Genomic DNA, 111,478 nt, shown 5'->3' with positions numbered 1-111,478 from the left:
TAAAGGATTTTTAAAAATCTTTAGAGAGAGATAAAATTAGGCCTTATACAATTCTGATACCCCTCACCTTGCCTGTATTAGAGGGAAATAAATATTTGATGAATGACAGAATAAAACTAGAACCTTCCTTAGATTCTACTTTCCTCAGTCTCTTAATCCAAACACTATTTTCATCCTTGTCCTGGGTTTACCCTTTCTTCCTCTTCAAGTTCAACTTCCTTTTTGTTATCATTGTTCATATATTTTTAAATTTAAATTCAAGTTAGTTAACATACAGTGCAGTATTGGTTTCCGGAGTAGAAACCAGTGATTCATCACTTACATACAGCACCCAGAGCTCATCCCAACAGCACCCTCCTTAATACCCGTCACCCATTTAGCCCATCCCCCCACAGACCTCCCCTCTAGTAACCCATTTCTTGTCTGTATTTAAGAGGCTAATATGGTTTGCCTCTCTGTTTTTATCACATTTTATTCTTCCTTCCCTTCCCCTATGTTCATCCATTTTGTTTCTTAAATTCCACATACTTGTCTTTCTCTGTCTTACTTCGCTTATCACTGTTCACATCTAAAACTCAGTTTTTGTAAAGGTGAGAGTGGATACCAAGAGTATTAACAACAGTAATAAAAATAATAAATAATAGGAGAAAAAGAACAACACTCCTCTTCCCAGATAAGTACAGAATAGGAGATGAAAGCAGACTGATAGTCACTGTTGCTGGTAAAACATAATCCGCTTGGTTTAAGCACCCTACTTTTGGTTTCAGATCAGGTCATGATCTCGCGGCTCGTGGGTTCAAGCCCCACATCAGGTTCTGTGATGGTAGTTTGGAGCCTGCTTGGGATTCTCTCTCTCTCTCTCTCTCTCTCTCTCTCTGCCCCTCCCCTACCCACACTGTGTCAGTCTCTCTCCAAATATACAAATACGCTTAAAAAAAAAGAAGAAGAAGAACAACAACAACAACAACAACAACAGGTTCTCTTAGGGGCACCTAGGTGGCTCAGTCTGTTGAGTGACCAACTCTTGATTTTGGCTCAGGTCATGATCTTACAGTCATGGGATTGATCTCATGGGTGTGGGATTAAGCCCCATGTGTGGAGCCTGCTTAAGATCCTCCCTCTCCCTCTTTCTCTGCCCCTTCCCTGCTTGCACATATGCACACGTGTGCTCTCTCTCTCTCTCTCAAAATAAAGAAAGAACAGGTTCTCTTGGGAAAATCATGTGAGAACATGCCACCTTTACCTTGTTTTTGACTAAGTATTACTGTTATTCATTAAAAATACATTATAATCTTAATAACAGCTTAACATTATTACAATGTACTGGAGATTGTGATATGTGCTTTATGTTAAATTCTCACAGCCTCTCGTCATCACCACTTTATAGACAGGGGAATGGCCATAGCTAGGAAGCATTACAGAGAGGGTTTGAACCCAGGCATGCCCAACTACAGATATCAAGCTCTTTAAAATTTTTTTTTTTATTTTCATTTTTGAGAGAGAGAGAGAGAGAGAGAGAGCGAGCGCGCGCACATGAGTGGGCAGGGGCAGAGAGACAGAGACACAGAATCTGAAGCAGGCTCCAGGCTCTGAGCAAACAGCACAGAGCCCAGCCTGGGGCTTGAACCCATGAGCCACGAGATCATGACCTGGCCCAAGCCAGACGCCCAACTGACTGAGCCACCCAGGAGCCCCCCAGAAAACAAGCTCTTAACAACCTCTCAATGTGCTGTTCACAAGACAACATGGGAGCTCTGCAGACTCAGTGTGGACTGAGTTCTCTTTTACTTTATTTGGATATATTCATCCCATAAGTAATTATCAAAATTCTATATTCTAGGTACTATACTGTGGCAATACTGAAATTAAAAAGATCTAGATGCTGTCCTCAAAAAGATCATAAAGTTAGCTTTAATACAGGATAACTATTACAACAGAGACATGAACAAAGTGCTGCAGGACTGATCATTCCATGCGGTCAAGAAAGGCAAGGTAAAGATACAATTCCTGAGCAGAAGAGTGACTGTGGTGAATGGAAGGTGAACGGGCTCCAAGCAGACATGACTGTGGGACTGAGGTGTGAAGTCAAAGAGCAAGGCCTACACAGAAAACCAGTGAGTACGCCTGAGCTGGCTGGGAAACAGTCTGTCAGGGCTGCTTGCAGGAAAAGGTTAGGAACAGGTTGTAAAGAACCTCATTTGCCATGCCCAAGGTCTTTAGACTTTGTCCTGTAGACAATAAAAAGTCATAAAAATTGCTGGGGTGCCTGGGCAACTCAGTCAGTTAAGTGTCAACTTCAGCTCAGGTCATGATCTCACGGTTTATGCGTTCGAGCCCCACGTAGGGCTCTGTGCTGACAACTGAGAGTCTGGAGACTGCTTCGGATTGTGTCTCCCTCTCTCTCTCTGCCCTTCCCTAGCTCTTGCTCCCTCTCTCTCTTTCTCCCCTGCTCTCTCAAAAATAAATAAATAAATAAATAGATAAATAAATAAAATTTATTTATTTATTTATTTATTTATTTTTGGATTTTTATTTATTTATTTTTAGGTTTAGGTTTTTTTCCTTTCATGTCTTTTATTTTTATTTATTTATTTTTAATATATGAAATTTATTGTCAAACTGGTTTCCATACAACACCCAGTGCTCATCCCAAAAGATGACCTCCTCAATGCCCATCACCCACCCTCCACCCACCCTCCCCTCCCTCCCACCCCCCATCAACCATAAATAAATTTTAAAAAATTAATTTAAAAAGTCATAAAAATTGTTAAGGTTGAGGAAGTGACACATTAGATTATGTTTCATAATCTAAAAATTGTTAAGGTTGAGGAAGTGACACATTAGATTATGTTTCATTTTGGAGAAACCTGGTAGAGTGATGACGAAAAACAGATGTATAAGAGGTATTTCAGAAGCAGAACTGACCAGGTTTTGTGGCAAATTCCATGTGGATGGTCAGGAAGGAGTCAAGGATGATCCTGGAGGTTCCTAGCATAAGGGACTAGGAAGGTGGTAATGGCACTAACAGAGCAAGGAACACAAGAAGATGGGCAGGCTGGAGGAAAGATAGGTTTATGTGAGGCACCTGCAACCAGGCAGCAAAGTCCAAGGGTAGTTAAGAATACCAGGCCCAAGGGCACCTGCGTGACAATCAGTTGAATGTCTGACTCTTGATTTCGGCTCAGGTTTGAGTTCGAGCCCCTCATCAGGCTCTGCGACAGTGCAGAGGCTGCTTGGGATTCTCTCTCCCCTCTCTGCCGCTACCTTGATCACACGCTCTCTCTCAAAATAAATAAACTCAGGGGCGCCTGGGTGGCGCAGTCGGTTAAGCGTCCGACTTCAGCCAGGTCACGACTCGCGGTCTGTGAGTTCGAGCCCCGCGTCAGGCTCTGGGCTGATGGCTCGGAGCCTGGAGCCTGTTTCTGATTCTGTGTCTCCCTCTCTCTCTGCCCCTCCCCCGTTCATGCTCTGTCTCTCTCTGTCCCAAAAATAAATAAAAGTTGAAAAAAAAATTTAAAAAAAAATAAATAAATAAATAAACTCAAAAAAAAAGTTAAAAAAAAAATTCCAAGCTCAGAAGGGAGTTGGGGGAAGTCATTAGTTTCTATAGTTATGTAAATGGATGAAATCTCAGGGACAGTGTATAGATGGAAAGCAGGAACAGTATGGACTTGCTGGTGATTATGTAATGCAACGGGGGAGGGGGGGGGCAGACAAAGGGGGATGACGACCAAGGAGAGAAGTGAATAACCTCTAAACTTCAGCAGCAGGTGATAGGAGAAAAACCAGCCAAAGAGATTAAGAGAATAGGGGGGAGCCTGGGCGGCTCAGTCAGTTAAGTGTCTGACTCTTGATTTCAGCTCAGGCCACGCTCGCACTGCTGGTGGGTTTTCAAGCCCCACATCGGGCTCTGTGCTGGCAGTGCGGAGCCTGCTTGGGATTCTCTCCTGCTCCTCCTCTGCTCCTCCCCTGTTTGTGCACACTCTGACTCTTGCTCTCTCAAAGTAAATAAGTATTAAAGAAAAAAAAAAAAAAAAAAGAAAAAAAATTAAAAAAAAAAAAAAAAAAAAAAGAAAAAGGGGCGCCTGGGTGGCGCAGTCGGTTAAGCGTCCGACTTCAGCCAGGTCACGATCTCGCGGTCCGTGAGTTCGAGCCCCGCGTCAGGCTCTGGGCTGATGGCTCGGAGCCTGGAGCCTGTTTCCGATTCTGTGTCTCCCTCTCTCTCTGCCCCTCCCCCGTTCATGCTCTGTCTCTCTCTGTCCCAAAAATAAATAAAAAACGTTGAAAAAAAAAATTAAAAAAAAAAAAAAAAAAAAAGAAAAAAAGAATGCTACGTTAAAAAACAAAAAAAAGAATAGGGGAGAGGAACCCAGGAACCCAGAAATTCCAGGAACCAATACATCACAGAAGCCAAAGGAGAAGTACATTTCAGAGGTGTCATCAACAGTCAGGCTGTATGAGAAATGAAAAGCCACCGAATTTAGCAGCAGGAAGTTGGCCAATATTTTTACAAAAGTAATAAAGTTAAGAGGGAAGTCAGATCATAAATCATAATAAACTGGGGAATGAATGGAAACTGAGAAATTAAAGGCAATCATTCTTTGAAGCAAAAAAATTTTTAAAAGATGTGACAACAGAAGGGATTCACATTTGAAAACATTTTAGGGGTGTTAGAGATTTGAATGTACTTATCAAGTCACAGTACAGAGTTAGGACTAGTGGAAGAGACTGATGATATAAGCCAGGGAATAGGGTAGGGGATAAATGGGGGGGAACAAAAGGATCGAGGAGTTGGCCTTACAAAGGAACTGATGCCCTCTACTTCAGCCTGGAGGTCAGGAAGTAACTCTTTGACCTCACAGAGAAAGTATTTATGAAGACTCTCAAACCCTATGAGGAATGGGAAGGAAACTATTCCAAAGCACCAAAGGTAGAAATATATATACCACTCAACAAGAAAGATAATTTTTGCTGAACACACATCACTGGAGTGGCCAAGTCCAGTAGGAAGGAAATGAAGGCTCGGGAAGACAGGGACACAGTGTGACAGGTAGCTGAGGAGCAAAGAGTTGAGGGAATTCATATTTCTATTTTCTCTAAAGGAGGTGAAGTCATATGCTGATAAGAATGTTATGTTTGTGACTAGTGTTCAGCAATACAATTATAACCAACTTATTGGGTCGATTAATGTGCAGTATAAACTAAAATACAAATATGGGTGCCTAGGGGGCTTAGTCTGTTGCGTCCAACTTTGGCTCAGGTCATGATCTTGAGGTTCTGAGTTAGAGACCCACATCAGACTTGTTGCTGTCAGTGCAGAGCCCTCTTGGTTTCAGATTCTCTGTCTCCCTCTCTGCCCCTCCCCAGCCTGCTCTCTCTCTCTCAAAAATAAATAAAACATTAAAAAAAAAACAACAACCTAAAATACAAATAATAATAGCTCTCTCTATATAGTATTTGATCACTTACAAAACATGCTCACATCATTTCATTTATTCTTTTCCTATGTTGAAAAAGATTTTGGTACATGAACACTAAAACAATTTGTTCAAAATCTCAAGTCCAACAGCAGAGGCAGGAATCAAATTGAAGTCTCTTGCTTTTGAAATCTGTTCTTTCTAGGGCACCACAGCTGTCCTATTAGGCTCCATGAACAGTGTAATTGGGTAAGTCTAGCATGAAAGAGGCAATCATAATATGTTCTTTCACAGTACTCAACTGGATGTTCCAGTTTATAATGAACGCCAACCCCACCCTGCCCTGCCCTTGAAGCTGATATGGGATGCTAGAGCACTGTCTAATGCACCCTTCCTCTTTATAGTACCTCAGATACTATTCTTAAAACTGACTATAGGTTTTAAATTTTTTTAATAAAATTTATTTAAACAAGTAAAACTTTCACATGGTTCTAAAGTCAAAGAGTATAAGAAATAAGAAAATCTCCCAGTAACTCTCTACTTAGTTGTCTCATCCTCCAGGTTACCAGTCATTGTTCTCTGCAAATCCTTTCAAAGTTTCTTTATGTATATACAAGCAAACACAATATATATTCTCATTCTGCCTTAACACAGAAATGGTAGCACAATAAATGCACTCTGTATTTTTATTTCTTTGCTTAACTACGGATCTTAGAGATTTTTTTACACACCAGTACATAAAGTACACCCTTATTCCTTGAAAAAACAAACAAACAAAAAAAACCTTAAACCAGCTACATAACTAGTGTATGAATGTATCATAATTTATTAGGCCAATCCCTAAAGACGGACATTTAACTTCCTTCCAACTTTTTGCCATTAACAAACACTGCTACAATGAATTCCCCCTGCAAGTTGTTTCACATGTGCGGAACATATTTGTAGGTAAGTTTCCTGAAGTAAAACTGCTGGGTCAAAGTACAAACACATTTGAAGTCCTGATACAATTGCCAAATCCCCCTCCCTACGGGTTGTGCCAATTTAAAGACTCAACAGTATAGAAGAGTTCCTATCTCAACAAGCCCTTGTCAACACAGTAAACTATGAAATGCTTGGCTTTTTACCAATTTGATAGGTTAAATATGGGCTCGCAGTATAATTTTAACTTCTATTTCTTTTATTATTAGGAAAGATGAGCATTTTTTTTTCTATTAACTAAGTATTCATATCCTTTGCCATTGGCTTATGCTACTTAGAACCATATTTGGTACTTTGTTCTAGTTTCTAGGTATAATTACTACACTTACTAATTAATTTTTTAAAAAGTGAATGCTCAGGGCGCCTGGGTGGCTCGGTCGGTTAAGCTTCCGACTTCGGCTCAGGTCATGATCTCACGGTCTGTGAGTTCGAGCCCCGAGTCGGGCTCTGTGCTGACAGCTCGGAGCCTGGAGCCTGTTTCAGATTCTGTGTCTCCCCCTCTCTCTCCCCCTCCCCCGTTCATGCTCTGCCTCTGTCTCAAAAATAAATAAATGTTAAAAAAAAATTAAAAAAAAAAGTGAATGCCAGATATATAGGAGACAAAGGACAGATAACGTATTTGTTCTCATGAACTGATTTCAAACAGGGGGAGAGCGGTAATAAATGTGGGATGGTACTATAACAGTGTGATGTGACAGAAAATACGTGGGATGGGACTACTTTTAGATAATGTGGTCAGATAATATCTTCCTGAGGAAGTGGTATTTGAGCTGAGACCTGAAAGATGAAAAGATGTGAAAGGCCTACTGTAAAGGATGAACTCAGCAGGTCAAGGGGTGTCCAACCCCTGTACATACCAAAGAAAGATTTGGCCTAGTTCCTGGGCGATAACCTCTAAGCCTTTGGAATATCCTGCCTGTTAAGAGTGTTTTTATTTACATGAAGCTTTGGGTCACATTGCTAACAATGTGATCTATGGTGGAAGTCTTGGGCCACAAGGTATCTGCTTGACCTTGGGAGGGGCTGGAGAACTATGGTCAGTCATGTCTACATGACCAACGGCCAATAAAACTCCTGGACACCAAAGCTCAAGTAAGCTTCCTGGTTGGCAATACTCTGCATGTCGTCACATGCTGTTCCTGGAAGAATTAAGTACTGCTCCTCCAACTCCGCTGGGAGAAAACAACTGGAAGCTTGTGCCTGGTATCTCCTGGACTCTGCCCTACATGCGTTTTTCTGTCACTAATTTTAATTTGTATCCTTTCTCTATAATAAACTATAACCAGTGAGTATAATAGCTTTTCAGAGTTCTGTGAGGCCTTCTAGCTAATCACTGAACACGAGCATGATCTTGAGGAGCCCCAAATATACTTGTGCATTGAAAACTACAAAATATTTGCTCAGAGAAATTAAAGAGCAAGAGCAAATACAGAAAAATGAGACTACATCAAACTTTAAGACTTCTTTGCATCAAAAAAACAATCAACAGAGTAAAAAAGAACCACAGAATGGGAGAAAATATTTGCGAATCATGTATCTGATAAAGGGTAAATATCCAGAATATATTTGGATGTAACACAACGACGACAAAAAACAAATAATCTCATTTAAAATGGGCAAAAGACTTGAACAGACATTCCTCCAAACAACATAGACAAAAGGCCAACAAGCATATAAAAAGATGTTCAAGGGGCACCTGGGTGGCTAAGTCAGTTACGCTTCCAACTTTGGCTCAGGTCATGAATTCACGGTTCATGAGTTCAAGCCCTGCATCGGGCTCTGTGTTGACAGCTCAGAGCCTGGAGCCTGCTTTGGATTCTGTGTCTCCCTCTCTCTGCCCCTCCCTGCTCACGCACGCTCTCTTTCAAAAATAAATAAAACATTAAAAAATAGCTTTTGGGGTGCCTGGGGGGTACAGTCAGTTGAGTGTCTGACTCTTGGTTTGGGCTCAGGTCATGATCTCACAGTTCATGAGTTCGAGCCCCACATTGGGCTCTGGGCTGAAGGCGCAGAGCCTGCTTGGGATTCTGTCTCTCCTTCTCTCTGTCCCTCCCTGCTTTTTTTTTTTTAAGTATTTATTTATTTACTGGGAAACAGAAAGACAGAATGCAAGCAGGGGAGGGGCAGAGAGGAAGCGAGACACAGAATCTGAAGCAGGCTCCAGGCTCTAAGCTGTCAGCAGAGCCCGACACGGGGCTTGAACCCACGAAGTGCAGGATCATGACCTGGGCCGAAGTCGGACGCCCAACTGACTGAGCCACCTGGGTGCTCCTGACCCTCTCCCGCTTCTGCCCTCTCCCTGAAAAATAAACTTTAAAAAAAAAAAAAAAAAAAAAAGATGTTCAAGATCACTAATCATTAGAGAAATACAAATCAAAACTACAATGAGATATCATCTTATACCCATTAGGATGGCTACTAACAAAACAGTAACAAATATTAGGATGCAGAGAAACTGAAACCCTTGTGCACTATGGGGAGGAAGGTAAAATGGCATGGCATTTATAGACAAAAGATTAAAAACAGAAATATCATATGGTCCAGCAACCCTACTTCTGGGTATATATCCAAAATAATTGAAAACAATATCTTAAAGAGATATTTGCACACCAGTGGTCACTGCAGCATTATTCACAATAGCCAAGGGAGAGCTACTCAAATGTCCATCAACAGATAAAGAAAATGTGGTACATATGTATAATGGAATATTATTCAGCCTTAAAAGGAAATCTTGTCACATGTTAAAACATGGATGAAACTCTGAGGACATTATACTAAGTGAAACAAGTCACAAAAAGACAAATGTTGTACAATTCTACTTGTTGAAGTGTCAAGTATCAACTCAAAAAAACAGAAAGCATAATTGCGATTGCCAGGCACTGGGGGAAGAGGGAAACGAGGAGTTGTTCTTCAGTGTGTAGAGTTTCAGTTTTACAAGTTGAAAAATTTGTAGAGCTCTGTTGCACCACAATGTGAGTACAGTTAACACTACTGAACGGGACACTTAAAAATGGCTAAGATAGTAAGTTTTAAATTTTGTTATATATTATTTACCACAACTTAAAAAAAAAAAATGTTTTTGGGAGGGTGCCTGGGTGGCTCAGTTAGTTAAGTGTTCAACTCCTGCTCAGGTTGTGATCTCGTGGCTCATGAGTTCGAGCCCCACATTGGGCTCTGTGCTGACAGCTCCAAGCCTGGAGCCTATTTCAGATTGTGTCTCCCTCTCTCTCTCTCAAAAATAAACATAAAAAAATTTTTAAAAAAAATTTTAAAGACCTAAATAAATGTATGGATATGTTGTGTTCATGGATTGAAAGGCTCATGATTGTTTCTTTTAATTTTTTAATTCTTTATTTTTAATTATTTTTAATTTACATCCAAATTAGCATATAGTGCAACAATGATTTCAGGAGTAGATTCCTTAGTGCCCCTTACCCGTTTAACCCATTCCCCCTCCCACAACCCCTCCAGTAACCCTCAGTTTGTTCTCCATATTTATGAGTCTCCTCTGTTTTGTCCCCCTCCCTGATTTTATATTATTTTTGTTTCCCTTCCCTTATGTTCATCTGTTTTGTCTCTTAAAGTCCTCATATGAGGGAAGTCATATGATTTTTGTCTTTCTCTGACAAATTTCACTTAGCACAATACCCTCCAGTTCCATCCACGTAGTTGCAAATGGCAAGATTTCATTCTTTTTGATTGCGAGTAATACTCCATTGTATATATATACCACATCTTCTTTATCCATTCATCCGTGGATGGACATTTGGGCTCTTTCCATACTTTGGCTATTGTTGATAGTGCTGCTATAAACATGGGGGTGCATGTGTCCCTTCGAAACAGCACACCTCTATCCCATGGATAAATGCCTACTGGTACAATTGTGGGTTGTAGGGTAGTTCTATTTTTAATTTTTTGAGGAACCTCTATACTGTTTTCCAGAGTGGCTGCACCAGCTTGCATTCCCATCTTTTTTTTTTTTTATTTAATTTTATTTATTTTGAGAGAGAGAGAGAAAGCGTGAGTGAGGGACGGGGTAGAGAGAGACAAAGAGAGAGAATCCCAAGCAGGATCTGTGCTGGGATCAAACCCATGAACCATAAGATCATGCCTGAGCCGAAGTCAGATGCTTAACCAACTTAGTCACCCAGGCTCTCCAAGACTCATTACTGTTAAGGTGTCAATTATACCAATACTTCACTCCCAGCTGATCTATAGATTCAATGTAATCTCAGTCAAAATTCCAGCAGGCTTTTTTTGTAGAAACGCTTGCAAAATCCATATGGGAATACAAAGGACCTATGCTATCTGAAACAACTTGCAAAGTTAGAGAACTAATGCTATTTGATTTCAAGACTTCTTATACAGTTACAATAATCAAGAAAATGTAGTGGCACAAAGACCGACAAATAGACCAACAGAACAGACCAGAAAGTCCAGAAATAAAAAGATACATATTTAGACAATTGATTTTTGCCAAAGGTACAAAGGCAATTTGGTGGAGAATTTTTCAACAAATGGTACTGAAACAATTGGAAATCCAAATGGAGAAAAACGAACTTTTTCCATATCTCATATGATGTACAAAAAAATTATACTATACAGACTTAAATATAAAACCTAAAACAGTCAAGTTTCCGGAAGAAAACATACAAACTTTTGAGAACCTGAGTTAAGCAAAGATGTTTTAGATATGACACCCAAAAAAAGGTCTACAAAGCAAAAAACTGATACAAAAGATTTCATCAGTATCTAAACCGACATAGTTCCACTTCTCAAAAAACACTGTTAAGAAAATAAAAACGGGGCGCCTGGGTGGCTCAGTCGGTTAAGCGGCTGACTTTGGCTCAGGTTGTGATCTCGCGGTCCGTGAGTTCGAGCCCCGCGTCGGGCTCTGTGCTGACAGCTCCGAGCCTGGAGCCTGCTTCTGTTTCTGTGTCTCCCTCTCTCTCTGCCCCTCCCCCGTTCGCGCTCTCTCTCTGCCTTTCAAAAATGAATAAATGTTAAAAAAATTAAAAAAAAAAAAAAAAAAAAAAAAAGAAAGGAAAGAAAAGCACCTAGGTGGCTCAGTTGGCCACCAAGCATCCACCGAAGCATCCAACTTCAGCTCAAGTCATGATCTCATAGTTCCCTAAGTTTGAGCCTTGCTTTGGGCTCTCTGCTATCAGTGAAGAGCCCACTTCAGAACCTCTGTCCCCCTCTCTGCCCCTCCCCCGCTTGCTCTCTCTCAAAAATAAGTATTTAAAAATAAAGAAAAGAAAAAGAAGCCAGACAAAAAAGTATGTACTGTATGATCTCATCTGTACAAAAGTCTAGGAAGTGAAAACTAGAGTATAGTGACAAAAATTTGATCAGTACTTGCCTGGGAATGAGGAGTAGCTGTGGAGAGGCAAGAGGCAAAGACTGCAAAGGAACATGAGGAACTTTGAGGGTGATTAAGTTCATTGACTGTGGTGGTTGTTTCAAGGATATATTTACATGTCAAAACTTATCAAATCGCATACTTTAAATATGGGTAGTTTACTGAATGCCAATTATACCTCGATAAAGCTGTTCTAAAAAATAAAGGGTCTTTCTCAAAGGGGTGTGTAGGTGCTTTCAAAGTGTTAAATAAGGAGAGTAACACTAGAACTACTAATAGATTTCCAAAATGAAAAATCTTCGCAGCTAAATATTAAGATGATGACTTAGCATTAATTAAAAAAAAACACTTTTTTATTATGGAAAAAGTTAAAACAAATACTGCCAGAAATGTAAAATGAAGTCCCATGTGCCCTTCACTCAGCTTCAATTATTAACTCATGGCTAATCTTATTTCATCTATTTTCCCATACATCCTGCCCCTGTGTATGAGGCAAATTTGGATGCATCATTTCATTCAGAGGTATTTTAGCACAGACTTCTAAAAGATAAAGAACATATAGGCCTTTTGTGTGTGTGGCTTGGTAGGTCATTTCTATCTTTAAAAATAGACTTTACTCTTTAGAGCAATTTTAGGTTCACAGCAAAACTGAGCAGAAAGTACAGAGTTCATAGGGCCGTTGGATGACTCAGTTGGCTAAACTTCGGACTCTTGATTTTGACTCAGGTCTATGATCTCACAGTTAGGGGATTGAGCCCCAGGTCGGCTCTGTGCTGACATCGTGGAGCCTGCTGGGAATTCTCCCTCTCCTTCTTTCTCTGTCCCTCCCCAACCAGCCCCCATGTGCCGGTGCACACATGCTCTCTCAAAATAAACATAAAAAAACAAAGTACAGAGTTTACATGTACCCCTTGCCCTCACACAGCCTTTCTACCTCATCAACATCCTATACCAGAGTGTACAATCAATGAATGTACATTAACATGTCACTATCACCCAAAGTCCATAGTTTACATTAAGGTTCAGTCTTGTGTCACATATTCCATGGGTTTTGAAAAATGTATAATAATATGTATCCACCATAGTATCATATAGAATAGTTTCACTGTCCTAAAAATCCTCTATATTCTGTTTATTTATCTCTCTCTCCCTACTACAACTCTGGGAAACCACTGATTTTTTTTTTTTTTTACCGCCTCCATAGTTTTGCCTTTAAAAGCTATTTTCGGGGGGCCTGGGTGGCTCAGTCAGTTAGGCGTCCGACTTCGGGTAAAGTCATGATCTCATGGTTCATGGGTTTGAGCCCTCCATTGGGCTCTGTCCTGACTGACAGCTCAGAGCCTAGATAGAGCCTGCTTCAGATTCTGTGTCTCCCTCTCTCTCTGCCCCTCCCTTGCTTGTGCTGTTTCTCCAAAATAAATAAGTGCTAAAAAAAAAATTTTAAAGCTATTTTTAAGGTTCAGAAAAACAAGTGCTATAGCCATTATAAATGCTTTCATTTCAGCGGCAGAGGGAAGGATTACTCACTATATAAATGTTGTAAGTGTCAGGGAGGGTGGGGTCCTTTGGGAAATGGTAAGTATGTGGGAAGTGAGTTCCTATGAAGCCAGATTCCCCACATCTCCTACACGATAAACTCAGAGGCTTTGTCTTAATTCCTTCTCCCTTCTCCTTACTTCAGAACAGGATGCAAGTACATGTCCAGCCACCCAAGGCATGCGAATCCTCAAACAGGGAGAATACTTCTCAAGCAGCAAAAACTGTGGAGGTATTTTTAATACAGTGTAGTGCTTGTTTTGTTTTGAACCTTGTTTTCTGTCTGCCTTTTTTTGTTTTGTTTTTAAGAGCGAGAACATTTGCGCAAGCCAGCAGGGGAGAGGGGCCAAAGGAGAGAGGAAATCCCAAGCAGGCTCCAGGCTCAGCACAGAGCCCAACACAGGGCTCAATCCCATGACCCTGGGATCATGACCTGAGCCAAAATCAAGAGCCTTGGACACTCAACCAACTAAGGCACCCCTGCTTTTTTTTTAAGTTTTACTATTGTAATTAAAAGATTATACTTAGGGGGTGCCTGGGTGCTCAGCTGGTTGAGCATCCAACTTCAGCTCAGATCATGATCTCAGGGTACCTGGGTTCAAGCCCCATGTCGGGCTCTGTGCTGACAGCTCAGAGCCTGGAACCTGTTTTGGATTCTGTGTCTCCCTCTCTCTCTGCCCCTTCCTGGCTTGTGTGCTCACTCACGTGCTCTCTCTCTCAAAAATAAATAAATCAACTTAAAAAAAAAAAAGCCTACTATTAACCATTACCTTATACTACTGATATAAGGTACTACCTTATACTACCTTAACTACTGATTGGATAAGCCAAAAAAAAAAAAAAAAAAAAATCCTACTATTAACCATTACCTTATACTACTGATTGGATAAGCCGTAAGTAACACACTATTGAAATTATCTGAAAATTCTCACTGTTACACATAATGCTTCAACAAATATGCTTGTCTACATTTCTTGGCACTCTTATGGTAATATTTGTATAACATAAATTTCCAAAAGTGGAAATCCTAGGTCAAAATGTGTGTACATTTTTAGACTTAACTGCCAAATTATCTCCAAAAGGCCTATGTATTTGCAGACTCAATTGACAACTTGCTTCCAAATAAACAGAAACTAGGGAGCCTGGGTGGCTTAATCTGGTAAGCATCCAACTTCGACTCAGGTCATGACCTTGCAGTTCATGAGTTCAAGCCCCATGTCAGGCTCTGTGCTGACAGCTCAGAGCCTGGAGCCTGCTTTAGATTCTGTGCCTCCCTGTCTCTCTGCCCCTCACCTGCTTGCATGCGGTCTCTCTCTCTCTCAAAAATAAACATCAAAAAAAATTAACCAAATAAACACAAATTAAACTCCCATGAGCAACACATGAGAATGCCTATCTCCCCATATCTTTAGTAGCAAGGAGTTTCTTTTATTTTTTTTTTTACATTATCTCTACCCCCAACATGGGGCTTGAACTTACAACCCAGGGTTGCATGCTCTACTCACTGAGACAGCAAGGCACCCCATAGTGGGTTTCAATCCTTGCTCACTGATAGGTGAAAAATGAAAAGTTTTCACTTCTGTGTTTCTTCTTATTATTAAGGTTGATCAACCAGTCTTTTCATATATTTACAGACATTAATATTTCTTCTTATATTAGCATTGTTCAAATCCTTTGGCCATGCTGTTAATGAATTGTTCATATTTCTTTTGACTTCATAAGAATTCTTTGTACATTAAGGTATAATGCATATATTATGCATATATTATGCATATATTATGCATTATCAGCATAATAATAATTTGTCCAGTTTATTTTTTCTTTTTTTTGTTTGTTTGTTTCTATTTGTTTTGTTTTTGCCCAGTTTATTTTTTTACTTTATTCATGGCAGTTATTGCCACACTTAAGTTTATAATTTTATATTGTGGGGGCGCCTGGGTGGCTCAGTTCGTTAAGCATCGAACTTTGGCATAGGTCACAATCTCACAGTTCGAGAGTTCGAGCCCTGCACTGGGCTCTGCACTGACAGCACAGAGCCTGCTTGGATCCTGTCTCCCTCTCTCTCCTATCCCTCTCAAAAATAAACATGAAGAGAAGAGAAGAGAAGAGAAGAGAAGAGAAGAGAAGAGAAGAGAGAAATGAGGTTAGTTCTATCAGTCTATGATTTGCTAACAACTTAATAAAGTTCTTCGCATTTAACGTTTTGAATTAAAAAAAGATAATGCAGAAAACCTTTATTTTTAAAGACTAAACATGCTGTAATTTTATAAATTTAGCAACTGAAGGTATTGGACTCACATAAGTACACTTCAGCAATTGCTTTATATAGAGAATCATTATTGATCTTTCAATGGATTACTACTTTAAGGTTTCTATTTTATTTATTTCTATTTCATTTACAAAGGACTGACATTTTCTAGTGTAAATCAAAAAGGCTGTTGACAATTTATTTCTTTAAGGTCTAGAAAATTTAGGTCAGAATAAAGGAACATGAATAAAAATTCCAAAATCCCATTTATGAATCTTATCATTTTTCTCTGATGTCACTTTCCCTTCATTTCTTTACCTAAATAATTCGTTCTCAAACCCCAGACCGAAAGCACTGGCAAATTCTGAGAACGGATCAGAAATGCAAACTCTGTGACCCTATCTCAGACTTACAGAATCAGTAACTTTGGGGTTGGGAGTCAAATAATTTTTATTAACAGTTCTTCCAGAGGATTCCAATGCACAAGAAGGTTTGAAACTCCCTGCTCCAATATACATTTTAATTTTTTTAAATATTTTTTAATTTTATTTTTGAGACACAGAGAGAGCATGAGCAGGGGAGGGGCAGAGAGAAAGAGAGACACAGAATCCGAAGCAGGCTCCAGGTTCTGAGCTGTCAGCACAGAGCCAGATGCGGGGGCTCGAACTCATGGAGTGTGAGATCATGACCTGAGCTGAAGTCGGATGCTCAACCGACTGAGCCACCCAGGCGCCCCTCTAATATATGTTTTAAAAAGGCTAATCAACAATATAAAAAAACCCTAGACTTACTCTAAAAAATTCTTCTATGTTTTAGAAAACTAAGGTCTCAGCTAATCCACATAAAAGATGTAAATCTACACCAACTCAAAACATGAATTTTCACTATTCTGAAGTTTATACTTTCAATTTTCTCTAGTTCCAGTATATTCCTGTCACATCAGATGAAATGGAGGCTTCTGGCAAAAAATGATGACAAGTCAAGGAAAAAGAGCTCTACTCATCAAAATTTTGCACCAGAAAAATAAAACATTACAAACTATTTTAACAGGTACAGTAAAAGTAAACCTAAGGATTATGACAGATCACAAACTACAGAAAAAGGCCCAAATAATGTTCTTGTTAGAGCTACTTTAATATCCAAACTATACAATACATTTAGGAAACCAAGAACTTCAACTATTTCACAACTTGTAAGCTTTGGCCTCTGTCAGAAATAGTTGACTCATTAGCTAGCTTCTAGTTAGAGGTGGTGAGTAAACTAATGGAAAAAAAAGTAAAAACTTTTGATAGAATGCCACCTCTAAGTAAGCAAGGCACACTTTCTTGAGAGAAAAAGAATAAAATGAATTCTCCACTTAGCTCCTGTGACATACCAAACTATTTTTTTTAAAGTTTATTTACTTATTGAGAGAGGGAGGGAGAAAAGAGAGAGAGAGAAGGGCAGAGAGAAAGGGAGAGAGAGAATCCCAAGCAGGCTCCGTGTTTACAGTACGGCTGACAGCGCCAGTGCAGGGCTTGAGCCTGCGAACCAGGAGACCCTGGGATCACGACCTGAGCCGAAATCAAGAGTCAGACGCTCAACAGACTGAGCCACCCAGGCACCCCAAAACTTACTATTTTTTAAGGAAAATTTTCTAAAATGCATTGTAAACATTTCAGTCTTTTAAACTGGAGACTGACAAACATACCTCGAGGGCATAATGTAATATATGGCGATCAATACAGGCGCTTTCAAAGACCCAATGCTAGCATGCTGTTTTAGTTTCTTTTACATCAGTTGCTCCAACTCTCCTACTACTCTTACTCACTCATCACAGAGAACCTTGAATGCTTCTCCCCTTTCCATAGATATTCCTCAAATAGCACACTGTCCTTTTGCAACTTTTCTTCACATTCAAAAACTTCTTTTAAAAATAATTTTCTAGGGTCGTCTGGGTGGCTCAGTCAGTTAAGCGTACGACTTTGGCTCAGGTCATGATCTCATGGCTCGTGAGTTCGAGCCCCACGTTGGGCTCTGTGCCGACAGCTCAAGAGCTGGAGCCTGCTTCGGAGTCTGTGTCTCCCTTTCACTCTGCCCCTCCCACACTCATACTCTGTCTCTCTCTCTCTCCCTCAAAAATAAACATTAAAAAAAAATTTTTTTTAAAGACAACTAGTAGAAAAATGGGCAAAGAACATAAACAGGCAATTAGCAGAAGAGGAAATGCAAATGGCCAATAAGCATAAGGAAAAAAGTTCCACCTTACTAGAAACTAGGAAAATACAATTAAAGTAACCTGAGGAGTCATTTCAAACCCATCCAACTGATACACACGAAGTCAGACAATACCAAAAACTGGCCAGGATATAAAAGAATGAAAACTGCTGTATGCTCTTGATATACAACCACTTCAGAAAACATACTGGCAAACTCTAATACAATGTAAGATCCATATACCCAATCATAGTGATTATCATTGAGAAGCTCTTACATGTGCAGAAGGATTAATGAATAAGAGTATCATTGCAACACTGCTGGTTACTGTGAAAAACTGGAAACTATTAAATATTTATAAACAAAAACTAGATCATTTTTATACGTTCACAAAATAAATAAAAAACGAATGAACTAGAGCTTTATGCGTCTATATATACATAAATTCCAAAAACAGGTCTCTTCTGCAACATATACTTATGCATTTCAAAAATGTGGGAATTTTCTTCTACAACTTTCACATACACACATATATTTCATACACAGTTTTAAAACCTGCAAAGTGGTGATATATTAAATATCGCTTATGTTCATAAATATAGTAAGCATGACAAACACTAAATTCAGGATAGCAACTAAAGGCCAGGAAAATAAGAAGGGGAATATGGGAGAGAGGCTCCAATTTTATCTTTAATTTCTTTCTGTTATATAATTAGACCACCTGTCCAAATTAATTGCAAATTTTGTTTAGTTTGGTGAGGATTTCATTTCATGTACGATCAATATATAACAGAAACAGAAAAACCTTAGTGAAAATACTCTTCAAAATTAACAAAGTATACAAAGCAAACATGACAAGACATTAAAGTTTAATAAAGTTGGGTGGTAGGTAAATGGGTACTTATTACATTATTTGTCATACTTCCTGCATACGCTTAAAATACTTCATATTAAAAATTTCAGAAATAAATATTTGGATTAAAACAAGACCACAATTTTTCAGCTCTCTTGACTAATCTCATCAAACTCTAACTCCCTTCACTGTGAATGAGATTATCCATAGCTGACAAAAGGAAAACCTCTTTTCTGGGCTAAGGCAGCCCATCCTCTATCTGCTAAGGATGGAGGAATGAAGTCATGGGCAACATTTTGTTTCTGGAAAGACAGAAATGTTTTAAATGTTATCTTCTACTTGAACACTAACGATATACCATTGCAATTATACTTGAAGTTACACAACAAAGTCATCTAATTGAGTAAGACTGGGTTAATCAGCTCCAAATGATTTTAATTTCATTATACTTCTCATAGGGTAATCACCTTGATCTTATTTTCTCAGGACTGTCCCAGTTTTAAAACTGAAAGCCCTGTGTTCCAGGGACCTCTCGGTCTTGGGCATACCAGGACAGTTGGCCACCCTAACTCCTGGTCACAACAAAACTTAGGAGAGAGAATTTATCTAATAAACCATCTTAATTATACAGATGGGAAAAATGAGGTACTAAGAAATTAAGTGAATTAAACCAACTTACAAACAGCTGTTTCAAATTACACCTGGATGAGAGTTCTTTCCTTTAAAGGGCCTATTTATAGGTCACTCAGCCACAACCGCTAATTGCCAATTCATCACTGTTCCTGAATCCTCATAGGTCCCCCAAACCCAAAGGATAGCCCCATAAGTTCAAGACTACAGATGCTCCTGACGTTGGAGGAAGAGATGGAGTAAAGGAATAGAAGTCCATTTTTTACACTGATATCTGAATAAATTCTGTAAGAAAGTTACTTTCCTTCTACTTTCCTTCTAGTTTCAAAAATATGTTTAAATGAATGTTCATTTATTTTTATAATATTTAAAATAACCTACATGCACACTCTAGGGGATATATTGTCATAGTTAAGCACCTTAACAGAACATTTTAATAGCACTTTAATTCAGAGGCCCTAAATATATGGCCCTAAAACTAAATAATGTTTGTGACAGTATCTAGCACAGGGTCTAACTCACTGAAGACATTCAATATGTTAGTTTCCTTTCCTGAGCAGCATGGAAAGACTGAAACTTTCCACATCTCTCAATTTCCTTGTGATTCTTCTAAACTAGCCACGGAGCAAATAAAGAAATAAGCCTGATAAGGACTTTTGATGCCTGCAGAGGCTTGTCTTCATGTGCTTGTATCTAACAAATCCACTCTCCAAGAGGGGAAATAAAAGAGCTGCTTTCAATTAATCCACAAAAACAGTCATCTACATTCAATTTAAATTTGGACTTACCCCCATTTTTTCATAACCAACCAAAGCATGTACACAATGGCTTCTTTATAGCAAAAAAAAAAAAAAAAACCGTAACAATGAGATTCTTTTCCTTTTTGGTTTTGTTTTGTTTCAAGTACACTGGCGCAAAATGAATACACAAGACTTGTATTTTCCTTCCCCAGAATTTTTTCATACAATATCTCCTTTTAGTATTGTAACATTTTCCTGGGGTAAGAGATAGTTGTAAGAACAGAAAGAACACTGGAGGAAGCTTGACATTAGAAAGCACAGTTTTATGTACCAGGTTTGTCCTATAATTTTCTATGTGATCTTGGACAAGCATTTAAACTGCAAAATGGGAATAATACCTATCCCATGGTAACTGGAAAGTATGAGAATGTATACAGAAGATATTTGTAAGCTGCAGAAGACATTTTTAAGAAGATAAACAAAAGATAAACTTATTTGATATCCCATAATCAATGGCAGGGTTAAAATTAAATAAATCAGGCCTGGTTTTCTAGGCAGTGGTCCCCTAAAAGATCTGGAAGGTACCACTGACAACATTAGCACTAAAACTTGCTAAAATTACACGAGTACATGTAATTATCAATAAAAATCCCATGTCAACTGTAACTCCTCTACAGCGCCCTTTATTTCAATTTATCAATCACTAAGGTATAAAACAAGGCAGACAAAAAAAAAAAAAAATATATATATATATATACACCATGAAAGCCCCACAAAACCTGAGTGTGAGGGATGTAAGTAATACTGCATTAACAATGGAGAGCTAACTATGTGCCAAGCACCATTCCCACAGCTGGGGATACAGGGTTACACAGTAAAGGGAGGCAGATAAACACATTAACAAGTTAGTAGACAGTATGGTAGAAATGCTGATATGTGCTATGCACAAGTAAAGCATGGAAGGGTATAAGGGGTAGTAGGGTGGGGAAGGGGAGTAGAGGAAGGAAAGGCCTCACTGATAGGGTGACTCATGAGGTGACCTAAATAAAGCAAGTGAAGAAAGCCATCTGAGAAGAATGGGAGAATAATCCAGGACCCAGAGATAGAAATGAGGAAGCAGTGAGTAAGGGAGAGGTTAATAAGAGATAAGACAGGGATGGGGGCAGAGGAGAAGAATCCGGTCAAGACCTCAGACCTGATTTTTTCTGAGATGAGATACCTTTGGAAGGTTTGGAACAAATAGGTGACATATAACTGTGTTGTTGTTGTTTTTCCCCAAAATTTGTTAGTGGTGGAATCTTTTGTTCAAATGGATCCACAGAAGATCAATATATAAAAAGATATAGTAGGAGCTGCTCTAGTTAAGGAAGGGGTACCCAGAAACTAAGTTGGGACTGTCCCCATTTTCCCTCTCCCTACTCTGAAGTAACAGTTTTACAAAGTCTGTGGCATTGAAACTACCAAGGAACTTCATAATCTGGTCTCATGCTAACTTTTCAAAAATCTATTCCGGGGAGGGGCACCTGGGTGGCTCAGTCAGTTAAGCGTCCGACTTCGGCTCAGGTCATGATCTCGCAGTTGGTGAGTTCGAGCCCCGCGTCAGGCTCTGTGCTGACAGCTCAGAGCCTGGCACCTGTTCCAGATTCTGTCTCCCCTTCTCTCTGTCCCTCTCTGGCTCATGCTCTGTCTCTGTCTCTCTCAAAAATAAATAAACATTAAAAAAAAAATTTTTTTTGGTTTAAATCCATTCCAGGGAAATAGCAAAAAGGAGCATATCGAGCTGCTGTTACAAACATGTTTCCACAAAAACCAGTCTTTGTAACACCCATTATCAACCAAGAACTGAGGTAAAAACTCTTCTCCTCTCCCTTCCTTCACACACCCCTCGGACTACATACTACCCTTTACAGCTTGTGTTCCCTTTTAGGGCTTCCCCTGATAATTATTTTAACTTGATCTCACTTGATTAAAAATGTTCTGGCAGTACAGTGTGACCTGCCTCTGATGACATATCTCTGGATACAGCTTCCCTGTCTATTTATATTTCAGGAAAATTCTTCCTCCACTAGTGTTATTTCTTCTATCAGTGGTGATAGAAGTTTGCTCTACTATAATCCTACCCATTCATCAAAGAATATTTTGTGAAGCCTTCCTCCTCACATTTTGACCCTTAATTGGAATCCTAAATCTTAGTGTGAAGGGCACTTCCAGGCCATCTAGTTAGTGCTCTAGCTCATTGCTCATTCCACAGACTAACTCTCTGCAGATGTGGTTGGTAGTTTTCCAGCCTTCTCTGGAACTGCTTTTAGTGACAAACACACACTAAGCCACAAGGCAGTCCGCACCCTTTCAGATGTACAACAAATTATGAGATAATTCTTTTTTAGTGACCCAGAACTTGTTTCCTTCCACCACTGGTTCTGCTCTCTGGTTCTAACAGGGGAAAGTCTGATCCCACCCCACCCGACCTGACCCCTCACAGCCTGCATAGCTTATAGTTGGCCTTCTATGTTCCCCCATTCTGGCTCCATCTCTAAAAATCCTACCAATTTCCCAGCTATCTCACAGTCCATCTGTGGGATCTACATTCAATCTGTAATGATTAGCTAACAGAGTTGCAGGCAGGTTGGACATCTGTGTCTCATAACACTAATTACACCCCTTTCTTGATTCTCTCCTTTGAACTCTTTTTTTTAATGTTTATGTTTATTTTTGAGAGAGAGAAAGAGCAAGCATGAGCAAGGAGGGGCAGAGAGAGGGAGCCTGAAGTAGGTTCCAGGCTCCAAGCTGTCACCGCAGAGCCCAACTTGGGGCTCAAACCCATGAACTGTGAGATCATGACCTGAGCCAAAGAAGGATGCTTAACCAACTAAGCCACCCAGGTGCCCCTCCTTTGAACTCTCTTAGGATTTCTACACTCAGTCTTGCATTCATCACTGTGCATTCTCCCAATGAGCATTTACTGGGCACTGTCAGGAACCATGCCGGGTACTGAAAAAATAAAAGTAAATAAAATGTACTCGGCCCATGGAAGAGTAAGAGTAAGTTAATGTAAAATAACAAATAGCTGGGGAAGTTGGAGAGGCTTTCATAGAGGAGGCGATATCTGAGGCAGGGAGAAACTATATTAACACCTACGTCTCACACAGCCTTGTGTCCCCAGCACTAAATGGTACAATGCTTTGCCCTCAGTTGAAGTTCAGCTAACAGGTAAATTTGATAAAGCAGAGAAAGCTTGCTCAGTCCCCTCAGCCTCTCTTGGAAATGAGGGAAGGAGGTCACTGAATCCATAGTCTGGCAAGGGCAGTTTCAGGGGTTGACACTGTACCTGGCTACGTACAGTATTGCTCAGGTGGTTGTCCTCGGACATCTGTGCATTCTGGAAGTAAGACAAGGGTGCAGGTAACTCTGTCATTGGAGCAAACGTATAGAAATACTTTTTCACAGAAAACAAAACCTCTTGGGGTTCTGAAAAAGGAAAAAGAAAACAATCCTTTGTGCATTACAATTATACTTTTATTTTCAAACACTTCCATAAATTACATTCAGCCAAAACAAACCTTTCTTTCATGTGTTCTCCTCCAAGCCAAGCTTTCTAAGGACCTCTCAGGCTGCTGTCATTTGCAGGCTCCCGGATCAGGTCTGAAATAGGATTTTACCAGGTCACCCAGAGTTGATCAAACCCTTGTAAATCTATTCACATGAATCAAACACTTATAACACCAATTTGTAAACCAGAAATGTATTAATCTGCCATCAACTTCAAGTGACAAACTTTTGTCAGTTTGGTAATGAGTAAATCTACTTGACAAACCAAGTATTTTCAATCACAAATCTATCTAATGATTTCAGATTTAGAGCAAAGGGACCTAAATGATATTAAAGAATGTTCTCTTCAACATTCCTTTTCCTATGATAACTAATCCAAATTAACCTTTCTATCTCTGTAAAATTGTCTAGTGCTTTTAATTTTGCAAAATTCTCTTTGTCGTCTCATTTATCCTTACCACAATGCCCCCGAGCCAGGGGAAGCAGGTAACATACCCATTTTACAAAAGCAGAAGAGGACCTAAGTTCAGCGACTTGCTTAAAATCACACAACTGGGCAGACCAGGACAAAAATCACAGACTCCTAACTCCCAGCCTTAGGTCTCTCCTTTGCATCCTGGCCCAGCCTTATTTACACATTCCATTCGGTCTCCCAGAGTTCACCCTGGGGGGAGGGGGGGGTGGGGACACATTCCCATTTGCCTGTCTGCCTTAATTTCCACCAGCCAATATTTTTATTTCAACTTCCCTTTTCATAGAAAGTCTTCAGAAATACAGAAGGAAAAAAAAATCTGTTTGTATACCTAAGCAGTATTCTCATTTACACACCGTAATACACACTCACATGAAAGTATTTTGTCAATGTCCGGTTTCATTTTCACTTTCAACTTGGGTATCCTCTACCCTGTAAATACTCTTCTTTTTACATTCTAGTGATTTTTCATCAAAAACACCGAAGGCAGATTAAAAACACACACTCAGAAAGTAATTTTCTCCTCTAGTACTGAGTTCAAATTAACCCTTAATTACCTATACCTAGATCATTTAAATCATGACAAATTTTTAATCAAGGTATGCTTCCCTCCTATCCTACATACTTTTATATACCATGCCAACCTTTGTCCTCCCTTCCAGCTTCAGCCCATGGTTAGCTGACATGAAATCAGGGGATTGCAAATTAATATTAACTAAATAAGACATAACTAATGTAAATCTGTTTTAAAAATAAAGTTAATTAAACATACAAATAGAGACAACAGTCACCTTTATGGTGGTTATTTACTCAAAGTGGATATTTGGGAAGTTTTTGCGAGTATTGGTAATGTTTTGTTTCTTGATCTGGGTGCTAGTTACACAGGGATTTCAGTCTGTGAAAACGCACTCAGCTCTGTACCTATGATGTGTGCACATTTCTATATGCTTCAATTTAAAAATTCAGAGATTTTTGTGGAAGTAAACCTACGTTTATGGTTATTCATACCACTGTTCCTGTCTCTTAAAACGAATAAAATTAAGACTTGGCAACATGTATGTTAGCTTACCTAAAAGAGAGCTGCATGCCAATAGAACAGATATATTTTTTTATAAGTCCAATAAACATTCAAAGTAAATATTCTGATCTATGCTTCTAAGATTTTTTTAAAGTTGACTATCTCATTGAAATTTTAACATTAATGTAGCATTAATGATCAGCAAACAGAGCACATATTATCCCCCTTCTGTCCCACAAAAACATCCAGTATAGTACCTATCACCTCAGCTAACCCAGAAATGCCAGAGGATGGCAAACAGAAAAAGCTACAAGTTGGTCACTTCCACTGATTGCCTGCTATACCAGATCATTTGAAGTATAGCTCTATTACAGAAAAACCTTCAGAAATCTGTCATTAATATTCTCATATAATCCCTCAGAAACAAAATAACAAATAAATAAGAGAGTGTTAGCCAAATGAAACAAGCAAAATACAAGAAGGGGTCATGCGGGCAAAAATAAATAAAAAGTGGGGCGCCTGGGTGGCACAGTCGGTTAAGCGTCCGACTTCAGCCAGGTCACGATCTCGCGGTCCGTGAGTTCGAGCCCCGCGTCGGGCTCTGGGCTGATGGCTCGGAGCCTGGAGCCTGTTTCCGATTCTGTGTCTCCCTCTCTCTCTGCCCCTCCCCCGTTCATGCTCTGTCTCTCTCTGTCCCAAAAATAAATAAAAAACGTTGAAAAAAAAAAAATAATAAAAAAAATAAATAAATAAAAAGTAAGTAAAGTATATTACCAGATAAAATAGGAAACGAAAAGTGATTGTCTATTTACTAAATAGTAGTTTACTGGCTTTTTTTTTTTTTTAACGTTCATTTTTTTATTTTGAGAGAGAGAGCCGCGAGCGGGGGAAAAAGGCAGAGAGCAAGCTCTCGCTGTCAGCACAGAGCCCAACTGGGGCTCAAACTCACTAACTGTGAGGTCACGAGCTGAGCTGAAATCAAGAGTCAGATGCTTAACTGAGCCACCGAGGCACCCCTACTGGCTATCTATTTACACCAAAACTCAGAGACAGACACTGAGGGGATTTACTAATTGCGTTCACTTCATCCACTTTACATATGAAAGCCATGTGGCACACAGAAGTCTACTAACTTGCACAAGGTCACATCCAGTACGCAAAGGAGCAAAGCAACAGCTCACATACTACATTATGTTGCCTCTGTGTAACAAACTCATCCCTGCCCTTTGGGAGTTTACAATAAGCATTAAGTTACATTATGAAACAAAAAAAGTTATAGTGAGCTGATTTTTATTACTACTAGAACTGCTGCTTAGAAGTAAATGAGATCTTTAAAAAAAACCTAGTAAATGAGATCTTAAACTTCAATGACTGATCTAACTCTAAATTAAAAATTGAAGTGTCAAAAGTTTTCCCAATATATACTCCTAGTATTTGTATCTGGTCATTTTAACTTTAGTAGTTTCTACTAGTAGCTTTAGGTTTATAGGATCTGTTCAGGTATTACAAGAAACCACACAAACTGATTATCACACTGGAGATTTCTCAGACAAGTCTTGTAAGAAGCATCAATAATGTGGTAGTCACTTTGGCATATCCCAATATCACTTTCAAAGGCACATCCTGTATTTACATGTGAAAAATTAAGGGTCAGGAAAGGTGAAAGAATTTGCCAGTGCATGATTATGGGGCAAGTAACACCGGTTCCAGAACCCAAGTATTCTGATGCCCAGGCCAGGTCTTTTCCAGTTCACTTAGAGAAAGCTCATGCTTCCACTGATGCTTTGAAGATCACAAAGCTACAGGGTGACCCTTCTTGGAAGGGCTGCTCTTTACATGGAGCTCAGCAGGAAGCACAGGCGAGCACCAGCCTGGCCTGGTGAACAAACAAACATTGTTGGTACAAAGAAAGGCACAGGCAAAGCCTGATTTGATTCTGGCCCAGTAACAGCTGAAAACAATTGAGTACTACATGAAGAAGGCCAATGACCCAACTGTCCAACTGTCCAGGCAGTGTGGCAAAGGACAGTACTTGATTTTATAACATTCTTAGCATTCTTGCCCTGAGAACCAAAAAAACAAAACAAAACAAAAAAACAAACAAAAAACCCCCCCAAAAGATAGCTGTTGGGAAGTGAAGATCTTGTGACCCGAACTGCAAGGGGACGGAAGTAGATTTTGCTGTTTTCTCTCTCTGGCCACCTGCTAAAGATTTTCTGAGACTGACAGAGCACAACACTTGAATTCACTGCCATCCATTTCCTTTTTCTCAAGACACCTGCTCAATCAAATAAAAGGAAAAAGAAATCCTTCTCTGATGGGCAACTAAAATTTCCATTATACACAATGATACTAAAAAACCCCAGAAGAATACAAATAATCTCAAAGCTTACATATGCTGAACAAAAGTCCATCTAATCAGAAAACCTATCCATCAGCACTTCAAAAAGTATCATAAGAGCAAAGGTTTAGAATCCCAAAAATAAGTTTATTAAAAGTCCCATTTAAGGAAGCACCAACAGAAACATACATTTCTGTCTCTCACTCCATCTCAAGGTAACAACTAAACCTCAAACTCTTACAGTAAGCTTACTTAGTTACTGATATTTCTTTCTTCACTGTCAGAGATAAACGTAAAAATTTGTGTGTGTGTTTTTTTTTAAGTTTATTTATTTATTTATTTGGGGAGAGTGTGCACATACACAAGCTGGGGAAGGAGCAGAGAGAGAGGGAGAGAGAGAATTCCAAGCAGGCTCCCACAGCCTGACTCCAGACTTGGACCCACAAACCTTGAGATCATGACCTGAGCCAAAATCAAGAGTTGGACGCTTAACGGACCAAGCCACCCAGGCACTCCAACAAAATCTGTATTCCACATAAACAAACATCTCCGTGAAACTTATCACGATCTTGTCCAGCACAAAGAGTTGGTGGTTTAATGACTCTAGTCAATTGACTAGTTTCTTCTTCACTTAGAAAACCACCATAAATAGGGGCGTCTGGGTGGCTCAGTTGGTTTAGCATCCGACTTCAGCACAGGTCATGATCTCACAGTTCATGAGTTCCAGCCCTGCATCTGGTTCTGCGCTGACAGTGAAGAGCCTGCTTCAGATTATGTCTCCCTCCCTCCTTCTGCCCCTCCGCTGCTTGCACTCACTCTCTCAAAAATAAATAAACATTAAAAAAAAAAACAAAAAAAACCCACCAAAAGTATTTTTTTAAGTACCTTTGTATCGTGATGCTAAGAAGTTTTTAAGTGCCAAATGAGACTGTGATTTATTTTCCACAAAAGTTATTTATCAGCTTTGACGTTAGTTTGACATCAAACCTGGACAGGCCGCCCAAGTTCTGATTATATGGATGGGCTGGGAGAGCCTCTATTTGAGTTTTCAAAACCTCACATCCAACAATAAATGTAACCAATCTCCAAACTGCATTCATAATTAAAGTTAATAAAAATAATTTGAAATTAACTTAAAACTTCAGGAATATACACTGGAAAGACTCTGAATTTTAAGAGACTGGGAGCAAACAATTTCCTCAGTCTTACAAGAGGCTTTGTGAAGGTGGTAGACTCCAAAAAGAGCAATGATAGTGATATATCTATTTGATGATTTTTTTCCCTCCTCCGTCCCACTCTACTTCTGCGAGCCATCTGTGGTAGATTAGATTATTATTCAGCAAATATTCACTCCCTCCCCAGCATCTCCCAGGGAAAAATAGACTTCCCCACGCCCGGGATATCGAGCTAGGCTCTGCTTTGGCGTCAAGGTGGGTGCAGCCTACTAGCCACCCTGTGCCTTTGTGCACAATCATCTAACTTGCTTTGGTCAAAGGGATCTCAGCAGATGTGACACAAGCAGACTGCTGAATTTTGCTTGTGGAGTTGGTCTTCTTTTGCTTCTGCTGTTGCCTTGAGAGGAGCTTACCATGGGTAGCCACTGCCCCTTCAGCCTGGGCCCCAGAATAAAACATGCAAAGCAGACCTACCCTAGCTGATCCACAGTCCTGCAACTTGAGGCAAATATGGAGTCAAATACTCTAAGGCACTGGGTTTTGGGGAGGTCTGTTATGTAGAGTTACTATAATTGTTTTTAAATAATAATGGTTACATGTGCTCAGAAGATGCACTGAAAACGAAAAAAGACTTAACAAATCCAGGATTCTGTATCTGAAACCCTTAAGACTAAATGTGTTTGGAATTCGTATTTTTCTCAGATTTTATAAAGGTAGTACAATGCAAATACTGTATGTTTTTAATGCTCCCTCAAAGTCTTAGAACCACAAAATAAACACATTAATAAATATATAGTGAGGGGCGCTTGGGTGGCTCAGTCAGTTAAGTGTTCAACTTCAGCTCACGTCATGACCTCACAGCTCGTGAGTTTGAGCCCAGTGTTGGGCTCTATGCTGACAGCTCAGAGCCTGGAGCCTGCTTTGGATTCTGTGACTCCCTCTCTCTCTGCCCCTCCCCTGCTCACGCTCTGTCTCTGTCTCTCAAAAAAAAATAAATGTTAAAAAAAATTTTTTTAAATATATATATTATATAGTGAAACATATAAGTAGTCTTAAATTACAACAATAGGTTCAGGTTAGATTTTTCTATCAAATGAATGACACAAAGCCTTTTGGTTTTTTCAGGGGCTTTTGGATTTCATAATTGTGGATATGGGACTATGGTCTTACATTATCAATATTTGTCATCATTTTAAAGAATCTTTCCCCAAAAAACCTTTACTTTCAGTAACTCTACATGGAAGGTATGATTACTCCCAGTTTGTCTCAAATCCATTGTGGAAATGGGTTGAATACAAGTAATCTTTAATGAAAACATGACTACTCACATCTAACTAATTTGTAAATCAGTGGTTATACTCAGCAATCCTTGCATTCTCTCTTTTGCTTTACATCAATTTAAGGAACTGTATGGGGCAGTGTGAAAACCAAACATTAATACCCTTTAATCAACACACACTGTCAGGGTTTCTTCTACAAAACCAGACATTGTGATAGGTGTTGGGGATGCTACCAAATCAGATAATGCTTCTGTTTCCTTAAGGAGCTAACTAGCTAGAGGAGAAGTCAGACAAGTATATTTTTATATTAATTACATGTTGAAATAAAAACTTTTAGATGTACTAGGTTACATAAAATAGACTATTAAAATTAATTTTATCTATTTCCTTCTACCTTTATCAAACTTGTTCATTAAAAAGTTTTAGGGGGTGGGGCGCCTGGGTGGCTCAGTCGGTTAAGCGGCCGACTTCAGCTCAGGTCACGATCGCACAGTCCGTGAGTTCGAGCCCCGCGTCGGGCTCTGGGCTGATGGCTCAGAGCCTGGAGCCTGCTTCGGATTCTGTGTCTCCCTCTCTCTCTGCCCCTCCCCTGTTCATGCTGTGTCTCTCTCTGTCTCAAAAATAAATAAACGTTAAAAAAAAAAAATTAAAAAAAAAAAAGTTTTAGGGGAGAGGCGCCTGGATGGCTCAGTGGGTTAAGCGTCTGACTCTTGATTTCAGTCCATTTCATGATCTCAGCTTGTAAGATCAAGCGCAGAGCCTGCTGGGGATTCTCTCTTTCCCTCTCTCTGCCCCTCTCTGCCAATAAACAAACTTTTAAAAAAAGTTTTCAATTAACATTCGTACCTCATACTGTTTCTACCAGACAGTGCTGCTCTAAATCTTCAGCTCCTTCTGCTATACCAGGCCAGATACTGAAAATTCCTAACAGCCTTCTCCTTCCCGAAGCTTCCCTCCCTTCCTCAGCCTTTGTGACGCTGAACTCTGGAGGTTCTCCTCCCACCACTCATTCTCCTCAGGTGGTTCCTCGCCCTTCTTCCACTCCTTCATTCTAAGTGTTCCTAGGGTCTGCGTGGGCCTCCTTGTCCCCTTCCTTTCATTAGGCATTGCTCCAACATCAACTAGAAAGTCTATTTCAGTGACTCTCATATTTACAGCTCCAGGTCTGTCCATGGGACATCTTCACCTGCTGGCACTTCCAAAGTGATACTTCCAAACCACTTCCTCATGTTCCTCTCTAAACTAGTTCTTTGCTCCTAACTTCCTTATTTCTGCAATCGTTTCCCCCTTTCTCCAAACTTAAAACCTCCTACTCAACTTTATATTTTATTCCTTCTCTACTGGATGCCATGTCCTGTTCCTGTTTTTCCTCCTTTCTAAGCCCCTGTCATCACCAAAGATCAAACTCCCATCATATCTCACCTGAATTATGCAAAAGTCACCTCAATTCTCTTATCCATTCTAGCCCCCACTATTAATGTGCCTAAAGTTCTGACCATAACAGTGTCACTCGTAAAACACATTCCAAATCTGCCTAACATCACATGAAGAGTCAGTATTAAAGGTCTTTGAAAGGTTTTTCAGAATATACCATAAAGAAGTCTCTCCCTATAATCTTCAATAATATTAGTGGGAGAGGCACCTGGGTGGCTCAGTCGGTTGGGCATCCGACTTCGGCTCAGGTCATGATCTCACAGTCTATGAGTTTGAACCCTACATCGGGCTCCAGGGCCTAGAGCTTGCTTCAGATTCTGTGTCTCCCTCTCTCTCTGCCCCTTCCCCACTCACGCTCTGTCTCTCTCTGTCTCTCAAAAAATGAATAAACGTTAAAAAAAAAAAATTTTTTTTTTTTTTTAATAATATTAGTGGGGCACCTAGGTGGCTCAGTTGGTTAAGCGTCCGACTTCGGCTCAGGTCACGATCTCAACAGTTTGTGAGTTCGAGCCCCGAGTCGGGCCCTGTGCTGATAGCTCAGAGCCTGGAGCCTACTTCAGACTCTGTGTCTCCCCCTCTCTCTACCCCTCCCCTGCTCACGCTCTGTGTCTATCTCTCAATAATAAATAAATGTTAAAAAAAATTTTAATAAAATAATATTAGTGGGAAAGCAGGAGCAGAGGAAGCCTGGATCTGAGAGGAACAGGATCACATAAGCTTTGGTAACATATGTTGTACTTTCCTGCTAGGGTGGTTCTCAGAGACCAACTTCAATCTTCAGTTTCCCCTAAATGAAAATCCTTGCAGCAGTCTAGGACAGTTACAGCCATTAACTTAAAATTCAGCAAAAATCACATCCATTCAAAGAAAGTATACCTAGGACCATGCCACTTCTATTATCTACTGGGCGAGGGTAGGGGGATAATCCATGCACTCAATATATATGATCTTTTTCTCATTGTTAAGGGTTTATTATTAAATGGGGGTGGGGGGGGGGGGGCTTAAGTTGGTTGAACTCTGCAAATGAGTTAAGGAGAAATGAAACAAACAGGCTTTTTTGCAGGTGACCGAAATTAGCCGAATGCAACAAGCTCCAATCTACTTTGCTGTTTTATTCTCCTTCATAACAGTTATTTTAATGGTCAGAGTGGGTCACTAGAAGCTTAAGATCCAGAGAATCCCTGTTTGTGATACACCCTGATTATAATACCCTTCCCACTTTAACTCCAGGAGTGAAAACCTTTCCCTTTCCACTGTTAAAAAAAAAAAACAACTCATATAACAAGACTCCCTAACCAGATGTGATTTCTACTTGCCTGAAACTTCAGAGAATGTTACAAGCTTTACAGCGTGCTCTGTCATATAGTTATATATGCCACAGTTATTTGCATCTTATCCTTATCTCCCAAAGTCCTGAATACTGTATTAATCTTGCCCAAAGCAGGCAAGTAGTGCTTTTAAAATTATTATTCAACTGCTCTCTTACAATAAAAAAATATTTATTTGAAAAGAATCCGAACGGGAACAAAACGTAAATATCCAAGACACATGCAAAGCAATATCATGCCTCGCGACGGTTCCAACCAAGGCAAAAGCATCAGACCCTGTTTTCCTCCTCGAGCGTCAGACACAAGGAACTTAGCCCTGAGTGCCACTCGCTTCCCCAGACAAGGACACACTCAGGGTATGAGGCGCGGAGTTTCACTAGTTGCTCAACCAGACCGGGGGCAAGGAGCTTCCTCTTTCTCCTGCTCCACTCAAGACCGGCAATCCCGGCCCAGGGCACCTGCGCCCTGAAACGTCTTCGGGAAACCAGCACTTCCGGAACAAATCTACGGAGGGGAATCTCTTCAACCTGACCGCGCGCTCAGCCGGGAGCAGGAGAAACGGGCCGCCCCTCCTCGTTCCCCACTCGGGGTTCCTAGGTCCCCGCTCGGCCGCGCCCCGTTCCTCATCCTCGAGGACACCGACTCCACGGCCCGGGCAGCGACACAGGGCCGGGCCCTGCCCGCGACCGCCCGTGTCTGCACCGTGTGAGGGGCACCTTCCCTTCTCCCCTAAGTCCCCATCACGCACCTACTCTTCTCTCGCCGCCGACACCGGCCCCTGGCAGGGGAGGCTCCTTCCCGAGCAGCCGCTGTTTTGTTTCCGATGTGAAATCGCAGCCTCTGGAGCTGCTCGGCCTAGGCCCCGCCCAAAAGGCTTCACTGGCGTCGTCATTTCCGGCTCTGGCGTCGTTGGCGGCCAGCCGGGGGAGGGGCGGGACCTGTAAGGGCAAGAGCAGGGCCCACCGGTGCAGGGGCGGGGCCTAGAGAAAGAGGGTGGGGCTTCCGGTAGCGCGAGCGCAGATTGCGGGGCAAACCCTGCGCTCCAGCCGGCCCAGGGAACTAGAGGAACCCGCCCAGAGTGCTGGCTTGAGTCTGAGATTGTCAGGGATTCGAGGCTGCTCTTGAGCTGAGGATCAACGTTTCTACCTCACCTGGGCCCAGCGGGTGCTTCTTCTGGCCTACAAGTGATGGCAACTTAAATCTAACGTTTCTTTCATTTATCTATAGTACCTATTTATAGTGTTTCTCAATGCGAATCAGCTGCACCACAGTCAAGAGGATACTAATTAAAATTGTAAATATCTGTGCCCTCCACACCCTACCCAATGAATCAAAACTTACGGGAGGAGGGGGGTGGAACCTGAAAAACTGCATTTTAAACAAACATAGCCGGGTAGTACCTGGGTGGCTCAGTAGGTTAACGGCGGCGGACTTCGGCTCAGGTCATGATCTTGTGGCTGGCGAATTGAAGCCCCGCCTCAGGCTCTGTGCTGGCAGCTCAGAGCCTGCAGCCCGCTTGGGATTGTTTCTTTCTCTCTCTCTCTGCCCCTAGCCACTCCCACCCACCCGCCCCCGCTCACACTCTGCCTCTCTGTCTCTCAAAAGTAAATAAACATTAAAAAAAAAAAAAAATTAAACAGCCCGGGATTCTTAAGCTCCAAGGTTAAAATCCAGTCTTCTTAGATAATAGGCTTCCAGAGAGCATAAAATGTGTCTATTTTTGAAATGCCCAGAGTATTTCATACACAGTGAATTGCTCAGCGGTCACTTAATTTCCGCGTCTGCCAGCTTTTCGTCCAAATTGCAATAAAGATAGTACCAATAACTAACTCCTTAAGTAGTATGGCATACTCAGACACTCATCTGAAAGCTGAGAGTAAAACTAGTACTACCACGTAAAACCAAAGGTGAAGAATAGAGAAATGCTCAAATTCACAGGTAATCTGAAAACTGACAATGAAATCAATGATGCATGGCATCTGGTCAAATGATATCTTTTGCTTCTTTTAAATTCGTCCCCCAATATAGCCCTACATGTTCCTAAAGCATGGGTCCCCAATCCCTCCCTCCTCTCCCCACCCAATACATAGATTTAGAAGTTTTTTCCATGAACAGGAAAGAGATATGTTAGAGGAATAAAAATGTTGACACTCCCCCTTCAAAACATTTCAGTTTATTTGAGAAAGAGAGAGAGCATGAACAGGGGAGAGACAGGGAGAGAGAGAGAGGGAGAGAATCCCAAGCAGGCTCCATGCTGTCAGTGCAGAGCCCAATGCGGGGCTCAATGTGGGTCTCAGTGCAAAACTGCAAGATCATGACCTGAGCTGAAATCAAGATCCTGATGTTTAACCGACTTAGCCACCCAGGTGCCCCCTCAAAATATTTTTTTAAGTTTGGTTTGTTTGTTTGTTTATTTATTTATTTAGAGAAAGAGAGTGAGAGAGGGTGGAAGGGCAGAGAGAAAGGGAGAGAATCCCAATCAGCGCAGAGCTATCCTACCTATCAGAGCAGAGCCCAATGCTAGGGTTGAACCCACACACTGTGAGATCATAACCTGAGCTAGAATCCAGAGCTGGATGTTTAACTGACTGAGCCACCCAGGCACCACCCCCAAAGATATTTTTTAAAGTCTTCACTGAATGCAATCTGGTAATATGTGTAGAAAGTCTTAAAATGCTGGTAAACTATTTTTAGAAACAATCTCAAAATATTTGTGCAAAGATGTTCATGAAATTACAACAAATTATGGATCATCCACTTCACAAAATGCCATTAAAAGTGTTTATGAAGGTTATGTGTAACAGAAATGTTCTTATTCTGTTAAGTTAAAAAAAATAGACATGAGATTTATGCATATGGGGGCATGTGGGTGACTAAGTCGGTTAGCCTCTGTCCCTTGATTTCAGCTCAGGTCATGATCTCACAGTTCATGAGACTGAGCCCCACATTGGGCTCTGCACTGACAGCACAGAGCCTGCTTGGGATTCTCTCTCTCACTCTCTCTCTGTGCCCCTCCCCTGCTCCTGCTCTGTCTCTCTCCAAATAAACAAACATTTTAAAAAAGATTTATGCGTATGTATAAATACAACTATGTCAAAACACAATCCTGCAAAAAGAAACAAAACGGTTATTTTAATTTTTTTTTTTTTTTAACATTTATTTATTTTTGAGACGGAGAGAGACAGAGCACGAACGGGGGAGGGGCAGAGAGAGAGGGAGACACAGAATCGGAAGCAGACTCCAGGCTCTGAGCCATCAGCCCAGAGCCCGACGCGAGGCTCGAACTCACGGACCGCGAGATCGTGACCTGAGCTGAAGTCGGCCGCTTAACCGACTGAGCCACCCAGGCGCCCCCAAAACGGTTATTTTAAAAGCAGCCGCCAGTGACTGAGTAACTGGACCACAGATAATTTTTCCTTTCATTTTTGGGATTTATTCATCTTAGAAATATAAACATCCTGGGGCACCTGGGTGACTCAGTTGGTTAAGCATCCGACTTTGGCTCAGGTCATGATCTTGCAGTTTGAGAGTTCGAGCCCCACATTGGGCGTGCTAGCTCAGAGCCTGGAGCCTGCTTCGAGCTCTGTTTCTCTCTCTCTCTCTGCCGCTCCATTGCTCACACTCTCTCTCAAAAATAAATAAACATTAAAAAATTTAAAAAAGAAATATAAACATCCCTGGGGTGCCTGGCTGGCTTAGTTCATGGAGCATGTGACTCTTGATCTTGGGACACGAGTTCAAGCCACATGTTGGGTGTAGAGGCTACTTCAGTAAATAAATCTTTAAAAAAAAAATACACATATCCAGGATTTGCTGAGGAAAAGCAAGCAAAGACATTGGGAATGACAATCCTAGGCATCAAGGAAGAAGAGTCCCAAATAAGGAGCAAATGTCCATGGTGCTAACTGATCAACTAGGGTAGAGCCTATCACATCAGAGTCTCCTTTTAGGCTATCACCAGTCATCAGTGGGATGGTGATATAAACATTTGAGACTTGAGGCATTTGGAGGGAACATATAACTATAAGCTACTCTTCGTGGAATCTCAACAGTGAAAAGGAGTAGGAAAGGTTAAGTTTTCGTGTTCTTTAAAACTTTTAGTCCAGACTGAAGAAAGAAAATAATGGAATACCTGAGCAAGGCTCAAGATATTGCAAAATGTAGTTAGAAAGTAGGGCAGTGGAGATCTCCTGGATAGGATGGGTGGAGGTATCTATAATTGTCTACAGAAAAGAAGGTTTAAGACGCATATCATCATAAACTGGAAAGCTAGAACTAGAGAATATGCCTAATGCCTTTTTTTTTTTTTTGTCGTCACACCCAGCATGGAGCCCAACTCAGAGCTTGAACTAATGACCCTGAGATCAAGACCTGCAATGAGATCAAGAGTCAGATGCTTACCCTACTGAGCCACCCAGGTGCCCCGCCTAATGACTTTTTTAAAGATAAGGTTTTATTAAACTTGAGACTTAGTTGCTGAGTAAGGGGGTGGGGGTTGGGGGAATCAAGTGACTTGTACTCAGTGAATATTTTTCCCACACCTACTGTATAGTACTGGAAGTTCAAAAACAGTAAACGCTGCAATGTTTGTGAAAAGGAACTGAAGTTCAGTAAAAGAACAAGAAATACAGCACTGAGGATCCAAAATATCTGCAGTGGTGCATTTATATTTTCCCAAGGGTTTGGAACTTGGGGACAGGAATGGAGAAGCAAAATAATATGAAGGGTGGCAAAAAACAGTATTAAGTGGAGCGCCTAGGTGGCTCAGTTGGTTAAGTGTCCAACTCTTGATTTGGACTCAGGTCATGGTCTCAAGGTTCTTCAGTTCGAGCCTCATGTAGGGCTCTGCTCTGACAGCCAGGAGCCGGCTTGTGATTCTCTGTTGCCCTCTCTCTCTTCCCCTCCCCTACTTGAGCTCGTCTCACAGGATAAACTTAAAAAAAATAAAATAAAATGAAAACCCACAGTAGTGAGTGGTGAAAGATGAGGCAGATGGAAATCCAGAGTGCCAGATCTATTAGAACCACTTGGTGGAGACAGTCTATTACAGATTAGAGGCTAGAGCAGTCACTGGTCACTAACACGTAAAGTTAAGACCTGGCCAGAGAGAATCAACACCATTTCTTTACGTCACTGATTCCAAGGCAATCCTACTCAACACTTTCTACACAAAAGCAGGTTGCCATTTTTTTTTTAAGTAAGCTCTACGCCCAACGTGGGGCTTGAACTCATGACCCCAGAGACGAAGAGTCACCAGTTGGTCAGTTGGATCCACCAACTGACCTACGCAGGTGGCCCTTTATTTATACACAATGTCACTGCCCCATTTCCTATGGGAATAAAGAATTGAAATAGAATAAATTGTCATCAGAGCTTCATGCTTGGCCACTATCTCATTAGCTCTCACATCAGTCTTATTCATTGCAAGGATCATCTCCTGAGACTTGGACCTGATGAAGATAAAAAGCTAGTTATCTCTTTACTTTTTATTTTTTAGAGAGAAACAGAATGCATGAGCAGAGAAGAGGGTCAGAGGGAGAGAGACAGCTTAGGCAGGCTCCACACTGAGTGGAGCCCACCCTGACATGGGGCTCGATCCCACAACCCTAGGATCATGACCTGGGATGAAATCAAGGGACCCAACCAACCGAGCCACCCAGGTTCCCCAAGGGCTAGTTATCTTCTTTTATTTTTAGCCTTCAGTTCTTGTGTATGTTTGTATTTTATTAAATCTTTTTTTTTTTTTTTTTTTTGAGAGAGAGACAGAGACAGCGTGAGTGGGGGAGGGGCAGAGAGAGAGGGAGACACAGAATCCGAAACAGGTTCCAGGCTCTGAGCTGTCAGCACAGAGCCTGATGCAGGGCTCAAACTCACAAACCGAGAGATCATGACCAGAGTCAAAGTTGGATGCTTAACCAACTGAGCCACCCAGGCACCTCTAATCTCTTCCTTAACCAAGAACTTGGGCCCTTCCTTTTAAAAAATGTGCAATAAAATACTTAAAAACTAAACTTTAATATATAGACTTTTCACCTATAGTAACAACTAGTCTAGTCTCTTCACTAGGGTGTATTTACTAGTATTTTTCAATTGACAGGAAAGAAATGAAGCTTTGTAGTTTTTGGATTCTACAACGTAGTGTTCACTAATTTTTCCTTTTGTTATTAAAAAAACCCAGGAAAAATAGCTGTCCAGAACTATTTAATTGCTTCAAAGATTTGCGAAAAATGTTTCATGTGGAGGAATTTTATTAACAAGCACTTCCCTCTCCTTAGGTTGATGTCAACATCTAGACCAGATCTGTCCAATGTAACTTTCTGCAATCATAATCATGTTCTATGATCTGCAGTCCATCTAGTATTGCTAGCCACTTAGCTATATATGGCTATTGAGCACTTGAGATATAGTGTGGCCAAAAAAAATATTGATTTTTAGTCACGTTGACATTCAAACATTTGAAATATGCTAGTGTTACTGAAGAACTGAGTTTCAAAATCATTTAACAAACGTAAAATCTTTGATAGTGCAGATCTAAATGGTGAATTAGAATCCCATATATAGGCCTCTAGACACCTATCTGTCAAGAACACTGTTGCATTGGGTAGACTATGTGATCTCTAAGTTCCCTTCTACATATTACTACCTCTGCTAAGAATCTAATGTCCCTTTCCTCTCAACCATGAAGTTCGTTCAACAGTTCAGACAGTACTTTGTGTGTATATTAGCATTCCTCTCATTATTCCTTCTTCACCATTACTGTCTGCTAGTAGAGGAATCTTGTCTTATTAATGTCTATCAGTCTACCTACCTTTTAACATGAATGCCACATACTGTGTTTCAATGGCTAAATAAAAAGTTATACACCAAAAAGCAAAAGGACTGCCTCTTAACAATTCAGCCACCACTGGACATGAGAAGCTAGGTCATAAATCCAACTACTGTGTGATGTGGCAAAGTAGGTAGACGTGGGAGTGTCATTTAATGCAGACAACATGGCTTGAAAAAAACTTTTATTTACTTTTGTTTATCGAAATTATTTTCTTCCTGGGCATTTTAGATTGCTATTCCTAACCTTGGCCTTCATACGAGGTAAGTGATAAAATGAAAGGCAAAGATACCGTCGAATAAAGATGAAACTGTAAGCACTCAAATGTAAATAAACAAGTTACATCAATAATTCAACATAATCACATTTCAAAAATTCTACCATTTATCAAAAATTATAAGCTCACTTTGGCCCACAGTATGCATATTATAGTAATAGTTCTTGGGTTTGAAATACATATATGTGAATTTCCCAGTTTCCTTCCTGACACCTAGACTGACCGTTTCTCTGCGTATTTGGGTTTCTGTCTCATACTCTTTATATGCAGTGGCATTCAGAGATCAATTTCAACATCCCTTGCTGAGCAATACTATTTCTCAATTTCATATTGTTAAAAGAAGGCTGATATATGACCTGAAAAGATCTGAAACCATTCTGACATAAAAGCTTTCAGTAGTTTTGTGTAGAAAGTAAAAACGATTATAGAACTCATCAGAAAAAGCTGAGTAAATAAGCCTCATATACACACTACTATTTATTAGCATTACAACTTTTTTTTACTTCATACGGAAGGAGACAGTGTTTAGTTTCATATGATTTGCGAGCTGTTTCTCAATTTGTCCAGCATATATCTAGCACTGGTGCCTGATTGGTACCTGATTGGAAACAGCACTCTCCACAAAATCATTTGCCTCTACTACATATGCAAGTGTTATGGTAAGAACCAGAATAAGTGAAAACAGTTCTCTAAGGAGAAAATGTTCTGAGACTAGCTGGGAATAAAGCCTAGAATATCACAGTCAGTCTCAGGCACCACTTTTGGAAGATTATGTTATGTTCACGAACATACATAACGTGCATCTATCTGCCTCAGAAAAAAAATGTTTCTCTCTTTAAAGTCCACTTAAAAAGAAAATTACACTGCATTTGGGTACCGTTAGGACAAAATACTAGTACAGGTTTCCCTGGCTTTTCAGAAGTCAAGTTACTCCACTTTTACGCAAGACCTACATAGACTTACATTAGCACCTTTTTTGTCCCAACCAAAAGAAATCTGAACAGGATTTTCGCTTTTACGAGAAAAGGGAACATACAGCAAAAATAGCAATCTGCGTTTGTTTTACAGTGAGCCCTTACAGAGGCAGCAAGAGAAGCGCCACCAAGTTCCTTCCTGGGGGACCACACTCAGCATAGGGCCACCACAGCTTTGAACTGTGTCCCTGATTTATCTGGATATATTCTGTGTGTCTGTTAGCAAGACGTATTCTAATATATCAGATAAGTGTGACAGAGGTCACCTTTGAGCCAGGAATACTCAAAATATTTTTTCCATATAAATTAATGGTTATTGTGTCTTCACTTTATGCCATTTCAGCTTCCGTAACGTTTCACAAGGGTGCCCCTGGGTGGCTCAGTTGGCTCAGGTCATGATTCATGGTTCCTGGGATTGAGCTCTGTGTAGAACTCTGTAGTTGGGATTCTCTCTCCCTCTATTCCCCACCCCCACCACACCTGCTCACACGGATGCCTGCATTCTTTTTCTCTCAAAAATAAACAAACATCAAGTGTTTCACAGGAACGCTCAACTTCAATAGCACGGGAAACCTGTACTGAGAACATACCTTAAACTGCTAATCAAAACGTAGTCCCTAGATCAGTTAACACTGGCATCACCCAGAAGCTGGTCAGAAATGCAAATTTTCAGGCCCCCCTCTAGCCCCACTAAATCAGAGTCTACATTTTAATAAGAGCCCTAGCTGATTTAGGTACACATTAAAGTTTGAGAAAAACTACTTCAAACAACTGATCTTTCCTCCATTAACAAATGTACATATTTAATGTTATTTATAGGATCAAATGAGGAAAAAGCATGATTTATTTTCTGCCAGATCTAGAATGATTCTCAAGATTTTCATGTAATTTTACAACAACTTGAATGAATGGGCACTATAAAGATTTCCAAATTGAAATTAATCTATGGGCAAACGGTAAAGATAACCCAGAAAGCTCAAGTAATTTAGTAGAAATGTTCTTACGTGTATTCTCCCAAACACTAGAATACACTAGTTTATACACGTCCGATTCTTTATATGCAAATCTGAAAAACAAGAAACTGAAAACCTTAAAGTTTAAGCTTGGTGGCAAACCTGGTCTTGAGTGGATAGGAAACCATTATAAATGATCTTTAACCCAGTGACTGTGATCACTCCTGTCCCACTGCAGAAATGTGAATGTATGAGTTTGGGATCGCAACACAAATCTTAGTGGAGATGTGAAACAGTATATGGTATGTGCCCCAAGACTTGCAGATAGGGACCCTCAAGATAAATACAGTGAAAGAGCTGGAGAAGATAAAAGCGAAAGAAATTAAATCTATCTGAATAAACCTTCATGCTAATGCTGGCTAAATAAACACAACCTAATATGATGCCCTAGAAGCAGTAACAAAGTAAGACAGAGAGGAATGATAAACTGTTTGAACAAGGTACAAAGCTGGAGGGATTAATCCGAGAAAAGGCTAATAAATAAATTTGTAGATGGCAAGGAGCATGAACTTTCTGAAATTTTCCCTGGAGAAACCAGAACTTAAAAATGATAATACTAAAAGACTGTATTCTCCACAAATGTATAGATTAATCCAAAATAAGGCAAATGGCCCCTTTGACCTTCAGTTACTAATACTCATTAAAAATCAAGTACATCAAAAATTCAGCCCACATTTTCAAGTTCTGTTTCTAGTATGCACTGCACAATTACAACATGATGCCATTTATTTAACAAGACTCTGAAAGAATGGGTCCCCAAGATCAAATATATACAGTTTTAATATTGGAAATATGTACATAATGGAACCACCTCAAGGTTCAATGTTAAGAACAGTGTTTCAAATTCCTTTTAAGATGTAAAAAAAAAAAAAAAAAAAAAATCTAGTAACTCAAGCTCAGTTATGCTTTTATAACAAACCCCACTACCCCCAATTTTTATCTTTCTTTTAAATAAATACTCAGACATGGGAATAACTGCACCTAATTTGTGTTAAGAACTGTTTAAAACCTATTACATTTTCAGGTAATTTTGTTCCCTGGTGAAATTCTGTTCTACAATAAAGAAAGCCCCATAATATGTCTCTAAGAACACCATCAGTATATTTTTTAAACATTGGTGAGCAGAGGTAAATGAGGTGTGTGCGTGCATATACACTCATAAGATATAAACCTTTACAAAAGTGAAAACAAAAAATTAGTGGTAACTGCCATAAATGATTTACTTTACACCCTTAAAAATAAGATGTAAACTTTGCAAACTGCCATGCTCAATTCCCGTTGGTATTTTTTCCAGATTTTCCTAGTCTGTAAAATTACCTAATTTTACCTTTTGTTTTTAAAAATGATTTTTTTCATCTATGCTTTGCAGATTAAGGGTTTTTTGTTTTTGTTTTTGTTTTTTTTAAACAAAAGAATACACCAAAATAAAGCTAAGGGCCAATTAGTGCAAAAATGCATCAAATAACGTTCTCCAGAATGTAAGGATCTGCCTCATTTCTGAACAATGAAATTAAGGGGAAAACCATTATGATTCACGTTCCCTTAAAAAAGACAGGCTGAAGCAGCCAGCTATCAACAGGAAAGCCCCATTCCATTCACCAAACTGTTGCTGGCCACAAGAGAATACCATGCTCTGGGACACTAATAACCTAATTATCCCAGACATTTGGGTTGGCATAATACCACGTTTCCTTTAGAATTCTACTCTTCAATAAGGAAATGTTTAAGGGAGCCCTCCAAAGAAAATTAGGGAAAAGTAAGACATTTATACACATTCACACGAACACATTCATACAGAGATACAGTAGGAATGGATTGTCTGCTAATCTTAGCACTCTAATTTTAAATTCCATGCCTTCAGGAGGGCTTGCCATTTTTGATCAAGGGGTGGGAAAGGTAATAGGTATGATGGGTATTCTTTCAATTAAAATCATTCATGTAGGTTCCTATACAGTACAGTTCAACATTAAGTGCAATTCTGCAAAAGAATTGGGGAGTCATTTTAATATTTACAAGAAATAAATCAGCAGAACAAGATTATATCAGATAGGCTGTGTACAGTAGCTGCGGCTTATAAAACATACCAGTAATTTGTACCTGGTGAGTATAAAGAGAACCAAGGTAGGATTCAGATGTCTTTACAACCAAGGGAGTACACAGGGCATCAACAAATTAGAGGACAAAAAAATTCACATTTTCTACATTGAAAAAAAAAATTACAGATCTCACAAATGTCTTTGAAGACAAAGAAAAAGTCAAAGTCCTCTGAAGGGTGGGAAAGAAGAAGCAATCTGAAACGGAACTCTAAATGTAAAAAGTTTTACTTCACAAGACCAATTTTCTTGGCTTCTGTTTCATATATCAATAATCTCCACATTTTGACTATAAAAACTTCTGCTTCTTCATCAAGTACCTGGAAAAGAAAAAGAAAAAACTGAAAAGACAGTAACAGATATAAAGCAATCATCAGCATCTCCCATTGGTGACTGTAGTTTTTTTTTTTTTTAAAGGTTTTTATACATTGACAAACATTCACTTTCATTAAAATGACTTGAAGGAAATCTGTCTAGTGTGAGAAGTGTATTAAGTAGTACAAATAAATTGCACACACAAGGGGTGCCCGGGTGGCTGAGTCGGTTGAGCGACCGACTTCGACTCAGGTCATGATCTCACAGTTTGTGGGTTTGAGCCCCACATCAGGCTCTGTGCTGACCGCTTGCTCAGAGCCTGGAGCCTGCTTCAGATTCTGTGTCTCCTCTCTCTGCCCCTCCCCCACTCACGCTTTGTCTCACTCTGTTTCTCAAAAATATATAAATGTAAAAAAAAAAATTTTTTTTTTTTTTAAATTGCACACACAAGAAAAGGCAATGCATTCAGGAAAATTCCATGGCCTATCAAATACTAACACCACAATACTTTCTTTGTCAATTCCCTTAAAAAATTCCACACAATGTTTTTAAAAATTCCCTTAAATTTTTCAGTGATGACAATTAATTAAAGAACTCTTGGGGCACCCAGGTGGCTAAGTCAGTTAACAGCTGACTCTTAATTTTGACTCAGGTCATGATCCCAGGGTTGTGGGATCAAGCCCTGCATCAGGCTCTGCACTGAGTGTGGAGCTTGCTTAAGATTTTCTTTCTCTCTCTCTCTGTTCTTCCCTATCCCACCCTAAAATACAAAAAAAATTTTTTTTTATTTTAAAAATACTTCTGTTATTTTTTTATTTTTTGTTTATTTTTTTTATTATTTTGGGTTTTTTAAATTTTTTTGTGTATTTTGTTTGTTTTTATTTTTTATTTATTTTTGTTTATTTATTTATTTCGAGAGAGTGGGACAGGGGCAGAGAGGGGGCTAGAGACAGAATCCCAAGCAGGCTCCACAGTCAGCACAGAGCCCAACGTGGGGCTCGAACCGACAAAATGCAAGATCACGATCTGAGCCAAAGTCAAATACCCAACCAATTGAGCCACCCAGGTGCCCAAAAGAGTAAATTCTTAAAAAAAATAATAAGAAGAAAACTTAGACTCCTATGAGCCAGACTTGTCCCACAGTTTAAGAGAAATGTGCACCAACACTAATCAATGTGAAAAATATACCTTAGAAATAATATAGAACTAGATACAAAATACAACCAAAGTTCATTAGTTTATGTATAATGAGAAAAGGTACAGTTTGAAAAAGTCAGATTTTTAATAAGAACAAAATACTACTTGCGCTAAAAAAATTCAATTGCGTTTATTCAGGTAATATTTAGAGGGTGAGCTTTTGCAGAACCAATTGACAAAACTAGCTCAATTAGCTGCTTCCTTCTCTGATCAACAATGAGCCAGAAAATTAAAACAACATAAATAATTGACCAGTAAAGAGTCTAATTATACTCCAGGGGTAGCTGGGTGGTTCAGGGGATTAACCATCCAAATCTTGATTTCGACTTGGGTCATGATCTCACAGCTCATGGGTTTGAGCCCTGCATCAGGCTCCATGCTGACACTGCAGAACCTGCTTGGGATTCTCTCTCTTCCTCTCTTTCTGCCCCTCCCCAACTCATGCTCACGCTCGCTATCTCTCAAAATAAATAAACTTAAAAACAAAAAAAGAGCCTAATTATACTCCAAATATCAAAATATTTCAACAGATCAAAATGGATGGACACTGACACGACAGCGTCTCTGACAGAGATTGCAACTCTGCCAAGGCCAAATACTAGAACAGTGTTTTTGTTTTTAAAGTTTTACTTTTTAAAATAATCTCTACACCCAATGTGGGGCACAAACTTGCAAACCCCGAGATCAAAAGTCACATGCTCTTCTGACTGAGCCAGCCAGGCACCCCTAGAACATTGTTTGTTTTAATTCCTTAACTCAGACCCAACTATAAAATCCCTCTCTCAACCCCAAGGATAACCTTTTAAAGAGGCCTGAAGGTCAGGGAAATTCAGATTCTATCTATCCCCAAGGACTGGGATCTATTCACATTTCTCCTTTCACCTGAGGATCAGCATTATGAAGTCAACAAGCTTTTCACAAATACTTTACCAAAAATTCTAAACAACAGCTGCATCAGGCTGGCTGGATAACAGAAAACTAATGTTACCTGGCTTTAGACATCATATAGTGCCCAGACACAAAGGAGCTCGACCTGAGAGTTCCCTTTGGTTAGGCACCCCCTACGCCCTTTCCTGACAACTCTGCAGCTAGAAACGTGAGCTATTCCAGGGACCTGTCATCTAAGAACATGCTTGGTGTTTCTTCCCCGACTCATCTTTCTACTCCTGCCTTCCCACTCTGCCTTTTGGACTCCATTACTCTTTATACTAACTACTGTCAAATTCTTTAATTAGTTTTTTCACCTATTCACCTTAACTGTAAACCTGGTGTGTCCCTGAAAGACCCTGACATTCCTGTAGCCTTCTCAGGAAGTTCCTTACTTTCGAAGCCTTAGTCTCAGAGAGGGGAAGCTGCTGGGGCCTCCCTGTTTCTCTTTGCAAACATTATTCTGACCGAGGTTCACGAGCTCTCACTACGCTACCTCCCACTCCGATAACAGCCATCTAGCAAGTACCTAGTCTTCCACTCACAACAGATGGAACGCTCTAGCTTTGCTTCCTATATTTCTCTTCAATCTCTGTCCAAACACACAGGAATTTCCACTTCTATGTGTATGACCCAGGCAGAAAATTCACGTATAGTCTAAACCAGGACATCAGCTTGACCCCAGAAACTGTCTCTCACGGCAATATTTGCAACACACCATTGTCTGGATCACTTGTCTGATTGTCTGAATACATCACTTCTTTCTTAAACATTCTACTCTCTCACTATAACCGCTCTTCCCACAGTGTCACTGGAACCACCAGCCCTTCATTCATGCAACCACCAGCTTCATTCCGATGTTACTGCCTTCTCTTCCTAGCTTGGAGTTCACAGTCCATTCAACCATTCTCACTTCCACCATCAGTTCTGTTCCTCCTTTCTTTTCTCACAAAATCACAATGTGAAATAAATGCAACTACTGACTTGGTTCTAATATTCAAATTACATGTAAGTCGGACTTGAGTTTAACTACTACCTGTCCAAGTGACAAAAGTTACAGAAGTCTTTCCAAGTCTGCTTATTTTATTTATTTAATGTTTTTAAAATTTATTTCTGAGAGAGAGAGAGAGAACAAGAGGGGAATGGGGGTGGACAGAGAGACACAGTACAGAGGATCCGAACTGGGCCCTGCACTGACAGAAGCAAGCCTGATGCGGGTCTCAAACTCATGAATCGTGAGATCGTGACCTACACCGAAGTCGAACACCCAAACAACTAAGCCACCCAAGCACCCCTTCAAGTCCCAGTTTAGATGGTAATTCCTGTGATGCTTGTCCTAGCTGCTCCATCTCCTCTGTCCCCACATCTTTTTTTTACATACCCCCATGATAACAAGTATATTATAGTATCCGAATTAGTATACCTATCTCCCTGCTACTTCTTTAAGAACAGACCCAGTAAGCACTTAATGAATGTTTTCTAAAGGTATGGATAGATCCAGGATTTATATTTATGATACATACAAACAACAAAGGCAAGGGAGGGAGAGAAGACTGTTAATGTTGTCTAATGACATCTTGACGTGAGTACTTTTTAACTTCTTTTAATGTAGATTCACATTTTAATTCAGACTTCTAAAAAGAAAGATTCTGGAACCAACAAAGGTAAAAATTTAACCAAATACAGAGAAGGTTAGTCTGTTTACAGACATTGATTAGACTATTAATAATAAATGTGACTTACCATGGCAACATCATCTAAAATGCTCTGAGGTGAACTATGAGCCATAACCTAAAAGAAACAAATAATCATCATTTTGAAAATGAATTCAAAATTAGCAATACAGTCAAGAAATTTTTAAAGTGCCCCCAAACTAATATGGGAATTTCTTGTGACTAAAGAAACTTTCTATAAATTTCTTAATTCCCAGAACCCCACTCTCTTCAATGGAAGTTTTCCACCAGAACTTGGGATCTCGATCCTTATACTATGTGTTCTAATTCAAATCTGCAGTACAAATTTCAGTGCTACAATAATTACAAGTGGAAAGGGCAGCCTAAGTTTGCTAGAACAGTAGTGGTAGAAAAATAAGCACCTCCTTGAAATGTAATTAGTTATTCCTTTACAGAAATATAGTGCTTCTACTATAATAACTGCTTATTAACAATAATAAAGCTTTGCCTCCAGGAGACAACGGAAGGATGTAGTATACCTTGGTGGTTAAGAGTATTAAGACTACAAGTTATACAGACTTGGCTCTTACTATGTAACCATGGTCAAGATACAATCTGCCTCTAAGCCTCCATTTCTTCATGTATAAAATGGAGATAACAATAGTAATTTATACTTCCTAAGGTTGTTGGGAGGTTTAAAGAACATAAACTCCCATAAAATGCTTAACACAGTACCTGCAAAGAACACAGCCCGGCACACAGCAAATCCATCAATAAAAAGGACCATTATCATTCTATGAAGGAAACTATTTTGCTCCTCTTTCTAAGGATGGATGACTGACAAACTGATGAGATAACCTATCAGCTGTCTCCACAAAAACCTCCCCAACTTGGGGTGCCTGGGTGGCTCAGGCAGTTATGCAATCTGACTTCAGCTCAGGTCATAATCTCATGTTTCAGGTGTTCAAGCCCCACATCGGGCTCTGTGCTAACAGCTTGTAGCCTGGAGCTTGCTTCAGATTCTGTGTCTCCCTCCCTCTCTCTCTGCCCCTTCCCTTCCCTGCTCGTGCTGTCTCTTCAAAAATAAATAAACATTAAAAAAAAAAAAAAGCTTCCTCAACTGTACTTCAGCAGCATTCTAACTGTTAAGACAAGAAGGCGGTGGCAAGGCATTCTTGGGGGCAGAAGAGAGCAAAAGTGGCAGCAGTCAGCAAATCTGTTCTCCTTGACCCTCTGAAATGAAAGCATATGGCATAAGGGTATGAGATAGGGTGGAGGCCATGAAATCTCTTACCTGAAACTACCATAGACTTAATTTTGCAAGACTGTTTTATTTTACAAAGTGTCTAATATTTTATTTTATTTTTTAATGTTTGTTTATTTTTGAGAAAGAGAGACAGAGCGTGAGTGGGGGAGGGGCAGAAAGAGAGGGAGACAGAGAATCTGAAGCAGGTTCCAGGCTCCGAACCGTCAGCACAGAGCCCAATGCAGGGCTCAAACCCACAAACCGTGAGATCATGACCTGAGCTGAAGTCAGACGCTCCACTGACTGAGCCACCCAGGCACCCCGAAAGTGTCTAATATTTTAAAGATAACACAAATGTTGGGGATGGAGGGAGTAAAAGACTAACCTTAGAACAAACAAAATCAACTAATGTAGCTTCCTCTTCACCTATGTATTCTATAATTTTCTTATTAATCCATGGTCTAATCCGTCGTTCCATCAATATCTGCAAAATAAAGCATGGTTACTCAATTAAAAGAACTTTTTATTACATTTACTAAAAAGTCTAATATGTTAGTGATTTTTCATAAGACTAAAATATAGCATGCTATCATTCACAAGTTGAACTAAGACAGGTAGGTATCAAGATACAATTACTTGCTTCTAGTTTATGAAGACTTTAAGTACCACCAAGAATTTCCTGAATCGTCTACCTAAATTCCTTGGCAGGTCAAGATGCCAGCCAAATTATCATCGGTATTTGGCATTAATAAATCAACTGAGTTTGTATGCTATGATCAAAAACTACCTCCAATAAAAATGAAATACAATTTGCTACTCACAGAATCCACAATAGACCAATCGAGGGGATAAGCAAAGAGCTCAGGTTTGGCTGTAGGGATTTTCTCAATGAGACTCTTGATGTGTTTGCGCTTTTCTTCAGTGTTTACGGTGCCTTTGGCAGCATTTTTATCATCTTCACCATAATCCAAGGGAACCAGTTTCCGTTTTCGGGGTACATCATCACTGTCTTCATCCTCAAATTTGTTAAAGACACTATCTACAGGGAGTTTCTTTCTCTTCACAGAGTTAGGTTGACCAGGACTATTGGAAGCACCTATAGTAAAAATTCTGTATTAGCATGATGACTTCTTCAACTTTCATTTCATTTTACAACCCACCATCCCTCAAGAGCATTGCATAATATACTTTCACAAATCTCAGAGAAAGATCCCAACTGTAAAAAATAACTCACTACTCACAAGTGCTAGAAAATTTAACTTTTCACTTCTTCTCAGAACTTGAGGCAGCTGCAGATATAGGAGCACTAGTAGAACTACGAAAACAATCGTGAGCTAGAAAAGCATTTTTGAGTATTTTTCTATCTACCTACCAAGCAGCACATTACTTAGTTTTTTTCCTTAAGGCAAAATTTAAGTGTATACAGGGGGGAAAAATAAAGGAAAGAAGGAAGAAAATGCTAACGTACCCAGTTTAAGACTTAGTCCTATTTTTGGCCTATGTTCCTCAGGTTGTTGTTGATCTGGTGAATTTTCATGAGGAATAATAATACCACAAGGAGACTCATCCCCAGGAGTGTTGGGAGTGGCATTGCCACTGGCAGAGGAAACAGACGGGGCAGAACTGATGGGCCTCAGAGTTGGTTTGAGACAGGGCTTTTGCTCTGGCTCTTCTTCCTCTTCCATGGGTTCCTCTCGTTTTTCTTCTTTTTCTTGCTTTTCTTCTTCCTCTTCCTCTGATTCTGGTTCTTGCTTTATTTGTGGTTGTCTGCGCCTTTCAGCCTCTTGTTCCATCTAAAACCAAAAGATAATGTGACTAACTTTAACAGATCACAACTATACTCAACCAGCTTTTTATTTTATATTATCTTTCAAAAAAATCTTTTTCTTTCTCACTAGGAATAATGAAACACTGCTTGCTTCTATAATCAGAAAGCTTCATCAATCTGTGTATTAGGTACTCTGCAAAGTGTTTTTTCATTTTTAACATTTATATATACAGTTATTTATATCCTTCAGATAAAACAAAGGTAAATACATAATAGGTGGCTAATTCAAAATGAAAAGATATGTTTTTATATTTTTGTTAAAGAAATTATAACTCAAAGTTTCATTTTTGTTTTTAAATGTTTATTTATTTTGAGAGACAGGGAGAGAGAAAGGGAGAGAACTGGAGGGGTTAGGCAAAGAAAGAGGGAGAGAGAATCCCAAGCAGGCTATGCGCTGTGCAGAGCCTGACGCAGGGCTCAAGTTCACCAACCACGAGATCAGGACCTGAACTAAAATCAAGAGTCAGACGCCCAACTGACTGAGCCACCGAGGCACCCCCCAAAGTTTTATTTTAGAACAGTATAGATAATACATAAGAGGGAACTCAAACCCTAGCTTGGTCATAACTCATTTGTTCTATGGCACCTGGCTGGCTCAGTCGGTATAGCATGCAACTCTTGATCTTGGGGTTGTAAGTTTGAGCCCCACAGTGGGTGTAAAGATCAATTAAAAATAAAATCTTAAAAGATTTTTTATTTGTTCTTTCTAGATCATGGCTAAGGGCAGTAGTCACTTTTGTATTCACGAACAGGAAAAGAAATGGGGAGGGTGGCACCGGGGTGGCTCATTTGGTTACGCATCTGACTTCAGCTTAGGTCATGATCTCATGGCTCATGAGTTCAGGCCCCACGTTGGGCTCTGTGCTGACAGCTCAGAGCCCGGAGCCTGCTTCAGATTCTGTCTCCATCTCTCTCTGCCCTCCCTCTCTCAAATCTAAACATATAAAAAAAAAAAAAAAAAAAAAATGGGGAAAATTTTTTGGAGTTAAAAGCCTATTAACAGAGCACCTGGGTCACTCTGTTGGTTAAGTGTCCAACTCTTGCTTTCAACTCAGGTCATGATCTCACAGTCATGAGATCAAGCCCTGCATCGGACTCCAAGCTGGGAGTTGAGCCTGCTTAAGACTCTCTTCCCCTCCCCAACCCACACTTTAATAAATAAATAAAAATAAAGCCTATATATCAAAATGAACACTCTCTCTGAAATCATGAAAGATCCCACTCTCTCTCTCTCTCTCTCTCTCTCTCTCACACACACACACACACACACACACACACACAATAACCATTAAAAGCATTATAAAAACTTGAGTGAACAGATCAATAATTTCTCTTAAGCATGAAACAGAAAAACAGGGCAAAAAGATCCTTAACTATGTAACAATTAATAATTGGTGCATGACATGACTCAACGCCATAAAACTATCAACTTACAAAGTAGGACAATGACAACTAAACAATGTAAGGCATTCAAACTCACTGACAGAGAATCAAAACATAAAAACACACCTAATCTGAATGTTACAATAGTAAGGACTTAAAAAACTAACAACACACTACGATGGTCAAGGTATGAAAAAAAGACATAAAGGCTATACACTGGCAAAATTCTGGGTGGAAGATTATGCTCTATTTAAAGGCACATTAGAAAATAGCATGTAAATTATAATCCCATTTACAAAACTTATCTGAGTAGGATATATATATGCCAGTGTGATGACATTTAAAAAGCAACCACAAATCATGGCACCTGGGTGGCTCAGTTGATTAAGCGTCTGACTCTTGATTTCGGCTCAGGTCATGATCTCACAGTTTGTGAGTTCGAGCCTAGAGTGGGCTCCACGCTGATACCACAGAGCTTGATTGGGATTCTAGCTCTCCTCTCTCTGTGCCCCTCCCCCTGCTCATGCACTCTCTCAAAATAAACATTAAAAAAAAGTTTACAATACTATTAGCTTCATAATATATTAAGAACTAAGCACTTTTCTAAAGTGACACACTGTTCTTTTTTTTTTTTTTTTTTTTTTTTAAAGAGAGAAAGAACACCAGCTGTAGAGGGAAAGAAAATCTCAAACAGGCTCCACGCCCTGTGCAGATCAGGTCACAGGGCTCAATCTGACAACCCTGGGCTCATGACCTGAGCTGAAATCAAGAGTCAGACGCTTAACTGATGGAGCCACCCAGGTGCCCAACACACTCTATTCTTAAAAGAAAGGGATATGCTATATCCTATAACAAAGTCATTTCCTCTTTTTTTAAAATGTTTTTATCTTTTTAATGTTTACTTATTTTTGAGAGAAAGAGACAGAGCATGAGCGGAGAAAGGGCAGAGAGAGAGAGGGAGACAGAATCCAAAGCAGGGTCCAGGCTGTGAGCTGTCAGTACAGAGCACGACATGGGGCTCGAACTCGCAAATTGTGATATCATGACTTGAGCCAAAGTCAGATGCTCAACTGACTGAGCCACCCGGGCACCCCTGTTTTCCTTTTAAAGTGAAAAGTTGTTCATGAAAACATCTTCAATTTATTTAAGAAATAAAAGATTTCAGGTGGCAATGAGAGAAGGAACTCAACCCACAAAAGTCAGGAAGTGTCAACGCACATTACAGCAAGGACAGATTATTATAAATGTTTTCTTAGATGACATTCCTTTAACTTAGGTAATATTCACAGAAATTAAGGAAGAAAACAGCTGGAAGATGTTTAGAATTAACGTTGTAAATCAACTAACACTGGTGATTTGTATGATAGAATAAAGAAAAAGACAATATCCTCCCCAAAACCAGCAAGATACATGAAACATAAGCTGCATCTCCCTTATAAGAATACTGTTGTGAATGTTATATTATCTCACCCTCTGGAGCTCTGCGTCTGGATCCGGGTGTCCTTCAGCCAGAAGGCGCTGCCTGATTTCCTCTAGCTCTTCCTTCTCTCTTTTCCTGTCCCGTTCATCTGCTTCCATTTCCTTTTCCCTATCACGCAATCTTTTCTGAAGAGCGCTTCCTCTGCAAAAGTAAAACATAACAGGCCTTAACATTCACATCAGCCAATAAACCTAACAGAAGTATCTTCTCCAGAAGTATCTTCTTTAAATACTAAAAGCTATATGATAAGAGAATGAAAAATGTGTTACTGTTCTTTATCTGCAGAACACCAACACCCAAGACAATGTGCTACCTGGTAATGTTTAATAAGGAAACACTGTCTTCTCATTTACCACCATGACTCATTCTTAAGTCATTTTATTTATTTGTTCATTTTTAAGTTTATCTTGAGAGGGAGAGAACATGAGTGCAAGAGCAGGGAAAGGGCAGTGTGTGAGGAAGAGAGAGAATCACAAGTAGGCTCAGTGCTTACTCGGGGAGGGATCGATCTCAGGAACCATGTGATCACGACCGGAGCTGAGATCAAGAGTCAGCACTTAATTGACTGAGCCACTCAGATGCCTCAAGTCATTTTAAATAAGTATCTAAAACAAGTAGAAAAGCAGTTTTCAGATGAAAGAAAGCTCTCATTTTGTACTTATTACAGAGAGAAACCCCGACACATAACTTGTGTTCTTTTGGATGCCAAGTTGTGAAAAATTAATACAAGGAGTAGTAATACCATGAAGAATAGTTCTTTTTTTTAATATTTGTTTATTTTTAAGAGAAAGAGACAAAGCGTGAGCGGGGGAGGGGCAGAGACAGAGGAAGACACAGAATCCGAAGCAGGCTCCAGGCTCTGAGCAGTCAGCATAGAGCCTGATGCAGGGCTCGAACCCACGAACCATGAGATCATGACCTGAGCTGAAGTCAGAGGCTTAACCGACTGAGCCACCCAGTCGCCCCGTTCTTTATCTTCAATTTAAATCAATTCTTTCCATAATGGAAAACATCCTAGAAGGAAGCAGTGCAGAATCAACAGAAAACAGAGATTCTCCCTACCCAGCAGTTTATTATATATCCCAGAATGTTGAAATTCTATAATACTGATTTTACAATTCAATAATTTACTGACTTTTTTTCCCTTTTCTAAAAAGTCAAATCCTTGGCGTGCACTTAAGTTGCTAATTCCAGGGGCACCTGGGTGGCTGAGTTAGTTAAGCGTCCAACTTGGGCTCAGGTCATGATCTCTCAGTATGTGAGTTCGAGCCCCGCATCGGGATCTGTGCTGACAGCTCAGAGCCTGGAGCCTGCTTCGGATTCTGTGTCTCTGTCTCTGCCCCCCTCCCCCACTTGTGCTCGGTCTCTATCAAAAATAAATAAAATGTAAAAAAAAAAAAAAAAAAAAAAAAAAAAAAAAAAAATTGTTAATTCCAATGTTTTAATTATGTGCAGTAAGTATATTAAAATTATACATTAAATGCCTTCCCTACATGCCTGGATCACGTTAGGTACAGGAGATAAAAAAAAAAAAATCACAATATTGTCCATAGTTTCAGGGAAATTATAGTTTGGGATGGAGGAAGGAGAACAAAGCAAACAAATTTACACTACTGTCACAGCACTAAAATTAGAGTAGTTTATTATTATTTTTTAATGTTTACTTTTGAAAGAGACAGCACAAGTGGGGGAGGGCACACAGCAGGGGAGACACAGAACCCAAAGCAGGCTCCAGGCTCTGAGCTGTCAGCACAGAGCCCAATGCAGGGCTCGAACCCACGAACGGTGAGATCATGACCCAAGCTGAATTCGGACCCTAAACTGAGCCTCCCAGGCGCCCCTAAAATAAGAGTAGTTTAGAAATGCCATGGGAACATGACTTTACAGGAGGAGGAAAGGTAGGCTTTACAACCATCACTTCAGAAAAATATGTCAATTGGGCAGTGGATGGGATGGTGTTTGGTTGGCTTTGTAACATTCTTAAAATCCTTGAAGACAAAAATTTTTAGACCACCTTAAATAGTTATTACTAGCTATTGGGGTGCCCGGGTGGTTCAGTGGGTTAAGCGTCCAACTTCTTCAGCTCAGGTCATGATCTCGTGGTCCCTGTGTTTGAGCCCCGCCTCGAGCTTTGTACAGACAGCTCGGAACCTGCTTCTGATTCTGTGTCTCCCACTCTCTCTGACCCTCCCCCACTCTTGCTCTGTCTCACTCTCAAAAATGAACGTTAAAAAAATTTAAAAAACAAAAACTAGTTATAACTTGTTATAAAAACTGGACCTCTTGGGGCGCCTGGGTGGCGCAGTCGGTTAAGCGTCCGACTTCAGCCAGGTCACGATCTCGCGGTCCGTGAGTTCGAGCCCCGCGTCAGGCTCTGGGCTGATGGCTCGGAGCCTGGAGCCTGTTTCCGATTCTGTGTCTCCCTCTCTCTCTGCCCCTCCCCCGTTCATGCTCTGTCTCTCTCTGTCCCAAAAATAAATAAAACACGTTGAAAAAAAAATTAAAAAAAAAAAAAAAAAAAAAAACTGGACCTCTTTAAAACACATGAAAAAAGTTAAGCGGTTTTAATACTATTATGGACACCCCCCAAAAAAGATAGAATTGTTGATCTCTTTCCAACAGTTCTCCCCTGTACTCCCCAAAACAACATATCAAATATGGGGGTGATTACAAGGTAGAACATGCAGATTTTCTTTATTATCCCACTGAGTGAACCTGTCTGCTCTGGTAGGGAACATAAGGCTAATAATACTAAAAGATGAGCTCATAAAGCAAGGCGTCTTTACCTGTAATATTTGGGATCATCTCTATCGTCATCATAATCTTCTAAGAATTCTTTTAGTCGTTTAGCTTCTTTTGCCTGTGAGAAAATTGAAGACAAAGTGTACAAAATTAACATGTGGGTAATGTTAGGTTACCCCCTTAAAAGGTCATATTTGTTAGCCCCTCCTCCTTTCTTGGGAAATAGATTTTTCTCATCCATATCACTTGAATACTATAATTCTCGTGTACTTGATCTATTTAATTTAAATAACATTAGATATATTCTATCCTTTACTCTTGAAACAAGTCAGATTTAGGACTTATCCTTGCAAAAAGCACATACAGTATGCCACATATAGTATTTACTCCCTGAATATAATCTTCAACATACGGTAATGAAACTTGAGCATATGAAGAAACAAAATTGTAAGCTATTTTATAGAATCTATTAAAAAAAAAAAAATTCTACATTTCATTTGTAGGGGTATTATGCTATAGAAAGCAGTTTTTATAAAATGTAGAATTGAAAATCCAAATCATGTTCACGCATAAAAATCTAGGGGTGCCTGGGTGGCTCAGTCAGTTAAGCGTCCAACTCTTAACTTTGGCTCAGGTCATGATCTCAAGGTTCATAAGATCAAGCCCCACATTGGGCTATGTGCTGGACATGGAGTCTGCTTAAGGTTCTCCCCACCTCACCCCCGTCACTCCCCCACTTGCGCATGCGCACGCTTTCCCTCAATCAATCAATCAATCAATGTAATACCTATCTAACTCTTAGTGCACAAACCATTAAAGTATAGGACTCTCTTATTTTTGGAATTTCAAATATAATTATTATATTTAATAGCACTTACAGGTAACAATTACATAAAGCTATACAATATAAGTAAATAAATATTTACTTAGAATTTATATTCTCATCTATTATATCAACAACTTTTGTATCTACGTACAAAGCAGATAATGCTAGGCTTCTAAATATAGTAAAAGTTCATTATTTTGACTAAAGTAAAATTTTAATAATTTCATCCAGTTCAAATGTTACCTCTCTGTAAAAACCTACTTAACCTAACCATCTATCCGTCACAAATTCCTACCCCCAGACAGAATTAGTCATTCTTTCTGTACTCCCTAAATACTGTAAACACACATTTACCATACCTTAAACACTCACACATACACTACAGTAACTACCTGCCTAAAGTTAGAAGTAATAGTTACTCTTGTGTGCCCAGTACCCAGCACAAGCCCAAGGCTGGGATATAATGTACACACAAAATGGGTCAAATAAACGAAAACAGGCTGTCAGGTAGAAACGACAAAATTTACAAATATCTAAATAAACACAGGATGGTGCATGAGGCACATACTAAAAATACAAACATAAGTTACCAGTCTTGAGGAGTAGAAACTTTCACTTTTTACATCATATACTTGTTACTCGCTTATGTTTATATAATGAGCACGTAACTGCTTTTGTAACTGGACTTTTTTAAAGCTCTCAAAGAATAATAGGAAATTTTTCTCTAGAAAGACAGATTTCAGATTTGCTTGTTAAGAAGCAGAATCACTTCAAATCTATTCCACCATGTTGTTCGTGGCAAACATTTCTTATTTTAATTGTTTCTCACTATATTATTCTCTTCCTATTTTCTAACCTAGCGATGAGAAAGAAATTCCAGAATGGGAGCACCAATTCAGGAGAACTAAAATTACGTTCATTCTCTGGCATTATGGATCTACTACACAGAAAACCCATACTATCTATCTAGTTGCTGCATGCACCCTCTTTTGGTTACTTACAAATACTCCCTCTATGTTTCATGTTCAAAAGCTACTTGAAAATTCCTAACTTCTGTGAAGTTTTTGGAAGAATAATCTCCAAACTGGAGATAAAGAAACCTTCGTGAAATTCTGGCAAAGACAGAACACATGGAACATGCCACTAAAACAAATACTATATAAAATCTTTTGTCATTCTACTTAGTAATGGCCTATGCGAACTGCTTTACTATTATCGTTTATCAAATAGCATGAATGCAAAATGTAAGGTTCATTTTTATGATTATCATGTATTTAAAAGAAACAGAGCATAAGGAAAAAAGTAATTCATAGATACTATATACTGAAGATAATAATTTTGATTTATAAAAACAGAGGTCTTTCTTTACACTGTATGTTAACTGGGATTTAAATAAAAACATCAAGAGGGAAAAAAAAAACAGGTCTTCTCATGGCACGATTCCCTTCATCCACATATACTACACCAATACAGAACAGTATCAATGCCTCTTCAAATTCAAATGTTGCAGATTCTTAATCAAAGAATGTTCTATAACTAATCATTTTACACATTCCTCCTCTATGACAGATTTACTTCAGTGGTATTGCCAAAAGGTAATTTTGTTTATAGGCAGCAAAAATGTGAAAAGTAAGAGTAAGAAAGATTTTGGTGGTCTGGAATTGTCTGAAGATTACTTGAAATATGTAAAAATTAAGTTATCTATACTGAGAGCTTATACATTTTAATTATAAAGTTACTTCTAATTCTAGTTAATGGTAAAGAATTTGATCTGCTTTTTATTTGAAAAATCACTTATCAACCTAGAATAATTACCATTTCTCTTCTTCTTTCTTCTTCTCTTTCGGCCTCCTTCTCATACTCCCGGGTTTTCTTCCGTTCTCTGATTTCCCAATTCTTAAGGCGCTAAAAAAAAAATTGCCAAAGCTTCACAAATGTAAGCAAAGGGCCCCAACATGTTTGACTAACTTACTGAGTAGCAAAGCTTTAAAACTGAAAGCATTTCAAGGTTTGGGAGTTCGACCCCACATCAGACTCTCTGCTGTCAACAAAAAGCTTGCTTCGAACCCTCTGTCCCCCACTACTCTCTCTCTCTCTGTCCCTCTCCTGTTCGCGCTTGCGCACGCGCACACTCTCTCAAAAATAAATAAACGTTAAAATTTTTTTTAACTAATTAAAAAAAATTTAAAGCATTTTCTCAATTTACCTCTTGGTAAGCAGCTTCTTTCTCGCGGAGTTTTCTTTCAAGTTTTCTTCGTTCATAAGCATCCTCTTCATCCTCTTCTCGGTCCCGCTTCTTGTCTTTCTCTCTCTCTCGTTCCCGTTCCCTTTCTCGCTCTCTCTCGCGCTCTCGTTCTCTTTCTCGTTCCCGTTCTCTCTCTCTCTCTCTTTCCCGCTCCCGTTCCCTTTCACGATCTCTGCTCTTTTCTCTATATAAACAAAAGATTTACAAAGTCTGTCAATCCCTCTGTTTTCCTTTAAAACCGAGGGAAAGGAGGACAACATATATTACAAAATACACAAAATCACAGGCCAGAATTTAGCATTTGATTTCTGCAGAATTGTAAACTCCTCTACATTCACCAGAAAGACACAATATAATTCTAGTCCCTAATTCTAAACTGCATTCTAAATTCAGCGTTAATGCTTATCAGTATTTCAGAAAACAGACAAACCCAGATATAAGAAATACCAAGGACAGGGGCGCCTGGGTGGCTCAGTTGGTTAAGCATCCAACTTCGGCTCAGGTCACGATCTCACAGTTTGTGAGTTCGAGCCCCGCGTCGGGCTCTGTGCTGACAGCTCGGAGCCTGGAGCCTGTTTCGGATTCTGTGTCTCCCTCTCTCTGACCCTCCCCCGTTCATGCTCTGTCTCTCTCTGTCTCAAAAATAAATAAATGTGAAAAAAAATTAAAAAAAAAAAAAAAAAAAGAAATACCAAGGACAAACAAGTTAAAAGATAGTCTACCCCACTAGTGATCAAAGAACATAAATGTTGGCAAAGATGTGGAGAGAAGAGCATTTTGGCATGTTGCATGGATAAATTATAACTGTATCTACCAGCAATGAAGTGTCCTCCAATATTTATGTCAAAGTGATAAAAAAAAAATTGCAGAATATATGTAGTATGATGCCATGGATCTCATTAAATACAAATAGATGTATGTACATAGTACATAAAACAATAGTTTATGTATTCATATCTGTAGTAAAAGTATGCTATTGTATATATGTCAAATTCTCAATAACGGTTACTCAAGAGGATAATGATTATTCCAGCAGAGGAAGTTAAAAGATTTTAATGCCCACTAAAGATTAAGGACACTGGATTTCTAGTTTCAGCAACTGGTGGACTAAAAGTGGACCTCCTTTTGGTTACAATCAGGTGAAAACCTACAACACAGAAATGTATTATCTGAAAACCAGCTTGGGGAAAAAAGGTGAGTTTTTCATCCTTCCCCACTTCCTTCCTTTGTTCATTTTTTCTTTACCTCATTCCTAAATAATTTAAGATGATTCATCAAATTCAACAAAATTAAGGAGAAAAATAATAAAACAAGGTGAAATTAACTAGAGAAGTCCTAAATAGAGAGTAAATTGAGAGCTGGGCCGGGCGGGGGAGTTGTGGCCATACAGCAGGCTACAGGACCACATACAGACATGAGTGGCTAAAAGCAGTGGTCCTAGAGCTGATTTCCCAGGACATGGGACCTCAATGAAATGGTAAATAGAAAAGATGCCCACCGACCCAGGGAGACAACAGGGACTCATGTCTTCCCAGAACACCGGGTGGAGAGTGGCTGCATTCTGGGTCCGTGTAAATCCTGGCTTCAGACAGTAATTAACTCTGAAGTTGAAAACCGTTACTTGAACCAATGCTTACGTGCGTGAGACAGTAAGCCAGGCATGCTCTGTGGCTAAGAAAATTCTCTCCTCACAGAAACATAAACAGTGTGGAGAGTAACAACGTACAGTTCTACTGAAGCAATCAGCAAACGGTAACTTCCACCAAGCCTTACCTTGATCGACTCCTGTCCTTATTCCGATCCGAGCTCCTTTCCCGATCGCGGTCCCGGTCTCTCTCGCGGTCTCGGTCCCGATCTCTCTCTTTAGTGCGGTCACGATCCCTATCCCGTTCTCGTTCCCGCTCCCGTTCCTTCTCCTTTTCTCGTTCACGTTCTCTTTCCCTTTCTCGTTCCCGTTCTCGCCTTTCTCGTTCCCTTTCACGCTCCCTCTCTCTTTCTCTCCGTTCTTTCTCAATTTCCTGTCTTTCTTTTTCCTTTTTGCCTTTCTCTTCTTCCAGTTTCTAGAAACCAATAAAAGTACTTTTAGAGTTAACTCTGTAGCTCCAGTATTCAGATATTTCCCGGCGCAATGCCCAATATGGGGAACAACAATAACCAAACCACTGGTACTTTAATATTAAGTACTTGTGGTTTTACTTGGCAAATTAAACTGAAGCAATCACAAGACTATATAGATTGCGTGCAAACCCAGATACTCTACACAGACCAGGAATCTCCAATCTTGGATGCTGGGAGATTGCGTCAAGTGTGGCTGGCCACTCAATGATTACGTAACAACTAAAATGACCATGAGGAATGTGGTGATTAAAAATAATATCTAGAAATACAATCACTTAGCTAAAATGTAATTCCTCTCATTATGAATTTCTGTAAACCAGTGCAACTACTGATTTACTACTGATACTAAATATAACCCCCAGACTTCCCATTACGTAAAAGGTTACTACTTGAAGGTTTTAAAGGGGAGGTGGGGGAGGAGAGTCAGGTCACTGTAATACAAATAATCTTCTACCCTCTGGTTTGCCCACCCTCCCAAAGATAAGCTGAATTCAGCCAAGATTTGCCCTAGTATCTCAATGGAAACATTTACTCCCACCATTACAAGATGGATAGCCCACCAAATACGAAAAGTTTGAAAATACACTCACTTCAAGCAAAAATGTACATAATTGTAATATTCTCATTTCACTTAATTTTAAAAGCAACATATTTATGCCCATTATGCCTATAAGACAATAAAAATATATCAACAGTGATAAATCCATCCTTGGAAGGAACGATTGCATATGAACTTACAGATGCTGTGCTAGGACATGGATCGCCAACACTGGATTAACCTTGCCTACAAGCTATGTTTCTGGGAGGAAGAGCAAGTACATGGTTCACAAATAAACCAAATAACAGAGTCAGACCAAGTTTGTACCCTGACAAGATTACCAGTGTACCACACGGTTTCTACACAAACTCCGAAAAAAAGAAAAAAAAGAAAAACCCAAACAGGAAAAACAAAACAAAAACAGAATACATTTATCCCTTTGGTTCCATGTTTAGTGTCACCGAAAAGAAATTTAAACTGCAACAATAAAATGTGCATTTTTTTTTTGTCTTTTCTCAGTCATGTAAAGCATTTAAAACAACTTTAAAAAGCAATCTTACCTGTCATACTCTTTTTCTCTCGCTCATGGTTCAGAGAACTGACAGAGGATTATGAAAGAGAAGCTAATGCATGAGAAATCAATATATTCAGCTGCTGTGCCAGTCTATATCAAAGGAGAATGTAGGCAAAGCCAAGACTGAATACACTGAAGTTACAAAGAGAAGAGAAAAGAAATGGTAGAAAGAGGACAGAAACTGAAAACTATTTAAAGGGGCAAATTAGAATGTCTGAAACAGTTCTAATGGACTATAAAAATTTGTATTGTAAAATGAGGCTAGACTACACAAAACTTACCTCAGTGTCATACACTTATAAAGAAATGTTTATTTCTGAGATAATAGATACTTACAGATCTATTTTAGCTGTTCCAATAATAATCTCTTTTGTAGGAGTTAATGTTTTTACTTTTGCTTATTCACTGCACTACTTCTTTTTTAGATGTATAGTTCCACTTAATGTAAATAATAATTTGTTTCAGAACTCATTTCAAAAGTTTTGTTCTAAGTAAATGAACAAGTGAGTGAATCTGGACCATACTAAATGCACTTCTAAAACAATCTATATGCAGTAGGTAGACACACACACACACACATATATATTTTAAGACAAACACTAGAGAAAGAGAATATGGAAGTGAGTCTAAAAGGATGTAAGAAAGTAATGAAATAATGAAGAGGAAAGGACAGGAAAAAAAAATCATAAATCTTACCTTAGTCTCTCTTCAGACTCGTCCGTGCTGTAAATGGACGCCCCCTGCCACGCTGATACCCTGACAGTCTGTGGTTATTTAATAAACTCATACCAAAACATGCAAAGGTTCACTGAGCTCATTTTTTGTTACTGGAGTTTCAAATGTCCCCTTTAACCATACCACCCAACAAAAAGAACTATATTTTGTTTTTATTTTGATCTTTTTTTAAAATACATTTTGGAAATTCAAAACATCCCCACCCCACCCCCCCCAACAACAGTGAAATAAGTCTAAGGCAGTCAAATGCCTGACAGCTTCTCAAACTCTGAAGCAAGTATCTTTTGAATTAATTTGTTAAAAACACAATTTCATCATACTTTACCAATGACATGACAGGGTTTAACAAATAACAACAAGGGGGTAAACCACACACACAACTGTATACCATTTTCAAGCTTACTCAGGCCCTGAATTTGCGTATTGAATCTAACCGAAAGTATCCCACAGTATCCCAAAAGTATCCCAACTAATGACTTCCCACAGACTACCATTTAAACTCAAAATTAATTTGGGAAAACTTTATTTGTGCTTTTAGATACTTAGTTCCCGGAGAAGCACTGTGTATGTGAGCTAGGGCTGGGCATCTGGATAATAAGTGTTCAGCAGCACTGATTCAATAGCATTAATTGTCAACTTGGGATTTGGAAAGCAGTAAGAAAAAAGAAGATCGTATGAAAGAAAAAATGAACACTTAACACTTCACTGAGTTAAAGATCACTCAGTATTTTGAGTAATAACCAGTAACATCTTATTATCTCTAACATGAAAATACATTTCATGCGATATTTGCATTTTACCGTCCATAAGCATCACCTTCAACACCAGCGAACACTCACAGATGCACTGTCATTGAGAGAAGCTTTCAATAGGCAAAACTCGTGAGTGGGATTTACTATGCACAAATACCCATTTCCAAGCCAGTTACCCCTTTGCATATTTTTCTGAGGGGGCATCCATAAATATAATAAAAAACAGAAGCTCATACTTACATCCTATTCCTTGTTACTTTCCAAGCTGAGAGTTTCATCTTGCATTAGTCACCATATGATCTCTATCATAATGGTGGGGGTCAATGAATAGATTAGCTTTATGGGAATTTACAGTTCTTCCATGCATCTAAAATTTGGTAAGTCTGGTAACCACTGACCTACTTTTTAAAATCTCCCCCTCTCAACTTAAATCTACACAAATATAAATCTTAAATTTCAATCTCGGCCCTAAAGCAAAGGTTTTCCTACGATTAAGTTAAATAAATGCCCCCAGCAATACACTACAGTGTAGGTTATCCTGCTGCCCCACTGAATCTAGTTTAAATCTGATCTTGATGTTTATGTTAAAATCTAAAAGTAAAATTAGCTTTTATTCATACTCAAGTGAGGTGACTGTAGAGTAGTCAGTAACTGCAACAACTAAGCACAATATGTCAAGGACCACTTTAAAATGGTATGGTCTTCTGTTTCTTTGTCTCTATCTAGATATTAATTAACCTATAAAAAGCATTTAAAATTATATTCTAATGTAATGTTGTTTTTTTTTTTTTTTTTTGTCTGTTTGCTTTGGATTCTGTAAAAAGTCTAGATTGGTATCAAGTGAAAAAACAAGAATACTACCTTGTGTGTGTCTCTGAATTTGCTGATCTCTCGGGATATCAGATCTCTTTTGTCTTCTTCCATTTCTATAGCATTTATATCCTCCTAAAAAAGATAGGGGGGAATAGGAGAGAACGCATTATAGATCAATCTACATCAATACAAATATATTAAAACTAGAAGTTAGATATTCTGTACACCTTACAAACAGATAGTAACTAAACAAACAGAACTTATATAGTAAGAAATCTAGTGATCTAAGTTAAATAATGAGATGTCAGATGAATAAGAATCACAAATCTGGCCATTAGCAGTAAACAGTCATTGTCAATGTAAACGAACCTTAGTGATGAGTGGATAAGGGATCAGTGGGGCCACTGGAAATCTACGGAAAATCTGCGGAAAAATCCACAAAGATTAAAAAAAAAAAAAAAAGCAATGAGTTAACATTACACTGCACAACAATGCTCTGTATGTTTATACTACAAGCAATGCAAGATTTCTGTGACATTTTCTTGATTTCAAATTACTTAATAAAAAAGATTTCACTCACTCTCTTTAATCCCTCCTGTCACCTACCACCTCCTCACCTTTCAATTCCCCCAGGCAATGGAATAAGCAAAGTCTCACTAGCAGGATTTTTTCCTCCAAACCCAGGAAAAAATCATACCAACAGTATTCACCCATAATTCCTACCATACAGCAGGATTTGATTCTTTCCTCCCAACCCATAACAAACAAATATGTCTAGTAATTTTTTCCCTTCCCATTAATGCTGGAAGAGGAAGAACAAACTCTAAAACATCAACTACCCTATGACTATCAATTCCCATTCCCAACAACTGGCATTTCACTAGACAGGTTTTTAAGGTCACATAAGGAAAAACAAGCCAAGTAATAAAAATGTATTTGTCCAGAAAGCTAATTGAAAACGAAATTCAAAATAAAATAAGGCACTGAAATTCAAAATAAAATGACTGTAACTACCCCTTCATTTTAAAAACTAGAGTGTATGTTTCACAGTACTCTTTCATGGCACATATAACCTGTGCATGTAAGATACTTCCAATATTTCAAAAAAATACTCCCCATAATTCTCTAAATTTATCCAAAGCAATGAATATTAAAAAAAAAACAAACATTTTCTTTCAACCTGGACTCCTTACTATTTAATTAGCTTAGGCAGGCAAAGAGTGGTAAATTAGAATACCCTGGGGAGGAGTGTTTCATCTTGTACTACTCTTTCACAGTCCTCCAGTTAGAAGTTCAATGGTGTTACTGTCCACAGAGGGAAATAAGCAGTAGTTTATAAGAAAACGTGGCTAAGAATCAAAGAATGGGTGAAAATCCTCAGTGAAGGACATCTGGTATCCTGCTTAGAGCAGGGATAGAACAATTATCAGGGAGTAAGACAAAGCAAAGCCAGCCCCTTCACGGCCGAAAAAACAAAAACAAAAAAACTTCCTTTGTCCCTTAGTACCAGCTTCTACTTCATGAGTTAAGGTTTTTTCTTTATGAAATTTGAATCCACAGATAAATACAAGCATCCATGCCAGTGCATTTCAAACACACAAAACAAACATTTTGGTAAAAAAAAATCATGAGTTACTTGATTAAACATGGTCAAATTAGGCTTAACTGTATATTGTTATAAATGCTAGTCATTTTATTTTCCCCTTGAAAGTGAAAATGAAATGAAAGCACAAGAGTGACACCATAAAAAGTAAACCGTAGAAATGACTCTGTTGTCAGAAATCAAATAACACATACGTCCTCCTTCTTTTCCTTCTTCTTCTTCCTAGGGTGAGAGTCAGATTCTTGTGAGGGGGCATTGAGCTCACTGGAGTATTCTCGAATTAAAACTTCAATGGCCCCTTTGATCATCTGATCTCTTCTCTTTGTCTCTTCATCTAAGGCTTCTTCATCATCATTAGTGACAGTTTCTGGCCTTGCATTCTTTAAAAAAAAAAAAAGGCAAATTCAGGGGCAGGAAGGCAGAAAAAAATAAAAAAAAAACAAGAAAATTAAAATCATTCTAAAACAAGGTAGTACACAAAACAAACATGTTTTTCTCCAAAACAGCATCTCTGTAGTCCGAGTAAATGCAGATTTGGTTTTGTTCTTAACTTCACAAAACTAAACTTCATTTGACTTACTGATTTTTCTCAGATACTGATACTTTATCATTTTCTTTTGCTTTCTTCCTTTAATAGCTAATATTCTGACCCCCAACCAGTTGCGGGAAGATTAAACCACAGGACTAACATAGTACACAAATACATCTGCAAAGCTTTCAGGTTTTCAGACTGTCTTGCTCAAATACTTCCACAAACTAACGATATTTACTACATTAACCAATTCAGACTTGAAAATTTAATTATGTGAAAAAAACAAAATACACTTGTACACACACTATGACAGCCACCATTACAGACACCATTTAAAATAAACAAAAGCAAAAAAAAATAGAAATAAAATAAACAAAAGCATGTGTAGGTTAAACAAATGAAAAACACTAGGTAGCTATATACAACAAAATGCAAGCATAAAAAAAAAAAAAAAAGACAAAACGCAAGCATCAGATAGGCCAGGGGCTGAAACAACTGCATCTCTTTTCCCCTTCTGCTTTCTATAATGTGGAAATACCACTTAAAAAAAAACCAGGTACTTATACTCTAAGAAGGAACCAACTCTAAATACTACATAAGTCTTTCTCCCATGACTTGCACATGTAGTATTACAAAAAATAAAAACACAAAATTCATGTTGTAATGCTTCTCGCAAGTAACTATTTGCAGGATTTATTACTTTTTAATATTTATTTATTTATGAGAGAGTGTGCACAAGCGGGGAAGGGGCAGGAAGGGGTTGGGGGGGAGGGGGGTTGGGGGGGTGGCGGACACAGAATCTGAAGAAGGCTCCAGGCTCTGGGCTGTTAGCACAGAGCCTGACATGAGGGCTTGAACCCACGAACTGTGAGATCATGACCTGAGCCAAAGTCGGACACTTAACCAACTGAGCCACCCACGTGTCCCTAGGACTTTATTATATTTTAAAAGAAAACTAGACTAATTGTGTTGATGTGAAAAAAAAAAAAAAATTACTGACTTCTAACGTACTATAATTCTTTTTGTTTTTATCTTAGTTCTATTTTAAAAGGTACCTGGTAAAGGAATTAATTCAATTCAAACTACAAAATTTAACCATATATATTTAAGTTTTTTTGTTTGTTTGTTTGTTTTTTAGTAATCTCTACACCCAACATGGGGCTCGAACTCACGACCTCGAGATCAAAAATCACTTGCTCTTCCAACTGAACAAGCCAGGTGTTCCCAAACTACAAAATTTAGAGAATGACCTCAAAATTTTGGGTAATTTCCAGGTACTCTCAGTCTTTTCTTAAAACTAGGAAAAATAGAAAAGTATGACAAGCAAAAACATAAAGATGTATACAAAAACTTTTGTAATTTAAAACTGTACACACACATGCCTCAAAGTAATTATCTATTTACTTGGTAAACATGTTGTTATGTGTTTTCAGATTCAAATAAGAACAATGCTCTTCTGCATAAATGCTGGCTCTTGGTCACAATGCATACAACTATTCAAGGTAAGTTTCACGTCTTGTGGCTCCTTAATATAACTTAGTGATGTCAGATTTCATAATTCTGAAAGCAACCTTCAATGGATACTTCTTCAACAGGCAATTTTTTTTTTTTTTTTTAACAGCTCACAACCCTGAGATCAAGAAGACCTGAGCTGAGATCAAGAGTCAGGACACTTACTGACCAAGTCACCCAGGCACCCAACAGGCATTTATTTCTTAAATTAATTTTCTCAACAAATTTTTTTTTCATTAGGAAAAAATTTTTTTAAGTAATCTCTACATGCAAAACGGGGCTCGAATTCAAACCCCGAGGTCAAGAGTTGCATGCTCTACCGACTGAACCAGCCAAGTGCCCCCTGGCTCAACAAATTAAGAGATTACTATCTGCAAGGTAGGTACTATGCTAGGTGGCAAAAAATTCAATATGGGAAAAAGAAATGACCTTGCCCTTAAGTATTTAGTAAATAGGATAAGAAGTTACGATACAGGTAACTTCAAGTTAAGTTATAAAGTGTGGTATAAAACTAACCACTCGAAGTTCCTCACTTTCCCAAACCTGCCTCTTGACCCAATCTTGCGCCAACTTTTTACTTGGTTATCTTGGATAAAGAAGCTTTACGCAAGAACAGTAATTAAACTTAAAATTTATTTACCAAAAACACTGTAATCTATAACTGTGGTGATGTGTTTTTACTTTAAATCGATAATATATGGCAATAAGTTCTCTGTGCAGCATTCACTAAAATCCCTTCAGTAATGCTCTGCTTCTTCACAGGTCTTTTTTGTTTTTTTAATAATTTCTTTAAGTTTATTTATTTTGAGAGAGACAGCATGAGCGGGGGAGGGGCATAGAGAGAGAATCCCAAGTAGGCTCTACACTGTCAGCACAGAGCCACCAGGTGCCCTCTCCACAGGTTTTAAATTAAATAATTAACCTGCCAGTAAGTTGCCACTGAAACTGTAGGTCCGGAGACACACATGAACCATTTCAACCCAAATCCTCAACTGCTGAGACCTAAATTCTGTATTATGAAAATACCTTTGGGGTGCCTGGGTGGCTCAGTCGGTTAAGTTCTGACTTCGGCTCAGGTCATGATCTCACAGTTCTTGGGTTTGAGCCCTACATCAGGCTCCACACTGACAGTACAGATTTGAGCCCCTCTCCCTCTGCCCCTCTCCCACATGCGTGCACCCTGCCCTATTTCTCTCTCTCTCTCAAAATAAACTTAAAAAAAAAAGAGAGAGAAAGAAAACACACTTTCTGAGAGACCATCAAGTCTGTCTTTAGCATTTCCCCTACATTCTAAACTCCTTTCCACGAACCCTCTACATCTCCATCCTTTCCTAAGCATAAGACTAGAAGTAGGGTTATAAATCTGAAGGCCTGGTCATTTAAAAATACTCAGAAGCCCCTGAGGTCCCTCCCACCACCATCCCAAATCAAATTTAAATATTAGTATAGCTGGTCTTACCTAAGTTAGGAGTAAAGCATTTGAAATGAATTCACACCTTATGAATGACTACCGTCCTCTGATCTACAGAGAAAATGTACATTTTTAGGGGCACCTGGGTGGTTCAGTCAGTTAAGTACCTGTCTCTTGGTTTCAGATCAGGTCACGATCTCACAGTTCATGGGTTCGAACCCCACATCAGGCTCCATGCTGATGGTGCAGAGCCTACTCGGGATTCTCTTATCTCCCTCCTTCTCTGCCCCTTCCCCCACTTGCTCGCATGCTCACTCACTCATTCTACCTCAAATAAAGTTAAAATTTTTAAAAAAAATTTTGTTAATATTTATTTATTTTTGACAGAGACAGACACAGAGCATGAGCGGGGGAGGGGCAGAGAGAGAGGGAGATACAGAACTCGAAGCAGGCTCAGGCTCCAAGCTGTCAGCACAGAGCCCGACGTGGGGCTCAAACTCACAACTGTGAGATCATGAGCTGAGCCGAAACCGGGACGCTCAACCGACTGAGCCACCCAGGCGCCCCTAAAGTTAAAAATTTTTTTAAAAATGTGTATTTTTAGAAGGAAAGCTTATTAGCCCAAATCTCTTCACCAATTGTTAATGTAAGAAAACCAAAAATAACCAGACATATCATGGAAGGAAAAGTTCTTTTTGGTTTCAACTTAAGGTCTACTTCAGGGTCTTCAACCACACACAATTTTCTGATTTCCAGTTTTTTCTTCACTTCAGAAACAGAAAGCACGTTCAGTAACACTGAGCGCCAAAAGATGAGGGGGTTAGCAGTACAAGAGGACCACAGAAACCAACTGAATATCTGAGAGGTTTATGTGGCCCACCTATTTAGCTCTTTTCAGAGGAATTAAAAGCTTCAATAGTAAAGCTACTGGTAGTAAAGCTGAAAAACACCTCTTCCAGGCTCACTCTTTGGCACTGACTTGGTTTTGACTCTAGGGTCCAAAACAAGAACTTCTTTGGGAACTTAAGTAAAAGCAGAGCACTTTCTTTTGAGAAAATGTAGATTCAACCAGACTAATCTCCAGCAAAGATGTAAAAATTAAAGATGTCCCTATCTGCAGCATGCATCCTCAATTAAAATGCAATGCCAAGAGGCTCTGTCCAGAGATTATCTGTACTTCCAACACTGGTCGGAAGTTTTTTTTTTTTTTTTAGTTTATTTTGAGAGGGAGAGAGCAAGTGGGGGAGGGCAAGAGAGAAAGGGGTAGAGAGAGAATCCCAATCAGGCTCCGAAATGTCAGCACAGAGCCCAAAGCACAGCTTGAACCCACGAACCATGAGATCATGACCTAAGTTAATGTCAGACACTTAACCAAATGAGCCACCCAGGCACCTCCAGAAGTCATTCTTGAATGTGTGGTTAACCACTACTTGTGACGATCAAGCAGATCTCTCTACTCCTAATTGTTACTCCTGAACAGCCAGAAAGCAACAGGGCATGAACTACACCAGTATGGCTACCCCAAAAGGAATACTTTTACTAATGGCCAAAGATTGTTTCTACAAATTCTGCAAAATCTATATGAAAACTTTCAATCAAGCTGTTAGACAAGACACATAATTCCTCTTGAAATTCTGGGTGAAAGTGCTTACTTCTGCAGCACATATACTAAAATTCTGGGTCAAGAAAAATCTCTCTCTTTCGGGGGCGCCTGGGTGGCGCAGTCAGTTAAGCGTCCGACTTCAGCCAGGTCACGATCTCGCGGTCCGTTGAGTTCGAGCCCCGCGTCAGGCTCTGGGCTGATGGCTTGGAGCCTGGAGCCTGTTTCCGATTCTGTGTCTCCCTCTCTCTCTGCCCCTCCCCCGTTCATGCTCAGTCTCTCTCTGTCCCAAAAATAAATAAAAAAAAAAAAAAAAAAAGAAAAATCTCTCTCTTTCTAGACAAACTTGTGTTTCTTTTCTTTCTTACCCAATAAGAACTATACAACTAATTGTGCTTTGTCTTCTGCTTGGGAATCAGGAAAATGCCTGAATACATTATCATAGGAGTTCCTCAATGTCTCATTTTCTTTTTTGAGAGACAGCACAAGTGAGTAAAGGGCAGAGAAAGACGAGAGGGAATCCCAGGGAGGGCAGAGAGAGAAAAAGGGAGACGGGGAGAGAAGCAGGGCTAACCCGAAGTGGGGCTCATGCTCACCCCAAGCGGGGCACGACCTCGCCCAAAGTGGGGCTCAAGCTTCACTGGATACGGGACTCGAACTCAGAACAGTGAGATCATGACCTGAGCCATCCTTAAAAACGGAGCCATCCAGGCACCCACTCCATGTCTCATTCTTGTATCATCCATCTTAGGTCAGTTTTCTACACTTCTCCACAACAATCAACAATAAAGAAGAACAACTATTTGTTCTCATATTTTATCTTGAAAAATCATGACAAATCTGTAATCTACTCCATAATAGTTACATTTACTTAAAAGTTATTTGAAAAAAATGATCTGATAAAAATATCTGAGAAGATCAAAAATTATCTGATCAGCATTGCTTTTTCTTTTCACCAATACTGTTGAGTAAGTTGCCATTCTAGGAAACTATGCCCTATCTTGTGACTTCAAGTATCTCTGGGCACTATGCCAAATCCACCCAGACGGCAGGTCTGTGAATGTTTTAAATTTCATCTTACCTGAAATAATTGTTCTGTTTTTATTGGAGGTGGCTACAATTCTATTCTTAAAGATACAAACAGATTTAAATTATGGTTCCTCTCACTAATAGTGATTACAAATTAAATCAAAGTCTCAACTGTGCATTTCCTTATACAAATAAAGTGATTTGCTTCACGTACAGAGTACACGATCTGCAAATGCTACAAATTAAACCACCTCACCAGCTAATGATTAAACACAGGGAAAAAAAGAAAGACACCCAGAGAATTATATAAAAACTGTGAAGACATTAAATCCATGCTTTATTTTAACTAAGAATTCAGTTATCACTGCAAGGAACATTTTAAAAGTCTTATTTTAGAGTTGTGGGTTTTTTTGGGAGAGAGACAGCGAGAACACAGGGCGCCCACGGGGGAGTGGCAGAGGGGGTGGGGGAAAGAATCCCAAGCAGGCTCCATGCTGACGGTGGGGCTCAAACTCTAACTGTGAGGTCGTGACCTGAGCCAAAATCAAGAGACAGGTGCTTAACCGACTGAGCCCCCAGGCTCCCCAGAGAGTTGGTTTTTTGATGTGACAGGAAACACTGTTGCTGTGAAATACAGCTTCTACTCCAGAGAAGCTGCATTTTATTATTTCTTTACAAAACTAGGTAAAGACAGTAAGATTACCAGGTGAGCAATGTAACTGCAACTGCCACTCAATAAATGAGCATCCCATTCTTGCTATGGGCAACATACTGTCCTAGGTTCTGCAGAGGTACAAGAGGAAGAGACACAGTCTGTGAGCTTATGGTCCTTCCTGTTTGTAATCAGACATGGAAATCAAACGGCACAAGGGGGATGAGAGACAGATACCAACAATATATGTTACAAAGCAGACTGTCCTAACACCAGTAAAAACCTGGAAACATAGATGGGAAGAGAGGAATTAATTCTGCCTGAGAGAAATCCAGGATAGGACTGACAAAGACTGTATGAATCAAGTAGCAATGTAATGAGATCTGGATAGAACTGCAACAGGGAGCTTGGATGGACAACAAGGACACGAGATGTCAGAAAAGCACAAAGGAAGTTCGTGGAGATATATGATTGACATGAGCAGAAGGATTGATGAGAGCAGCTAGAAAGGTAGACTGAACGAGCCTTGAATGCCATACTAAGAAGACAGGCTTTATACTATGAGAAATTCAAAACCATTAAGGATGTACGAGCACACAGTTGACATACTTATGTTTTAGAAATATAGGCGGTGCTAGAATAATCAGATGAGAGGAATGAAATCCAGAGAAATCAGTTGAAATTTACTAAAAGTCCAAGAAAAGGCAGAAGTAAAAAAAAGTCTATTTACAGAATACTGAGAATCAATCTCTATTTATGAAAGAAAAACAAATTCACATATTCCAATTAAAACTATATTCATCCATACAGAGAAAAAAGTCTGGAAGAATATGCAACAAAAACATATACAGGGGCTCCCAATGGTGATAGGATTATGGGTGCTACTGAATTTCTTCTTGAAATAGTTTGCTTTACACTGGGTGTTATATGAAAGTGATGGATCACCAAGTTCTACTTCTGAAACCAATACTACACTGTATATTAACTAACTTGAACTTAAATAAATTAAAAAGTAAAAAGTAAATAGATGTGTCTAGGCAGAACTCACAATAAATGCTGATTAAACTGTAAAAAAATTTTTTCAATGACGGCATGTACTTAAAATAACAGTTTGCTTTATAAAGGTTTTTTTTAACGCTTTTTTTAAGAGAGAGAGAGAAAAAGCATGCATGAGTGGGGGGAGGGGCAGAGAATCCAAACAAGGTTCCACAATGACAAGACAGACTAATGTGGGGCTCAAACTCATGAACCGCAAGATCATGACCTGAGCCAAAGTCGATGCTTAACGGACTGAGCTACCCACATGCCCCAAGATTTTATTTATTTTTTCTTAGTGTTTATTTATTGCTGAGAGACAGAGCGTGAGCAAGGGAGGGGCAGAGAGAGGGAGACACAGACTCCAAAGCAGGATCCAGGCTCTCAGCACAGAGCCTGATACAGGGCTTGAATCTACAAATCGCGATATCATGACCTGAACCAATGCCAGACGCTTAACCAACAGCCACCCAGGCTCCCCCCACGATTTTCTTAATAACATTTTCTGAGGTTTTGTTTGCTTGACAAAGAATATACAGTGTTTTTGTAAAGGAGGGAAGAGTAATACCAAGAAAGCTATTTCTATTTTGAATGACAATGAAAGCATAAGAGCAAAAACGCATTTTTGCTTTTGTAGAAGAAAGAAGGTAACAATAAATCCATTTTAAATCCATTCAAGTTTGAGATGCCAAAAGGAAATAGGAAATATACTCAGGTTTTAGCTATTTTTTGTTTTGCTGAAAGGGAGTAATGACGAATACATTACAACACATGAAAATTTCCTTCACTTTAGCTTCACTTAATATGGGACCCAACTGAGGAAAGTAGTAAGATTTATTTTCACTTATTTTAGAGCTTGTGGTTTTTTTTTGTTTTGTTTTGTTTTGTTTTTGAGAGCAAGAGAGAGCACACACTCATATGGGCGACGACAGAGGAAGAAGGAGAGACAAAATCCCAAGCATGCTCCACGCCCAGCATGGAGAGCCCAAAGCGGGGCTAAATCCCAAGACTCTGAGATCATGACCTAAGCCAAAATCAAGAGTCAGACACTCAACCAACTGAGCAACCCAGGCACCCAGAACCTGTGTGATTCTTTTTTTCTTTTAGTTTATTTTTATTTATTCTGAAAGAGAAATAGAGAGCAAGCAGGGGAGGGACAGAGAGAGGGAGACGGAATCTGTGCTGACAGCACAGAGCCTGACGTGGGGCTCCAACTCATGAACTGTGAGATCATGACCTGAGCCAAAGTCAAGACTTTGATGCCCAACTGACTGAGCCACACAGGTGCCCCAGAACCTGTGTACTTCTAAAACAGAGGGCAACTAATTAAAATTGTGTAAGCTGAACTATATTTTGTTGTACTTACTTACAAAGCTACCTTAATGAATTAGCTCTTAGGAACAGTCTGTACCAGTGTTTTTTCTGGCAACTTAACCTTGTCCAGCCTCCCTCACTACCTTTATCCTAACCTGGAACAAGCAAACCAACCATCATCTATCCCCTATGGGTAGATAAAAGACTTTGATAAACTGCAAAAATACCCTCCTGCTTTTAGCCACAAGTACATATTATGATGAGGATGATCTTGTGAAGCCCCATATTAGATTCCCTTATAAGAAGTACTTACACTGAAAGAGCACAGTAAGCCTAAAAAGACAGCACTATAAAAAACATACCCCATTAGAAGCTTTCTTTTTTGCTTTCCATTCATCCAGTTGTGCCTTTGTCTTTGCATCAACTTTAACAAGTAGTTTCTTCTCTCCAATCTGCAGGTCATGCAGTAACCTGAGCGCACGGAGGGTAGATTCAGGTTCCTTATACTCACAGAAGCCAAAGGCTAAAAATGGGTGTAAAGAATTCATCAAATATCAATAGTTATGAAAACACAGTATTTATGGAAAATTAAAATAATTAGAGACCAAATGTTTTTAATACCAAGATTTTTCACATTGTCACTCCTCTCTTTCCTTCAATTACCTTTGATTTTTTTTTAACACCCTCAAACCGAAAGAAAAAAAGAAAAACAGGAAAGAAAAATTCTAATCAGGGAAATTGTTACTTATTAGAAGTGCTGATAAAATATTTAGCAGAACCAGAAAATTTCATAATGGAGTCTTTTAATTATTTCCTGAATTCATTCCACCCAGACTTCCTAACAGTTAGCAACAATTATATGACATCAGGCTGCTTGAACCTGTTAAAGCTCTTTTCAACTCTGAGTCGTTACACTACAAAAGTACTGAACTTTTATCCTAGTTATGAGTCTAATTTTTGTGTCTGTTTCATTTTAGTAACTACTCTAAGCATTATTACCATGACTTTAAGCCAGAGATATTAAAACATAAATTTTAAAAGAGTAATCTAAAAATTTAAAGCAAAAAAACAAACGAATCCAAATATGTATACAGTTAAGGAAATAACCACACAGAAAGGAACTATTCTGAGTGATTTTAAATTTTTTTTCTTTTTTTTTAAATTTTTTTTTTTAAATGTTTATTTATTTTTGAGAGAGAGACAGAGTGTGAGCAGGGGAGGAGCAGAGAGAGAGGGAGACACAGAATCCGAAGCAGGCTCCAGGCTCTGAGCTGACAGCACAGAGGCTGATGTGGGGCTCAAACTCACGAACTGTGAGATCATGACCTGAGCTGAAGTCGGACAATTACCGACTGAGCCACCGAGGGGACCCTAAATTTTTTCTTTTAACGTTTATTTATTTTTGAGAGAGAGACAGAGTGAGTATGGGAGGGGCAGAGACAGAGGGAGACATAGAATCCGAAGGAGGCTCCAGGCTCTGAACTGTCAGCACAGAGCCCAATGCAGGGTTCAAACTCACAAACCGTGAGATCATGACCTAAGCCAAAGTCGGACACTTAGCCGACTGAGCCATCCAGGCACCCATCTTCTGAGCGCCATTAAAGCAGTAAATTTGACTTTAGATTTTTTAGTGTGATATATCATAAAGACAAAAGACCTGTCAACAGAAAACTTCTATCACCATATTGCTGATGAGTGTGGATGTTATTAGTCTTACATTGTTGCATATGAAATATGAGATGAACCAAGCCAGTGATTATTTAACAGTCTATCATCCCAATGTCCTTGAAACTCTAGATTCTCAGTATGGGAATACAGATATAACAGAAAAGCTTAAATAAAAACCGTTTAGTCCTGAATGTGAATTAACGTGCATTGGAAAAATGTAAAAGCAAAGACTAATAAACAAGTCTTGTAATGAATATACCTAATTGCCAGCTTGTGATTTTTAAAGCAATTTACCACTAAAAAAAACCCAGAGTTCCTTAAAGAAATGGCTGACCCTAAGTCTAGGACGGAAAAACTACTAGATAAGCTTAGATTCCAGATTCCAAATAACAAGGTAACTATTAAAAACAGGCTGGCGACAAAACCATTGGAAATCCAACTTGCAGAGGCGACTTAAGACAATTTAAGCTTCACTAGCAATAACGACAATAAATTCTTATTAAGTATAACAACAAACCGAATAGGCTTCAATCCTTAAGTTCACAATGGTTCTTTAAAAAAAAGTCACTGATGGGGCGCCTGGGTGGCTCAGTCGGTTAAGCGTCCGACTTCGGCTCAGGTCATGATCTCACAGCCCGTGGGTTCGAGCCCCACGTCGGGCTCTGTGCTAACAGCTCAGAGCCTGGAGCCTGCTTCAGATTCTGTGTCTCCTTCCTCTGACCCTCCCCTGTTCATGCTCTGTCTCTGTCTCAAAAATAAATAAAACATTAAAAAAAATAAAAAAAAAAAAAAAAGTCACTGCTGGGGCGCCTGGGTGTCTCAGTCTGTTAAGCGTTGGACTTTGGCTCAGGTCATGATCTCATGGTCCATGAGTTCAAGCCCTGCATCGGCCTCTGTGCTGACAGCTTAGAGCCTGGAGCCTGCTTCACATTCCATGTCTCCCTCTCTGTCTCCCCTCCCCAACTCATGCTCTCTCACTCTCTCTCTCAAAAATAAAGGTTAAAAAAATTTTTTTAATAAAATAAAATAAAAAAATAAAAAAGTCACTGCTAAAGAATGTTGAGGACACAAACTCATTGTTTTGAAAAAAAATCAAGGAACCAAAGCATTTACCCTGTTTTCCTTATATCAATTATACCTCTAACCAAATACTAGATGGAGATAGAGGTTTATTCTTACAGCAGTAGTCTAATAAAGACTTTTTAAAAATGTTTTTTAACATTTATTCATTTTTGAGACACGGGGTGGGGGGGGAGAGAGAGAGAGAAAGAAAGACAGACAGGGTGAGTGGAGGGGGGGCAGAGAGGGAGACACAGAATCTGAAACAGGCTCTGTGAGATCATAATCTGAGCTGACAGACACTTAACTGACTGAGCCACCCAGGTGCCTGATTTATTTTCCTTTTCTTTTCTTTCTTTTTTTTTTTTTTTTTTAATGTTTTGGGGGTCACTGGGTGGCTCAGTCAGTTAAGCGTCCGACTCTTGGTTTCAGCTCAGGTCATGCATGTTCTCATGGTTGGTGAGTTCAAACCCTGCATCAGGCTTTGAACTGACAGTGTGGAACCAGCTTGGGATTCTCTCCCTCTCTCTCTGCCCCTCTCTCACTCATTCCCTCAAAATAAATAAAAACTTGAAAAAAAGTATTAAAAATTTTGTTTAATGCTTATTTATATCTAAGAGAGAGAGACAGAGACAGAGAGACAGAGTCAGGGCAAGTAGGAAGGGGCAGAGAAAGACACAAAATCTGAGGCAGGCTCCAGGCTCTGAGCTATCAGCACCGAGCCTGACACAGGGCTTGAACTCATGAGCTGTGAGGTGATGACCTGAGCCAAAGTCGGACACTCAAGTGGGACGCTTAACTGACTGAACAACCCAGGCACCACAAGAAGATTTATTTTTCAATGAATGAATGAATGATAGTAGTCCTCAAATTAGACTAGTGCATTTTGCAATCCTCCAATGAATAAATCAATCCAGGAACAGACAATCAACAGCTACATCTCAAACCACAAAAAATTTTTAATTAAAAAAAAAAAATAATAATAATAATCCAGTGTCTGATGATGGAAGAACAATACCTTTAGAAAATTCTTATAAATAAAAGCATCAAAAAAATAACACATATGAACTCAAATTGAAGTCTCAAGATACAACTACCAACCAGTTTACATAAAATACGGAAGACAGGGGCGCCTGGGTGGCTCAGTCGGTTAAGCATCCAACTTCGGCTCAGGTCATGATCTCACGGTCCGTGAGTTTGAGCCCCACATCGGGCTCTGTGCTGACAGCTCGGAGCCTGGAGCCTGCTTCAGATTCTGTGTCTCCCTCTCTCTCTGACCCTCCCCCGTTCATGCTCTGTCTCTGTCTCAAAAATAAATAAACATTGGGGCGCCTGGGTGGCTCAGTCGGTTGGGCGTCCGACTTCAGCTCAGGTCACAATCACGCGGTCCGTGAGTTTGAGCCCCGCGTCGGGCTCTGGGCTGATGGCTCAGAGCCTGGAGCCTGCTTCCGATTCTATGTCTCCCTCTCTCTCTGCCCCTCCCCCGTTCATGCTCTGTCTCTCTCTGTCTCAAAAATAAATAAACGTTAAAAAAAAATTTTTTTTAATAAATAAAATAAAATAAACATTAAGAAAAAATTTTTTTAATAAATAAATAAAATAAAATACAGAAGACAGAGAAGCACTGGCATATTATTTTGCGTGGAGCTGCAATCAGCAAATCTAGACTAAAGAAACACTACTGGGAAAATGACAGTTTCTTCCACAAATAACTGCAAAGGAAAAGAGAGCGAGAACTTAAAATATTTTTAAAAAGTCTTAAAATATGCCAGCCAACTGCAATATGCTGACTATGTATAGATCCTGAATTAAACAAAATATTTAAAAATTGGTATTTGTGACATCTGAACACTGACTTACAATATTAAGAAAAATAGTTAATTTTTGAAGGTCTTATGATAGTATTTTCAGTAAATTTTTAAAAAAACTCCTATCTTTTAGAGATACACACTAAAATAGGATGAGTGCTTGGGATTGCTTAAAAATAATATATAAAGAGGGGGTGTGATGGGTGCTTGGGATTGCCTAAAAATAATATAAGGAGGCGGTGCCTGGGTGGCTCAATGGTTACGCATCTGATTCTTGATTTCGGCTTAGGTTGTGATCTCATGGTTCGTGAGTTTGAGCCCTACATCAGACTCTGCTCTGAGAGTGCAGAACCTGCTTGGGAGTCTGTCTCCCTCTATCCCCTCTGCCTCTCTTTCTCAAAAATATTTTTAAAACAATAAAAGAAATTAAACAATAAATTTAAAAATAACATAAGGAGGAAATGGATAGGGTACAGGTTAAGCACAATTGACCATGAGTTGATAAAGCTAGGTGATGAGTATGTGGAAATTCATCACACTACTCTAATTTTATATACGCATGATTTTTTCCATAATAAAAAGTGTTTCAAGAATGTACATCAGTCGGGGTGCCTGGGTGGCTCAGTCGGTTAAGCGTCCAACTTCAGCTCAGGTCACGATCTCACGGTTTGTGAGTTTGAGCCCCGTGTCGGGCTCTGTGCTGATAGCTCAGAGCCTGGAGCCTGCTTCAGATTCTGTGTCTCCCTCTCCCTCTGCCCCTCCCCTGCTCACGCTCTGACTCTCTCTTTTAATAATTAATAAACGTTAAAAAAAAATTAAAATCTTTAAAAAAGAATGTACATCAGTCATTAAGCATCTGACTTCGTCTCAGGTCACGATCACATGGTATGTGAGTTCTGGCTCTGCATCAGGCTCTCTGCTGTCACCATGTGGAGCCTACCTCGGATCCTCTGTCCCCCCCCCCCCCCCAACTCCCACCCCTCCCCTAGCCTCCCCCAACCCCCTGTCTCTCAAAAATAAACATTAAAGAAAAGAATAATGTACACCAAACAGGTGCTTTTACCAAGAAGAAAGAACAGCCTGCTTCTAAGACAAACAGGTCATCTCACCATCAGTTCTCCTGCTTCCTTCCTAAGTTCTAAGTGTTGAATGCTAATCATACACTGCTGCTCCGAGAAAAACAGACTTTTCAAAACAATACCGTAAAAAAAAAATCTGAATACTTTTTCCTCTCCTACCTCCTTCCTGTTAATGCTTTTCCACTTTCTAATCTCAACTCCCAGCTAAATCTTTCCAACTACCTTTAATCCTATTCCAGTAAGAAGGAAGACAAAGAGTGCTAACAGAATACTCCATGGTTAAGGGAAATGAGAGTCAAACATGTAAGAAGCTATCTATATAGCTTAAAGTGATCTTAGTAAGAATTACCTACCTTGAAGTTTCCCAGATGCACCTTGTACTCGCTTCCAACTCAAAACCAAGCCACATTTCTTCAAAATAAAAAACAAAAAATGATCATTACCATTTAATAAAATAAATTAATTTGTAATAAAAATAAGAACACAATCATATTTCCACCACGAGAAAAATAAAAGAAAAAAATCATACCAGCTATTAAATTTCTTAAAATTCTCTCAATTCCCACAAGCTTATTATATAAAAGAAATATATAATACATCATTTAAAAGAAAAATAATAAATTCTTACAGATTCTCTTATTTGCAGAAAATTGGCTACCTTTTAATAGAGAAATTTTACAGCATTATTTACCTTATCCAAAATATATAAAATGCCAAAATTACCAATATCATAATATTTAAAATAAACTATAAAAAATTCAAGTAAATTAGTCCATAAAAATTATGTTCTAAAACACATGTATATACTATAAACAACTTTTTAAAGATTTTTTTTAAGTAATCTCTATACCCAATGTGGGGGCTCAAACTCACAACCCCAAGATCAAGAGTTGCATGCTCTACCCAGTGAGCCACCCAGGCGCCCCTATATCATAAAAGTCTTTTAGTAACATGGGGAAATGCTTGATAAGGATACAAAAATAACATGGGACATGAAATTGCAAATATACAGTAAGACTTTATGCAACGAAAAAAATTTTCGATAAATCAGAAATATGAGTGGAGCAGGTTACCTGAAGAGTAGAACATTATTTTGTTTACTTGCAAAGTTTTTAAACATTATTTCTAATTATTAAAGTAAAAGCTAGAAGGTTAAAAAAAAAAAAAAAGTTATTTGTGGAAAATGGTAACTGAAGACTGCCTGTCAAAACTAAGAGAATGCATGTATTTTTCACATCTTCCTTCACAGAAAACCAATAAAATGAAAATCAAGGAATATAAAAGATAAAAACCCATGAGATCAAACATTGTAGGGGGAAACGGCACCAGAATTCAACAAAATTTTAAGAAGACAAAAGGCAAGGGGCGCCTGGGTGGCTCAGCTGGTTAAGCGACCAACTTCGGCTCAGGTCATGATCTGCCCATCCATGAATTCGAGCCCTGCGTCAGACCCTGTGCCTGTGCCTGTGCTGACTGCTCAGAGCCTGGAGCCTGCTTCAGTCTCTCTCTGCCCCTCCCCCACTCACGCTCTGTCTCTCAAAAATGAATAAACATTAAAAAAAATTTTAAGAGACAAAAGGCAAATGGAAGGATGGGAACTCATTCAGTGTATCAAAGAAAGCCGTAACTCCCAAGTGTTAACAGATGAAGATACTACTGAGAAAGAATTAGGTTAATGGATTCTACAAAGCCAAGTGGACCTAGACTAGAGGTAAAAGGTGCGTACAGTGGAGAATGGAGTTGCAGCATGAAGCTGAATAAAAACAGGTGCTTGCCTGACAATATGAATATGGAACAATGAAAGCCTCAGAGTTCTTTTCAAGCAACTACTCTAATCTCCACCCCCAGAGAAGATAGCCTGCTATCTTTATAAGAAACTATACTATCCCCATCCTCAGGTAAAGACAGAATGAAGTTATGAACAAAGTGAACAGAACAGATATGAAAGATCAGGAAGGGATACAGAATGGGTAACAAGGGCAGCCAACCATATACTCACTAGGCATGAAACCAATCAACTGATGGCTAAATTACCCTACAATGATGTTCAACATTTTACAAACCCAGCATTTCCACACAAAAAGACTTTTAATCCCTAACTCTTAAATGTAAACAATCAAGGATCACTAGACATTTAAGGCCTTAAAAGAAAAATAAGGGGTACCCTGATGGCTCATTCAGTATAGCATGCAACTTGATCTCAGGGTTGTGAGTTTGAGCCCTGCATTGGTCACAGAGCCTACTTAAAACTTAAAGGGGAGGGGCACGTGGGTGGCTTGATAGGTTAAGCGTCCGACTTGGGCTCAGGTCATGATCTCACGGTCCGTGAGTTCGAGCCCTGAGTTGGGCTCTGTGCTGACAGCTCGGAGCCTGAAGCCTGCTTCGGATTCTGTGTCTCCCTCTCTCTCTGCCCCTCCCCTGTTCATGCTCTGTCTCTCTCTGTCTCAAAAATAAATAAACGTTAAAAAAAAAATTTTTTTAAAAAAGCAAAAAACTTAAAGGGGAGCCCTGGTGGCTCAGTTAGTTAAGCATCTAACTTCGACTCAGGTCATGATCTCACAGCTAGTGAGTTCGAGCCCTGCATCAGGCTCTGTGCTATCAGCACAGAGCCTGCTTGGGATTCTCAATCTCTCTCTCTCAAAATAAACAAACTTTAAAAATAAATAAAAATAAAAAGATGTTTCGAATAGAATATATACATTATCTCCACACACTTGTACACAAATATTCACAGCACCGTTATTCACGACAACCAAAAAGTGGAAACAACCCAATTGCCCATCAACTAATGAATGGGTAAACAAAATGAGGTATGTCCATCAGATGGAATATTTGGCCATAAAAAGGAACGAAATACTGATATAAGCTACAATGTAGATGAACCCTGAAAACATTAAGTAAAAAAGAAAAGACAAAACACAAAAAGCCACACATACCCCATGATTCTCTGTCTATAAAATACCCAGAATAGGCAAAACTACACAGACAGAAAGTAGGATAGTGGTTGCCATACGCTGGGGAGAGAAGAGAATGGGAAGTGACTTACAGGGTACAGGTTTTGTAGTTGGGGTGATGAAAATGTTCTAGAATGAAGTTAGTGGTGATGTTTGTACAACTTTGTGAATATACTAAAAACAACTGAATTATTATGAAAGGGTGAATTTGAAAGTATAAGTATTATGTCACAATAGAGATGTTTTTTTAAAAAATGTCCTCCCAACATTCCTTTGGAAAAAAGTTGGCATTATCTTGTAAAACTGAAGATAAACAGGCTGTAAGACTCAGAAATTCCACTTCTAAGAGAATACATGACAGAAGTTTTTTCATGTTCACTGAAGACATGACATTACCAGTAATCATACAGCAAAACATAGTGTTAAGAAATAGAAACAATCCATAAGACTATCATTAGAAAATTTTAAATTCCAGGTCATGATCTCTTGGTTTGTGAGTTCAAGCCCACATTGGGTTCTGTGCTGACAACTCAGAGCCTGGAGCCTGCTTCGGATTCTGTGTCTCCCTCTCTCTCTGCCCCTCCCCTGCTCATGCTCTATTTCTCTCCCTGTCTCAAAATAAATAAATAAATAATTGATTAATTAAAAAATTTAAAAAAAAAAAAAGAAAATTTAAAATTCATGGTACATTACTACAATCCAATGGTACATAGCAATAAGTAAACTAAAAGTATATATATATTAGGTGAAAAAAACAAGTTATGTAGTACAGAATTAAAATTTAATTATAAATTTTCTGAATATATAAATATGTAATTAAAGTAAGAAATACACACATGAATGATAAACACCAAATTTAGGATAGTGGTTTACCTCTGATAATTACCTCTGTGAAAAAAGAAGTGGGAATTGGGGCCAACTGTAATGATTTATTTCTTAAGAAAAAAATCTAGAGACAGTATCACAAAATACTGAGTCTGACGAAGCTAGGTTTTGTGGTGTTTATTTCCTAAACATTTTTTAATTCAAGGATCATACACTCTACAAAACAGAAATGGCAATAAAATCAAAAAGGAGAAGATTTTAAAATCACTTATTTAAAAAACAGAGGAGATTATGGAGGGAGAGAGTACAGGCACTGTTGTTTTTTATTATAAAATCATTATTATTTCACTTAAAGTGCATTTATCACCAGGATAAAATTTTTAATCTTTTTTTTTTCTGTTTATTTTTGAGAGAGAGAGAGAGAGAGAGAGAGAGAGAGGGAGGGCATGGGACAGAGCATGAGCAGAAAGGGGAGAGAGAGAGGGCGACACAGAATCTGAAGCAGGCTCAGGGCTCTGAGCTGTCAGCCCAGAGCCCAACATGGGGCTCGAACCCACTAACAAGCGAGATCATGACCTGAGCCAAAGTCGGAAGCTTAACCAACTGAGCCACCCACCCGTCCCAGGATAAAAGTTTCTAAACTAAGAAAAAAAGAAAACCAATGAGGCAACTGGATGGCTCAGTCTGTTAAGTGTCTGACTTCACCTCAGGTCATGACCTCACAGTTAATGAGTTCAAGCCCCACATCAGGCTGTCAGCACAGAGCCCACTTTGTATCCTCTGCCCCTCTCCTGTCCATGCTCTCTCTCTCAAAAATAAATACACATTTAAAAAAAATTTTTTTAAACATCAATGTCAGGGGCACCTGGGTGGCTCAGTCAGTTAAGCATCTGACTTTGGTTCAGGTCACGATCTCACAATTAGTGAGTCTGAGCCCTGAGCTGGGCCCTGCGCTGACAGCTTGGAGCCTAGAGACTGCTTCAGATTTTCTGTCTCCCTCTGTCTCTGCCCCTCCCTGTGCTCACGCTTCTCCCTCTCTCTGTCTCTCTCAAAAATAAACCTTTTTAAAAAAATGTCAATGTCATGAAAAACAAAAACAAAACAAGCAAACAAACAAACAAGCAAAAGACAGGAAGCTATTCTGTATTAGAGAAGATGTCTAGGGGCGCCAGGGTGGCTCTGTGGTTAAGCATCCAACTCTTGATTTTTGGCTCAGGTCATGAGGCTCAGGTCGTGACCTTATGCTCTTATGAGCCTCATGTCAGTCTCTGCCCTGCCAACCAAGTATAACAATTCAGTACAATGTATAATCCTTGACTGAATCATAGATAAACAAAATGCAGCAATTATGGAGATTATTGGGAAAATTACATATGAACTGTAAATACATTCAGTTAACAATATTATATCAGGGGGAAAAAATACTGTATCAGCCTTTAATTTTTTTTTTTTTTTTTTTTTTTTTTGAGAGAACACACAACTGAGCAAGGGGCAGAGAAAGAGGGAAAGAGAGAGAATTCCACAAGGGGCAAAGACAGGGAGAGTGGGAGTGGGAGTGGGAGGGCTCAAGCTCATTCCCAGTGAGGCTAGAGCTCACCAACCTTGAGATCAAGATCTGAGCCCAAGTCAGATGCTTAACCAACTGCATCACCCAGGTATCCCAGCCTTAAATTTCTTAAGTATGATGATGGTTTTGTGATCATATAGGAGAATGTCCTCCATCTTAGGAAAAACAGGAAGTATTTAGAGATGAAACATCACGTCACAACTTAATCTCCAATCATTCAGAAAAAATGTGTGTGGGGTGTGTGTGCGCGCGGGTAGAAAATAAATGTGGCAAAACAAAATTGTGTTTCACTATACTATTCACTCAACTGTTTTGCAGGATTGAACATTTTCAAAATAAAAAGCAGAAAAGGATTATTCAGTCCTTTCTGCGTTTTCATAAATTTGAAATCGATAATAAAACTTAAAAATTAAAAACAGTTTAACACTTACAGCAAGGAGCTGTCTTATAAGCATGTCTGAAGCTTTCTCAGAAATGTTGCCAACAAAAACTGTAGTAGTGGGACCACAATTTTCATCATTTTCTTTAGCCTTTAAGCCTGGATGATCCTTTCTTGCTCCCAAATGCTTTCCAACCATGGACACAGTGGGTACTAAAACCTAGAGTGAAAAAAAGGCAGTAAAATTGGACCTGGCAGTTAAATTCCCATCACGTTTAATGTAACATTAAGCTAACAACAATTTTTAAGTAGTGCATACACAGCAATTAGTAAAGGTTCTACATACCTAATCTAAAGCTCCTATCATTTTTCATTAACACAAAATTATCTGCGACAAGTTCTATATTAGATAACCTTTCTTTTAAAAAACAACTTGGAAAAGAAAATAAAAATAACTTGGATGGAAATTTCTTTATACTTAAGACCTAATTCTTAAATGTCCACAACATCATAAGTCATTTAAAATTATCAAATATATCCAGGAGATCCGTCACAACTCTACTCTGTACAAACATAAAAGCAAATTTCAATTATCCCTGCTAATCCTCTGACAAGAGTATTCAAATACTCTCACAGCATTCTCCAAAACTTAAATTTTACCTTTATCAGTTGCATTTTTTACTTTTCCTTTGTAACTTTCAACTTCCCAGAGAACCAATCTCACTCATTTTTACATCTGAAACTGAATTTAGCAAAACATCCACAGAAGGCACTGAATAAAGAGTGGTGAACTAAGGGAGCTGCTCCAAACCCCAAGTCCCACCTTTTCCTAGGCTGAAATGCAAGACAGTAAGTACCTGTCAGGTGGAGGTTTTCCAAAATACCCCAACAATGGGTATCTGATCCAAGAAAAATTAGACCTCCCCTTGGTCTGAAGAACCGTATCTTCTTAGTGGTCGGCCTCACAGCAGATTTGTTTCCCCACAGAGTTACCATCTCCTTTTTAATATAGGTAACACCTCCTTCTCCCTCCCATTTCAAAATCCACAGGTAGAGAAACAGTTGAAAGTAATGAGATCTACCCTCCCTCATAGAATTCCAAATGAAGCTTCATATTCTACCAGTTAACTCAAAGAAAAATTCTGGCTAAATAACAGTTAAGAGGATTATTATTTATTCATGTGTAGTAGCATGTTAGCATTCTTAATGAAGATGCTGAGAATGTACAAAAGCTTTGATGAATGTGAAGAATTAAGGCTTAAGAAGACTGAAAATGAAACAGTTTAGCAGAGTAAAGGCTTCAATAAAACTTTACAAAGCTTAAAGATACCATAACAGACAACAGAGCAAAAATAGGTTGGAAGGGGCTAAAAATTAGGTAGGTATGAGGAAAGAATGGAAATATATTCAACTCAAATTTCACTTCACAATTTAAATTTCTGCTAAGATCATTCCTACAGTATTTTTTCTTTCTTTTATGAGATTGCATGTCAGATCATTCTCCCATCTCCCAGGACCAAGACAAAATGAGAGAATGGTGAAAAAACCAATGTCCTAAATCTGAAAGAACAAGTATATGAAGAGTGTAGAGAATACGAGGGAAATCATAAAACTATTTAGGGAGCCTATTTTAGGGGCAACTGCATAATATGCATAGCTGAGTGAAAATGATACTCAAATACATGGATGCTCTCACTCCCCATCATTCTTTCAAACATTAAAATACTTTATCAAGTTGTTTAGCTTTAAAAGAAGTATTACTACTGTATCTCCTCATTCCTCCTTAAAATTGTACTTACAGTTGGAGCAGGTGCCATAATGCTCATTGGTACAGGAATCATTGGGGTCCCTGAGAAAAAAAGCATAATAAATTGTAAGAATACAAATATATAAGACTACATTCTATATCAACTACATGCCACACCAACAGATAAAAATGCAGGACTAATGACAATGAAATATTGATGAATGCCTTATTTTCAAAAGCAATGGGACATCAGACCAGTCCATATAAACTTACATAACAACAAAAAAAACTATTCAAAAAGCAAAAAGGCTGCCACAATATGCTTTCGTCTCAGAAGTTTAAAAAACTCTATAGTTGTTGATTCATGTTCATCTGATTCAGTACATCCTGAAAGCCAGTAACTTACACAAATACAGGTTCACTTATGGGTAAACAACAGTATTAATGAATCCTTCAAAAGGTTAAAAAAAAAAAAGGTATCAAATGAGAAATTAATCTGAAAACCTAGATAGAATCGTGTTATTGCTGGTTCTTTAATAAAAACAAAAATCAAGGGCACCTGGGTGGCTTAGTTAGTTGAGTGTCCGACTCTTGATTTCACCTCAGATCACGATCCCAGGGTCATGGGATCGAGCCCCGAGTCAGGCTCTGCACTGTGTAGCCTGCTTTAAGATTCTCTCTCTCCCTTTGCCCCTCTACCCTGCTCACACTCTCTCTAAAAATTAAAAAAATAAGGCAGCCTAGGTAGCTCAGTCAGTGGAGCATGAGACTCCTAATCTCGGGGTCATGTGTTCAAGCCCCACGTTGTGCATAGAGCTTACTTTAAAGAAATTAAAAATAAATTAATTAAAAAAATTCAAAATAAATCATGCAAAAAATATGACCAGGAATGTCAGTCAGTGTCAAAGAAAATCTCTAAGACAAGTATCTGCTGCTCTGAAGGTTTAAGAGAGATTAATGGGCTATTACTGACATCGCAGTGAAATCTGCATTTTTGTTTTTAACTACATTGTTTACCAATCAATGGCTACTATATAGAGTGTCCTTGTGTATATAACTAATGAAATCTTACCATTTGAGTACTAAGAAAAAGAATGTAATGAGGGCAAAAATCAGTGAAAGATTTTGTCCAGTTTTCTAACATAAATTTTAAAATGCTTCTAAATACATCTCAAGAAGTTCCGAAGTCGCTCTTCAGTTCAAATTTAACATCAACTTAAAAGAATTCTCTAGCTAAGACTGGTAATAAATTCTTAAACACTTAACATTATCCATTTATCTTCCAATATAACTCACTTAAAATAACTTTTAAATGAGAAAAATCAGGATTCCTATCAATACACCAAAAGAGTATTACAAAAACGGAAAAAACACAGAAGTGCTTGGCTGGCTCAGTGGGAAGAGCATGCAACTCTTGATTTCAGGGTCGTGAGATCACACTGAATGTAGAGATTAAGTAATTAAACTTAAAAAAAAAATAAAAGACTTCGGAATCAAACCTGGGTTCAACTCATCGTTATGTCATGCCTAACTATGCAACCGTGGCCAAACTCTTAAGCTACAGTTTCCTCAATTGTAGTAAGGTAATCATTTCTTTGGAGTACCTATGAGACTTACGGAGATCATTTGTGCGTAGCACTTAAATACAGTGGATGCTCAAAACTAGAATTCATCAACCTATCTAAAGTTTTCACTTTGTAAATAAAACAAAAAAATAAATCCTCCCCCCTTTTTATCAACTGTAATCTATATGGCACCTTTTCCATAGGTAAGCTGTTAAAGAAAAAGTCAGAAAGACATAGTAGAAAAAAAATGTTTTTTCCTTTTCTTTTAAAGTAACCTCTAGGGGTGCCTGGGTGGCTCCCATGATTGAGCATCCAACTTCGGCTCAGGTTACAATCTCACAGTTTGTGAGTCCAAGCCCCTAGTTCGGCTCTGTGCTGACAGCTCAGGGGCTTGCTTCAGATTCTGTGTATCCCTCTCTCTGTGCCCCTCCCCCACTCTGGCTCTGTCTCTCTCTCAAAAATAAACATTAAAAATAAAAATAGTAATAATAATAAAGTAAGCTCTAAACTCAACATGGGGCTCAAACTCACAACCCTGAGATCAAGAGTAACATGCTCTACCAACTGAGTCACCCAGGTGCCCCATTTTTTGTTCCTTTTTAATAGTTACTAAAATTTGAATAATACATTTCTTTTTTTTTTTTAATTTTTTTTTTTTAACGTTTGTTTTTGAGACAGAGAGAGACAGAGCATGAACGGGGGAGGGTCAGAGAGAGGGAGACACAGAATCTGAAACAGGCTCCAGGCTCTGAGAGCCCGACACGGGGCTCGAACTCACAGACCGCGAGATCATGACCTGAGCCGAAGTCGGCCGCTCAACCGACTGAGCCACCCAGGCGCCCCTGAATAATACATTTCTTAGCCCAACTTACTAAATTTCATGCAATATGAAATTCATAATAGAGAATGTATTACTACTCATTACAAAGATCTATACATGCTAAGTATACAAAGCGTGAACAGTGCAGTACTATGCTGTTTTTAAAAAACAGAAATAAGAGGGAGGGCACCGGGGTGGCTCTGTCGCTTGAGTGTAGGATTCTTGATTTTGGCTCAGGTCATGATCCCAGGATTGTGGGATCAAGCCCTATGTGCTGAGGATGGAGCCTGCTTAAGATTCTCTCCCTCCCTCTCTCTCCATCACTCCCTTGGCTTGCATGTGTGCCCATGCTCTTGCTCTCTCTCAAAAAAAAAAAAAAATTTTTTTTTAATTTAAAAGAAAATAAAGAAAAACAGAAGCAGGGAAAGAGTATACATAAGCAAACACATCAGGATACACATAGTTCATCTCTGAAGCGTGCACACTACAAACTGGTAAGAAAGGCTATGTTTGGGGAAGGGAATTCTCAAGAACTATGGGGAAAAACCTTTCTTTCTCTATATGCACATATTACTCTTTAGGGAAAAATTACGGTTATTTTTCAAATTTATTTTCTAATTTAATATAGAATTTGACCATCACACTTAAAAGTGCAATTAATTGCATTAATAAGAGAAGAAAATGATTCATGAACATGGGTTATGTGTGGTCTTGATTTACTACACGAGTTTAGCATACTATTTTATTATTTACCTTTTAAAGTATTGATGCTCTACAAAGAACGCACAATGAGTTGTAACTAAAGTCTGATTTATCACCCAAGTATATTTCCCTGAACAGAAATGATACTGTATGCTATTATAAATACAATCAGAATTAATAGTGTTATTCTGAATAAATGCCCACATTAGTATGGCAATGACCAAACAGGCAAGAAGAAACACTTACAATCTGGTTTCAGGAGCAGCTGACCCACCTTTTTTTTTTTTTTTTTTTAATGTTCATTTATTTATTTGAGAGAGAGACAGAGACAAAGAGAAGACGTGAACAGGGTAGGGACAGAGAATCCCAAGCAGACTCCACACTGTCAGCAAAGAGCCCCACACGGGGCTTGAATCCATGAACCGTGAGATCACAATCTGAGCCAAAATCAAGAGTTGGACACTTAACCCAGGTGCCCCCTGCTGACCCATTTTAAAAGATAAGCAAAGAGAGTAGTCTTAAGAGAAACAGGTTTGGGGCACCTGGGTGGCTCAGTCAGTTAAGCGGCCGACTTCGGCTCAGGTCATGATCTCACGGTCCGTGAGTTCGAGCCCCGCGTCGGGCTCTGTGCTGACAGCTCAGAGCCTGGAGCCTGTTTCGGATTCTGTGTCTCCCTCTCTCTGACCCTCCCCCATTCATGCTCTGTCTTTCTCTGTCTCAAAAATAAATAAACGTTGGGGCGCCTGGGTGGCGCAGTCGGTTAAGCGTCCGACTTCAGCCAGGTCACGATCTCGCGGTCCGTGAGTTCGAGCCCCGCGTCAGGCTCTGGGTTGATGGCTCCGAGCCTGGAGCCTGTTTCCGATTCTGTGTCTCCCTCTCTCTCTGCCCCTCCCCCGTTCATGCTCTGTCTCTCTCTGTCCCAAAAATAAATAAAAAACGTTGAAAAAAAAAAATTTAAAAAAAAAAAATAAAAAAAAAAATAAATAAACGTTAAAAAAAAAAAAAAGAGAAACAGGTTTCATTTATCTTCTACTTCCATTTAATAATTTGGTATAATGTTCATCAGAAAAGGTTAAATTTAGTATTTGCTCTTTAAAAAAAAAAAAGAGTTAAACTTTTTTTAAAGTTTATTTATTTTGAGGGAGAGCGCGCGCGCACACACACACACACACACACACACACACACACACACACGGAGAGAAAGCGCATGCGCACAAGCAAGGAGGGGCAGAGATAGAGAGGGAGAGAGAGAATCCAAGCAGGCTCCACACTGTCAGTGAAGAGCCCAATGCAGGACTCAAACCCATGAACCATTAGATCATGACCTGAGCCAAAGTCAAGAGTCGGAAGCTCAACCGACTGAGCCACCCAGGTACCCCATCAAAGGAATTTAAATCTTTTCTATAAAACCAATCTACTAGTAGAGAAATTAAGGCACTGATCTTTCAGTCATCTTTCCTGATTCTGAATAAGTGATTATGCTTCATTCCCAATCCCTTAAATTTCTTCATAAAGAAATTTTTTAAAAAGTAAACTATTCTTTCCTATAAAGCTATATAACACAAGGGTTTTGTTTAAAAAAAATATATCATGGGGGACACCTGGTGGCTCAGTTGGTTAAGCGTCTGACTTTGGCTCAGGTCATGATCTAGAGATTCGTCGATTCAAGCATCATGCTCTGTGCAGACAGCTTGCTTCAGACTGTGTCCTCTCTCTCTGCCTCTACCCCACTCGCGTTGTCTCTCTCTCAGCCATGTTTATCTTGTGGCTTTTCATACCTACTCCAACACTGCTATATACTTGCCCTAGGAGCAGGAGGCCTCAAAACTGAGTCCGTAGAATGTGTTGTGAATTAACAACCCATCTTATGAGCCAACTTCAATGTACTGTTGATCTCTCAACAATAAAACACTGTAATTTCAAATAGATAATCCAATAGTTAAAAACAGGTCTCTGATATAAGGCTTCCCTCAAACAGGATGCCTGGGTGGCTAAGCGGTTAAGCATCTGACTCTTGATTTCAGCTCAGGTCATGATCTCACCGTTTGTGAGTTCGAGCCCCACATTAGGCTCTGTGCTGTCAGTACAGAGCCTGCTTGGGATTCTCTCTCTCCCCGTCTGCCTGTCCCCTGCATGCACTCACTCACTCTCAAAATAAATAAATTAATTTTAAACATTTTTAATTAAAAAAAAAAGCTTTCCTCAAATATTTCTGGATTATTTACAGGATCATTTGCTGATTTCAGCAAAAAAGCAAACATAAGAAAAGCAAAACTTTTCACATACAAATTAAGGACAGCTCTTAAGATGCTGTCTTTTGGAAGAGAAGCCGATTTTGTATAAAAATTTTTCAGCCCTGTTAAAAATATCTGAACTACTGCCCATAAACCAAAGGAAAACTCTTGCTCTCTAGGCCAAGCAATGTTAAGATGTACCTCAAGATAATGGTTCTCGCCTGCTTCGGATTCTGTGTCTCCCACTCCCTCTACCCCTCCTCTGCTCACACTGTGTCTGTCTCTCAATAATAAATAAATGTTAAAAAATAAAAATAAAAATAAAAAGATAATGGTTCTCAAATGTGGGTTCTCTTAGTTTTGCTTAAATAGATCCTTAGGATCCGCCTATGAACTTATTGAAAATAAACATTCCTAAGCCCCAGTACCTTGAGGATCTTAATCAGTGTGTTGGAGTAGGGCCTGAAAAAAAAAAATTCTTTTTTTTTAGACCTCAAAGAGCTTTGGAGAGAGGAAGCTTTTATATGGTAATCTGGAAAGCTCTTCAAAATATATTATCAAGCATAAAAAAAGGGGCAGAACAGTACATATAAGATGCTACTATACATCTACCTTAAGAAAAAAAAAAACCATTGGATAAAAGAATATATACTTGTGATGGCATGTAATATGTACTAAAAAGTATCTGGAAGAATAAAGAAACTAATGACTGTTTAAAACAGTTTCCCTCTCAGGGCGCTTGGGTGGCTCAGTCGGTTGGGCATCCGACTTCAACTCAGGTCATGATCTCATAGTCCATGAGTTTGAGCCCCGCATTGGGCTTTGTCAGCTCAGAGACTAGAGCCTGTTTCGGATTCTGTGTCTCCCTCTCTCTCTCTGCCCCTCCCCCACTCACGTTCTGTCTCTCTCTCTCTCTCTCTCTCTCTCTCAAAAATAAGTAAATGTTAAAAAAAAATTTTTTAAATACAAAAAAGTTAAATAAAAAGAAGTTTCCCTCTTTCGGTAAGAGATAGTAGTAAGTTATGTAGGAATTCAAGGAAAAGTATTCACTGTATACCTTTTTGATGACTGAACCATACGAACGTACTACCTTTTTAAATTTTTGTTTAATGTTTATTTTTGAGAGAGGGAGAGAGACAGAGACAGAGTGAGCATGAGTGGGGGAGGGGCAGAGAGAGAGGAAGACTTGAGAATCTGAAGCAGGCTCCAGGCTCTGAGCTGTCAGCACAGAGCCTGATGCGGGACTCGAATCCACGAACTGAGAGATCATGACCTGAGCTGAAGTCGGACGCTCAACTGACTGAGCCACCCAGGCACCCCCCTATTTTTTTTTTTTAAATAAAGGGTTTTTTTTTTTTTTTAATCTCCCCAGATGAATTTGATACTCACCCAGAGATGAAAAGTACTGCCACAGGAAAATGATACATCACATTTACAAAAGGATGCTAACAGACATCTTTACTACTAACACATATCATTTTCCTAAAGTTAACAGTGTAATGATGAAACTGCAGGTTAAAGAAACAACAGTATCCACAAACTTACCTGGAGGTACAGGTGGAGGAAAACCAGGAAACTGCGGGGGTGGAATCCCTGGTGGGAGTGCTGGGATTCCCATGGGAGGGCGATTCAAATGAGGGGGAAAAGACATTCTTACTGCAGCGGTCTAAAGAAAAAAATCATGACAAATCATTTTATTTGAAATCTTTGCAATTTGATATGCCTGGTTTGTTGGCCTTCATTTTTAGAGTATCTGCAAAATTCTAAAGTTTTCTTACCCAAAGGAGTTGGCAAAGACCCTCTTTTCTCTGTCTGTCCATTGAGAATTTTTAAAACTTAGATCTTTTCTAAAATAAGTTCCCAAAATGTACACGATCTAAATTCAGGATAGACTCCTACAATCATGTGGGAATACATATAAAGGAAGAAAAAAATTTTGAGGTTCAGTTAATATCCAAAAATTAAAAACCAAACATCAACGAATCTTTTTAAACCAAACTCAGAATCCAGGAAGGTTATCTAACAGTTTTTTTTTTTTTTAAGTGCTCTGATGCAGTCATTTTTTACACACATCAGCACCCTGAAAACTAAATGTACAAAGTTACGCAGTATTTGTTGACTCAATGTTGGCCAGTTCCTCAAGGACAAATGACTGTCTCAGTAAACTATAAACCTGAGGGGGAAGAAACCGCCTGACATCAGGTCACATGGTAACCATTCAAATATAAAGAACATAAAATTTGTGACAGTGAGAAAGATGTCATAATTTTTGATAAAAACAAAACTCTTAACCATTCTTGAATGAAATTCAATGAATGAATGAAATTCAAGAAATCAGATGTTAGCATTTGATTTAATGTAAGAATACAATGAATCACTTCATTTGATTTATATTACTTAAAAGAAATTTAATTTTGTGTTTTAGCTAAATGAATGTATTTAAGACTCCTTTATGACCAAATTTTATATTTTCATCAACATACTTGAGTGTCCAGAACTATAAGAAAAAGTAGAAAAACAATGTGATGCCCTAGGAAGATCCCATGTACCAATTTTAAAAAGCAGCCAAAATCGGTGATCCCGTATCAGTGATGGCACTAAAGGGTAGCAATTTAATGAACAGGATGTTTGTTGGATACTAGGAAAAATTTCACCTACACTCTACAACTGAAGGGGTCTAGAGTTGTTTGAAGCTTTTAAAGAACATTTGTACTATTTCTGTGTGTGTATTTCATACACTGATTTACTCACCCTTCAGAAGAGAGAAGATAAAAAGTGCATGTCTTCCACTTCCTCGCCCCCTAATCCCAACAGTTTGGTATATACCGTTGTATTCTTCTAAATAGCTTTCTATACACAAACTAACATATAATTATTTGTGTTTTTCTGCAAACAGTATAATCATACTATATTGTTACGTGCATTTCTACTTCATTGTCATTAACATCTCTTCATATCAGTTCACAAAGTTCTATCCCAACCTTTATAATGCAGTAAACTACCATAATACAGGTATACAATAATTATTCAATCAACAAGGATGATTGGCTCCACATTTTGCCTCTTACAAATAACATTGAACATTCTTAGGCATACTGGATATATAAATCTATGCACCTGTGCAAATAATTTTATAACACAGCTTAGTACTGTATGTATCTACACTTTACCTCCAAACCATCCTCCAAAACTAACGTACAAATTTATATCCCCACCACCAATACATGGGTATGTATGCCCTTTCCTCAGATCCTCAACATCACTGGAGTAAATCAGTGTTTAAATTATAACAGTCTCATAGGTAAAAAATACTCTCATTTCAATGTGTATTTCCTTAATCACTAATGAGGTTGAGTATCTTTTTACCTGTTTATTAGACTTTTCTTTAAAACAGTCTTAGATAAGCATGTCCTTCAGGCTCACAGCTGTTCTTCCTCAGTGTTGACTTAATAAGTTAGGATAAGTTAGGATAATACAGGATTATTTAGGATAATTCTATAAAAGCTAAACTTCCATTTCAGAAAACACAGTACACTTAAAATATTTACAAAGCTTTACAGGTAAAACAAATTCCTAGAATTTCATACACTTAGAAAATAAGGTACTGGAAAATGCTTTAAAATCTTAAGCATCAGCATAAATTAAAAAGGAAAAATGGAACTAATTTAATATTATAAATGTGTTGAATTTTTAATCTTTTTGTAATACTTTTTGCCCAAAAATAAAAACAAGCATTCTACAGGAGGGGGCAGAAGTGTATCTCCTTTCAAAAGAGGGCTACTGTCCTACTTACAGAAGCTCTTCTATTATCATTATAATACTCTATCTCAGCACTTTCTTAGGAGGGCAGTTGGTATTAATACCTGTTGAATAAATAAATTAGTGAATGAATCAGTAAACAAATTTATTAACAAGCTCCCATGTGCCAATTTCTATGCTAGCAATGACCCAGTGTCTAGCCTCACAATGTTTTTACAAAGACCGGAGCATGAATTTATTGCCAAGTATTAAGCTGTAACCATTTTTTTAAAACGCTTTATGTTCTTGGTGTTTCAATTGTATTTCGTGGCTCTTAAATGTATAATTCATTCTGTAAGAATAACCAGATTATATGTTTTATGCTAACGTATGCATTCTATTCACTTCTAATTTTTGTTGTATGTCCCTTTCATTTAAAACCATCTAAAACTTGCTTATTCATAGGCGAAAATTCAAAGGTAAAGAAAGGTATCTTAATAAGATAATGGTCCCTCCTATGGTCAGAAAACAAACAATTCTGATGATCACTGACCAATATTAATGTTCACCTTAAACACCCTAAAGTGAGAGTATCAACCACTTTTTTCAACATAAACTTTTATGTTTTGGCATGTGTGAAAATGACTAAGAATACTTTTATAACCATAAGCAAAGCTGATCAGTTTTTACCTACAGTTGATAAATTGTAATATTCTCATAATAAATTATATGGAGATTCAAAGTTGGTAGGTACACTATCAACAATAGCCGAAGTATGGAAAAAGCCCAAATGTCCATCGATGGATGAATGGGTAAAGAAGATACTATACATATACAATGGAGTATTACTCCAACAATCACAAAGAATGAAATCCTGCCATTTGCAACTATGTGGATGGAACTAGAGGGTATTATGCTAAGCAAAATTAGTCAGAGAAAGACAAATATCATATGACTTCACTCACATGAGGACTTTAAGACACAAATGAACACAAGGAAAGGGAAGGAAAGCAAAAATAATATAAAAACAGGGAGGGGGAAAAAAATTAAGAGACTCTTAAATATGGAGAACAAACAGAGGGTTCCTGGAGGGGTTGTGGGAGGGAGGATGGGCTAAATGGGTAAGGGGCATTAAGGAATCTACTGAAATCATTGTTACACTATATGCTAACTTGGATGTAAATTAAAAAAATAAAATAACAACAACAAAAAGTTGGTAGGTACGTTGTAGAATAAAGTAGGGAAAAGAACATGGGAGCACTTTACTTTAAATATGGTGGTTGGGCCTCACAAAGAAGATAGGCAAACTGAATGAAGACTCCAAAGCGGCCAAGACAGGAAGCCTCATATACGGAGGCAACAGCCTTCCAAGCAAAGAAAACAGCAAATACAGGAGCCTGAGGTGATCATGTAGTGTTTTGTGGGAGGAAAAACAAGGCCAACAGCTGGAGCAGAGTACTTGAGGAAAGCAAAGATAAATGCCAAGTATTACTTAGGGGAGCGGGCTCACAGAATGTAGCACTTAGTAGGCCACTGCAAGGGTTTTGATTTTTACTCTGAGATGGAAAACATTTGAAAGGCTTTTGACCTGACTTACACTTTAAATGCGTCACTGGCCACTGTGTTAGTAAGACTGGCATTTTAATAGCGTCACTGGCCACTGTGTTAATGAGACTGGAGAACAAGTGGAGATGCAAAGGACTACTATAATAATACAGACAGGAGAGGGTGGTCTGGAATAGGTGGTGAAAGTGTTAGATTCTGGATGTACTTATTTCAAGTGTAGCCAATTGCTGAGGGATCACACAAGGAGTTTAAGAAAAAGAGAGTTGCAAAGGTTATTTTATTAGCACTGAAATGATTTAGGTAACATTTACAAAATACTTGTATTTTTCACTTTCACTCTGGAGGGCTTCACCTTTAGAAGGCTCAAAGCATTTTTTTTTTTCAGTAAGATTTTATTTTTAAGCAATGTCTACGCCCAACGTGGGGCTCACACTCACAACCCCGAGATTAAGAGCCACATGCTCTTCCCACTGAGCCAGCCACGCACCCCTAGAAGGCTCAAAGCATTTTTACCGGCTCAGTATGAAACCTTATAGCCCAAAGTAACAAAATGAGCACCTATCATTATCTTTAGTGCCTACTTTAGTGTGGCAGTGGTCATACAGATTTATTACGCGTTTGTCAAAATTCACTGAAATTAAATGGGTGCATTTTATTGTATGTAAATTTTATCTCAATAAATCTAGTTTCCTCTGTCCAAAAAAAAAAACTTTAAATAACATGTATCCCTACCACTCAACATATGCATGCATTCTGCTTTTCTTTTTTTCACTTTTTCCTCTTTATGTTTTTTTTTCTCGTTATGTTGTTAAATCCTTTTCTCACACCATTTACTGCTAATAACCATTCCTCCATTGCAGATTTATCCCAATAGAAAAAATATTTCACCCGGAATAGATTTACTGGCTAACCCCATCCAGACCCGGTGTGCCAAATTTCTGAATGGTAAGAGGCAAATGAACCAACAGATTCTCCTGAACAAATACTTATACAACTCATTCATTCAACAGATATCTAGCTCCAATTGTGTGTCAGATTCTTTTCTAAACATTATTTTCCTACAGTTACACTGCCAGTCCAGTAGCTCTTCATTGAATATAAGTGATCAGTACTGTAGCATGTATTGTTCCCTGCTCTGCTTACAGCCTACAAGGTACAATGGACTGACATACCTGTCCCAGCCTAAGGAAAGCAAGCCCCTCAAAACCGCATCTCAAACTGAATTTCTACAGAAGTGGAGTCTTCAGGAACTATTCCTAGGAAAGAGTATTCCATATCCAAAGAAGAATAGGAAATGCTCGATTAACAAAATGTTTCTTTTGCAGGAAAGCTTTTCAGAGGTATGAAAATACTCAAGTGTTTTAAGTCTCCAAAAAGGGACGTGATCTTTTTCTTAGCTTTCCACTTTGCAGTTTTACCATTTTCAATGATTAAAAAGCAATACTATTTACAGAGAAAAATTAGTGGTAGTCTGGAGCTGAGGTGGGAACAGGGAGTGACTTGCAAACCGGAAAGAAGGATCCTTTTGGGGGTAACAGTCACACAACTCTGAACACTTACTAAAAATCATCAAATTGCACATTACAACAAGTGTATTTTATGTATCAATTACACCTTAGTAAAGTTGCTTTAAAAAAAAAAAGCAATTATCAATTCAGAACAAGTTCAGGCTAAATCCAATTAAGACCTGTAAATTAGTAATATTGAATCAATATTAATTTCCTGATTTTGTTCACTGTACTGCTATTAAATATGAAAATACCCTTATTCTAAGAAATATACACTTAAGTATTTAAGAGCTAAGGGACACCTCATCTGTGGCTTACTAGCAAAACATTTCAGAAGAAAACTATGAAGAAAACGAGGAGAGGACAAAGTAAATTTGTGAAATGTTATCATTTGGGGAATCTGGGTGAAAAGCTATTTAAGAATTCTTTCTACTCTTCTTGCAACTTTTTTGAAGTTTGAAATTGTGCTGATTAAGTTCTAAAAAGCAGTATCAGTAATTCTGGGGTGTAAATGTTATGTTCTTTTTATTTTCTGAAGTTTCAAAATTTTTTTAAAAAGCAAGAGAAAAGCTATTCAAAAACTTTAAAGGATAATCAATCGAAATCCTCTTAGGAATGGCAGTGGTAGTTGTCAGAAAAAACTATCAAGAGGTTAAACAAAATACACAGAATGTTTTTGTAAGACGTTAAAAGATTTATGACTACTTCTGCTTCCAAAGTTACAAAATAGTCAATACAATTTTTCTTTAAATCGTATATAAATGAAAAAACTATATAGCTAATCAGTGACCCAAGAAGTTACTTGAAAATCCCAAACTAATATCGGGTCTGAAGTAATTACCAATATTAAAATGAACTCATTTTATTTTAATAACAGATTTAAAGCCTTAACACAGTAAAATAAAAAGATACCAAACCACAAAAAAAAAAAAAAAACACCTTGGCCCAAACTATTATTAACATATAGTGCCTATATGCAACATTGGGACAATGAAAACATTTTCTTACTAGAAATGTTCTGGAATCAAACATTCAAACATACATACATACATACATACATACAGGAAAAACCATATTTTGGAGACCAGAAATGGGAATCCGGTAACTCCAAGAAGAATTATTATTTAATAAAAGTATTAACTAACATTTTATTTACTTCTGTTTACAAAAGCCTTCAACATACATTATCTCACTGAATCTCCCAAATTACCTGGTGTAGATATATTATTGTCCTTTTACAGATGAAGAAGCTATTTTGTCCATGGAAACACATTAAGTGAGTGGGGACTCCAACGTCCACACTATCCTGAAATTACCAATCCAAAGGCTGTTTTCACTGTATCACAATGCCTCTTTCTAGTAATAACATACCAAGAAGAAACTTTTTATTAAGGGTTAACTTTGATTTTATTTAGAAAAGTCTATTCAGAGTACATTGGACGAAACGTTAAGAGTCAGGATCAGGCTCTTGTACTTCACTGAAATTTCTTAAATAACAGTATCAGTTAATGCAAACTAAACACTATGTGACTTAGACATCGCACTAAGGATTTTACATACTTTTTCTCAATTAATCCCTAATAACAATAACCTATGAAGTGGATACTATTATAATCCTCAATTTACAGATGAAGAAAAACCAAAGCTTCAAGAAAAGTTAGGTTAATTAGAATAGTATAGTATGTGCTTGAATCATGAGGACCAACTGAATGCCTTTCAAGGCCCCTGAATGTTTTTGGAAAGCTTTTAAAAATCAAAGTTCCCAAGACCATATAAAAATTGTTTATACTCCACTGCCAACTACCTAATTCACAGTACTTCATACTAGAGCAGTCTGGTACAAGAGAAGTCCAATCTCTTCCCTCCTTTTGGTCTGCTCCTCTCTGCCCAGGATCAAAATGGCTTTTCCATGGCAATATAAATATCCACATTACATAACTTCAAAATAATCTTCGTACTCCTAGATCTACTTCGAAAAACGTATTTAAAAAGTACTGAAGACCAAAGAAGAGTAAGAAAGAAGTAACACATTTTAATGTGGAGCTTGGTCATCGCCTAGAATGAATGGGGATATAGTTTACTGCAACCTCCAAAGGAGGAAGGGGGCAGGACCACAATACTCATCACAATCTTAGACAAGCAAACCAAGAGGGTGCCAAAAAAGGTGGGCATTAGCTGAATCCGGAGTGGGTGTGGGGGAGTGCACTCGGTGGAGGGCTCTGGATGACCAAAGAGGAAGGGAAAGAAATCCGTTGGTGGCCGGCACCTCGCTAAAACGGGTGGCTGCTCTCTGGCTTGTGGGCAAAGCCTGGGGCAAGAGTGTCCTAGGCCCGGAAAATCTACAGTAAGGTTCCCCAGGCTCGGGTTAGAAAGGGGCCTCAGGGAAGGGCTCCCCAGGGGCAGACCGATCGTTTTGTGGCAAACGTGGAGCCCAGAAAAGGCCCAGACGATCCACTCAGTGACGGGCCGTGGGAGGGAAAGAGAAAGTGGGCGACAATGCAAGGAGGAAAGCTCTGGCAGTAGGTCCCGGCCTCCACGGGTTCCTGCTGGGCCCACTGGTTTTCGAGGCCTTAGAGAAGTGAAGAAACCCAAGCCTCGTGCCAGCCCCCTCCCCCACCCCAACCCCTCTTCACCCCCAATCCCACCCCGGCCCTTTCGCACCCTCCCTGGTTTCCCCTACTCCCGGTCTCCCGGGTCTCCCGGTTCCCACACGCGTTCAGAGGCGTGGACTCACCCGCCGCTGAGAAAACAGTACGGTCTTCGCGGCCTTCCGGGCTCCAGGTTACGAGTGGGCTCCACCGGTTCGAGGTTTCTGCGCACCGCTCGCCGGGAGACTGGTTCCGAAGCGCCTACTCGCACAGGCCGCAAACACAGCCGCGCTGCGCGGGGAGCTTCTGGAGGTCTTCCTCTTGCCCGGCATGCACTGCGGCCAGGCCGACTGAAGAGGAGAATCATAGAGAAGAACGTGTATAGATAGTCTTCCCTTTGGCTCTGAATCACCACGCAGCGGCCAATAACCATAGAGAAGGAGAGCCTGGTGGGGACTAGAAAGGCTCGAACTGTAAATTACGACCCACCCTGCCATTTTTGATTGGAGCTGATTGAATCTTATGACTACGAGACGCCATCTTGAGGTCAAGGTTCCGCTGCGCGGGGCGCTGGGGTTGTTAGATTCTCACTTTTTGTAGTTTGTGTTTCCGGGCGTGCAGGCTTGTTTTGTGGCTCGTTGAGGTGGGATGGACTGCTAACGGGGCTTCACCTAGCACGTTAGTGCGAAGTCCCAAATGCTAACTTTCCCCTGGAAAACAGCTATTCTTGATACCAAGAAATAACTGCCAGAGGGCGTGGTGTGTTGTTTTTTTTTTTAAGTGCACGCGCACACCCCTTGTGCTCACTAGTAGAGCCAAAGAGGGGGCTAAAGATACTTGAAATACCTAAAATAGCCTGTAAGAACTTTTAACACAACTTTCATTCTGTAATGCAAAGGTGCTGAAAAGAAATTCACTTATTAATGGAAATGAAACTAAATTAATGCAACTAAGTGAAACTAGTCATAAATGATTCTTCAATTTATGCCCTTTACGGTCAATATCTTTTTACAGGCCTTTGTTTCCCAACTCTTCTCAGGCTTATCATTTATTGGACATAAAGTTGTTGGCTCCCTGAGTGTTGGAAGGTAAATACAAGTAAGATTTTATCCTTGTTTGGGAAGAGCCACAAACAACGTCAGATGATAGACTGACCACTGTGTGTAAAACTGAAACACACTCCCTTTCTTTATCTGCTTTTCCTATTGGATTTTACTCTACAGCATTTATCACCACTTACTAACTTTATATTTTTCTTATTTATTTTCTGGTTTGTCTTCCCCTACCCCATCATAATGTAAACTTAAGGAATACAGGGATTGTTTTGTTCACTGCTGTGTCCCAGTGCCCAGTGCCTAAGACAAGGTTTGGCATACAGCAAGTGCTCAATAAATATTTGTTGAATGAAAGAAAGGATTATACATTAAAAAGAAAAAGAAAAAATGATTATGCATGAGTACCAACAGAACATAAAATGCAATGGGAACACTAACGGGAAAGGCTATATAACATTACTACCATTTGTAAAATTTACATCCATCTGTATTTCCACTCATTAGGTTTTCTTAATGTTAGTAGGGCTAATAATATCTATTCCCCAGGGGTGCCTGGGTAGCTCACTGGGTTAGGCCTCTGACTTGATTTCGGCTTAGGTTATGATCACACAGGTCATGAGATCAAGGCCTAAGTCTGGCTCTGCATGGTCAGCAGGGAGCCTGCTTGGGATTCTTATTCTCCCTCTCTGCCCCTCTCCTCCTCTTTCTGCTCCTCCCATCTGCCCACCTTGTGTTTGTGCCCTTGGTCTCTCTCCCTCTCTCAAAAATAAATACTGGGGTGCCTGGGAGTCTCAGTTGGTTAAGTGGCCAACTTTTGATTTCGGCTCAGGTCATGATCTCACAGTTCATGAGTTCGAGCCCTGCGTTAGGGTTTGTGCTCGCTGCACAGAGCCTGCTTCAGATCCTTTGTCTCCCTCTTTCTGGCCCTCTCCCACTTGCGCTTTCTCTCTCAAAAATAAATAAACGTTAAAAATTTTTTTTAATATAAATAAACACAAAATTTTTTTTTAAAATATCTATTCCGCAGAGCTATTGCAAGGATTAAATTAACTAATGCATGTGAAAGTGCTTTTTTCAGTGACGTGCTAGTCAAACGCTAGTTACATTTCACAAATAAGAGCGAATTGTTGGGGCATCTGGGTGCCTCGGTCAGTTGGGCATCCAATTCCTGACTTCGGCTCAGGTCATGATCTCTGGGTTCATGAGCTTGAGCCCCTGGTCGGTCTCTGTGCTGACAGCGCAGAGCCTGCTTGGGATTTTCTCAGTCTCTCTCTCTCTCTCTCTCTCTCTCACACACACACACACAATAAATAAACTTAAAAAAAAAACGAATTGTGCTTTTTTTTTTTTTTTACAACTACAGGCATGAACAGAAATCCCTTCAGGTTATTCTATATCCCTTTGTTTTGTTAGAACCATTTTATACAAATTCCTGTATTACTTTATAATAAAATAAAACCTTAGAGAGTTGTCTCCACCAAGTTTGCCAACTTTTTTGTAGCAGACATTTGTTGCTTATGTTGACCTGGCAGCCGTTCCCCTGCCTTTGGTAATGGCACTCCAAATTTCTTAAAAGAAACTATCCTTCCACTACTCTAGATCTTGGTAGTTTGGATGTAAAGTCCCAACCTTAGAGCACAGGGATAAAGTTATAACCCAATCAGAGCCTGGTAATTGAGTATTTCTGTTGTACCAGGCACTATTTTAAGCACCTTGCAAGTATCCAACAACTTTAAACTTCACAGCAACCCACTGACGTAGGAACCATTGTGGTACAGATGAAGAAACCAAGGCTTGGAGAGGTAAAATAAGTTGTCCAAAGTTCTAAGAACAGTAAGTGATGGAGGTGCCTGGGTGGCTTAGTTGCTTAAGCATCTGACTCTTTATCTCATCTCAGGTCTTGATCTCAGGGTCATGAGTTTAAGCCCTGAGTTGGTCTCTGTTCTTGGCATGAAGCCTACTTCCAACACAAAACAATACCAGTAAGTGATGGAGCTGATCTGGTTCCTGAGTCCATGGTCTCAACCATCACATTATGCTGCTTCATCTAGCAGGAATAATGCTAAAAGGGGCTGGGGGAGGGGACTCTATCTTTTTTACTTAACTTAAATCTGGGAGGATTTCACCTTAGAACTAGTGGGGATAAGAATGAAACAATCACAGAAGAAAGCAGAGTTAAGAGAAGGTGCGAGATTTTTGACAATATCATTTGAGAACATAGATTCAGCCATTCTTGAAACCATGATGCTTCTAGGCTTCTCAGTGTGTAAGCCAATAGATTCCTTTTCTGAAATCAGTTTGAATGGAGTTTTCTATCCCCTCAACAGAAAGCGCCCTAAACAATTCACTTGTTTGTCACTTGTAGAGAATAGGTCAAGCCATTCACCTGCAATAACAGGCCTCCCCCTTCTGAGGAGTTTTTCCTCATAGGCCCGCGCTGAGGAAAATGACTGGAGATAATTAATTCGGATATTGATGACCACATTATGTGCATGCTGACCCTATTCCTATGGCCACAGCTGGTCAGCAACATAGCCTGTGACCTTTGAGAAAAACATTGTTTAGTTGGCCCACACATATCCTCTCAAGAATTTAAACCAGAGATGCAGAGGAGTCAATTAACTGACAGCAAAAGGGAAATGTAGTTAGTTATAGGTGATAACATAGGTGAATCATATGAAAAACAGAAAGTCACTAGAATAGGCACCTTTGTGCCCTAGATTGAGAGGAGGAAATTTTTGGAATTCTTGTCAAGCACCTGAGCTGTCATCAGAACTGCTGGATTTAAAGCAATATCCTGCTGACTATCTAATCTCCCAAAAGCCCAGCCATGTAGCTTCAGTCCCTGCATCATCGTTCAGGACATATCCCACTGTATGATAGTCCGTTTCTCGTATATTAGACACCGAGTTCTTTCAAGGAAGGGAGCACGTGTTTATTCACCTTTAAATGGGCAAGCTAGACACATAATATTCAAAAAATTAGTGTTTTTTTTTTTTTTTAAATCACAGCATATCTTTAAAATGTAGCAAAATGGGGATGCCGTGGGTGTCTCGGTTAAATGTCTGACTTCAGTTTAAGTCATAATCTCACAGTTTGTGGGGGTGGTGCCCTGCATCAGGCTCTGTGCTGACAGCTCAGAGCCGGGAGCCTGCTTTGGATTCTGTGTCTCCATCTCTCTCTCTCTCTCTCTCTCTCTCTCTCTCTGCCCCTCCCCCATGTGTGCTGGCTCTCAAACTAGATAAGCTTAACTGACTGAGCCACCCAGGTGCCCCACAAAAGGCAATTTTCCATGGACTATGCTTTGGGCTATAAAGAAGAGATGATCACGTATCCTTGAAAAATGGATGGCTTGTTAAAATGTTATGATACAAACATGCAAAGTATTGGTAGTAGCACTTCCTCTAGCCAGAAGATCAGAAGTCAGGAAAGGCTTCCAGGAGGAAGTATAAGCCTGAGCTACATTTTGACCGGTGCTGTAAAGGGAGGACAAGTCTTGAATAAAATATAGCAAATTCTCCCCTTTATTAGTAATCACAGAAATGCTAATACCATAGTGAGATAATCATTTTAAAGCCCTTTCCTTTGTAAAATTTAAAAAGTCTGAGAATACAAGGATGTAGAATAACAGGAATACTTAGGCATTTCTGGTAGAAGTGTATATTGGTACAACTATCTTGGCATAACCTAAAAAAATAAACCATGTGTTTTCTCTATGACCCAGCAGTCCACTCTTACTGTTGTATAAAAAAACCTTTGCGGGGCGCCTGAGTGTCTCAGTCGGTTAAGCGTCCGACTTCGGCTCAGGTCATGATCTCGGGGTCCGTGAGTTCTAGCCCCGCGTCGGGCTCTGTGCTGACAGCTCAGAGCCTGGAGCCTGTTTCAGATTCTGTGTCTCCCTCTCTCTGACCCTCCCCTGTTCATGCTCTATCTCTCCCTGTCTCAAAAATAAAAAAAATAAAAATAAAAAAAATAAAAAAAAACCTTTGCGTACATGCACCAGGACACATATTCAAGAATGTTTATAACACCATTGTTAATAAAAGAAAAAAAATACTCGAAATTACTCGAATGTCTAACAAGAGAATAAACATATTCTCAATAAGTCACATGATGAGCATTATACAAAAATAGAATGAATAAACTACAGTTACACACATGAGGTATTGAATGAAAAAAAGACAAGTCAGAAGTCTATATTGTATGATACCATTATCAATGAAGATTAAAAACTGGCCTATGTAATAATCTACTGTTGAAAGAAACAACAGTAGTTTTTTTTGTTTTTTTTGTTTTTTTTGTTTTTAAACCAAAGTGGGTAGTGGTTACCCTCTAGAGTTATTATTTCCCTTCTGGAGGGAAGAAAGGTGATGAGAAAAAAGAACATATATGTAGCCTCGATGGTTTTGGTAATGTTCTGGTTCATAAACTCAGTAGTGGGTTCACTGGTTTTCATTTTATTATGCTTCATAATTTACATATGCATTACATATATTTTCAATACAGTAAATATTACATAATTTTAAATTAAAAATAAATTATGCAATCACGTCTATATATACTTAGAGAAACATATTTTATTTTGCTTTTTAGAATTTTACATAAATGGAATCATAGAGTTATTCAATTTTTACTCATTAGTAGGGCTAGGATTTTTTTTGGTATGTTAAATCAGTATGTAGCAATATACCTAATTTTGGGGTGCCTGGATTGCTTAGTCGGTTGAGCATCCAACTTCGGCTCAGGTCATGATCTCAGTTTATGAGTTTGAGCCCCACATCAGGCATACTGACAGACTGCTGTCAGCTTGGAACCTGCTTCAGATTCTCTGTCCTCCTCTCTCTGCCCCTTCCCCACTGGTTCTCTCTCTCTCTCTCTCTTTCTCTCAAATAAACATTTAAAAAAAAATGAGTTCAGTCTTTAAAATTAGGTAGATGTTTTAAAGTTTTTATTTTTATTTTTGAGAGAGAGAGAGAGAGAGAGAGAGCAATTGGAGGAGAGGCAGAGAAAGATAGGGAGACACAGAATATGAAGCAGACTCTAGGCTCTGAGCTGTCAACGCGGAGCCTGACTTGGGCCGAGCCCATGAACTGTGAGATCATGACCTGAGCCAAAATTGGGGCGACCCAGGTGCCCCTACCTCATTTTTTTTAAGTTTATTTATTTTTCTCAGGGGTGCGTTGCTGGCTCCGTCAGTGGAGTATGCGACTTTTGATCTCGGGATCATGAGTTCAAGCCCCATGTTGGGCATTGAGCCTACTTTAAAAAAAAAGTTTGGGGTGCTTGGATGGCTCAGTTGGTTAAGCATCAGACTCTTGATTTTGACTCAGGTCATGATTTCACAGTTCATGGGTTTGGGTCCTGAGTCAGGCTCCATGCTGGCAGTGTGGAGCCTGCTTGGGATTCTCTCCCTTTCTCTCTCTGACCCTCCCCTGCTTGTGCTTGCTCTCTCTCTCTCTCTCTCTCTCTCTCAAAAATTAATAAATTTAAGGGTGCCTGGGTGGCTTAATTGTTTTTTTTAATCTTTTTAGTTAATAAATTAAAAAAAAGTCTATTTATGTTTTTCAGGAATCTCTATACGTAACATGTGGCTTGAACTTAGGACCCTAAGATCAAGAGTCCCATGCTCTTCCAACCAAGCCAGGCAGGTGCCCCTGAATATTTTTAAAATTGCTACATTGGGGGTGCCTGAGTGGCTCAGTTACGTCTCTGATTCTTGACTTCAGCTTCTGTTCCTGGGATTGAGCCCTGAGCCAGGCTGTCAGTGCAGAGCCTGCTTGGGATTCACTCTCTCTCCCTCTCTTCCCCTCCCCTGCACTCTCACTCTCACTCTCACTCTCTTTCTCTCTCAAAATAAATAAATAAATACACATTTTTTAAATTGCTACATTGTATTCCATAACATGGTTGTGTCACAGTGTATGGACTAGAATTTTCAGAAGCAAATAACAGATCATTCAACTCAAACTGGCTTAAACAGTAAGGAAATGTTTTGGCTCATCCAACAGGAAGACTAGATAGGCTTCCCTTCAGGGTTGAGTGATCCGGAGGCTCAGTAATTTTATCAAGAACAAGGTTCTTTCTGCCTTGCTTTTTTTCTCTTTGCTCTACTCTTTACAATGTGGGCCTTCTTCTTTGTGTGTGTGTGTGTTTTTTTAAGCTTTCATTTTTATTTATTATTTTTTTAGTAATCTTACATCCCATGTGGGGCTCAAACCCATGATCCCAAGATCAAGAATTACATGGTCTTCCAACTGAGCCAGCCAGGCTCCCCAACGTGGGCCTCATTCTAAGGACAGCTCCCCTCAAGGTCATAGAATGGCTATATTGAGCCCACATGCTTTTTGATTCAGGAAAGAGACCAAGTAGATTTCAGAAGCTCTTCTAGAAGATCAAGGAAGAACATTCCAGAAGCTCCAAGAACCTGAATTGAATCGCATCCTACACTGAGTTTCTTGCTCTTGCCTGAAACAATCATTGGCAAAATAGATGCAATTACCCTTGGAAAATCAGGCCTACCCCTTGAGCTAAGAGTCCAGTCACCTTTCTCTGAAACTCAAGGTCTCCACTGGGGAAAAGTAGACATTTAAACAAAATTAGAATTCTGTTAGAAAAGAGGAAGAGGGAAATAGTTACTGAGAAGGCAACCATCATCCACTATATAATTTATTTAATAATTCCCTTATTGATGGATATTTGTTTCTATTTTATACACATTTAAACAGTTTTGCAATTACCATCTTTATACATGTTTCCTTAAAAATACATGAAACACTGGGGCGCCTGGGTGGCTCAG

The 111,478-nt window shown here is 39.1% G+C and overlaps 2 protein-coding genes across 3 annotated transcripts in view; both read right to left on the bottom strand.

The window, feature by feature from the left end:
• PSEN1 (presenilin 1) overlaps positions 1-33,439 on the bottom strand; it is a 73,237-nt gene extending 39,798 nt beyond the window's left edge. Inside the window, exons 1-3 of one of the 2 annotated variants that reach the window (XM_060617342.3) lie at positions 33,306-33,439; positions 23,521-23,602; positions 23,289-23,428 (exon numbers count right to left, since the gene is read on the bottom strand). In XM_060617342.3, the coding sequence (XP_060473325.1) occupies positions 23,289-23,375 (87 nt within the window). In that variant the 5' untranslated portion in view covers positions 23,376-23,428; positions 23,521-23,602; positions 33,306-33,439. The remainder of the gene's footprint in view (positions 1-23,288; positions 23,429-23,520; positions 23,603-33,305) is intronic. The other variant, XM_060617344.3, reaches the window with a different exon arrangement.
• Positions 33,440-42,409: 8,970 nt separating this feature from the next.
• RBM25 (RNA binding motif protein 25) lies at positions 42,410-103,965 on the bottom strand. Its single transcript, XM_078448048.2, has 19 exons — positions 103,774-103,965; positions 95,773-95,893; positions 88,959-89,008; positions 87,212-87,379; positions 81,788-81,845; positions 76,183-76,343; positions 66,930-67,115; positions 65,502-65,555; positions 65,181-65,264; positions 61,376-61,662; positions 59,564-59,786; positions 59,173-59,262; positions 56,576-56,649; positions 53,780-53,930; positions 50,567-50,891; positions 49,920-50,194; positions 49,484-49,582; positions 47,923-47,970; positions 42,410-44,060 (listed from the first exon to the last, which is right to left on the bottom strand). Exons 2-19 carry the CDS (start codon positions 95,876-95,878, stop codon positions 43,968-43,970), a joined length of 2,532 nt encoding a protein of 843 aa, XP_078304174.1. The 5' UTR covers positions 95,879-95,893; positions 103,774-103,965; the 3' UTR covers positions 42,410-43,967.
• Positions 103,966-111,478: the final 7,513 nt, after the last annotated feature.

The sequence above is a fragment of the Panthera onca genome, chromosome B3, assembly GCF_046562875.1.
Source record: "Panthera onca isolate mPanOnc1 chromosome B3, mPanOnc1 haplotype 2, whole genome shotgun sequence".
Classification (NCBI taxonomy): Eukaryota; Metazoa; Chordata; class Mammalia; order Carnivora; family Felidae; genus Panthera; species Panthera onca.
This window is presented reverse-complemented; position numbering and strand designations above follow the sequence as displayed.

Bases quoted from the DNA above. Each gene is read 5' to 3' on its own strand.
- RBM25 (XM_078448048.2), bottom strand. From the start codon at position 95,878: ATGTCTTTTCCCCCTCATTTGAATCGCCCTCCCATGGGAATCCCAGCA. The intron at 59,787-61,375 runs GTAAGGCTTGGT...TTGTTTATATAG, and splicing joins AAGGACAGGAGTCGATCAAG to AGAAAAGAGCAGAGATCGTG. The intron at 50,892-53,779 runs GTGAGATAATAT...TTTTGGTTTTAG, and splicing joins CAGACGCAGAGCTCCAGAGG to ATGGAACAAGAGGCTGAAAG.